General features: G+C 46.1%; 2 protein-coding genes across 2 annotated transcripts in view; one reads left to right on the top strand and one right to left on the bottom strand.

Moving 5' to 3' along the window:
* SSUH2 (ssu-2 homolog) overlaps nucleotides 1-12,400 on the top strand; it is a 23,155-nt gene extending 10,755 nt beyond the window's left edge. The window contains exons 6-12 of the mRNA XM_032867463.1: nucleotides 432-556; nucleotides 1,788-1,850; nucleotides 3,403-3,488; nucleotides 4,833-4,925; nucleotides 5,507-5,612; nucleotides 7,561-7,668; nucleotides 11,944-12,400. Of these exons, the coding sequence (XP_032723354.1) occupies nucleotides 432-556; nucleotides 1,788-1,850; nucleotides 3,403-3,488; nucleotides 4,833-4,925; nucleotides 5,507-5,612; nucleotides 7,561-7,668; nucleotides 11,944-12,090 (728 nt within the window). The 3' untranslated portion in view covers nucleotides 12,091-12,400. The remainder of the gene's footprint in view (nucleotides 1-431; nucleotides 557-1,787; nucleotides 1,851-3,402; nucleotides 3,489-4,832; nucleotides 4,926-5,506; nucleotides 5,613-7,560; nucleotides 7,669-11,943) is intronic.
* Nucleotides 12,401-58,119: 45,719 nt separating this feature from the next.
* LMCD1 (LIM and cysteine rich domains 1) lies at nucleotides 58,120-116,181 on the bottom strand. The gene is made up of 6 exons (XM_032867460.1): nucleotides 116,001-116,181; nucleotides 87,296-87,384; nucleotides 81,175-81,430; nucleotides 74,284-74,613; nucleotides 60,728-60,943; nucleotides 58,120-58,779 (listed from the first exon to the last, which is right to left on the bottom strand). The coding sequence occupies exons 1-6, from the start codon at nucleotides 116,040-116,042 to the stop codon at nucleotides 58,621-58,623; spliced, it is 1,092 nt and encodes a 363-aa protein (XP_032723351.1). The 5' UTR covers nucleotides 116,043-116,181; the 3' UTR covers nucleotides 58,120-58,620.
* Nucleotides 116,182-144,179: the final 27,998 nt, after the last annotated feature.

The following is a 144,179-nucleotide window of genomic DNA, read 5'->3' as shown; positions in this document are numbered from 1 at the left end:
TATGGTGGTCATCACTGTGCCCTATCTGCTTGAATGGAGGCATGGGGAGGAGGAAGAAGGAGGTGGGGATGGTCACGATAGTGATGGTAGTTCTTGTTACTGATCCCTTGCATGGGCCAGTCTGATGCTAAGCATTTTTATGCCATCTATTTAATTTTCACTACCACCCTATCTGGTGGGTGCCCTATATTTCCCTCATTTTGGAGATGAGAGAGTTGACAGTCAGAGAGGTAAGGTAGGTCTGTTCAACTCCAGCACTTGGGTGCTTAAGCGTGGACTCCGAGGGGCTCCTTCTCTATCTGTCCCATAGCCCAGACTCTTGCCTAATGCCTGGCATCAATGCAGGCTCCATACTTATTTGGTAAACGAATGAAAGCTTGTCCTTGTAGCTAGCTGTTCACCGGCCTTACAATGATCTCTTTTTGTGTCAGACCAGTCAGTGGATGGGCCGCAAAGAGGGACCTCCCCCAGGCTTTGGGACATCAAAGTCCAGGTGCCCCCGATGTTTCAGGAAGACACGAGGAAGTTTCAAGTCCCACACTCGTCACTGGTCAAGGTAACGTGATTGTTGGCATCTTTGCCCTTCTCTCTGAGCTGGTTTCCTAGACAATGTATATTTCCTCAAACTTTAACTCTTTAGAGAGGAACCCAGAATGCAGGCCGGTGGTTCATTACTTGGCTATCAGTAAGGCAAATTCTAAGGAAACCCAGAGCGTGGACTACAGACCCATACAAAATCCATGCTTGTTAAGGAGTAGTCACAAGCGAAAGGATGATTCTGATTACAAAACCGTCACCAGCTTTAACCAGTGAGTGTTCACATTCCTAGACCGTCGGAGTATTTTAAATTTATTTTTTGTTTTTTATCTTTGCCTGACAGTAAACAGCAGAAGTGCTGAATGAAACAGATATAAAATAAAGCTCAAGCATTATTTGGATTTTCAGCAAAGTCAGTAAGGGACAGAATTTGATTTCTGTCCCGTTTTATAGAAGTATAATCACGACTCGAAGTGAGGATAACCTAATGGATTACAGAAGCACAGAAGAGAAATCTCCTATCATGTTCTCATTGCCACTTTAGAACTTGATTCAAGCATGTAACTTTCCCCTCTGAGTTTTCGTAGCCTCATACAGTGAGAACTTTGTGAGGTTCAGAGAGGGTTCCGTTCTTTCCTCAAGAATGATTCAGGGAGGGACGCCTGGGTGGCTCAGTTGGTTAAGCGGCTGCCTTCGGCTCAGGTCATGATCCCAGAGTCCTGGAATCGAGTCCCACATCGGGCTCCTTGCTCAGCAGGGAGCCTGCTTCTCGCTCTGCCTCTGCCTGCCACTCTATCTGCCTGTGCTCACTCTCACGCTCTCTCTCTCTCTCTCTCTCTGACAAAAAAATAAATAAAATCTTAAAAAAAAAAGAATGATTCAGGGATTAGATTCCAATAGCTAGCTTGTTGCCTTCCACAGAACTGCTGTGCATTTTTTGGGGTGGGGGGTATCTATTCTTAAAGACCTCTTAGCTACCCAATGGGCCAAGGACACCGGCCTTTGTGGTTTAGCCTGGGATCATGAGTTAGGACATGGAGCTTGGAGAACTGACTGGGCTGTGGCCCCGAGGAGATGGCAACATGATCTCCTTGGCTTGGCATTCAAGGCCCTTTGGAATCCTAGGCAAATGAGAATGGCCGTCTTCCCACGCTGGGCCTGGTGATGCCATGGGGTGGGTGTGGGACTGGTGAAATCAGGAGACGTTGTTGTTTGGGAAACTGGAGCCAAGGAGAGCATTTCACTTTCAGGAATGCCACAAATGCCATGGGCATGGGCGTTACAAGTGCAGCTGCTGCCACGGGGCAGGCATGGTGAGTCCCGCCTGGGTGGCTGCTGGTATTAATGATTGTGTGGGAAGAGGGTCCCCTCGGGGACGGAGGGCTGGGTTGGGGAGGCCTGGGGCTCCTCCACTAACAGTGTGACCTGAGGCAAGTCATCCTCCCTTTCTGGCCTCCATTTGCTTACCTGTAAAATGGGAAAGTTGGATTGGGTGTTTGTTACTGGCTTTTGTTCCCTGTGATGGTTTATGGTTCATGATTTTAATTCTTCTTTTTCTCATCTGTCTCTAAACATTTGTTGAGACCGAGTCCCCGCTCAGTGCTGGGCCTCTGTAAGAAGACTCAGACCTGGGGCCTCTCCACCAGGGATCCTCTGTCCTTGGGGAAGACTGACAGGTGACCAGCACATGTAGTATGCAGTGATGAGTCTAAGAAGGTGAAGTTCAGGGGGCTCCGAGAGACAGAATAGACAGGGGTCTTGGGTCAGTGCCTTAGGACTGCTATAATAAATTACCACAAACTGGGGGGCTTAAAACAAGCGGTATTTATTCTCTCACGTTTCCGGAGGCTGGAAGTCCAAAATCAAGGTGTGAGCAGGGCTGGTTCTTTCTGGAGGCCCTGAGCCACCCTGCCAGCTTCTTGTCCCACGTCCCCTCAGGCCTCCTTGTGGGGGCCCACCCTAGTCCAACATGATTTTGTCTTAACTAATGACACCTGCCAAGACTATTTCCAAATAAGGGCACATTCTGAGGTTCTCCCGTTCTCCGGTGAAGCACTCTCTTCGGAACCCTCCAGGCCTGCTGACCCTCCCAGCAGGAAGCCCACACTCTTCACATGTTCTCAGCTCTCCCCCTTCACTCCGATCTGTTAGACACATATTGACCCCTTGCCATGCTAAGCCACACCTTCGTCCACATTCTCTCTGCCCACCTGCCCTTCCACACTTTGGATGCCCACCTTCCGCCCGCTGTGTGCATTCCTCCGCCTACTCATGTGTCACTGGTGGGGCCCACTGGTGGCTCCCCAGCCTTCTGTCTCCTGTGCCCTCACTCCTACCATATGCTTTCTCCTGGTCTTCCTGGACCCCTACCTGTGGTCTTTTTCTTCCTCTCTCCACCCCTGCTCTCCTTCCTCCCCTCCCTCCTCCCCCAGGCTTTTCCTGGAAGGTCTCCAGAGTCCACTCTGAGCCAACTGTGGGAGTATAGCCTGGGAGACTTTCCAAGACCAAGCTCCTCATCCCTACCTCAGCCAGCCTGCCCCTCTCTTCCCAGTCCCTCTGGCCGTGGCCATTTGGTCAGGACTCGGTCTTAGGGGTTGTGGGGCTCCAAGAGGAGCAGGTGAAGATGGTGTCCCAGGAGAAACACAGATGTGAGCATGTCATGTCTCTGAAGGCTGCAGCTGGAGGGGCGCAAAGATACACAAGGGTCACCCCTCCTGTCTTCCAAATGAATGAGCTGAGGCCCAGGGAGAGGAAGTGGCTTGTTGGAGGTCACCAGGTTGGGATCTGAAGCAGGTCTCAGGGTGTCCTTTGCTCATCTTCTCTGAGAGGCCAGCGGGGGCCTATGAGGCTGTGGTGTGTCCACAGGTGAGATGCCTGTCCTGCAGTGGAGCCAAGCGCAAAGCCAAGCAGTCCCGCAGGTGTCCGATGTGCTCGGGGTCTGGCAGGCGGAGGTACGAGTGGGTCTCCCCAGCCCTGAGGTGAAGGACTCTCACTTACCAGCTTCCTTGCTTTTCAGTGTCTGCCCTTCTGGAGGGCATCGGGTGCCCTGTTGTGTCACTCTTGTGCCCCAGAGTGCTGTGCCTAGCAGGTGCTCAGGAAATATTTGTAGAGTGGGTGAGCTTTCCTGCAGGCTTGCTATTTTGAGATGAGACTGGAACTCAACTGGCAATCTATGGGTCAGACATAAGGAAAGAGTCACTGTGGAGAAGGGAAGGGGGTGCTTTAAGGAGGGGAGATGTCTTCCTGCTTATATGCTGGGGACATGAACACAGAAAACCACCTGAAGGTGAGATCTGTAACTCTTTGAGGATCAGGACCTAGGCAAACCCTTATTTATAACTCACTGCAGGGCCTGCATGGAGGAGTCAAGGACAGTTTGTTGATTGACTAAACAAAGTTCCATCTCTGTTCATGGGGCTTTGTAAATAGTGGCTCATTGCATTTTGTAAATCATGTCCATAGTGTATTTATAAATCTTGAAAGGGAAACAGGAAACCAGAGAGTGAGACTACACAAAGTTGTGTTGGCTTATGATACTTTTTGGTTCATTGAGGCCCAGGCCATCCTTCTAAGAAGGCAGCTAGCAAAGCTTTGGCAGACCTGCCACCTGTGGTTGGTTAAAGAAGGTCTTTGATTTGGAAAGAAGCTTAGGTGTCTTTTGTTCACAAATGAAAGAATCCTATTTCAAATGAGCTTAACAAAAAAAATTCCACCCTTGTAACAGAAAATTCTGGTATTATATTTCTGGGATGGCTTCAGGTTCAGCTGGATCCAGATGCTTAAACAATGTCACCAGGACTCGGTCTCCACCCTTACCCTGCTTTCCTTTGTGTTGTCTTCATTCTCAGGCAAGCTGTCTCTTGTGGTGACAGAGGGGACAGCCAACAGCTCCAAGCTTAGTAACCTCAGTCAAAAAGGATATCCCTTTCCTGATAGTTTCACAAAAAAGTTCGAGGGCAGATCTCACTGCATTCCCAAGGGTCATGTGTTCTTCTTTGTGTCAGCCACTGTGGCCAGACAGATGGAATAAGCTGATGGGTGAAGCCCAGGTCCCAAGCTGGTCATAGAAGGGGTGGGGGCAAGCCCACAGTTCCTGTGGTCAGGGTGGGAAAAGAGTGGTCGCCAAAGGGAAACTGGGGTATTGCCACCAGAAGGAGGAGGTCTAGATGGTGGGCAGGGGGAACCAATTGAGTCTCACTTTAGTCCACCTCTATGAGGAAGGATTTGGCCTGAGCCTTGTAGAAACTGCCAAGCCCCTGACTACCCGAGTGGTGCTGACCTCATGTCCCTCTCAGGTGCAGCACGTGCTCAGGGAGGGGCAGCAAGACCTGTGCCACGTGCAAAGGGGAGAAGAAGCTGTTGCACTTTATCCAGCTGGTCATCGTGTGGTATGTGGCCGTGTCTCTATACTGTGGCCCAGTGAGGGTGACTGGGGGACTTGGCCAGGACTACTTTCTGCGGAGAAACTCCACTTGGCTGGGGCTTTCACAGTGCAGGGACCTGTGCAGGAAGAAAAGGGCTTTAGGCACCTCAGGAAGGGGAGAGGTCCTGGGAGAGGCTGGGGGATGGGGGGACGGGCTGGATGCTGGCAGGCTTTACAACAGACAGACCTGAGTTCAAATTCTGCCATTGCTGCCTTCTAGTGCAGGCAGCCACTCAATGCCTGGGCCTTCCCTTCTGGGAAGAGTCCCTGGATCTTAAATCCCCATGTCAGGAAAGGCTCCCATGCATTCCGGGTTTCTTCTGCGGGGCACGGTGTGAAGTGCTCACAGGTGAGTTCAAAATGAGCTAATAGAACAGAGCTGTCAGTACTTTACCCGTTTTCCCATGGTACAGGTGGCGATGCTCATGAGCTTGCCCGAGGCCCCAGCAGTAGTAATGCAACCCTCCAGCCCAGGTCTGCCTGATTCCGAACCCATGCTCTTACCCCCATACTGTGTACTCCATTCCTCATCCTTTCCCCTTCCAGGAAAAACAGCCTGTTTGAGTTTGTGTCTGAGCACTGCCTGAATTGCCCTGGGGAACTCCTTGCTAAAGCCAAAGGAGAAAGCCTCTTTAAGGATGAAAACACCATGGTAAGGAGGGCTTCAAAGACCATCACAAGGGAAGCTGGGTTCCCCTCCCACCTACACATTCCCCCCCGCCCCCCCAGGGGGAGGGCTGCATTCTCCTGGAGAGGCAGGCTGGGCTGGAACAGGGCTGCTCCCTTCCTCCCCCAACACTTTCACACAAACCTTGAGACTCTCTTCCCATACTAGGCACTATTGCAGGCCATGGGGATACTGTAAAACCAAACGCTTGCCCCAGTGGATCTCATAGTCTGGTGAGGGAAAAGGTAATAATGTTTCACTCCAATGTTAGACGGTGGGGAGAGTCACTGAAAACATGCAAGCAGGGGAAAGAGACAGGAATGGGTGTGGTTTCGGCTGGTGGCTGGGAAGTGACACGGGGCAAAGACCAGGACAGTGCCCTTGGGGTGTGGACCCTGTGAATTTCTGGAGCCAAGGTGTCCAGCAGAGAGAGGCCTTGAGGAACAGCAGAGGGTGGGACAGGAGGTATGTGAGTTGCACAGAGCAAGGACCTAAGACCCGAGAGGTGCCAGCGGTCAGATCATGGAGGGTCCTGTAGGGCAGGTGTTGGCAAACACTGGCCCTTGGCCTGCTTTTATAAATAAAGTTTTATTGAAACACAGCCATACCTGTTTGTTTACATATTATCTGTGGCTGCTTTCTTGATGCAAGGGCAGAGTCAAATAGTTGAGGCAGAGACCCTATGACCTACAAAGCCTAGAATAGTTACTAAGTGGCCCTTTATAGATTTGCCAACCTCTGCTGTAGGCCTTGGCAGGGAACTTAAGTCTTTATGGGACGTCTGAGAGGGTATGTTTTCTTTAAGAGGGTCAGGTGCTCAGCTACCTTTTTCTTTCTTCTTTTCCTTTCTTTTAACCATAAGTAGCCTTTTCACATTGGCTTCTTTAACTTTATAGTTTGTATTTTAAAAATTGAGGCATATGGGATACCTGGGTGGCTCAGTTGGTTAAACAGCTGCCTTCCGCTCAGGTCATGATCCCAGGGTTCTGGGTTCGAGTCCCACATCGGGCTCCTTGCTCAGTGGGGAGCCTGCTTCTCTCTCTGCCTCTGCCTGCCACTCTGCCTGCTTGTGCTCTCTCTCTCTGACAAATAAATAAATCTTAAAAAAAATTGAGGCATAATTAACATACCTTGTATTAGTTTCAGGTGTACCACACAGTGATTCAATATTTGTATGTGTTGTGAAATGATCACCACAATGTCTAGTTAACAACCCTCACCATACACAAATTTTTTCATGATGAGAACTTTGAGGATCTAGACTCTTAGCAAATTTCACACATACAACACAATATTAATTACAGTCACCACGTTGTACATCAGTCCCATCTCTAGGACTTATTTTATAACTCTGTTTGTACCTTTTTACCATCTTCTCCCATTTCACACCCCACAACCACCAATCTGTTTCTGAATCTATGAGTTTGTTTTTTAGATTCCACATGTAAGTGAGATCATACAGTATTTGTTTTCCTCTGATTTATCTGCTTTAGCATAAGGGCCTCAGTGTCCATCACTGTTGTTGCTACTGGCAGGGTTTCCTGCCTTTTAATGGCGGAATAATCATCTTCAGCCTCCTTTCTTTGCCCCAGTCAGTCTGGCTTCCTAAAGGCTCAGTTCAGCCATGTCCCCAGGAAGCCCCATCCCCCGCCCCAGTGGGACAGTGGCAGAGAGGTGCTGGGTGAGAGAGTGGGCTGCAGGTGAAGGAGTGCTCTGTCCACAGCCCCCTTTCTTGGCTGGAATTCCTGAGGCTGGCAGGGTGGTAATCAAAGCTCCCTGGAAGTTAGACAATCCCCACCCACTCACCGGGTGGCCTCGGGCCCTCCCCCCACCCTGTCTGGGCTCGTTTTCCAGCCCCTGTGAATCAAAGCGCAAGGCTCAGGTGCGGACACCCTGGGGCAGGCCAGCGAGGTGGGCTGCATCTCTCCTGCAGGTGTACCCCATTGTGGATTTCCCGCTGCGGGAGATCTCTCTGGCCTCGCAGAGGGGAATCGCGGAGCACAGCGCAGCCCTGGCATCCCACGCCCGAGTCCTTCAGCAGGTGAGTGAGGTGGGGACTGTCGGGAGGCTCTGGGGGCCGGGCTGGGGCTCTGAGGGTGCCGACTCTCTGGTCACATGAAGGAATGCGCTGTTCCTTCGGCAGGGGTCCCTTTTCTGAGAAGAGAGCAAAGGCGCCAGCTAGGGTAAGGGTGGAGGAAAGGAGTTCCGGTTTCGGTTTCGGAAGGGGGCCTGGGGGAGTACTAGAGACAGACCAGAGGCCATGTGGCCGGAGGGCAGAGAGCAGAGCAGTGTGGGCCGCGGGCAGGTGGGACCCCTGGGCGGACCCCTGGGCGTAGAGATTAGGATTCTTATCCTGAGAGCAACGGGGAAGCTACTGTAGGATTTCAAGCAGGACTGTAGCTCAGCATGATTTTGACTCTAACCCCATGGGTTAGAATTTTCAGAGAGGGAGAGGACAAGTTCAAGACTCGGAGTCCTGGGCAAGTCTGGCACCGGGGGTCCGGCCCCTCAGAGCCCCTTCTCTTGTCGGGGGAATGGTTTCAGGCCTAAAGGTTGCTTTGGTACTGTGTTGGGATGGCCACTAGATGGCGGTGGTGCCTGTTGCGGCTTTGAGGGGTCATGGGAGCACGGGGCTGGGCGGGGAGCTGGGGATTGGCCAGGGAACAGAGAGCGCTGGAGCTTCCTGAGTCTTGTAGGCTGGGTTTTTATCCTGGTTTTCTGTGTCTCACTGTGGTTCTGGACTAGCTACTTCCTCCTTCCTGAAGTCCGATTTCTCACCAGTGAAAAAGAGATGTTTGCACCACCTCAGGGTTTGGTAGAGATGCAATAATTTGCTTTAAATGCTTGGAACCTGGTGCTCAGAATGTGCCTTTCCTTCTGGTCCCTTTTCAACGAGTATTTCTCTTTCTCTCTCTCTGTACATCTCCCCTGTCTGCAGGAAAGAGAAGGGTGCATTTAACTAAAAAGTAATGATAGCCATCTTGGAGCGGCAGTGGGCCTCAGAAATCATGGATTTGGGGCATTGCAACCTTAAAGGCCTGCTACGGCCGGTGCTACCATGGTAGGGAGAGCTGCCTTATCTGTCCAAAGGGGTGGGCCACCACTCATCTTGGTGTAGGCGCAGGGCAGCGATTTCAGATCTCTGAAACTCCAGATTATTATATGACACCTTCCAAGTTTTTGATACGGAGAACAAAAATTTAAAAACACTGGGAATACTGAATGGGCTGATGGGTTGGCTCTGGCATGTGGGCTGTCATCAGCTACCCCTGCTTAGCCCCCAACCCATGCTGTTTACAGCTGGAAGAGGAAGTAACTTACCTGAAACCACACAGCTGCTTAGTGGAAGAGCCCAGGAGAAGAAGCCACTTCCTAGCTCCAAGCCAAATGTTACTACTCACTGCATTCAAGATACACAACTCCTTGGAAGCCAGTGCGGGTTTACGGGGGCGTCCACTGAGGGGGAGCTGGGGCCAGACACATCGCAGGGACCAGTCACGTCCCAGGTTCACTCATGCGCATGGCTCCAAGCCAAGCTCTTCTCAGGGCCTCAATGTCCTCATCTTTAAAATGAGGTGGGTTGGACGTGGCCTTAGGTTAGCGGCTGCAGAAGCAGCTTCAAGATCAGAGCTTGTGTGCAGGACATTTATGAAGAAAGGGCTCCCAGGAGAAACTTGTAAAGAAGGAAGGGATCCAGAGCCAGAGGAGTGGGGAGCAGAGGTCACAGAAGGGTTCAGTGTGGCAAAGGTCCAATCGCTGCTCCATCCCATGGAAGCTCTGAGTACAGCAACCGTGTGCCTGGAGATGAGGGGGCTGGCCTCGTGTTGTTTGGTATCATCCAATCATTGGACACAATTCCCCAGGCACGTTATGTTCCTTGTGTGTGAGGGGGGTTCTGTGTCTCAAGGACAGGATCCTGCGGAAGAACAATGGGCTGTGAGTAGCAGTGAAGAAGCAGATGTGCAGGAATGTGGATGAGACAAGAACAGAGTCCGTGGAAACCCCCAGAGCATCATCCCTGTGGGACTTTGCTCTTGCCTCATTAGTATTAATGGTGTGGTTTACACAAAGAGCCCCCAGTTTTGAGGTATTGATTCCAGGAATGGGAAGAAGATAAGGGCTTGATTTTAGCAGCTTGCAGACACTGGTAGTTATTCTGAGGTAACTCAGAATAACTCAAATGGTGAGTCTTTTTTGGGCCCTTGATTTGGCAGCTGGGGCAACTGAGGTTGAAGAGGGTAAATGAGCTGTCCAAGACCACACAGTGTGTCCATGGTAGTCCTGGATCGACTGTCCTGGGCAACACAAGCCCCCTGTGAACCAGTCCTGGATCGGGGAAGGGTAAACCAGGGACAGGTGGATGGATTTTATTAAAAGGGAGTGCCGTGGGAGAAAACGGCTCTTTTGTGAATCTTTCTGGTCCTGCATCTGTAGACAAACATGCTTGCTGATAATTTGTTCAGGACTGAGAACTTAGCACATGGAGGCAGCCTGAGCACACACCTGTCATGACAATGTGTTCCCTCCCCCCCTTCCAATGCTCTCAGACATGGAAACTGCTCGTCCTAGGGGATGACCAAGGTGTGCCAGCACATCTGTGGCTGATTACAAGGCAGCCACCTGATGACAGCTGATGTCCTAATCAGTCTGTAGCCTCAGATCTGGAGGCCTTTTGAATCCAAAGCAAATGGAGGCAGGAGGGGTAGGAACCAGTATCATTTTCCATTTGATCTTGGCAGAAAAGTCTAGAAACGAGAGTGACCCTGACCCCCACTGCCCAGGTGCTTGGAGCAGTAATATGGGCTCCCGCCTTCTCCTGGTGCCCATTTTGTGTCTTCCATAACAGAAAGGGGGTCTTCTGCCTTTGATTTCCAAAATTACCACTTAGACACCACTTTCTGGCATATGAAAAGTCTCTGGATCTCATTTGGTGATCTCAACAACTCTGTGGCCTAGAAACTTCTATCCCCATTTCCTAGAACAAGCAAACAATAGATCATGCAGGGAACTTCATGGAAGAGGCAGTCCTTGACTCTGAGTCCTCTCTTCCTGCCACAGTGTCACAATGCCCTTCGGCTGAACCTCCTGTCCAGTGGGGAGCCTGCTTCTCAAAATCCCCTGCCTGGTCTGTTTCCCCTTTCCCAGTGGCCTCTGGACCATCACCTATGGTGACAGGACTTGGAACTGTCCCCAAGGAGTGGAACTTCCCCAAGTAAGAAGGTCTAACCCTGGGCCATCTACATCACCTCCCTCTGGGTGTGTGGACCCCTAGATGTGGGTCTGGGACAAAGAAGCCTCTCATGTAGAAGAACTCTGGGGTTTTGATGCAGAGCCTGGACCATGGGATATCCCTGACGAAGCTTAGCTTTGGTGATGAGGAGTAGCTTTCCTATGTCCGCTGCCCGTAGTTGTCCTAACACAGCATCACCCAAAGCAGAGGAAGGAGGGTATTTCAGTAGGATGCCAGTGTTCTCCTCCCAAGGTGGTCTTCCACATTCCATTGGGGGTCCCACAGTTTTGGAAGAGTAACTGCTCCGAGAAGATGCCAGAGCATGAGAGGCCTTCAGAGGAAGGTCAGTGCAAGACCATGGTGAGGTAGGGAGTGTCCTGAGAAAAAAAGCCTGAATTGGACCACCAGATTTTGGAATTTCTTTGATGTCATTGTTTTATTTTAAAATTTAATTCAAATTGTATAAGCTACTCCCTAATATCTCCACGGCTGTATTAATGTAGAGATGGTTAAAATGACTTTATCTTCCACCTTTCTCTGTCCTTCCTCCCCATCTAAAAAGTAACACTTTTTTTTTTAAAGATTTTATTTATTTATTTGACAGAGAGAGATCACAAGTAGGCAGAGCAGCAGGCAGAGAGAGAGAGGAAGGGAAGCAGGCTCCCCACTGAGCAGAGAGCCTGATGCGGGGCTCGATCCCAACACCCTGAGATCATGACCTGAGCCGAAGGCAGAGGCTTAACCCACTGAGCCACCCAGGCGCCCCCAAAAAGTAATGCTCCTGAAAGATGTCCTATTTGCCTGGAGGCTTACCTTACATCCCGGGACTCCCGTGGGGATGACTGTGCCCCCACTCCATGAAACGTAGCATCAGATGGTGGCTAAGGCTGAAAAGTCCATTTGGAGCAGAGCTTAGTGTGCGTGAAGGAGTGTAGTAGGAGATACACCTAGAAAGGCACACGGGAGCCGAAATGCCAACTCCAGAGTGTGAACTTCACAGGTAGTAGGGAGCCACCGAAGGTTCTTGAACAGGCGACTGACTTGACTAGAGCACTGAAGTTTTTTCTTGGGCAATTGTTTCCCCAGCGCCAGACCATTGAGCTGATCCCCCTCACAGAAGTGCATTATTGGTACCAAGGACAGACTTACGTCTACTACATCTACGGCACGGACCACAGAGTGTATGTGGCCGATTACCCTGAGCGGTACTGCTGTGGCTGCACCATCATCTGACGGGACCCAGCCATCTCCAAAGCCAGGAGTTTACTCATCATTGGCTACATCAGACAATCCTATACAAACCCTGGGGTGTCCTTCTAGACATTTCAGCTTATCATCTGTCAAACCCCTGGTCTTTCCAGAGCTTCTCTGGTGGGATCCATCATGCGTTTAACCTACAAGAATTCAGCTAGGCACATTTCTTTAGAACATTGTGGACCATGATATGCAAATGAGCAGTTACACCCTCACCTGCCACGCCCCACCCCGGGATTCTGCATATCCCTTTCAGTTACTGCTGTCCCCTGTGGAGTCTGGCCGAACTGCTGGTGGGGTCGTGCTCACAGCAGCAGCATTTAGACAGGTGTCCAGCTCCCTTGGGACTGCATGGAAGACAAGGGGAAATTGAGATGTGAAACGGGATGTGAACCAGGAGGACAACCTTCCAGGCTTGGACTTTGCCTCCCATGCCGGCTGAACCTAGCTGATGCCGCACGCTCTGCACATGCGGGAAGCTGAGGGCAGGATGAGGTCTGTCCTTGCCTGCCCAGTCCCTCTGGCCCCAGGGACGGTGGTGGCAGGGGAAACCGAGAGAGAATACCACGGGACTCCCTTCCTCCTCTTCCACCTGAAGCTAAGTCTGGGAAGCCAGCACCTCTGAGCCTGGTGTCCTTACAGCCCACTTCAGTGGGGCTCCAGCAGGATGCTGCTGCATCCGGGGCCATTGTACCAATGGCAGGCACGGGCTTGGGTTGTTGCAGTGGTTGGAAGGGACACTCCTGGCATTTGGTGGATGGAGAGCAGGAAAGCTGGCTGGTGAGCGCTCTGCGCAATGAAGCTCGCAGATCCGCCCCTGACAATCATGGAGAGCTCGTTACCCAGAACTCACCGCTCAACTCTGCTCTTTGATTTTCCTGTATGGTTAGGAATTGCTCCGGTCCTCTCTCTTCCCTGAAGTCCAAACTAGTAACTCCCTGCCGACTTCGTTACAGCCCCTCACGCGGTCCTGCCTCAGCCCTCACAATTTGAAATAGGTGCAGTACAATGTTGCTTTCTTTTCATTTCTCCGTTCTCTTTCAGCTGGGGCATTAAATTGCTTTTGTGTTTGTTTGTTTGTTTGTTTGTTGTTTTTAAAAACGTGGTGTGTAATTGAATCATTTTGGGTCATTTTGGGATAAAAAAAAGGAGCCTTGAGTATGTTAAGGTTGTGGCCCACTGACCTGTACTTGCTGTTGATGTGTGAACCCTGAGAGAAAATCCAGCGGGAATAAAGTGAAGCCAAAGGGACGCTGTTCCCATTCAGCACCAGGGGGGTCACTGGCCCCAGGGCCCTTAGTCCCTTAGGTTTGGCAGAAATCCCAGATAAATCCTGGATCCTACAGCCATTGCATAACTCTTATGTGTTTTTCTTTGTAGTGTTACCTATTTTTATGGCCTTCGCTGCAGCCAGGATATGACTTAATTTTCTATTTCTGTCTCTTTCTATCATCCCAGGACTGAGTTGGCTGGTAGTGTGTAGCCATAAATCTAGTGGAAGTCACTGGGGGATAGAGAGTAGAACACAAGGACAGCCCTGACCCCAACACTGTCCACCACAGCCTGTGGCTCTGGTCTTAGTTCTGTTTCATTTTGAAAGAACATCGGACCCAAGTGATTTGCTTTGTCTTTATTGCTCTGCCAAAGAAGAACACTAGCCCTGCTCCTCACTAATCACTGATGGTCAGTCTGCCAGGGGATCAGAACCATGCTGGGCTTTGTGAGGGTTTCACGGAGATTGGCAGGCTCTGCCCCAAGACTATAGGATAGTAGGAGAGAATGTATGCAGAGGGAAATGAAAGTGAGAGTCAGGTAGCTTTAGAAGATGAAGATACCTAAGACCCAAATCAGTGCTGGTGATTACAGGTGATGGAGACTCAAACTGACTTAAGGAGAAACGGTCCTTGATTAGTTCTTATCCCTTAACAAAGTTCATCAGCTTCAGGTACAGCTGGATCCAGGGATTTGAAGGATTTCATTCAAACATGGACTCCCTGGCCCTCCTGCCCTCTGCATTGACAATAAGACAGCTACCAGCATCCTGGAATTTCATCATATGAATTCAGTGACCCCTGGAAAGAGGGGGCTGCAAGCTAATTGGCCAAAAAAACTCCCACAGAGATCCAGGGAAGGTTCTCAGTCACTCATTTGGGTCACATGCCCATTCTTGAACCAATCCCTGATCAGCAAATGCAATGACTCAGTAGGCCAGCCTAGGTCACATGGTACCCCTCCCCTCTCACTGGGCTCAGCCTGGAGCTATCAGAAGGGGCCCGGGAAGCTGGGCACCCGTCTTCTAGAGGCACAGACAGAAAGTGCTGAGTTTGTTCAGGGATGGTGCTCAGGAGTTTTCTATATCCTTTGCCCCAAATGACATCTTAAGCCAAAGAGGTGAGACTGGGGCTAGGTTCTTTCCCTGCCTCAGCCCTGCACCTCTCTCCCTGTTTTTGCTGGGGCTATAGGACTGCTCCTCCTCTGAAGTTTGGCTATTAAAGTAAGAATTTGGACTGATCTTGGTGTCAGGGGAAGCATACGGTCCTGGAGTAAGAGAGGGTATATGTGTGCATCTGTTTGTGTGCACATGCGTGTGCATGCATGTATACATGTGTGTGCATATGTATATGTGTGTATTATCTGCATGGGGGAGTGTGCACATGCGTGTGTGGATGTGTATTATGTGTGTGCACGTGTAGGTGTGAGTGTGTATCTGTGTTGTGTGCATGTGTATGTACATTGTGTGTATGTGTGCATGTGGTGTGCGTGGGATAGTGTGCACAGGCTTGTGTGGATGTGTAGGTGTGTGTGTGTTTGCCAGATGGGGAAGACACTGCTTAGAAGGCAGGAAGGACTTCCTCCCCTGACCTGGTTTTCCTCCCTTCACTCCAGGTCCCTGGCGTTCCCAATACCTGGCCTTCCTCACGGGGTTAGCTTGTTAAACACACGGCCAACTTCAGTTTCTAGGTCCCGTGCAACCCTTGATGTGGAGACTGAAGAGAAAACTGTGTCCCTCATAGTCAGGACAGACAGCCCAAGCGGAGTTCTCTTGCTCAGCAGTGGACAACCTTCGGGTGGCAGCGGCTGGACCCTGCCAGCTCCTGGCAGAGTTCCCGGTACCAACTGGGCACCCTGAGGGCTCCGGGATCGTGGACAGGGCATGGGATTGGGGTCCTATACCTCCGGTTGAAACTATGGCCCTGCCTCTTCTAGGCCATGGGATTCTCCACTATGCTAACCTGGTGGAGACTGCTTCCTTGCCTGGGAGATGGGGATGCCACAGCTTGCTTTGCAGGGTGGTCTGAAAAGGGATGAGGTGTGCCGAGCTCAGTGGCAACAGCTGCTCAGTGCTGGGAGAGGCTGTGTCCTCCCTGAAGGAACCTCCTTTGTGGGGCAGTACTCAACCGCTTGTCACAGGACTTCTCCAGGTGCCGATGAGCTAAGCCTCAGGTGCCACAGTGACTGTGCGAGCTGTCTTTCCCGCAGCTCCCCCTTCCTTCGTCCTTCAGCTCAGCTCCTCCACCCCTTCCGCAGAGGTGTTTCTCCTCACCCTCAGCTCAGGCCAGATCCTGCCACCCCTCCTCTCAGAGCTGGGACCTCAGCAGAAATTACAAGTGTGTCTTTTCCAGGCTTTGACTTGTATCCATCCCCACGCTGGTCCACCCAGCAATCCCATGGGCAGGACGGGGTTTTGCTCGTCACTGGTTGCCCCAAGTGCCCTTAGTAAATACTACCAAGTGTGACTCAGTGACTTAGAGAAGGTTTAGGATACGGATGTAACACAAAGAATATTTAATTCCAGTCACCAGCAGCTGTGTGGTGCTGAGTAAGTCCCTTTTTCTCTTGGGCTTCAGTTTGCTTTTTGTACCATGAAGAGTTGGTTAGATCCCTTTTTCCTTTTCTTTTCTAAGGCACCCTTTCCTTCTCCCCCAGATAAGATCTTAAATGGGGCCCAGATATTTAAACTCAGCTCACACATCAAGTGGAGTTGCTGTGACTGGCAGAGGTATGGGTCGGTACCCAGAGCTGCCCCTGGTGCCTGCCCCCTCCTCACCTTGAGCCTCTAGGGCCTTGATGCCCACTTGAACATGGCCAGGCCAGAGTCTCTCATAATGTTCTGGGAGATGGTCTGCATCTCTAACAGACCACAGGACACTCCTGGAAACTTTTTTTTTTTTTAAAGAGAATTAAACCCTTGATGGGAGCTTATTTTCTGATGATTTCTTGGAGTAAAAAATGTAGATAGGCAAGAAAGCACTACAAATATTCTGTCTACTGGTACTCTAGCCAGTTGATAATTCTTCTATATTTTGGAGCAGAAGGGCCTTGGGACATTCAGATTTAAGGGATCTCCTCTTTCTACCTTGGTCCCCAAGCTAGAAGAAAGGGTTGCTACTTGTCTTTATTTCTTCAAGCCTAGGGGATTCTATGCTTTCCCCCCCATTCAGCTAACTGAGATTTTCAGTTAAAAGAAAGGTGAGACTTGGATATACAGAGCTGATATTTTAGGCCAAATTTAGCCACTGTCATTTTAGTAACAATAGTTTTTGTCCCATGGTCAGAGAGTCAGGCATGACTTTCAGGGGGCTGGGACAGAGGGTAGGGATCCTGTCAGGGAGATAGCACAGCATTGACAAAGCCACATGGTGTGGCCTCTGTGGTCACAGCCTGGGATTCCCATTCTGGCTCAGCTACAGTTCATCCCTGTGGGCTTGTGGACCTTTGCTTGCCCAGAGGTCCCATCTGTCAGATGGATGCACTGTGCGCTGACCGCTAGGATTGTGGGAGACAAAATGAATTGTGCATATAGTTTGTATGGCGTATGAGTCCTCAATGGTGTGAGAGGTCAGTATGAGTGTATACAGGAAGAGGCAACTGTTGGGAGGAAGAGATCAGACCCTTTGCTTGGGGGGTAGATCAGAAGGAGGGTGCTATTGACCGAGTGAAGATTTGTATCCCCTCAAAATTCATACAAGGTCCCTAAACCCTGAATGTGATGCTGTTTGGAGATGTGGCCTTTGGGAGATAATTAGGTCCTAAGGGTAGAGCCCTCATCAATGGCAGAAGAGTGCCCTTACAGAAGAGACAGGGAGCTCCTTTGCCATGAGAGGGATATAGTGAGAAGACTGCTGTCTATGAGCTAAGAAGCACGCTGGTCTTCTAGCCCCTTGATCTTGGACTTCCAGGCTCCAGAAATATGAGACATTACGATTTCTTTTTTTTTCTAAGCCTCCCAGTCTGTGGTGCTCTGTGATAGCCTCCCAGACTAAGGCAGTGGGTGTCTAAGTACAGAATCTGAGGCTGTACCCTGTGATACAGGGCAGTGATTTCCAAACGCTGGTCTGAGTATTGGGACCTGACTGCACCAGCATCCCCTAGAAAGCTTGTCAAAGATCCAGGTTCCCAGTCTCATCCCTAGATATTCAGGCTATTGATGTCTGAGATCCTGTAGCCTTAACCAATGCCCCAGAATGATTCTTGTGCACAGTCAGAAAAGGAAATGACCTTTGGAGTCAAAATGATTGGGCTTTGGAACCAAAATTCTCCACCTTAAATTTCAGTTGTTAGCTCACTGTAAACTTACCTTCTCTAAACCTCAGTTTCTTCTGTGAAATGGGGACAGTCCCTGCCCTACTTACCTCCAGAGTTGTTGGAAGGTTCACGGAGTGTGAATGTACTTTGCAAACAAGCACACCACATATATCTATCTCTTTCTTACTACCGGTGGAAAAGACAACTTTGATGCTTTCCAAGGCTTCCTGCTGCTCTCGACCCTGTCCATCAGGGGGCAGCAGGTGCACACACAGGAACCCTTGGAACAGTTTCTCCTGCCAGTTAGCTCCTTGTCTGGTGAAATCAGAACTCCAGGAAGACTGTTCTCAGCAGTTTTGGGGCCATGGAGATGCTTGCAAGGTCCGGGCCTCAGGGAAATCAAGGTATCTCCAGAAAGTTCTTCAGAGATGCATGTAGTATATTTATACTAAATGTTCAGAGGCTCCTTCCAGAAGGACGTCGTATGACTGACATTGAGGAAGCCAGGCATGAGATGCCAAACTGGAAGCTAATGGTCCAGGTCAACACATTAGCTCTTGAATCCAATTCATTCATTCACTCACTGACTCATCTGTTCATTCAACAGACAGGAACTGACTCCTGGGCTGTGCTGGGTACTAACTAGGCCAGGCACAGGGGAGACGAAGGGGGAATCAGGCACTGAGCGAGCCTTGAGGACTGTTCTCAAGATAATGGTGAACATTACTGGAGCATCACCCATGTGTCAGGTGCTGTCCTCAGTTCTTCCTATGTGTTAACTCATATGAGTCCTGCCAGGGAGGTGTTCTTATTACCTCCACTGGACAGAGGAGGGAACTCAGGTCTGGAGAGATTCAATCAAGGTCCCATGGGGCACCTGGGTGGCTCAGTCAGTTAAACGTCTGCCTTCAGCTCAGGTCATGATCCCAGAGTCTTGGGATGGAGCTGGCGTCAGGCTCTGTTCTCAGCGGGGAGTCTGCTTCTCCCCCCTCTTGTGCTCTCTCTCTCATTCTCTCTCAAATAAACAAGTAAAATCTTAAAAAGAATAAATCAAGGTCCCACTTTGAGGGGAGGAGCAAGGATTTGAACATGGGCAGTCTGACTCCACAGCCCATGATTCGGCTGGTTTAGCAGGGGAGGCAGACATGATGATGATTTAACAGTGAGAGCTGTAAGAGACTCGTGCCTTAGTCCCTCCATGTTCCCGGGCAGGCAGATGATGTCTCACTGAGCTAGGCAGTGGCTGGGGAGAGGATGCCCCCGGGGGGCTTGGAGATTGGAGGATAAATACCCCTGCTCCCTAGGGTGGGACAGCTCTGAGGCGTGTCTGTATCGCCCTCTGGTGCTCCCCAGTGGGACTGTGCTCTGAGTGGTCCCAGCCATAGCTGCTCAACAGTGCGTGCTCCCTGCCTTCCTACCTGCTCTGTCTCGTTTCTCCACACTCCTCCTGGTTGCTGGGATCGTCTTCCAACTAAACTATCTTCATTGCAGCCGTTGGCTCAGGACCTGCTCTGGAGGGAGCCCTGTCCGGGACACCTATCTCCCTGAAGTTTGCTCCTTTAAGGAGCAGAGAGCTGGATCCAGTTCACAGCTGTAGCCCCAGCCCAGAACCTGCCAGGCCGAGTGGAGGGGACCTGGAGGCTGCAGAGACATGGGGGATATCGCTTTGGCCCCATGGGAAGCAGTAAAGGCCCCTGGGAAGAGATGACATTTGAACTGCAGAATCTGGATCCCCTCTCCCCGACTTATCTCATTATTAAAGTGCATTCTCCCTCATTGATTTCCTCCTGACCTTTGGTACTCACAAGCTTCCCTGAGGTCTCCTAGAGCCATGATCCCCCCACACCCCCAAGATTCCAGGGCCCCGATGAGCCCTGCATTATCACCTCAAAGCATTTTCTTCCCATGGATTTATCAGCACTGTGAACCAATCAATAGCTTCTGCTTAGCTTTCTTTAGCCATCTGGGACCCCAGGTCACTTTGGGGGCCTTAGTTTCCATATCTATAAAATAGGGATGGTAATGCTCCCTCAGCAGGTGCTTGTGAGTCTCAGTGGGGTAAGGTGAGGACAGGCTGTCGGCTCCAGGGCTTCCCTGGGAACTCCCAGCACAGCGCTGTCATCTTGTGCATGAAGGTGACTCAGTTCCTACCTGCTTATCTACTCCCTGGTCCCCGGGTGCCAGACAGTCTTTCAGTCTGAACTTTGCCCTCCCTCATGATGTGCTGGGTTCCCGGAAGAAATCGGAAGGAGAAATGCTCTACTGCTTGCTTGTTTCTCTTGGATGCCCCCCATACTCAGTAGAAATCCAGGCATCTCCTATTAGGGACACAAGGCCAAATTAGCAATCCTCCAGACTCTGTCCAGGAGACCCACCCCTACATCTAGACCTGATTATGCTAATAGAGCCCTCATCTCCTCCCACTGTAGTATACTACCAAGCTCTGAGGGGTTCCTCTAACCTGACCTTGGGAAGGCATCCTGATTTCTTCCGATTCCTGTTTCCCCTTTTCACTGAATGAAACAACTAATAACCATGGAGAACATTTATTAAGCCTTTACTAAGGGCCAGGTGCTGTTCTTACCATTTTAAGTGTGTTTGGCCCTACATCTTCTTAAGGATCTTGTGAAGGAAGGATGGTTTTTGTCCCCATTTTACAGATAAGCAGACTGAGGCCTAGAGAGTTTAAATCGCTTGTGCAAAGTCACAGAGCAGAGAAGGGCAGAGCCCTCCTGTCCGGCTATCCATCTTGGGTGTAAAGTCCATGTGCCAGGATAGATGGTGAGCTTATATGTGTGTGTAAGAAGGGGCGACTGCCAGTCCTCCAGGGGTGAAGTGTGCCGAGCAGCTGACAGCCTGAGGTGGGGTGGGCAGAGCAGTGTGCCAGCCCATGGGTGGCTGGAACAGTTGTGGCTTTTGGGAGGCCCCAGCCTGGCAGCTGCTGAAAGGAAGTTCATTGTTCTTCTTGGATAGAAATTTGGGGTCCAACTTTCTCTGTGGCCAAAGCTGACTTGGCCTCTTCTCGAGGTGGGTTGGTCCCAGGTCACCTCTTTAGCCACACCCGAAAGCGGGAACTTTGTTTTGGAATGCAACTAGCTGTCCTGCCCTTGGCTTCCTGTTATGTGTCACAGTCGGGGGAGGGGAGTCACGGAGCCCTGTGTGGTCCTTCTCGCTGCCATTAATGCACAGGGCTAGAGTTACTCATACATCATGCGATATATGATATATGTAGTACACACACATGACATGTATATGAAAAACTGTAAAATCACCCCTACGTTTGAATCAATCGCAACTATGCTCTTTCTAGCCTGAAGACCTTGGCTCATCAGTTTCTCTGAACTCAGTCTGCCCATCTGCAGAATGGGATATTAATAGTAGCTCCTCCTCCTGGAGCTATTTGAACACTAAGGGTATGTAATGCCTGGAAAGCCCTGAGAATGGGGTCTAGCAGCCACTCCATCATGATTACTTTTATTAATCCAATGTCCGTGATCATGATTGTTTTTCCTGTTACTTCCGTGTGGAGATCATTGTGGGGCTTAAATGACTTAATGCATGGCACACCGTAAGTTCTCACTAAAGGGCAGTTTATTGTTTTGTTATTTTCTTTTACTACGTTGTTTTACACTCATTTGGTCCTCACTCTGGATCTAGGGGAAAGCTGGAATTCCTTTTCTCATTTGAAAAATATTCAAAGAGATGAGTGAAAAAGCGAAATATCTTGTTCCGGGTTTCTTAAAGAGTAAGGGTCAAAGTCATGCCTGAAATTCAAAATATTTGGGCTCAAAACCCTACATCCTTTTTAGGCATCAAAGACTTCTTTAAACTATCCTCTGGTTATATTGAAAACCACTGTTTAAACCAGCTCAGCTCCTACCTGCTTATTTAGGAAACACCCTCCTACCTACAGTCTCAGTGTGATGTACTTAGTCCTTTGAGGCCCATTTCTTGGAAGACCCATTTCAAAGATGGGAAAACTGAAGCTCAGAGAGGTTGCACTTTCTGCCCAAAGTCATGCGGCAGGTTGGACCAGAGTCAGGATCTTCTGGCTTCTCCACCTCCAGCACAGAATTGAAGAGCATTCCTTTAAGATCAGAAGAGGCTCGGGTGTCCTAGGAAGCTCATATTAACACGGGCATGGTCCTTCCTTCCTTGCCTGTCTTCCCTGATCACCCTTGCCACTGATTCTGGCTCTGTCCCCTCTTGTAACTAATGACTCCTATGGAGCCGTGTCCTAGAACCCAAACCTGCCCCAGTTCCCACTGCGCAGACCATGTTTGGACATCCCGAACCTCCTGTCCCACCATCTGATCGCTGGCCATCCTTAGGTTCAGCTTCCAGGCTCTTCTCCCAGGTCTGGGAGATCTTGCTACCACCTGTCCATGATGTGGCTGAGCTGGGATGCTCACCCCTCACCTACTGCCTCCCCCAGACCAAGGCAGGACACTCAAAGACAGAAGAGGAAAGGGTGCGGAGGGGAGATGTTGCTGACACCACCAGCAGAGTGACTCAGGTCCAGCAGAAAGACAGCCTGGGTGTATGTGTGGGGACCGGGACACTTAGCTGTGGGCACCAGAAGCCTGGCTCACCCTGGCGGAAGCAGTCTGTTGGCCTGCAGAACCAGAAAGTCTCAGGGGTTTTCTGGTCGGGGGCCTGGGTGTACCCAGAGGTTCAAACAGTGCCATGGGGAACCTGTGTCTCTCCATCTCTTGTCCAGTTGCTGCCCACCTTCGTTCCAGGCTTAGGCTGACTCTCTCAGCAATTCTGGCAGCCAAGAACCCATAGCTTTCCTGGTTGCTCCAGAAAATGTTCCAGTTCTAAGGCCAATGTGGCCAAATGGCCCGGTTTGGGCCAGCTTAGTGCCGATGGCTGTGGCCCTGGTGATGAAATGAGCTGATGAGCCAAGCCTTGATCTGGGGAGGGCACCAGCCCCATGAAACCTGCCTGGATCCAGGAGAGAAGGAGAGAAGGCCGGTCCCCTTAGGATAATCTGGTGCTGTTCCCAAAAAGGGAGGGGACTCTGGGCAGCCAAATAAGCAATGACCAGGGCAGCATTTGTATACACTCTCCATGTGGGCCATTCCCCACCCAACCTCTTTCATCCTGACATGGTGAGGTTGGACCTGTTCAGTGCCGCACGTGATAGGAACCTGGCTACACAGTTTCCTTGGAAGGTGCAGGAGCTGGGCTGGAACTCTGTCTATAGCAGCCTGAGTTCAGTCTGGAGCTGGGTGGCCAAGGGGAGAGCCCCTCACTCTCCCTCCTTTGTGTGGTGCAATGCCCATGAAGGACCACCCCGTCTCATAGCTGGGAGCTGGTTCAGGAAGAGAAAAATCCAGTTGCTTCCAAGGGACCAACGCTGTCTTCAGATGGTGCCGAATGCAGCCACCTCCCTTAGAACAATGGAGTGAATGAGCACAGGCTGGGCACCTGGGGCCGGCGAGGGCTGGTTAGGGCAGCGATGGGCAGACTGGGCAGGTGGCCTTAGGTCTGTGGTGGTTGGTAAGCAGGAGGGAATTTAGTCTCTTGCAGGGGACCAGACCAGATCCCATGATGCAGACATGAACATCCTCCCGGCATTGACTCCTTTTTCTCATCCCTCCAGCTCAGCTCTGAGAGAATTTTCTCATAGAAAGGGTCACTCAGAGGCTGCCCACACAGCTGCGGAAAAGCCTCCTTCGCTTTGCGCTGGAGCAGAGAGCTGGAGAAGCTCTGGGAGAGAGATGCTCCAGCAGAGAGCTGGATCCGCAAAGGGATGAGATCTGCATGGACAGACACATGTTTATCCAGATGAATTAGGGAGGACGATTGTGTCTGTGTGTGTGTGCGCGCAACACTGTCCCAATAAGGTTTTGCAGCTAATAGTGAGCCGGAGGGCATAAGAGGAATGACAAAAACGTGAGCTGAGCTGAGAAACTGATCTGCCAGGCTGCCTCTGGGAGACGGCCCTGTGTGGCCAGGAGGGAATGCTGTGATGACCTCTTGCAACAGCAAGCGGGACAGTTCCCCAGCAGCCCTGCGTAATTAAGGAGGGAGAAGTTTGAAGTTGAAGTTGAGGAGGGAGTGGCTAGTTTGGAAAGCTGACCACTGGGGCAGAGGAAGGCCGACAGACAGGCAGACAGGGAGAATAGCAGCGCTGAGAAGGAACTGAGGAATGCTGGGGTGTCAGGTGGGGGCTTTGCAAGAAAAACTCAGGGTGCTGACGGATGGGGGCCTTTTCTGGGAACATACACAGAGCCAGTAGAAATTAGAAGTCCCCAAATGCTTAGTGGGCTGAATCTCTTCTCTTTGCTCCTCTGGCTCTGGGAGGCCATCTGGGATAGGCTCTCTGGCCCTCTGGCTTCCTTTGGGTTTGGCCAATGGAGAGCTGCGGGTTTGGCTGATGAGGAGCTTCTCTTTACGTCTGGTCAGGGCACTGGAGGGAAAGAAGAGAGTGACGTGTGGGACTGTTTGTTCTCCTGCTTCCTGCTTTCATATTGCCTTCAGTTGGCTATTGCTACTCCAGGGAACCCACACCCTGCCCACACCTTTGTGAAATTTTTTCTATTAAACACTCTATAAATTGTCCTGATTTGATTGTGCTGGCTGTTCCCTGCCAGGACGCTGACTACCCACCTGGGGTGAGTGCGTTTCTCATGGAAGCCTGAGAGGGTTGGGTCCAGTGTCCTGGGTGAGAGGCTGAGGCAGCAATGCACTCAGGCAAAGGACCCCTGACGTCGGGTTGTCACAAACAGGTGATTTCGGGGAGCTCCCGGCAGCTCTGGTGACTCAGAAGTAACAAATGTGAGTTCCAAAAGAATCAGGGTGGCCCTAGGAACTTACCCAGGCTGCTGCACCTGGGGCCATCAGGGTGTGGCCCTCTTTTGACTGAGGGTGGGGACATCCAGGATCTTGAGACACAGGGAGTGGGGAATCTGAGAATAGTTGGGTGTGGTCATTTCCTTGATGTGAAAACTGAGGCTATGAGTAACTCAAGGTTCCAAGTCAAGGTCAAGTAGAGGGCAGTGTTGAAAGAGCTGTAGGGGAGCAAAAACAGGGTTTGGTTGAAGATCAGTTCACAATGTCAAGCAGAGGATACAGAGTGGAGTTGGCCGGACAGACAAGGGGGCAGAGCTGGAGCATTTCCGTGATGGTGCAGACAGGGCAGCTAGGGCACATCTGCGTGCGGACGTTGAAAAGATGCCCCCTAGTTTTGTCGCTACACTTTTGTAATTCAAGTTCATTACAGGGCATTTGAAAACTACGCAGTAAAATAGAAACACCCAGATTCTTCTTAGCACTTAGAACTCAGTTGCTACTCAAGCATATTTTCTTCCAAGTTATCTTTTGCAATATAGTAGTCATTCTGTTCCTCTAACTTTGCATTCTACTTCCTTCTCCTAGCAATACGAGTGAACATTACGGATAAACATGATTTTAAAAACTTTCTGTTTTTATATATGATTTTAAAAACTTTTCTGTTTTTATGATTGTCATAGTTTGTTTTTTGTAACTATTAATGATAGTGAGTATTTAATATTTTTCTTTTCCAATTTCTTTTGCTATTGTAGTTAAAGATACATATATATGATATATTTAATGCATATATGTAATGATACATATACAATATATAATTATATAAAATGATATAATGTATATAATAATGGTACATATACACACACATATATAATGTGTATTATTCAATATATTATATATATATATATGTATGTTTCTGTCCCTTTAGGCCATGATCCCACTTTTAAAATTCTGAATGAGGGAAAGAATCAGAGATGAACATAAAAATGTGAGTACAAAGTTTGTGTGTGACATTATATATACATATCTTTTTAAAAAGTCCAGTTCTATGCAGATGATTGCGGAAGCTATACTGGTCCCATTTCTCCGACCAGTTACCTAGGAGAGCATAAGCATCAACACGGCTCTGCCTGTATGGGGTTGGGTAGAGCTTCATTTCAAGGCCCTGCCCCACCCCACGTCCCACCTCCACCTCTGTTAGTGTCAAAGGTGAGGCCCCTGGTAGGGAGGCTGTGGAGTGGTTCCAAGAGTAATATATATCTACTTTCTACTTTCCAGATGTTTCTTCTCTCTGGGACCATGTCCAGAGCTCCCTGGAAGGTGATATGATGACCTTGGGCTTGAACCCAAAGAGTATAGGCAATTTTTGGCAGGTGGATGGTGGGTTGGTGCCAACCCACTTAGAAGGAAAACACTGTATTTTAGGCTCATGTGGAGGAAGGCTTCTGCCTCTGCCTCCCATGGAGGCCACTGCAGGCTCCTCTAGGAGACTGCCTGAGCAGCTGGATCCCCTGGAGGGAAGCAGGCAGGATGTATTTAGAAAAGGTTTACATACGGGGAGTTGGTGGAAAACTAGGCGTGCACTAGATGTGGAATCAGGAGACATGGGCCTTGAGAGACCATTGGTAAAAAATCAGCAGCATACAAGGAGCAGGTATTTAGCCTCTCTGGATCTGTTTCTTCATCGTGTGGTTAGTGCCGGAAAGATTTCTAGGGCCTTCCCCATGAGCTCATGCACACTCGTACACGTACACACACACACATATGCACACACGCATACACAATATACATTTTATTGCATCCTCTACTTGTTGGATGGTGAATCACAAATCCTTCATCTTTAATATTCAGTTTCCTCCAACTTACCCTAATGCTGGAAATGCATTTAGTACGGTTGGGTGACCAGGTGGCTCAGCCAGTTAAGCGGCTGCCTTCGGCTCAGGTCATGATCCCAGGGTCCTGGGATCGAGCCCCACATCAGACTCCCTACTCAGCGGGGAGCCTGCTTCCCCCCTCCCTCTGCCTGCTGCTCCCCCTGCTTGTGCTCTCTTTCCCCCTCTCACTATCAAATACATAAATCAATCTATAAAAAAAAAAACAAAACACCAAAACCTGGGGCTGCCTTGCCCCTGACAAGGCCCTCTTCCCATCACTACCACTGTGGCCCCATCATGTCCTGTGGCTGGGTAGAGTTCATTTTGTTATTAGCATGCATACACAAAATGATTAAGAAGCCTGATCTGCAGAGCTTGCGTGTGTTCTTATCCAGCATGTGTGCCGTCGCGCTGCATCACTTTCTCCCTGAGTGTGGGTAACACAGAGCTGCTGGAGTGACCGTCTTGTAGATTTAGAAGCTGAGGCTGAGAGAGCCAGCATGTGTAGCAAGAGTGCCCACCCAGGGAGCCCTGGAGCCAGGATTAGAACGTCAGTCACCAGGTTCCAGGCTGGTCCTTTATTTCACCTGTCATTTTGTCAAAGTAGAACTCTTCAAGTATGAGTCTGATGCAAATCCTCTCAATTCCTAAACAGATAGAGTTAGTGAGGAGGGGTTATATATGGCCCAGAGCCCCATCCACCAGAGGCTTTTGGAGCAATTCCATAGCTCTTTACAGCTCTACTTAGAAACCAAGCAACGTGCCCCGTTCATTTAGTTAGTTTCTCATTCATCTATCCATCCCACAAACTTGAAATGATCACTCATTGTATCTTCAGCTCCATGCTTAAATGACTTACCTCTTGTCCTTTAAATAAATTCTCTGCCCTTGCTTTTTTTATACATTAAGTTATTCAGATTTGTTTCTGTTGCTTTTCATTAATGATCCCTAATAGGTACAAGGAGTTTCTATTATCTAGGTGGTGGAGATGCTTTGAGAGAGAGGGAGTCTCTGGGACATGTTTGAATGTTATATAGACCAAACTGGTGACTGAACAATGAATTGCTTTGTTCTTGTGGGGGCTGGGGGAAGATAGAGGCAAGAAAATTGGTTAAGCAGTAATGAAAACCAGGAAGGAAATACTAAAAGCATAAGCTATGTCAGTGTTTGCACCAAAGGCAGAAAATTTCCTTTGCTTAAGAGCTTGGACTTTGATGGTAGGTCTGGGTTTGTATCTTAAATATTCCACTTCCTTGTAAGTGTGAACATGGGCTAGTCATGTAACCTCCCCAAGGCTGTTTCATGATCCAGATCAGCTGGAAAAGAGTATTAATGCTAGTGGAGTGTTGGGAGGATTCACTGAAATAACTCAAGTGGAGCCTTCACGTTGCCTGGCACATGGGGAGCAGTCAGTAAAGGCTGCTAACCATTGATGGTGAAGACGGTGGTGATGGTGATGGTGGTGATGAGGATGATAGTGATGACAGTGACTGTGAGGAGGAGGATGGTGCTGATGGTCGTGGTGGTGATGATGGTGATGATGATGATCGCGATGATGATGGTGGTGATGATAGTGATGATGGTGATGATAATCATGAAGGTGATGATGGTGGTAGTGGTGATGATGATGATAGAGAAGATAATGATGGTGGTGATAATTACGGTGACTGCTATCAGGGATGGAGGTGACAAGTGGGATTTGAAGAAAAAATCAAGGATGACTACAGGAGTTCTAAGCCAGGTGACAGAGAGAGCACTTTTTGAAGAAAAAAAATACCACTCAGAGTATATTCATATGGTTATATGCTTTTGTAGAATTTGAAAATTTGGGTATCAGGTATCTTAACCCCATTTGGCTCTGACTGCCTTTTCTGTCCACTCTGACTTCCCCTCCTGTGTGTTATCTCTTGTGTTGGGAGATTCTGGGGCGGCTTGAGGAAGCCTGTGGAAGCTTCATTAAATCTGATCATATTTTGCAGAACACATGAATTATATTTACTTAACATTTTTTAACCTTGTCTGCTGGCTGTACATGGGAAGCCAGTTCCATTGCCATAAATAGAAAGTGGCTACAGAATTCAGTATGATGAAACCCAACGTTAGTCAATGTTGGCTAGATGCTGCTGCCGGCAGAGACTCCAAACCCGAGGCTTGTGCTCTGTTAAAAAGGGGGATTAGCTTGTGTTGGAAAGGTGTTCAAGGCCCTGACATCAAAAGTGAGCCCTTGTCCTTATAGACACAGCAAGATTTGAAGAGAATTATGGCAGAACATGGTAAATTTCTTAATGTGTGTGTCAGTGTTATTTAGTGTCTGGGCTGTGGACACCCCCAGAGCCATTCCTGAGCTGCGGGTGGGACCCACTCTATACACCCTGGACAGTCCTGCCCCAAAGACAGCCTGTCATGTCACCATGTCACATGGCTGCACTATCCAGGACCTGTAGAAATTGACATCGACAGGTGCACACAGGTAAAAATTAGCTCCGGATTAATCAGCTTGGCCTTCCAGGCTGCCTTCCTCAAGCAGGCAAATGAAAGGCACCATCACACAAGGCTTCTATTTAGAGAAGGCACCTGAGCAACTGGGTTTGGGATGGGCCAGGCTCTGCAGAACAGGTTGTTCAAATCTCCAAGGCAAGCTTGCTGATGACACCTCTGGAACCATGGCATGGCTGTCCAGCCTGGACACGATCATGAGTCACCAGAAGGGACCAGAAATCTTCTAGGAACTTCCCCAGCAGTACCCCCTTCCCAGGAAGGAGGCTGAAGCCAGCAAACTGATCTCCCAGAAAAGAAAAATGAGGATGAGCACCCTCTTTGCCATGTTTTTAATGAGTGTGCTTTTCTCAGTCCCTGCCCTGATCAATAGTAATTTGCTCAAATGACTTCCAGAAAGACTAATAAGCACTAATATAATCATGGACACCAAAATTGACCTTTGCAAACTATTTGCATCCTTTTAAAATTCTCTTTCTGGGCTATAACCTGAGCAGTGGTGCTCAAAATATTGGCAACATCTCCTTTTCAGATCTTTAATTATAGAAGATTTCAAACATGCATGAGAATAGAGAGAATCATATATATAGTGAGCCCCCTTGTATGCAGCTCCTGGGGGTAGCAATGTAAACTCACAGTCAGTCTTGTTTCATCGATGACCACCACCCCCTCCTCCATTACCCTGCTAGGACATTTGGGAGGAAGTCCTAGAATTATGTTATTTCATCCTCAAGTGCTTCAGAGTGTGTTAGGTTGAACCCTACGCTGTTGTTAATAGACAAACATTTTTTTTTTGAAGTTGGTTTTGGAGTGAAGATTCAAACAGAATCTACCCTATTCAGTTTCTTCATGGGGCTGCTTCTCTTCCCTCCACCAGCCTCCATCCTTTTTCTGTCCCCTAGGTGTATAGTCATCCCTTGGGGGAGTTTGGGTAGGGAGGTACATTTGTTTTTGGAACCCTTAAGCTCTTCTTGGGGTTGTCTGCTCTGTGGGGTTCCCACCCATCTCCTCTAGGCACTCAGAGATTGTCCATTTTCTACCTATTTAGGAATGTTGATTCTCCACAAATTCTGATTCCCTGAAAAAAGAATTCCCAGAGATGAGAGAGCCAGTGGCTTGGATGGTAGAAGGGTCTCCTTGGTGCTTCTGGACCTGGTGGGGTTGGCACGTCTGTTTAAGAATGGACAGAAGCCTTACCACTGCTCTGTGACCTGGCCTGATCACTCAACCTCTCTGGGCTTCAGTTTCTTCATATGCCACAAGAGAGGGTATTTGTTCAGTTATCATTCCTTTCTTTTCCCACCATTAAAATTGAGTCTGCCTTGTTCAGCACGGTAGCAAAATACCTAGCACATCGTGAGCACTCATTCATCTGCTGGTCTAATGAATGGTGAGCTCTCAGGAACCCTTACCCTCTGAAGCCCCAGTGTTCCATGACACCCAGCGTGGTCGGTCCTGCCCATGTGGAGAGGTCTCCCAGCTCATCCCAGTGAGGGTGATCTTCCACCGTTGTGGGCAATGGTGAAGGAGAAATGGTCAGGGACATGGGAAGCCACTTCTCCAGTGTCCTTGACTGAATGACTCCCTCCTGGGTGACAGCCTGGGTCCCAGGGCTTAGCTCTATTTTGGTCGCCATTTGGCATGTGTCACCTTACAGAGGCCTGGGCCCTCAGGGACAAAAGGCCAAAATCTGCTACAAGAATGGTAATTTGAGGAAACTTGGCCCCCTGCCCTTGGGGCTTCGGTGTTCTTTGGGACCAGTTGAGTAATATCATGGACTAATTACTTTCAGGACTATGAAGGGCCTTGTTGCTGGGCTCAGCCAGTGCGAGGCCCCAGGGAGCCTAATTTAGGAAGAGGAATCAGTGGGATGGCAGCTGTTGAAAGTGCTTGGCTCATGCCTTCAGCCAGAGAATTTAAGAAAAAGGCCGTTTGAGGCACCTCACTCTAGTCAGGTCTTCCCCACTGAGGCCTCTCAGTTCTTAGAGATGAAAAGGCCCACAGAGCTCCTCCAGGCCCAAGAACACCTTTTCCGGCTCCCCTAAGAGGCAGTCATTCTGGCTGGGCTTGATTACTTCCAATGATGGGGAGCTCAGTCTCTTTGGAGGCCACCCATTTGATTATTGGACAGCTCTAACTGCTGGACAGTGCCAGCCTGACTTCTACAAGGCCCAGTCTGCGTTGATACTCCTTCCATTACCTTGGTTTCAGCCTGTGGAGCCACAAAAAACCACGTTTAAATTCCTCTTCTTTGTGGCAACTCTTCAGATATTTGAAAGCAGCTCTCATGTCCTCCCTGAATTTCTTCTCCAGGCTAAACTTAGCTCTTTCAGCCATTGCTCATATGACATGGCTTCAGTCCGTGCCACTGTCCTCATCACTTTCCACTGGATGGGCACCAGCTTCTCACTGTCCTTTAGTAGAGAGGAGTCAGACATTCCCTTTATTCCGACTCTCACACACCTACTATCACAGCTCTGCTTGGCAGACGCCCACACTCTTTACACGCAACAAAACCCCCGTGTCATCCTCACACGTGCTGCCGTTAAGCTGTGCCACCCACTCTGGGATTTGGGCAGCTGCATCTCAGGGCCTAAGCACAGGGCTTCCAACCATCTGTCCCCGTTAAAGTTTCACCTTGTTGAATTTGTGCTATTGTTCCAGGCTGTCTGGGTATTTTTGGGTCCTAATTCTCTCCCTCACCGTTGGCAGCCCCTTCCAGCTCTGGACTACCCACACAGTTGACTGGGGTGTTGCCTGTGCTAGCGGGGTCACTGGGGAACACGACCAGTGGGAGTGTGTATGGGTGTCCCTTCCAGGCTCCTGCAAAGCCATTATTTAGCACCTGCTCAGGATGGGCATCAATGCCTTCCAGGTTATAGGGTCCAATGGCTCCTTTCTTCACCCACTCCCAGGGCTGGTTGGGGAGGCCAGGGTGCAATCCTGTGTCCCAGATATTCTGTCTCTGAACACAGACCCTGGTAACTTGTACTGTTGAAGGCGATGAGGTGGGTCAGCAGTGTCTCCTGCACAGCGACCCCACACTGCTTCTACTGTTCTCTACTATCTGGAGAACCCTGGAGGCTCCACGCTGTCCTAGAAGCCATGGAGGTGGCAGCCACCTATGTGGGGTCCTGGGTGCTGGTCAGTGAAGGCTTGGGGACCACAGGAAGGACTGGGTCCTGGGTGACAGGTGCAGGGAATGGGGAGCCTCCCACCTTGCACTGGCCTGCTCACTGGGGAACCTTTCTAGGGGCTAGGCTCAGTGGGTTTATAGCTATAGGGACTGTAGGTCTTAACATTTCTCTAGTTTATTTTTCTTCCCCCTTCCCTTCCTTTCCCTGTTTCTCACCTTTCCCCGCCTTCTCCTTTTCCTCCTTTCTTTCAGCGGTGCCTCCCCACCCGCTATCAGCGTCTTTCTTGGTATTCAACATTGCCCTGTGCCTCTGTCTGCCAGGTTGAAGGCCAGGGGCAAGACACATGTCAATCACCAGCATCCATCCTCCTGGTGGGAGGTGGGCCCACAGTGCACACTGGGTTCCTGGGTGAGCCCAATACTCCATACTCTTCATAAGCCTTTAACTCCCTGTGGAATCATCACACTTTGGGGTCCACACGACAGATTCCCAGATCAATTTTCACACTTGCATGGGGAAACTTGATATGTTTCTCTGTTAGATGTTGGGCTTATTTTTGGTTTGAAAAGTGTATCCCTGTAATAGGTGACTTTAAAGTTAGCCCAGGTTATTTTGGGATTCAGGATCCTTCTGAATTTGGGGATGGTGGTGGAAAGGCTGAGAGGGAGCACCTAACCATAGGTCAGTGTGAGCTGCTGGAACCAGGACCACGTGTGAGCTGGGAGCATGGGAGAACCAGGAGCTCTTAGGACCTTCTGGAAAGTGTAGATTGTCACATCAGTCTTGGCTTTGGATGGTAGCTCTCCCTCTCGCTGTGTGTGTGATGTTGAGCCTCTTAATCCCTCTGAGCCTCACTTTTCTACATCTTTAAAATGGGGATAGTATTTTGCAGTGTCATTTGTGAGGACTCACTGAATTAGTTAAACACCTGGTAATAGCAGACATTGTATTTCTCACTGTTAGTTCTCTAAAAACACTATGAGCTCTTTTTAAAAATCTGTTACTCTTCTAAAAAGGAAAACAAACTGATGGAGAATATGAATAATGTAGTTTTCATAAGGGCCTTGAATTAGGGTTTCAAAATAGGTTCTAATATATGTCTCTCATGCGTGTAACTTGGCGTAAGTTTGCCTTTCTTCGCTGTTAAGTTTTGTTAGGAAGCCTTTGGAGAGGTGAAGTGCAGCTGCAAGAAAGATGCAGGGCTTGCCTTTGTTTGGGACAGCTGGGTCCCACAAAGCAAGGGTCTGTCCTGATGAACAATGACAGATGGGCCCAGGGCCTGCCCTGATCTATGCAGTGGGGTGGGGTGTCAACCGGGGAGCTCCCTGGGACACTGAACAGGAAGCACTGGCTCTTGCGTGGCTATGACAACAGGAGGGGACAGTGACCTGGAGCATCGTTGTGCAAGAGGGATATCGGGAGGCTTGGCCACTCACTTCTCCTGGGCTCCTGGCTAGGGAATGGGGTCCAGGAGCATCAAAGCAGGGAAAATATCCCCGGCTCTGCTGACCTTCATTTCCTCCTCCCACATTTGCAAGACCAAGGTCTAAATTCCGTCTTCTCCATGTCAGCCCAGCCTGGCTGCCAACTCCCTGCAGGTCGAACTGAGCCTTGCCTGATGATCCTTTCTCTACTGGATATCTGGATATGTCTGCCTTTCCCCTTCCTCCCGAGTTCCAGCATGGCAGAGTGTCACTAGGATTTCCCAACTCTGAATTCTGTGACATGGCCAGCCCATGCCATTCCTCACAAAGTTAAGTCAGCAGATTTCATACTATTTATAGGATGACACAGCGGTTCAGACCTGGCGCCTCTGAGGCTGGCCTGACGGCCACAATAAACTTTATTTTCTTTTCTCTTTTTTCTTTATTCTCTAAGCTTTAAAGATAATTATTCTTGGGGTGCCTGGGTGGCTCAGTCGGTTAAGCAGCCGCCTTCGATTCAGGTCATGATTCCAGGGTCCTGGGATTGAGCCTGACATCAGGCTCTCTGCTCAGTGGAGAGCTTGCTTCTTGCTCTCTCTCTGCCTACTTGTGTTCTCTATCTCTCTGTCAAATAAATAAAAAAAATCTTTTAAAAAGATAAAGATAATTATTCTCATGAAGAAAGACTTACAAAATAGAGAAATATAGAAAGAATGGTTAGAGTAAAATATTTATGTTATACTTCATTCAGTTCTGACAATTAACAGCTTGGTATGTTTCTTTCCATTCTTCTCTGCATTTAAATACGTATCTGTGTAAATATAAATGCAAATACATATGTGTCTATGCAGTAGAGAATTTAACCTTGCTCAGAAGGATGTCTGGCCTTAGCCCTCAGCTCCTGGGAGGAGACCTTCATTTGCCAAGTGACGCTGGGCCAGCCAGATAGTAACAGTGTGCTTTAGGGTGAGGCTGACCATGCCAGAGAGACCAACAGTGTGACGTAGGGTGGGGGGTTTGGGTCATGCTTAGTTGACCTCCAGATGAGACCAGCCAAGTAAGCAGTCATGCTTCTGTAATGAGCACCAGTGAACACTGTGAACACTGAGACTTGGGTGAGCTTCTCTCATTGGTGATACTCTGTGCATGTTGTCACACATGGATGTCGGGAGATTAGCATGTCCGTGACTTGATGTGGGGGGGCGGGGCGGACAATGGGAGCTCCATGTTTGGCCCCTCTCCTGGACTCTGCCCTACATGCCTCTTCTCTTGGCTGATTATAATCTGTATCCTTTCTCTGTAATAAACCGTAACTGGGAGCACAAGAGTTTTCATGAGTTCTGTGAGTTTTCCTAGCAACATATCGACCCTGAGGGTTTGGGGGCTGCCCCCTGAATTTGCATTTGGGGTCAGAAGTGAAGGTCATTTTAGGGACAGTGCCTTCTGACTTTATAGTTGGCCTAATAGACCCTTTATAGACCAACTTTATAGTTGGCCTAATAGACCCTATAGTTGCTCATCACACAGTGATGACACTGTGTGAATTTACATGCATGTGTGTGTGTGCTTAAAAATACATGATTGGGAATTCTTGTCATGGTTCTGGCACTTAAATTATTTCACCTTTCATGTTCTTGGAAACCATCTTTTAAGGATTCTGTGCATTAGTTTCCTAGGGCATGAAATGGAGTTAGTAGAGCTACCTGTATCTATAGGGTTGTTATGAGGAGTAAATGAATGGATATTTTTAAAAAGTTTTTAGTACCTGGAATGGAGTTAGGGCTACCTAAGTGATGAGGATGATGATGGTGATTTCTACACCAGACCACCGAAGTCTTAATTGCTGATTAAAGGTTATCACTTCTGTAAGTTCCCTTTGGGTATCCCACAGAGAGAACCATAGGTTGGGGTCTGGAGTACTATATGGGAAATGACTCTCTGCTGCACTACAAGGTCAGATAAATTAGCCAGTGGATCTAGAACAAGTGTTTATTGGGTACCGGTTATTTATTGAGATAAACATTAATTTGGCACAAACTATGTGCCGGAAGCCCTGTCCTGAAAACTGTGGCATTATCAAGCAAACGGACTTTCAGGGACAGGGAAAGAAGAGAATGAGCAACCATTGGGTCACATTGTGAATCTGTTCTATCATTTTACCCGCACTGTACCCCTACAAGGGAAGTATTAGGACCCTCTTTTCCAGAAGAGAAAACTGAGTCTCACGTTCAGGAACTTGCCCACCTTGACCCTGAAAGGATATGCTGAGGCTGACCTGAAGGCCAGATGTGCTGTTTTCCACAGCGCTGCTGCACAAGTCCTGACATTAGCCTGGGGCACCTCAGGTTTCTCTGAACAAGCTGTGACAGTGGCGGGAAAGACCAGGCATGACACAATGAAAGAAAGCTCCAACTCCTAGAAGCACGTCCCCGTTTGTAAAGTTACTCTGTCAACCAATGTGGCATTGGAGTTTTCAGAACGACTCTGACATAGGCAGGCATCATCATTCCCATTTGTGGATGAGAAAACTGAGGCTCAGAGGGGCTCAGTGACTTATCCAGTGTGAACATCTAATAAGGGGCAGACTGGGATGAAGCCTCATGCTTCAGGGAGTGGGCATGATAGCAGAACTGCTAGTGATGGTCTCCTTGACCAGAGGGGATGGGCTCCTGCGGACAGGGAGCTCTTGCTCCAACCCCAGGACCTCACCCCCCTGTCCCCGGAGGGTGTCTGAGTCTTCTTGGATTCCTAACTCCTTTCTCTTCTGGGCTAGCTGCTTGAGTCCCCAGGACCCTAAAAGCACATTTCTTCAGGCTCTTGGTAATGGAGCATTTCAAAATTGAACCTAAATTAAAAATAAAAGCCTTAATTAGTTTCCTTTGCAGTTTTATCTGCAAACAAATAAATGGCTGCCTCTGGAGGGGTTTCTTCATTTTTCCGGGCATGATTCATTGCCAGATATGCTTCCTCCAAGATACAGCAGAAAACTAATGAGAGTTTAATCTCTGCTGAGCAGAGGAGGAAAAACGCAAGTCGAGTGCAGGGATGGCCACAGGGCAGGCGGTGAGTAACTTGGAATGCTCTGGCTGCTCTAGCGGGGCCTTCAAAAGGGTGGCTGAGCTCTGAACCACCAAAATAAGGTCATGAATGAAATTGGCATTTATTTTCTATGTGAGATTCAGCTTATGAGACATTCCCAGTGCTTGACCCTCCCTGTGGGGAGGGCCAAACCTCCCCCCATTTCCCCACCAGCCTCTACAAAGATACCAGTTCTTCCTCCCCCTGGTCCATCCACCCTGGCATAAAGGTGTCCCCACCCCTCCTGGAACCTGTGGATCCTCTCAGGCTCTGAGGACCACAGGATTCCTATGATTTGGGGAATTACTCAAGAACCTTCCACTCTGAGAAATCTTTGTTTGGTGGAAGCAAAAAGCAATTCATTTGCCCATTCGTCCAGCTACTTCTCATTGAACCCTACTATGACCCTTCCAAAGTGCGAGGAACAGAGGGCACAGCCAGGAGCAGAACAAACACAGACCCCCCTGGGAAGCTGAAATATTGTGTGGTCGTGACCAGGTGTTTTTCACTCCCAGCCTCAGCTCCTACCCACCATAAGTACGCGGATGAGGCAGGGATTAGTCATTCCCACCCTCCAGGTGACGAAACCCAGGTTGGAGAAGGAAAAGTGACTGGTGACCGTGCAAACCAGTGTTGGAACCAGGGCTTCCCAGTCACAGCTTTTTCTACCCGCCCCCTTCACTTCCAAACCAACACACTTGGCAAACTTCCAGCAAGTTACTTCGTGTTTCAGAGCCTCAGTTTCCCCTCCTTTAAGGTGGGGCTAAGGACATCTACTCTGCAGACTTGCTGAGGTGGTTGAGTAAGATGACGTAGGTGGATATTAATAGGTAGATGTCTCTCTGTAGAAATAGATCAAATAGATAATAAGATGCTTAAAGCACTTGACATTCTACCCAGAGCACGAGAACAATCACCATGACAGCATTAATACCAGCTAATATTTATTGAGTGCTGACAGTGTTTCCGGCAAGTTCTATTACTGTCTCCAGTTTGAACTCGAGAAAACCTAAGCATGCAGAAGGGAGGTGATTTGCTTGGTGTTACCCAGCTTACTGCTGACGGTCATAAGGGAAGTACTCAAGGCTACAGTAAAGGCACATATTCCATTATGACTCTGGGAATTATATCCCCTTTCCTTTCGCTAGTGGAGACAAAAAGCAATTATTTTGGACCCCACAGAGGAGAGGCTGAAAAGCTTCCCCCACATAGCTTATACCTGGACTTTCCAGAGTTAGGCGTAGACTCCTGAAGGAAGACTGGGGCCTCACTGGTGTCACCTGACCGATGGGGATGGTGGTAATTCTCTCCAGCTTATTGTAAATACTGAATGAAGAGTCTGAAATGTGTTGCCCTTGAAGTGCTGTCCTCAATAAGAGTGGACTGTCCTCCTGTGTGGAACTCATAGATCCATGGCATTATGTGCTCTGTGTAATGATGCTATTTGATACAGAGATAAATCATTTTTTCTAAATCTCCAGCCCAGAGGATGGTATATTATTGGGACAAAGGACACCCAGCTGACTCTTGGAAATTGCAAGTAAACTATTTAAATTAAGTGCCTGGATTATTAATGACCTGCTGTTTCAACTGAAAATCTGACTTCGATGTCTTTTTTTTTTTAAGAAAGAGAGAGTGCATGCACAAGGGTAAGTAGAGGCGGAGGGGCAGGGGCAGAGGGAGAGGGAATTGCGTCCTTATAAGCACACTCCACACCCAGCATGGAGCCTGACATGGGGCTCAATCTCCACCTGAGATCATGACCTAAGCTGAAATCAAGAGTCAGATGTTTAACCAACTCAGTCAACCAGGCACCCCTAATCTCATTTTTTAATGGACTTGTCCAGAAGCTGTTTCCTAGTTCTCATTTTTCCTTTAATAACCTGCCTCTTGTCTTAAAATAATGGTTGGTGTCACTGTATTGAGGTACATAATTCAAAGGGGGAAAAATCCCCAGAAAATTGAAACTTCTTTTATCAGTAAGCAAGAAACTAGAAATATGCTGTGCTACTCCACCAATTTTTAGATGTGGTGAAGAAACTTAAGCTAATAATTTCTTTTTGTAGATTTTTTTTTTGCAAAAGCATACTTTCTTGTTGTGCTAAAAATATATAACAAAATGTACGATTTTAACCATTTTAAGGGTATAACTCGGTGACATTAAGTACGTTCACAGTGTTGTACAGCCATCATCACCATCAATTTCCAGTACTTTTTCCTCACCCCAAACAGAAACTCTATAACGGGTCAGCACTAAATTCCCATTTTCTCCTTCCTGGCCTGTTAGCCTCTATCCCACCTTCTGTCTCTATGAATTTGACTACTCTTAGTACCTCATCTGAGTGGAATCACATAATATTTGTCTTTTTGTGTCTGACTTTTTCACTTAGCTTAATGTTTTCCAGGTTCATCCATGTTATAGCATATTATGAGCTGAATTGTATCCTCTGCCCAGCTAGAATTCATATGTTGAAGTTCTAACCCCCTCAGGACCTCAAAGTATAACTGTATTTGGAGACAGGGTCTTTACAGAGGTGATTAAGTTGAAATGAGGTTGTTCAGTGGGCCCTAATCCAATACGACTTGTGTCCTTATAAAAAGAGAACATTTGCACAGAGACACATACAGAGGGAAGACCATATAAAGACACAGGGAGAATATGACCATCTGAAAGCCAAGGAGAGAGTCCTGGAATGGATCCTTCCCTCATAGCCCTCTGAAAGAACCAACCCTACCAACATATTGATCTTGGACTTCTAGCCTCCAGAACTGAAGAAAATAAGTTTCTGTTTTATAAGCCACCCAGTCTGTGGTACTGTGTTACGATAGTCCTAGAAAACAGTATGTACCAGAAATTCCTTCCTTTTTATGGCTGAAAAACATTTCACTGGATGTATAGACTACAATTTTTTATGCATCTGTCAATGGACACTTGGGTTATTTCCATCTATTGCTTGTTGGGAATAATGCTGCTTTGAAAAGTGGTGTATAAGTATTTGCTTGAGTGTCTTCTTTCAGTTCTCTTGGGTATATGCCCAGAAGGAGAATTGTGGGATCTTATGGTAATTCTGTTTAACATTTTGAGGAGTTGCCAAACCGTTTTCCAAAGTGGCTGCATCATTTTAATTCCTACCAGCAAAGCACAAGCATTCTAATTTCTCCATATCATTGCCAACACTTGTTGTTTTACTTTCTGGGGGGTATGTTTGTTTTTTAATATTTGTTCAACCAGAGGCGTCAAAATCAACAGCAAGGAGTTACACTTCCAGGATGGCAGAGTAGGCGCCTAATAGGCTATCCTCACTCAGAGAACAACAGTGAATGTTGGATAAAATACAAGAATCAGTACCTGGAGCCTCTGGATAGTGCCTTAAAGTGAGCAGATTTTGAAGAGGGTCAAAACCTGAAAGAAGGGACCAGTATTAAGTCGTTTTCAGTTTTTGTGGCTTCAGCTTGAAGGTGCAGTGCAGTCATGGCAAAATGAACAGTAGCTAAAACTCCAGTGGAAATCCTGCCATATTTCTGGCCTGGGAACTGGAACTTAGTTCTGTGGAGCTATTGTGACCATTGAAGAACAATGGTAGAGTCCTGGACAGGAGAGAGCTGGAGAAGGGGGATGCCACCCAATTCTTCTTATTCTCTAAAATGCCTCTGGCTGAACATAGAAAACACATGTGCAGGGCAGATGTAAGTAGCTTCCAGCTAAGATTAAACAAAATCATAAGTGTTTTTATATGTTAGAAGTAACAAGTTGGAAGATAAAATTTTTAGACATTATAATATCATCAACAATTTAGGAATACACTTAATCAAGGTTATCCGAGACTTTTCAATGGAGACATTTGCCGTGAGAGAAATAAGATTTACAGAAATGAAATGATATACCATATTCATGGATTGGATAACTCAATATTGTTGAGATGACAATTTTCCCCAAATTTTTGTACAGATTCAACACAATCCTAGTCAAATCCCAGCAGACACTTTGATAGAAATTGATGAGCTGATTCTAATATTTATGTGGAAAAGCAAATGAACTAGAGTCAACCAAAACAATTTCAGAAAAGAATAAATTTGGAAGATGTACACGATCTTATATAGTGTAACTACCATTTCAAGACTTACTGTAAAATCATAGCAATCAAGAGAGGGTAGTATTGGTGAAGGACGGACATATAGATCAGTGAAACAGAAGAGAGACCAAAATAGACTTGCGCATACATGATCAATTGATTTTCAACAAAGGTGCTGAAGCAATTGGAAGGGGAAAGAATAGTCTTTGTGTTCTTTGGGACAAAGCTGTTCCCAATGCTAGTCCAGAATCAAGGAACAGGGAAATAAACTCTACCTCTTGATGGAATGGGAGGCAAAGTCACATGGCAAGGGTTGTGGAGTTAGGGAGCCAGGGAGGTCTGGGTTCATTTTGGAATCTACCACTCTAAGCAATCTGAATGAGCCTTTAGGACCATTCATCAGACAACTCTGTTTGTCTGCCTAGGCTTCAGCTCAAAGGACACCTCCTCTGAGAGGCCTGTGCAGATGGCTTGACCTCAAGGTGACCCACCCATGACCATTTATCACACCGTTCTGTGCAGCTTTGTCATAGCTCTTCAACAATCTTGTTTCTTCATTTGTTCATTGGTCTGTCTTCCACACTAGGATATGATTATAGTTTAAGATGTCTTTGAAGTAGTTGGAAAGAATTGGAAGGGTAGCCAGAGGCCAGGCTGGGGCTGCAGAGTTCCAGTAGGGAGTTTGGTCATTAAGTTGTACAAAGGGTTAGGAGTTTAGAGCAAGGGTGTAACCTGATCAAATGGATATTTTCTAATAAGACTCCTGTGGCCAGGGCACCGCAGTAGAATTCCTTGCAAGATGGGGTGAAGGGAGAATGGGAAGGGGTGAGAACAGGGGCAGAGTGTGATCCATCCGGAGGTGGCTATGTCAGTTCAAGTGAGAGTGAATGGCCTGGGCAAAGGGTCACTGGGGATGGGGAGGCAGGTCCCTGAAAGTGGATATGGCCAGGCCTTCTGATTTTTCAGCAGAGTACAGGTATTTAGATGTTCTATGTGGAATCTCAACATATTTTATTGTTGGCAAAAAATAAAATGTTTAAGCTATGTTGGATGGTGGTCTCTGGCCTGAGCCCCACTGCTAGCCTCTCTGGCAGGTATCATAATTAGAACTGCATGGGTATAGTTTTAATTTGAATGCCTGGAATCCAGGTCGTTGCTCTGAATGGCCTGCATGGGTAACCCATGATGCAGCACCTAGGAGACAAGGTCAGAAGGTGGAGGGCACAGAGCAAGGGAATATGATGAGACCCACAGATGGAAGGAGGCCCAGTTCTCTACCATCACTGGGAAGATTCCAAGACCTGATGAGTGCTCATGGACCAACTCCACCATTTTTCTTTTTAGTTTCTTCCTCTTCAAAGTGGGAACTGCTCTGTACCTCTCAGAGTTGGTTGGTGGAAAAAGCGAGATCCTGTGATCACTCGTGTGATGATAACCATGCACCATCCCCAGTTCTGCACCTTTTGCCTAAATGGATTCCCTTAACATGAACAGCAACTCTGCGAGGCTTTGGTATATGTATTTGATACTTTCAATACCTACCATATAGACTGGTACCCACCATTCTATGGAGCGGAGAGGGGCTGGAAATTGAGTCTGTAATGGCTCATATTTACATGATGAAGCCTCCACACACATTCCTAATGTACAGGTTTCAGAGAGCTTCTAGGTAGGTGGGCCCATATATACATGGTGGGAAATGAGTGTACCCCCCACTCCATGAGGATGGAAACTCCAGCACTTGGGACCCTTCCAGACCTTGCCCTATATGTCTCTTCATCATGTCCTTCCTAATGAACCTGTAAACATCAACGTTTCCCTGAGTTCTTTGAGCCATTTTGAAACCCAAGCCATTTGGGTTCTGTGAGGCATTTGAAACCCAAGTTGGGGATTGTGATAAACTAATTTATATTCAGTTGGTTGGAAGTACAGGTGACAGCCTTGGATGGGTGATGATGTCTGGGTTGGGGTCAGTCTGGTGGGACTGAGCCCTTATCTTGTGAGGTCTGTACTAACTGGTTAGTGTCAGAACTGAGCTAAATTGTAGGACACCCAGCTGGTGTCAGAGAGTTGGTCAGTGTGGGGTAAAAGCCATCCATCTGGTCCCAGAAGCATTGTGTGAGTAATGAGCATACCAAGTTGGAGAAAAAGAGTTTTCCTTTAGTTGGTATAGAGGAGTTTTTCTCTTACAGGGCTATAATGCAGAATAACTGGGGATGGACCTTTCAATAAGGTGGTGACCACAGGTGGCCTCCACGAAGAGGTGAAAGGTGATGGGGTGCCAGAGCCAGCCATGTGACCCTCTGGGGAAGGAAAGAGCATCCCTTGGCACAACAAGTGCAGAGTTCCTGAGTCTGGAATAGGCTTCGTGTATTACATCTCAGACAGATGTGGAAAGGCCTGGATGGCTGGAGCATGGTGATCGAGGGAGGGAGTGGTAAGAGAGGAAGTCAGAGAGGCCAACACATCCCAGATCTTACAGACTGGGTTTTATGCTATAGAGAGACATCATAAGGCTGTAAGTAGGGAATGACCTGAGCTGATGCATGTTGATGCTTGGGGGGACATGTGTCATGGGGAGGATAGGAGTAGAGATCAGTTGGGACAGAACTGAAGTCTACCAGGTGAGCGAGGACAGAGCAACCATCACTATGCTGGGCAAAGAAGGGGCCACAGGCTTCAGGGGCTCACAGTGTAGAGAGCAGACCACCAGGGAATAGACACATATCTGGGACAAAGATGAGCAGCTCAAGTCTCCCCAAAATGCCTGTTTTGTGAGCCTTGTCTTCCTCACTGGGCCATCGGGTTGTCAAAGTGTCCAGCTTTCTCTCCCGCATTGCTCTCCTGCTGGGTGAAACCAGCAGAACCTCTTGTAAAGTAGCCACTCCCTGGAAAAGCACATAACAGGATGTTCTAGGCCCCTAACTTTCCTCTCCGCTGTGGTCTTCGGCAAGTCCCTTGCATGAGGGTGGGCCTGCTGGGGTCGCTGGCTGTTTTTTCTGCCTTTTGTTACATGTTCTTCTTGAAGCATATGATTTAGAAGTATGTCCCCAGGCCAGTCAGTATTTTAGTATGGATTTAGTATGCATGCTGTGAGAGTGGAGGTCATGTTTGTCTGTCACGGTTCATTGCACTGTACTCACACTGGCTAACACAGGGAGTCTATCCACTGGCAGGGACTAGGCTCCGTGTGGATTAAGCTAATTGGGATGGCTTGATTTTTGTTGGCTTTTAAATTGAGAAGGGAGGCCCAAACTACCTTACAGGGACAGTCTAGTGAAGAATGACAATAGAACAAGAAAAACGAGTGATATTTTTTGTTTTTTTGTTTTTTGTTTTAGGGTTAATTCTTCCTTTGCCAACCTACCTCAAATTCTCTGAACTTTGGTCAAAAAAGTCATGAGGGGGCACCTGGGTAGCTCAGGAGGTTGGACGTGACTCTTGATCTCTGCTCAGGTGTTGATCTCAGAGCTGTGAGTTCAAGCTCCACGCAGGTCATGGAGCCTACTCAAAAAATAAAAAAAAATTTTAAAAAATGAGATAAACAATAACAAAAATAGTGACAACAATATCCTTAAGAATTGCTTCTTGTTGCTTGAGTTGCTACCACCATTCTTAAAGAGGGTAGAAGGATTTCAAGAGCAGGAACCAGGAAAATAGGTTCTAGTCCCACTTCTGCTACATTCTAGCCACACGGTTTTGATCAAGTCACATTTCTCTCAGGGCCTCAGCCTCCTCATGTGTAAAGTCCCTACAATACATTTTCTCATCTATGAAATGCAGTGACACTAACCTGCTTTGCCAGCCATCTGCCAAGTGACCCTGGGCTTGTTCCCTAACCTTCCTGAGCCAGAGTTTCCCCATTGGCACAGAAGAATTAGTAACACCTACTCCAGTGTAGGCAAAACCTGAGGCCCATAGCTCGGGTCCCTGGACACATGATTTCTAGGCTCTATGACCCACGTAATGTCTTCCTATTGAACCGTCTGACATTTTCCCTGTTAAAATGTTCCTTTGCTCCACACTTAATATCCTATGATCTATAAAGACACAGTCATGGAAAAACGAACACAAATGTTTTGAGCTTGTTTTTCTAGGTGCCGGAGGGTCTGTCAGTTTTGGGGAAGAACAGGACTGAGCAAGTCCTCACCAGTTACATGAGGCCAGGAGTTGGGATCGATTCTTTCTTTCTTTCTTTCTTTCTTTCTTTCTTTCTTTCTTTCTTTCTTTCTTTCATTAATTAATTAGAATTTTTAAAGTGATTCATTTTTAAAAAATTATTATAATGTTCAATTGTGTTTCATGTGTAGGCTCTGTTATCTACTCTTCTGGGTTAGAGGTTTGTCACTCCCAGGTTAGCTCTGGGCTATGCCATTTTCAAAGCTGGTTTCCTTATTGACGCTGCCATCTTGGGTGGGATAGTGGCCCCAACCCACTACCTGAAAGACTCCAAAACTGGTCTGGCAGCTAGCAGCTCCAGGGCCAACATGTGGCTCCAACTGGTTAGTTGGTTAAGAGAAACAAATGTGGAGAAATTTCCTTTAGTTCTGCTATTCATCACGCTGTGGATTGCTTGGTCAAATTGTCTTCTGTGCCTTCCCCCCTCCCTTTATGTTCCTCTTCAAGAAGCTTCCAGAAGGAGCTGCAACAAGCAGCAACCCAGGACACAGGGGACTTTAGCTCCTGCCTGTTTGTGAAGTGGTCACTAGCCAGGGAGGAGCCTGATGGTGAGGCCTAGTCCGTAGCTTTCTCCTGGTTCTGGGGAACCCTGGGGTCTGTGAGAAGACCTCAGATGTGGTATCAGTTTGAGGTCTAAGCTAAATGGGGAATGGGGGGTTTCCATCTCCCCTTCCCCTGCTAATCCTTGCACTCCTGCTTTCATTTATTTCATATGCAAGGAGGTTGTATAAAATTTCATCAATATTAATGGTTCAAAAATGTTTGAACATGCCTGAGCTAGCCCATTGGGTGTTTCTGAAAGACTGCTCATCTCAAACTGCATTAGGAGAAAGCTGGTATTTTTTCTGGGACTATCAACTCTGCAGGCCATACATGAATCGGGCTCTTAATAATTTTTCACAAGTTCTTTCCTATCTGTTGTCCCATTTGATTTACAACAATCCCACGAGGTGGGGAGGATAGATGCCATCACCTCTATTTTACAGGTGATCCTTGAGGTTTAGATGGATCTTGTGACTTGCCAGGGAGCCGGAAAGCTCAGACCTGAGCTCTGGCTTTCTGCCTTGTTGGCCAGTGCTTCCTTTGTTTCATATCTAGAACTGGGAGCCCCAGTGCTGAAAGGGAACCCTGGTGAGGAAAAAACCTTTGGCTAGTGACGTGTACCAGCGGGGGCACTACTCAAATGAGCTACCAGCCAGTGAGAACAAGTGGATGCCTGACATAGTGTTGAACAGGGCATGAAAGGAAATCCACTTTTATAAAGTAAATTTGTACTCGTAAAGGTATCTTCCTTTCCTATAATAGGAAGAGAAGGGCTTAATAACTCTTATCAGGGGAGAAAGTGTGGACTTAGTTCTGCATAACAAACCTTGCTAAACAATACTTATTTACTGTACTTTTTCTGGTTTTCCATAACTTGCCTCTCCCTCCCAGAAGCCCCCAACCCCTTTTCTTTTGTTTAGACTAAGATGATCTAGAAGCCTCATTCATCTTGGCCACCTCCTTGAGCCACACTTTTCTTTGAAAACTGCTATTCATAGGTATATAATTGAAACTGGTTTTATCCTTCCCTCTTCTTTTTCCTTTTTTTTTTTTTTTCCAGTTTGATTCGTTGGCCCCAGCCAATAAACCTAAGATGTATAGCGGAGAAAGAATTTCCTCCCCTGTACTAGTCTGCCAGCGGGGCCCAGATATCAGGGCAGCATTGGCAGGGGTAGAGCGAGCAGAGTGTCAGAATGGTATGTCCTCGTCATTGGAAAGATCCTCTCTCTAAATGATGACTGGGGCTGACTCCCTTGATGCTGAGTGTCTGCCTTTTTCCTCTTCCTTAACCTTTCCCTGCAACACTGCGGGTAGTGTTCACAGAAGGGGAGAACCCAGGTGTCTGACCTCGAGTTAAGGCAGACATGGTAACCCCTCTTCATCCTCCATAGAAAGGAAGCCCAATTTGGCACGAGTCTCTAGTGTATTTTTTAGAATAACCATCTGGACTCCTCGCTGTCCACTTGTCTGCAGATGACTTAGCCTTTTGGAAAGAAGCCATCTAATTCTAAAGAATTAGAGAAAATAGCTCTGATATGCATTATATCAGCCAAGATCCAGATGAGCTCTGTTTCTTATTATCCCTTTCCTTTCAGAGAGTTTCCTAGCATGGAGGGTGCCACCTTTGTCATAAAACCTTTGTCTGGAACTGGGATTGCCTTTCAACTTTGGGGTGGAAAGAGGTTTCAGAGAGGGAACAATGTCCCGGTTACAAAGTGAAATTGGTCCCCAGGCCACTCTTGATATGAAACGGATGGGCGATAGAGCCGAGTGTGCGTCCCCGTCCCCGTGCAGGGGACCCCTTACCAAGATGATAGAGAGCAGTCATGGTTTGGGCAAAACCTGGAGACTCTCCCTCTGACTGGCAGGTTGACAACCTAACAACAGCCTGACCAAAAGAAGTACGTGTAACCATCAGAAGGTACTTTTTACTCAGAAAACAGAAGAAAAAACCAAAGTCAGAAGTCAGCCGTGGGCTGCCAGACACTTTGTGACTTGGGAATGTGGCTTCTCATTAGCTCATAAGTATTTCTGGAACCAGGTAAACTCCTCTTTAGTTGTTCCAGAATGAGGTGTTTTCCTTTGCAATTGTGGGCATTTCATTTAGAATATTTGGCATTTTCTTCCAGGTCCCTATTTTGATACCCTTTCATTAAAAAAAAAAAAAAAATGCTTCCCTTAAAATACGTGAACATTTAGGTGCAGTCTCAGCTCATTCTCTCAGACCATGAGCTAATTTAGAACTCAGTATAATTTTCCAAACTGATTTCTTTTAGTGAAGTTACAATGGTTGTATGTGGTGTGAAAACCACCTGTGGGGGTGTGAGGTAGGGGATGGGGGTGAGAATTTAACTTGGGAAAGGAAATGATAGTTTTTAAGCTCTGGCTCCAAGCGAATCCGTACCATTCAGGGAAGCAAGCCATGAAGTTTTTCCTAGGTGGGAGGGCATGTGTTGCCCTGATTTAGAAATTCAACTTGCATACCCTCTCACATGGTAAAATGAGAAGCCAAGAACACTGTGTCTTCTCCGTCTCTGAGGTGGATTTCTTTGTATGAGTTGTTTCCAGTTGATCTGAGGTCTCCTATTACATGCATATTACTGTCCATACCACCCAGTTAGGCTGGAGGTGGAGAGAGAGAGAAACTCTATCAAATTAAACAGACACTCTAAGGTGAATCCTGATTGTAAGAATGGAGTGCTTTCATTTAATGTGTACTTTGGAAGTAAGGATACAAGACACTCAACTTCTGTCCTCCATTTCTACAAACTCACAGAGGACAGCACTTGACTGATTTTGAAAGACCCAAATTGCATTTTAAACTGTTATATAAATCACAGATTATATAAATAAAGACCAGCTGCCCCTTCCATTGTCTAATCAGCTCGGTGGCGGGGGGGGGGGGGGGGGGGGGGGGGGGGGGGTGTGGAGAGGCACTGGGCAAATCAGGCCTATCTCCTGATTTTGTAAATAAACTTTCACTGAAATCCAGGCATGCTAATTTGTTTACGCACGTCTGTGGCTCCTTTCCCACCACAAGAGCAGAATTGAGTAGTTGTAACAGAGGCCATATGGTTTGCAAAGTCTAAACTATTTGCTATCTGGCTCTTTTCAGAAAAAGTTAGCTGACCCTGGTCTAAGGTTATGCAAATTGCCCACCCACAGAGCAGCCATGGCCCACAGGTATGTTTTGATGGGGTTTTAAAAAGTGAAGCAACAAACAGGTACACCAGCAGCATGGCCCCTGCTGTTGGCACTGGGCCTCCTTCCTCTGTTATGCTCACTGCCTGACACCCTTAGGCCCTAGAGGCCACCACTGGATAGCGGACTCAGGAAGGGGCTTGACTTGGAAGTCTGGAGACCTGGTGTGCTGTCTTGCTCCACTTCGAGCTTACCCTGTGATCCTCCTAAAGCTACTTCTACTCCCTAGCCTCAGTTTCCCCATGTCTTAACCTGGCTTCTAACTGGCCCTTTCAACTCTAAAATGCCCCAGCCTTGCTGCTCCAAGTGTGGTCCTCAAGCCAGCAGCTGTGACATTACCCAGTGCTTGTTAGAAATGCACGGTCTCAGGCCTCAGCCCAGACCTGCTGAACTGGAACCGACATTTTAACAAGCCCTCGGGTGATTCTCATAAACAATAGGCCAGAGAAGCTCTTCTCTAGAATGTCACCTTCCTGATGTGATGTAGCAGCAAAGTAAATTAGAGGTGGCAGGGGATTTCCCTTCTTGAGTTGCCTGCCATCCTACGGTGAGTTAGGTGAGACATAAAATGTGTGGTCTTATGGATGCAACATTTTCCTGGGCACTTGCTTAAGACATTGTGGGGCCCATTGTGAGTCTGAGGGTCAACAGAAGTGCTCACCATTCTTAAAGCACACATGGCACAAATGCAGGACAGATGCCGCCTGGCTTTGAAATGGCAGCTTGACTTTACCAATAAAGAAATTTACTATATTCACAACTCTGTGTGTGTGTGTGTGTGTGTGTGTGTGTGTGTGTGTGTAGCAAAATGCTGAAACCACCTCTCAGTGGGGAGGTCCTATTTGGGCATTTGCCAGAAGGTCTCAAGAAATCGGAAATGAGGAAATGGATGAGCATGTTTGCTGATGGACTTTAAGAAATATACACTGATTTTTAAAAAAGAATCTCTGCTTCCAAGAGTAGAGGAGATTGCATTTGAGTCCTCTTCTTCCGGTCCGCTGTCCGGTAACACAAACGATGACGGTAATGGTAGCAGCCAATCCTTACTGAGTGCTTACTCCATGCCAGGATCTGTTCTCAGTCTTTTAACATGCATAAACCCCTTTTATCCTCAGAGCAGCGCAATAAAGTAAATGCGATTACTATCCCATTTTATAATGGAGAAATTTGGGAATGAAGTGAAATGCTTTATCTAAGGCAACCCAGCAGAGCGGGGATTAGAATGGAGGCATCTCGCTCCACGCGGTCAGTGGCAATGTTATGCTGCCAGGCACGCTGAAGCTATTTGCTGGGTGACAGGGAAGGACCAGGCTGCCAGTGGCCTATTTGCAAGGAGCCCTGGGGATATTTTGGGAAGGGACATAGGCTGGATTCTGCTTGTCTGAATAGATAATTGTCCTGTTATTTGTTACTCCCCTCTGATAAATTTAACTCCTTCACAGTGGGACCTATGCCTCCTTTGTCTGCCATTGTATTCTAATACCTTAGGACCAGGCTCAGGCCATAATAAGTGCTGAGTAAATGCCTGGTGAATGAATGAAGGCTGAACTAGTGAGTGAGTGGCCTCTTGCTTGGAGGACAAATCACAGCCTAACATAGATGCAGTCTGGCCAAGGGCTGAATCACTCACATAATTGTCTGAGATTCTGAACCTCTGAAGAAATCACTGAGGGCTTCCTGAAAGGAGTGCTTGTGCTGAGCCTGGAAGAAGAGTGGCAGAAGGCTGGTCTTTCATGTGGGAATGAGTATTGAAAGCACCGCCTTTGCAAGCTCTGGTCCAAGATGTCACAAACACCTCTCCCACTGAGGTGGATCACATAGACAATGTATTGAACTATTGAACAGACACCTTCCTGCTTGGCTTGGGGCTTTGGCTGGAGCATGTTCTTCTGTCCAGCTTTGGCACCAGACGGTCCCCTTGCATTGGCCAAGGATGTCCGCCTGTCTGCTCCTTCTCCCTCCCCAGCTTATCAGCCGAAGATGAACTCTGGAGAGCTGGCCTGTCAACCGAAGCACAAACCATTCCCTTGTAGGGCAAAGGCTTGTGATTCTTTGCAACAATATTTCATAATTCATACATTTGATTAAAAACTGGAACCTGTGCCAGCAGCCTGCATAATCTAACATATTGGGATCATTAGCTGCTTGTGTCACTCTTCTATTTTAAAACTTTCCATATTTGAACTCATGGAAGTACATCCTTCACATTTATTAAACTTTTCCCATAAAAACAGTTTAGTAAGACTCCATCATCTTTCATAGAGTTAAATAAAAAAAGGCCACAATAAAACCCTTTAGACATTTCCTTTAGGGAATACCATTTTATTTAGGCCTTTACAAACATTTGTCTTTTCTTGCCAGTAATTTAAAAAAATATCAAGACAAATGAGATTTTTAGTGGTTTGATAATTAGTTCAAGATGAGCTTTGTGACTTGGCTTCTATCCTGGCTCTTTGGGGCAGGTCCTCCTAGGCCTCTCAGGAACCTGCATTCCCCAGTCCTGGGACAATCTTAGTCCTTTTGGTTCCTGGGGTTGGTTCTCTTCCAACTTCTCAGATCGTTCCTTTTCTGTGCCTTTCTCCTATTGTTTCACCCATCCTCCCTCTCTGTAGAGAACCAATCCAGCTCTAGTTTGCCCAGCAGGCTCTTTTCCCCCCTACTTCCAGTTCTAACAGGGCTTCTCTCTCACTTCTTCCCCACCCACTCCCACCCCCACCCCACAGGAGAAGCCTGTTTCTGGTGATTTGCTTATAACCCCCTTTGTGAATCCCTTTTCCTCTGCTTGCAGTTCTGGTTGGCATTTGACTGAGATACTGTGAATCATAGTACCCCAGTCCTCTAGCACACTGATTGGTTGAGGAATAGGCACGTGACCCACATTGGGCCAATCAGAGTCATTCCCAGAAAGCCCCAGAAAGAGAGGGTCCTTTTCCTTCGGACTCACTAGCTCCAAGGGCAAAAGTGACCCTCTGGTTGATGGCTGCTGCCATCTAGCTGAGCTTACCTGCTGATGAAGCCAACGTGGAGAGAAACAGAGGTCAGACGAGGAGAGAGGAATCAGATTCTTAACTACGTAATTAGAGTTACTAGATCCAGTTGTTCCTGAAGCTGACCCTCCTCTTGAACTTTCTGAGAAGAAAGTGGATTCTAGAATGTGGATTCCCTGTCATTCTCGTTATTTATTTAAATTGGTTTGAATTGGAGTGCCCTCACTCGCTCCAGCATCGTCACAGGTAATGTTTATTCTGTTCAAATCCTTTCTGTTATTCAAGAAACAGTGTTGTCCCAAACTCAGACCAAAGAACCACTTTATGCTGAGTTTCTGTTATAGAACAGAGGGAATCAAATGGAGAGATCATTTTGCTTCAGATTAGTGGAATCTGACCGAATGTAAATAGCAGTTGAGAAAAAGAGACAATGCACTTCTTCCTTCAGTGCATCACCTCTAGTATTGGCCATTGTACAGTCTTGTTTTTATGTAATTTTCTTGTATTTGATTGCAAACATTTGAAGCCAAACTCTGATAACCCAGTGAGTCAAGCACTCGTGTCACTATCTCTTGCATCCCCATGGAACAGACTTGATTAAAAATCCCAATGAACTAAGGAGTGTCACAGCTTCATAAGTATATAATGCCCCCAAATGTTTTGGGTATGAGTCACGTTGTTTTTGGCTAGAATCAGCAAGACTCCACTAATGAGAGACTATATGATGAGGGAATATGTCCCACAAGGAGGAAATCTCTCACCCTGAATAAAGAATAATGAAATGTATTGTCTCATGGAACAAGAAGCCCAGGGGTGTGTTCACTGGCTGGGTGACGTAACCAAGTATCTAGGCTCTCGGACTTGCATGTCCATCATTCTCAGCTTACTGGCTTGGTCAGCTTGTCTCCTCAAGGTTCTAAGATGGCATCAGCAATTCCAACCGAACTGCACTCTGCTCAAAAAGAGGGACCTCCTTGAGAAATGGCTGACACCAAAGCTGAGGTAAAGAAAATACTGGATGAGCTGTGAACTCCTGATTGTGCCAGAACGTTAAAACTGTGTGTAAAGAATGATGGTGACACATCAAAAGGACATAGCCAGATTGAGAGAGCTTTCTTTAGCCAAATTTGGGACAATTTGAACATCCAAATAAATAACGATAGTATTAGATTATTAGCGATTGAGCATCAAAATCAAGAATGATAGTGTTAGGGGCACCTGGGTGGCTCAGTGGATTAAGCCTCTGCCTTCGGCTCGGGTCGTGATCTCAGGGTCCTGGGTTCGAGCCCCGCATCTGGCTCTCTGCTCAGCAGGGAGCCTGCTTCCCCCTCCCCCTCTGCCTGCCTCTCTGCCTACTTGTGATCTCTTCCTCTCTGTCAAATAAATAAATAAAATCTTAAAAAAATTATAAAAAAGAATGATAGTGTTAGCTTAAATGTGATTTCATAAAATAGAGATCTGTATCTCCAAACTGATATAAGTAAGGGAATAAACAAATAGAAGAGAGAACTTTTCCTTGTAGTGAATACTAACTAATAAACATAGAAGGGATGACTCAATTAGAAAAATCAACATTTGGCAGCTCTCATAGTAATTAATTCAGTCAGGAAACATCAAAGGATACTTAGAAACAGTAGGTGGCATGTTGATGAGCAACAGGATATTAACATGGTGTCCAATACAAGCATATCTCATCTTATTATACTTTGCTTTATTGCGTTTCACAGATATTATGGATTTGTTTTGTTTTTTGTTTATTTTATTTTATATTTTTTATTTATTTGACAGAGAGAGATTATAGGTAGGCAGAGAGAGAGGAGGAAGCAGGCTCCCTGCTGAGCAGAGAGCCCAATGTGGGGCTTGATCTTAGGACCCTGAGATAATGACCTCAGCCAAAGGCAGAGGCTTAACCCACTGAGCCACCCAGGCACCCCTTGTTTTTTGTTTTTTTGTCTGTTTTTTACAAATTGAAGATTTGTGGCAACTCTACTGAGCAAATCCATCAGTGCCATTTTTTCTGATAATGTTTGCTCATGTCTCAGTGTCACCTTTTGGTAATTTCTGTAATATTTCAAGTTTTTTCATTATTATTATGTTTGTTGCCGTGATCTGTAATCATTGGTTATGACTTGCTGTAAGCTCTGATGATGGTTCTCATTTTTTAGCAATAAAGTATTTTTTAATGAAGGCATGTACATTGTTTTTTAGACATAATGCTATTCCACGCTTAATAGACTTAATAGATTATGGTATAAGGTAAACATAATTTTTATATGCACTGGGAAACAAAAAAACTCATTTTCCTCACTTTATTGGCAATATTCACTGTATTACAGTGATGTGGAACTGAACCCACAGTATCTCTAAGACTTCCCACAAATTACTCATTTAATACAAAGGGGAACAGAGTAACTTCACAAGGGGAAAAAACCTAGCTTCATCAAGTGTTGAAAATTAATATCAAAACCTAGCAGCACAAATGCAAATCTTGTATCATCTGCTGGGGCACAATGAAAAGTAAACAAGCTCAGTTTCATGATATCCGGCCCCCCCCAAAATGCATAACCTGAATCTAACTATGAGAGACTATCAGACTAACCTGATCTGATGGACATTCTACTCAATAAGTGGCCTCCTTAGATGTTGAGGTCGTAAATGTCAAGGAAGGAACGAGAAACACTTCCAAATTACAGAACACTGAAGAGACAAGATACCTAAATGGAATGCGTCATCCCCGACTGGACCTTTTAGTAGTAAAATATATTATTAGTACAATTGGTGTGTCTGAGGATGCGATGGTAGAGTGTTAATTTCTGATTTTGATGGTGGTTTTGTGGTTATGCAGGAGAATGCTTTTGTTCATGGGAATTATACACTAAAATACTCAGGAGTGATGGGGCATTGTGTCGGCCACCCCCTCACAAGGTTCAAGAAGAAAAGCTCTTTGTTTTTGTCTTGAAACTTTTTTTTGTAAGTTTCAAATTATGGAAAAAAAAAAAAAAAAGAAGGGCTCTTTATTCCAGAGCCTGTCTTTCCATTAAGGAGGAACAGTTTTCTTTTTTTTTTTTTTTTACTTTTTTATTTCTTTTCAGCGTAACAGTATTCATTGTTTTTGCACCACACCCAGTGCTCCATGCAATACATGCCCTCCCTAAAACCCACCACCTGGTTCCCCCAACCTCCCATCCCCCCACCCCTTCAAAACCCTCAGATTGTTTTTCAGAGTCCATAGTCTCTCATGGGTCACCTCCCCTTCCAATTTCCCTCAACTCCCTTCTCCTCTCCGTCTCCACTTGTCCTCCATATTATTTGTTATGCTCCACAAATAAGTGAAACCATATGATAATTGACTCTCTCTGCTTGATTTATTTCACTCAGCATAATCTCTTCCAGTCTCGTCCATGTTGCTACAAAAGTTGAGTATTCATCCTTTCTGATGGAGGCATAATACTGCATAGTGTATATGGACCACATCTTCCTTATCCATTCGTCCGTTGAAAGGCATCTTGGTTCTTTCCACAGTTTGGCGACCGTGGCCATTGCTGCTATGAACATTGGGGTAGAGGGGAGACAAGATGGCGGGGAAGGAGGAGAAAGAACAGTTTTCTAAGCAGCTCCCCAGTGGGGAAGACCATTTGCCAGACTGAATTACATACTGTTTCTTTTTGGAGCCCAGGGCCACTGGCAACGGTGAGTCCCGCAAGGGCCCTCAGCTCTTTGTCCTTGCATTTAGTTGCCAGGGTCTATCCTGAGGATTGGCGAACCAAAGATAGTGAGACTATCCTCTCAAGAAGTTCACAGGGGGAGCCTTTCCCCAATGCGTAATGATAGCTCAGTAGCATCAGTCAATGATCACAGAGCACCTGGGGTACTCCGAAAGCACAAAGGAACCTGGAACTCCCCGGAGGGCAGGGTGAGGCCAGGGAAGTCTTCTAAAGAATGGTAGTTAATGGGAATGGCAGTTCCTGTTTTTGCTGAATGGGGAGGTAAAATCAGCTCAAAGTAACACTGAAGGCTTTTATTTATTTATATTTAAAGATTTTGTTTATTTATATGACAGAGAGAGAGAGAGACAGCTAGAGAGGGAAGAAGAGCAGGGAGAGTGGGAGAGGGAGAAAGAAGTAGGGAGCCCGATGTAGGGCTCAATCCCAGGACCCTGGGATCATGATCTGAGCCAAAGGCAGATGCTTAACCCACTGAGCCTCTCAGGCACCTTAGCACTGTAGGCATTGAAAGCATACCAGCTTGCGGTTCTGCTATAGAATGCCACTCAGCCGTGGTAGTTCCACGGCTGAGGCAGTAGTGGAGCACAGTGTGGGGAACTCCGGGGAGAGGCAACAGCCTGAGCAATGGTGCAGAGGTAGGAAAATCCTGGAACATGTCTAGGGCCTGACAAGCTGTTCACCTGTCTTCTGAGCAGGGAGCAGGAAGCAAGGTGATTTGGGGCCAGTAAATTAAGAAGCTTGATTGTAAGGTTAAAGTTTTGCCTTTCTTCTGGGTGTGCAACAGGGAGCTCCTGACTGTTTTAGAAGAGGCCTGTGTTTCTGAGCATTTCATCTGGAGGGTTCATGGTAGGGACACACACTAGGGACACACACTAGGTGACTATTGTCAGTCTGGGTAGAAAATGTTCAAGGTGAAACATGGCCCTGGGGATGAAGGGAAAGCAATGACGGAGAGAAAAGACTGTGCTGAGTGACACAGCTGACAGGAGGAGAGTGTCAGGATTTAGGTGTTCCATGTGGGAGCACGGGTGTCATTAGCAGACATGGGGATGGCAGGAGCATGCTCTGGGTGGTATCTGGTGGGGTCTGAAGAGGGACATCACTCCTACCCACAGTGGTGTGGACAAAAAACCCAGGACAAAATCAGTTGAGTATCATGCTGGGGTTTCAGCAGAGGAGAGAGCATGTATCCAGTAATTTCTCTGTCAAGTCATTACCACCACTGCTTAAAACTCTCTGAAGGCTCCACATTGCTCTTTGGACAGAGATTATTCTTTTCCATTGCCCATAAAATTGGTGCATCTCTTGTGTCTCAAACCCATCCTCCCTCCCTCTATGCACCACACTAGCCTTCTTTCAGTCCCACTCATGGGTCACAGTCACCTCTGTATTTCCAACACTAGTGAATAGGTATTGAATAAACTGATGTTCAACCACAGGGCCTTTGCACATGACATCGTGCATCCATCCTTAACCATTTCCTATCCCTCTTTGCTTGCTCAGAGTTCACTCCTTTTAGATCTCAGTCCAAGTGTCACTTTTCCAGAAGCACCTCCCCTGACCTCCCTAACTAGGTCCAGTTTCTTTTACATGCTTTATAAGTACATGTATCTCCCCTTTCTATAACTTTTCATTGACTTGTAGGAGTATTTGCCTAAGGCTCATTCCTCCATAGACTATAAAATCCAGGGGGTAGGGGATATTGTTCTTTCTGTAAACACTCTATCTACTGTAGTCGGTATGGGTAATGGAACTCTGTAATGCCCAGTGGTATTTGCAGAGTGAATTAGTGAGTGAGTGAATGAATGAGTGAATATTCCATTGGTGCCCCTGGGAAGGGATTGAGAAGTAGGTTGTTCTTCAGGACAGACAGAATTTCAACAGGTGGTGTTGGTCTTCAAGAAACCAGCACAAAACTAGCAAAAGCACGGAAGAGGGCTTGATCAAAGGCAGTCAGTGAATGTCTAGGTGAAATAAGGAGATGGAAATCAAGAGAAACAGAGAGTTCCAAGGCCAGAAAGACAAGCCAGATTTTGGAAAGATTCAAATGTCAGGGAGGTCTTGGTTCTTAACTTGAGTCCTGGGGAGCAATGGAGGGTGGGGGAGGAAGGGAACACCCCCAAAGCTTCTTTGTGGGGAGACAGACATGACAGGGAAGCAGGTAGCTGGAGACAGGAACTGGAAACAGAAAACCACCAGGCAATTGTAATACCTTCGGTCAAATGTGCAAAGTCGGGGTGTTGTAGGTAAAAGATGAGCAGAGTGAGATTCGGATGGGGAAATGAAAGAACCTTGGCAACGGATGGGAAGTTGAAGAACAAACACAAGCTACAGGTGACTGGGCTGTAAGCTTAGAAGACTCAGGTCTTTTTTGTCTTTGGATCCCTCCGTAGAAAAAAGATAACTTTTTTTAGAAGTCGTGGAAAGGAAACTAATCTGGGAGCTGCATATGTTCAGAGAGGCTATAAAAAGAGAGGAAATCTGGCCCAAAGACCCATTCTGTTTGGGCTTTTTCAGTGTCCAGTTGGCAACTATTGAAAGCACAGAGATTTCTCATAAACATCCCGTATTTCTTCAAGACTACCCACACTGGTCACCGTGTCCCCGAGGCACCCGTTGGCTGAGCTCCAGTGGCTCCATGTGCCTGCTCCCCAAACTCCACCTGGTCTTACTCCCAGAGGAGTTCCCTCATTACCGTGAGGGCAGCTGACCGGCTCCTGGACGCTGCTCTCTGGGGTAGCAGGAAATGTGACACATTCCCTCATGGATCTGGGGCTTCCTAGAATGGGGGGACACAGGGATTCGTCCTGGAAGACCTACACCCTCAAAGAAATCTGATGAGACACAGGTGACAAAGAGACACGCCAGCCCTTAGGGTGCTTCCTGCCACCACGAGCACTCAGGGTCACAGGGCTCACTGGACACAATGAAATCACGCCACGGTGTGAATAACTACACCGGGACATATGTGGACTTCATAAAACTTTTATTGATACGTTTATCATGCCAAAAAAGGTTTTTATTTAAAATTCCAATTCCATTTGAAAAGGAGGCCACAAATGATTATTGGGGTCCCAGCCTGTTCCGGGAGGAGCCCCCACGTTCATGAGAAAGCACGCACATTCTACAGCTACGTGATCTGATCACCCAGAACTGCATTCTGGGAAACTCCTAGAGATCCTTTGCAGGATGCCAGCTGTGTCCTTAGTTGGTAGCTGGGAAATAACAGCAAAATAACTCCATTCTAAGACTCCTCAGAACATTGTTGGCTTTGAAACTATTGACCTCAAGGATCTACCACCACCCAATCTAGAATATATGTATGCATATCTATATATATTCCCACTGAAAAAAATCACCGTTTTTGTTCCTTGCTGTTGGCACATCAGACCCTTAGGATGGCTTCAGCACACCTGGCCTTTCTTCTTGGTGGGATCCTGTGGGTTCTGGCTATGGATGGGCAGCCCTTCAGGAGCGCTTGGACTTGCTGCAAGTCGGGCACAGAAGCTGCCCCTTGGTGACGATGTATGCCCGGCCACTCAGCTGCTGCTCACAACCCTCACAGGCAAAGTGCTTTCGGTGCCAGGCCAGGTCCTCCACGCGCTGGTAGTCCTCCGAGAATATGATCTAGGGGACGGGAACAGAGGAAATGCACGACTCAGGTTCTGTGCCTAGTAGAGACAGTGCGTGGAGGACAAGTTGTAGATGGTGGTTCCTCCTCCCCCCCATTCTCGTCTTGACCTTTAAATTCGTCAGTGGAGGATTCTGACCTAAATCTCAGGCAGTAAGTACAATATTTGGCAACAGATCATGATTGCGTTTTAGCTTCTTAGATGGGGAAAAAAAAAATTCTCTGCCACAGGCAGGTTTTACTTATCTAGCATCCGTAATACTCCTTGGCCCAAATTCAGAGCCCAGCTGTGTTCAGAGATGTGATTACATACCCCAGTGAACACGGCCCAACTAAGGACTGTGGGTCACAGGGTCACACAGGGTCATTTGGGCTTGGAATAAAGTAACACTTTGGAATATGTATATATATGCTGAGGAATCCTTGAGGAGAGCCAAACAGTGTACTTCTTAAATACATTTTATGACTTGGGGGTCAAACAGGAATCGGGGAACCAGCTGCATGACATTGGGCAAATTATCTTTCTGTGCCTTGGTTTCCACATCTGTAGAATGGGGACATAAAAACTACCCATCCCACAGGGTTTTATGAGTGCTACATGTGTTACTACATAAGAAGTATTTGGCATAGTGACTGTTTTATGACCTCTTCGGGCTGTTCTCTTCTCAAACATAAAATGTAGACAATGATAGTCTTTCCCTAAGGGACCACTGTGAGATGTAAATGGCACATCACATATAAAGTATGGAGCAAATGACTGACCCACTGTAAGCCCTTAATGATGGAGTGTTGTAACTCTAAGTATACTATTGTCCTCACAAAATTGAGATTGTGGGTGGGCGCCTGGGTGGCTCAGTTGGTTAAGCGTCTGACTTCAGCTCAGGTCATGATCTCAGGGTCCTGGGATGGAGCCCATGTCATAGGGCTTCATGCTCGGCAGGGAGTCTGCCTCTCCCTCTCTCTCTCTGCCCCTCCCCCTGCTCATGCTCTCTTTCAAATAAAATTTAAAAATCTTTAAAAAGCATGAGGTTGTGGGGCAGGCCTGTTGATAATCCTTTTCCCTCTTAACCTATCTCGATCACAGTTATTAGGTAAGACCCTTGTAGGAGTTCAACTTCGTATGGAGAGCAATATGTGGAAGGTGGGAGGAGGGAGGAGGCAGATACTGGCTCAAAATGAAGAAGACATTTCTAACCCTCATATGTGCCAGTGATGAAGGTAGTTGGTTTCCTGTTGTCATAGGCATGCAGACAGTCATTACCATTATCATAATTATCATTGTCATTGTTAATATACCTTAGAGTTCCTCCAGCCTGAACTCTTATTGGAGAGTCAAAGCCCTTTCATGGCATCTCTACTGTGTTAAGTTAATGTCTTAGTATTATACCATATCCACTGTATTATATTGTAAGACTATTAGTAGCTCCTGTTTATTAATTACTTGGTCAGGCCCTGTGCCAAGCATTTTTATGCATTATCTCATTTTATCCTCCTAGTAACCCCTTGGGATGGGCCTATTTCCTCCCATTTTATGAGTGGTAAATTGTGGCACAGGAATTACGTAACCACACCACTAATCGTGTAGAGCCAGGTTTGAATGTGGGCAATCTGCTTTCCAGCACACACCTCCTCCCCCCTTACCCCCACAGTGTTCTTCCGAACACTTACTGCCAGGCGTTATGCCAGGGATAAGACCTGACAAGAACGATGTGTCTAACCCATCCTGAACAACCCCGTGAGTATGAACTGATTTCTGCCCCAGTTTGCAAATGAGGACACAGAAGCTGAGTGCAGGATTCGAGCTCTGAACCTTAGTCTTTCTATCTGCGGATCATATCCTCAATGAAGCCACATTCACCTTGGCCTCCGGGTCCTCTCCCATAGTCGTGGGAGGACACTCCACACTCCCTAGTCCCCTGCCCCCTGCCCCCGGGGGCCTCTCACCTCATCGCAGCCAGAGCACCGAGGCCACAGGCTCTCACAGTAATGGCGGCCACACCAGGGCGCACCGTCCTTCCAGAAGTAGATGAGGTCCACCAGCGGTTCAGAGCACTTGACACACAGAAAGCAGGTGGGGTGCCACTGCTTACTGTACCCTGCCCTGTCTGCGTAGACCACAGGGCTGTCGGCGGGGGCCACTTCCTTGCAGAACTCACAGACCTAGAAGGGGAGGAGTACACCAGGGATACGAGGTGGTCAGGAGAACACTGTGACACGGGTTCAAGTTTCCACTAGTCTCTTTACTTCCCAAGGGCCCTCCAGCCAGTTACTGTACCTCTCTGTTCCTCAGCGTTCTCATCTTCAGTGTGGGATAACAATATTGCCTATCTAGTAGGTTGTTGTGAGGACTAAATACCGTAGTTGATAAGCTCAGGGAACCTCAAATTTTTATCCTCCAGGACACTTTATGTTCTTACAAATTATTAAGAACCCCAGAGTGGTTTTGTTCATATGGGTAATAGCTGTTGAGATTTACCATAAGAAAAATTAAAGCTGAATAAAAAATTAATTATTTATTAATTCATCTAAAAATAATAAACCAACATATTAATGGACATATTCGCCATTAAAAATAACTGTTTTCCCAAACAAAAAACTTAGTGAGAAGAGAGGCACCGCTTTATAATTTTGCAAATCTCTTCGCTGACTAGCTCAGTAGAGGACTGTGCTCATAACTGCTGTAGCATTTCATCTTTTGCATTATGTTGTTTTCTTTGCAATACAGGAAGAAAGTCTGACCCCTCACTGGTATGAAGTTGGTTAAAGGAAGGGAGGAGTATTTTAACAGCCTTTCCAGATAACTATGGAGATTCTTCCTTGATACTGTATCCAAACTGGACAAGTGGTAGTTTCTCAAAAGTCAATGTGGCCTCTGAACCATATCAATCAGCCTTCCATCCTGGTTACATTAAAACCCACAGGACACCTTGCACTTTGAATGGGTCTTTTACCCACATATAATTATTCTTTAGTGAACTTTTACTTTTAGAAGAGTTCTAGATTTACAGAAAAATTGTGAAGATAGTAGAGTGTTCTCATATACCCCACACCCAATTTCCTCTGTTCTTAACATTTTAGAGTAATATGATATACTTGTCACAATTAGCCAATATTGGTATGTTATTATTAACTAAAGTCCCAACTTTATTTAGATGCTTTTAGATTTTACCTAATATCCTTTTTCTATTTCCAGCAATGTTACCTTTAGTCCTCATGTTTCCTTTAGGTTCCTCTTGGGTGACTTTTCAGACTTCCCTTGTTTTTTTTAATTTTTGTTTTGTTTTGTTTGTTTGTTTTTTGAGAGAGAGAGAGAGAGCACGTGCACATGAGTGAGGGGGTTGGAGGGAGAAAGAGAGGGAGAGAGAGAAGCCCAAGGAGGCTTGGTGAGGATGCGGGACTTGATCTCGTAACCCTGAGATCATGACCTGAGTTGAGAGTCAGACAGTTAACAAACTGAGCTACCCAGGGGCCCCTAGACTTCCCTTGTTTTTGATGACGTTGACAGATTGGAGAAGTACTGGTCAGTTGTTTTGTCGAGTGTTACTTTCATGACAACATCAGGAGGAAAACCACAGAGGTTAATTGCCATTCTCATGACATACTATCCAGAGTACATACTTCATCCATTAGATCTTTTGAGTCATTTTGGAGTTACTTCCTACCCCTCAAAACTCTGGTGATGCTGATGCTGACGGTAGCTCTATCATTTCCTTAAGACAGCTCTCCATCCAGCACTATGCTCAGGACTGGGCACTCCTCCAGAAATGCACCCCTTATAGAAACCCTAGAGAGTTACTTCCCCTTCTAATTTAGCTCCCTTTTAAGAAAATCATTATTTCCCCCCAGACATGGCAAAACTGAGGTTCAGAGAGATTCAGTGGTTGCTCAGTAATGTACAGCTGATAGGAGGCAAAGCTGGGATTTGAACATGGGCCAAGCCTGACCTGGAAGCCAAAGGTCTTTTTACTACAGGGTGTGTAGGCATCGGCAAACCGCAGCCACTGCTAAACCCAGCTTCTGCCTGTCCTTTTAACACCCACCAGCTAAGACTAGATTTTACGTTTGCACTCCAATTCAGTGAAATGTTTTCTCCCAAAAAAGAATTCCATTTTTCTCATTGGCAGACCTGTATCATGGACTGAATTATGCCCCCCCACCCCAATTCCTATGTTCTCCTAATGTGACTGCATTTGGCTAGGGCCTTTTAGCAGGTTATTAAGGTTAAATGAGGTCATAAGGGTGGGGCCCTACTCAGATAGGACTGGTGTCCCTATAAGAAGAAGAGAGACCAATCACCTTCTCTCCCATTCTGTGCTCGCACAGAGGAAAGGTTGTGTGAAGACACACTGGGAAGGCAGCTGTGTACATGCCAGGAGGAGAGGCTTCGTCAGAAACGTACTGCACTAGCACTTTGATCTTGGACTCGTAGCCTCCAGAACGATGAGAAAGTAGATTTCTGTTATTTAAGCCACCCAGTCTATGGCACTCTGTTATGACAGCCAGAGGTGACCAATATAACCTGTATTACAAAAGCCCATACTTAATGATATTATTAGGTTTTGAACTTCAGAAATAGAAGTTGGTGGAAATTTGTTTTCTCTCTTGTTACATAAAGTACCTACATAAGATCATCAGTTTTGGCTCTTGGCCTACAGCACCTGAAATATTTACCACCTGGCCCTCCACAGAAAATGTTTGCAGAGCCTGGCTTTAGAGGAGAACTCGATCTAAGCACCAATTAATTATAGGTCAGCCCCAACAGAGATATTGTTTTGCCATGCAAAGATGAGTAGGCACATTTTAAGAGTCTAAACAATTGGAATTCTTAAGTTATAGACTTGAATTACATACTTAGTATATATTCTTATATACAAAGAGGAAATAAAAATTATGATGATGCAAAGCAGGGAAAGAAAACAAATGACAAGGAATGCCCCATGTACTGACAGGGGTCCCTAAGCACAGCAGTTGTTGAATGAATGGCTAGATTAAAAAAAAAAAAAAAAAGTGTGTGAGTCGTTCACCACAATGAAAACCCTGTTCCCCTGCACATGATTGAGTCCCAGCTCCCATGGAGCTCATCAGAGGGTCTCAACCAAAGACAAGTGATGAATCATCATTCACTTATTTTCACCATCCCGTTGGCACAGCTGGGAGGTGTAAAGTCTTTGGCAAGCACTGTATGAGTACCAAGTGAATTTTCTGTCTGGCTTTCTGTATTTCACAGGACAAAATTTCCAGACCTTTTCCTCCCTAGCAGAAGGGACTTAGTGTCCATCCACCACCCAGCTGGGTATCACTGTGATATACTAGTGGGGTTCCTGATTCCAGGTTTCCTAGATGTTTCTTAATGTGGAAGCATGGGGTGGGATAAAAATGCACCTGGTTGTGTCTGGGGAACATGGGAAAGCACCCACAACCCACAGAAGGAAACAAAGGGATGGGAGGTCAGAAAGTTTGGGGGCTGTGAGCCCAAGATATGGTTGCAACTTCTGGAGGTAATGGGGAGCCATTACTGGTTCTTGAGGCTGGGAGCACTGTGTTTGGTTCGTACCATAGTGAGATAATTCTAGTGGCAGCAGCAGCGTGGAGGGGGAAGGAAGAGAGAATAATCCATGCCCACAGAGCTTTGGCCCTGCCACGTCTGAAGGCTCTGTCTCAAGGTCCTCCCTCAGTGAGGAGTATCCCTTCCCTCATTGTTCCCCCAGCATCCCTGGCTCATGGCCTTGTTACTATCAGTAGCCTGCCCTTTTCAAAACAAACAGTGTCACTGCCATTTTATGAAAACAAGATGTCTGGGTAATGAGCCCTGTCAGCATGTGTCAGAAACCAATTTCCTTCTCTGGCCTCTTAGTTATCTTCTGTATGCTTTTCCCTATCATCTCAAAGGATAGAAGATCTGACAGTGTCCCAGTTATGTAAGCCTGGTGGCCCCTCAGAGATGAGGGTCAGGCTGGCAACCAAGATTTAGAAGGCTTAGCCTGCTTGGCTCCTATGATCTAGGCCCTGCCTTTCTCTGCACAAACTTATTCTCCTACAACCTTGGTACTGAAGTTGACAATTTCTGAATTACAGTGGATGGTTGAGAGTGGAGCTAGCTGTGTGACCTTATGCAAGTTACCCAACCACTCTGTGCCTTAGTTTTTTTCACCCATCAGGTGAGGACACTAATAATATTAACACCATATAGTTGTTCTTGGGATTAAATGAGATAATAGAATTAATGGATTTTATAAGGGCTCAATAACAACTGGCTAAAATCTCCTGTTGTTTCTACCCCAGCCTTCTTTATAGAGGAGGGGCCTGTAGCTCAGAGGGGTTAAATCACTTTCCCAAGATGACAAGGACATGTTGAAGGCAGGATGTGCTTTTGGTTTGAAGGCCTGGGGTTTCTTTCCGTAACACCATGATCACGCAGATTGAGAGGAGGTTTTTCCTACCATCGATGAGCTTTGTTTCTTTCCCATCGCCAGTTTTTCCATCTGTGCTCGGCCAGAGGACAGAGTTGTATGAATTGCATTGCCAATACCTACTCCAGACTCTGCTATAGTCAGTCCCTTCTCCCAATCCAACCCCTGTAAGATAGTGGTTCTCAGGCCTGCATCTGCCCCAGCTCCCCCTAGAGGGCTCGTTGAGACAGACTGTTGGGTCCCATACCCAGAGTGTCTGATTAAGACAGGTCTGGGATGAAGCAAAGGAATCTGCAAGCTCCCGGGGATGCTGGTGCGGCCAGGGGACTCAGTTTGAGAACCACTATCATAGAGTGTCTAAAAATGACCTTAAAAATGAGCTCGGCAGAAATGACATCACCAATTCAGTTCAGTCACAGCAAAAGCTAATTCGGATTCCTGGGATGCTTAAGTTCTGGACAATTTTTAAGAAAGCCCAGTGTGGTCATTCTCAGGCTACTTTCCCTATGAAGGAGATACTGTGGCCAAGTAAAAGTCCCTTGGGACTATGTTAAAAGGCATAGAGAAGAACACTCATCACTAGCATATCAACTGGTCCTTCTTCATACTGTCAACCATCTACAATCAGAGCTTGCCCTTGAGAATCTAACATCTGCCATATAGCTTAGTTTGCAGACTATTTCCCCCTGGGGGGAGGAGGTGTGGCATAAATCTTTCATTGGTGGAACAAAGGTGAAGTTTCTCCTGGTGCCACTGAAATTTGGCTCTGTCCCTGTTCAAATGGTGAAAGATTCTGAATGAAAAATGTCTAAATGAAAAGGTTTGAAAATTCTGTACTTTGGGGCTTTGTTATGTGTAAAAACCACCTACTTGGAGAAAACTGAGGAACACTTTAGATGGCACTGCCTTGGGAGCTAAGACGCAGTAGGGTTGAGGTTCCCTTGGTCATGGTGTGGGAAATGATGTTGGCCAGTTCTTGGACACGCCTCCAACCAATGGGGTGTCTAAGTCCCTTTCTTTGGTTGTGGCCCCTCCTTAATGACTTGCTCTGTTGAACAGAATGTAGTGGGAGGGATGTTACAAATTCCTGAGGTAGGTCATAAAAGACAACTCAGTCTCTTCCACTGGAATCTTTCTCTCTACACACACCTTGGGAGTCCTGGGCAGGCAGGAAAGGAACCCCGAAACCTCTTTGCCAGGGAAGCCCTTTGGAGAAACCACACAGAGAGAAGGGAAGAGGCCCAGGGAGCCCCTCCTGGTCACTCCATCCCAGCTGTTTGTGTCCTCCTAGCATTGAAGCCACAGACCTGTGAGATAACGAGCTTCACAAGCCTCCGGCTCCCAGCCTGCCAGCTGCTCCAAACGATGCCACAAGGGCAGAGATAAAATAGCCCCACCGAACCCTGCCCAAATTGCCAATTTGTGAGGAGGACATGTGTTATTTTTTTAAGCCTCTATTCCTTGGGGTGTTTTGATATGCAGTAGGTGACATGAACATCCAATGTGGGCACACAGAATTATTAAGTCTTCTGAAACGGGAGTCACTGAGACACCAAGTGTTTAAGGCAACAGTAGATCAGGGACAGTGGCCAAGGGTTACGTGGCCAAAGAACTATCTCTCAGGACGGAGCTGTGTTGGCCTTCAAAGAATGATCATCAGATACGGAGAACCCTCCGAACCAGCAATAATCTCTCTCAAGGTTGCCAGAAGTTCTGTCCCAATCATTCTGTTCTTCTCTGGAAGGCTGTTCTCCAAAGGCCTACTCAGTTTAAACCCAGAGTGCCTTGTGAAAATCTTACTATTACAATACAGTAAATATTAACACAAGGGCCTTGAATTCAGGCGCTCGGTTCTTTCCAACACAAATATTCAACAATTTATTTATAAACAGCATCTACCCATTTCCTCTTATGGTGATTATTCACCATCTTTGCTTTGGAGCCGCGTGTATCCCAGAGTTTGTTTTGTTTTGTTTTTTTTTCTTAGTTTCTTTCCTTTTTTGGCCCAGTGTCATTTCTGGCATCTTTAAACTCTTGTGTTCTGTTCCCCCACAGTCATCTTCCTGAGACTCCTCACAGTACAGATTGGGAAGGCTGGATGCCATGGTCGGGCTGAGGGCTTTGGAAGGAGAACCATGTCACTGCTTCATCACCAATGAGCACTTAGATAAATCACCCACGTCTCTTGAGCCTCAGTTTCCTCATCAGTAACATATGGCAGGCCCTAGCTCAAGGGAGAGGCTTTACATATGGTGGTCACCATTGCTGGCCAGCCGTTTTACCTCACGCTTCTCCTTGGGGCAGATCATTGAATATGGAGCTCTCTGCCGAGCAAGGCAACATGTTAGGCATTTCTAATGGACTCTTCTTCACTGTTTTTTTCTTCTGATAAAGGGGGATGTGGAGCCAAGAAGGTTTCATAAATGGTACCCTCTGAAGAGAGGCCATCAGCCTGGGGTGTTCTCAAATCCAGCTTTGACAAGGGTGTAGGCAAGGACTGGCTTCCCACCGAAGGAAAAAGCCTTACATGGGGTCATCTCTGTTGCAATGGCCATGCGTGGTTCCTGCAGCTGCATGGGAGCTGGGGAAATAGAAGCTTCTACTTGCTGGAATCCTGGTGGGGTTTGGGGTAAGGCAGGCCTTTGTTCTAATTCTGGCTTAACCACTCACAAGCTAGATGACCAGAAAAAGGGGAAAATTATATTTCATAGGAGAATTCTTAGAATTCAGTAAAAAAAAAAAAAAAAAACAACAACAACAACAACGGTGTGAAGCCTTTGGCATAGTCCCGGGCACAATCTAGACAGTTAAGGGATGGCAGCCGACATCACCAACAGCATCATCCTATTAACTTATAACAGCAAAATGAAAATTGATAAAACCAAAGTCATTCATTAAAAGCTAGTAACCATCTTTTACAGTGGTTGTAGTTCTGGGTTAGCAAACTACATCTGTGGGCCAAATCCAGCCCACAACTTGTTTTTGCAAATAAAGTTTTATTGGCACATGACTGTAGTCCTCTGTTTAGATCCTGTCAATGGCTGTGTTAGAGCTGGAGTAGAGTAGAGTAGAGCTAGGCCAGAGTAAGTAGTTGTGATAGAGACCGTATGGCTTGCAAAGCCTAAAATATTCACCATCTGCCTTTTACAGGAAAAATTTGCCAGCTCCTGTTTTAGTCAATGGAATATGATGCAGCCCAGTCCAGGAAAAAAAAAGATGCTTGTGAAGCCCATGTGGCAACATGGAAAACTATTTTCTGTGGGGGAAAAAAAAATCCCTTTAATGTCATTAAAATATCTCCATTGTAAAGGAGGAGGGAGGGAGATGTGAAGAAGCTTGGTAACCATGGTGATTTTCTGGGCCTTTTGGCCTGGGTCCTCCAGCTCAGACAGGGCTCAGGATGTGGGGGTGGGGCACTGGTTTCAAATTCCCGGAGAGGGGCTGGCAGGAAAGCCAGCCTGCCGAGCCCACAAGCCAAACATCTGCTGCACAAAGGTTTGGAAGTCCCTTGCCCACAAATATGTCCCTTGTTGGGGCTGGAGTCAGGCTGAGCTGCCAGCTGCTGTCAGTTTCCATCAGAGAGGCAGAGCTCGGTGGGAGGGGTACTGCAGGGAAGGGGCTGGGTGGGGGGCACCCGGCAGGGATGATAAATATGAAAGGGTGGAGATTACATCAACTGCTATGTTCTGGCTTTCTTTCTCCTTTCTTTCAGTTACAAGTTTGGGGTGTAGGGAGAGGCGGAAATTCCACGCCCAGGAAATCCGTATATTTCATTTCTGAGAAAATACCAAGTAAGCATTCTCAAGGTGGGGAAATGGTTTGGTGGGGCTGTTAACAATCAGAGCATTGAGGTAATTGCCCTTGTGGCCCAGGCACTCATAGGTCCCATCCAGGTGGGAGAGGTGGGGAGCAGAGGGCCTGGAAAGTGGATACAGAGCTTTGCCATTCTGGAGTGAATGTTCCAAGTTGCTGGAGTTGGCAGTTCCCTGGCTATGGAGCCCTGTGAAGCCCTCCAAACCCAGGAGAACTCATGGTGGGAGGGATTGGCGTGCCGTGGGCAAGTCCTTCCATTGTTCTTGGCATGCAGAAAAGAGGCCCCCAGATTCTTCACTGGACTGGGCTGTGGGTGATTCCCAACACTGCCACTCACCCAGCAAACCCAAGTACACACGCCTTTGGTGGTGGTGTCCCCACCTACCCAGGTCCCACCCCAGGGCTACTCAGACTGGTCAGGACTGGTAACGCACAAGGACATGGGATAGAGTCCCAGCCTCACCTATTATCAGCAAGCCTCTTAACCTCTCACTGTGTCAGGTTCCACATCTGTGAAATGGGTGTGACAACCTCAGCCTCTCCCACTAGTTGTTAGGATGGTTCCAGAAGACACGAATGAGCCTGCTGGGCAGTAACAGACACTCTTCCACCTGCCCACTCATTCCTTGCAGGCACATACCCGTGGGGCAAGTAGAGGAAAGAAGGAGGTGAAATACTTCGGGGTTTTAATTGGCTTCACTGATTCAAAGAGCATACTTCGGGAGTGACAGCGACTGAGTTAGTTCCTGGGATTTTCTGCTGTCGTGTCTCCTCATGAACTCAGATACCTCTGACAGCATTTCTCAGGTGTCCTGCCTCTCCTGACCTCAGTGTAATAATGATGCTTTCAGAGGGCTGCTCTGAGGTACCCAAGGGTAGCCACAGCTCTTGGGTTCACTCTTCAGATGTGCCTCAGCTGATGTGAGGTTGCCCCATCCCGTCGCGGGGTGGTGGTGGGGGCTTGTGTGCAGGCCCGGAGCCGGAAAGATGGGATGTCCATCTGTGAACCGTCCTCAGATCTGAGTAACCCTGCAGGCCTGGACACATGAGGGAGTTGTGCTCAGAGGGTGCTCTTCCCACAAGCAGGCTGGCCCACCCACTGTTCTAGGGCCTCACCCCTAAACTCAGCGCATGGGGGCATTTCCACATGGGTGATTTGAAAAAGGCTTCTGGCAATAGTGTTCCTCTGGTCTGGATAACACTTTCCTCTGAGCACATTTTGGTGGAGGGGCTTGGTGAGGAGACCCCACTGTATGACTCAGCTGGCATCTGGCCCCTCCCAGGCTCTCTGGAGGGGAGAACATCATGGTTGACAGGCTGACGGTAGCTTGAGGGAGCCAGGCAAGCTTACTGGAGAAGTGCCCTGCGGTGTGGGCTGACTGCAGCATGGAGGGAAGGGAGCCTGTGGCCTCAGGCTGCTGAGTAGTGCGGCTGCATGGGGCTATATGGCAATGTCTAAAGCCATTCTGTGTTTCCAGAATTCCCCACAGACCATTCAAGGAATGGGAGAGTGCTGTGCCGTGTCCTCAAAGCTGGACTGCCTAAGCCAGCAGGCCAAAAACATCTAGAAAATGCCAGTGTTGTCATCTCTTCAATCCTCACCATAGGCCTCTTGGGTGATATCATTTTTCCTGAGCTTATATATAAAATTATTTTTATACTCCTTAGCAGTGGGTCTTAAAGAGTGACCCCCAGGCCAGCAGCAGCATCAGCCTGGGTGCTCAGTAGAAAAGCTGAGTCTCTGGGCGTACCTGCCCCTATTAAGCAGGGAGCTCTGGGGTAAGGCCCAGACCTCTGAGTTTTAACCAGCCTTCTCTGTAATTTTACTTTGAGAACCACTGCCATAGCCTACCAGAGGCTTTCAGAAGTCCCACCACAAAGAAACGCATGTAGTGTTGGTCACTCTACTGTCTCCTAAATTCACATGGCCGTGTAACCCATTTATGACCTAATGTCCATTAGCTTTCCAAGGAACACTCTTTGGGCAACAGGAAAGATGGGCCTGGGGTCTGATAGAAGTTGGTTCAAATCCCACAGTTTTCTTCAAGTCCTTGGGTGACTGGGAGTTTTAAATCACATACTCTAGTGCTTAGCACTATCCTTGGTTCAGGGAAAGCATGCCACATCGTAGCAGCTAACGATAGTAATAATGATCATTCTTTGGATAAGAAACCATACTATGTCACCAATATAGTTCTAGCAAAATAGGTTTCGTGTGCCTTCCTTTTGCCTCCATTCCCCCCTGCCCCAACAAATCACCCTGTGGATTTGGGCTGTCAGTCTGAGTTCTACAATTTCCTCATCAGGGGAGCAAAAATCAGGATTCCTGCCTGATGCTTGGCTCTGGTAAACTGTCCTCCACTACCCATTTATGGGAGACAGAAGGCCCAGCACATGGATGGCCAGCACCCATGTCCACTTGACTTGGCTACTCACTGGGGTAAGGCAAAGCAGTCCAGGGAGCACACATGTGCAACTAAGTTTGGGGCTGCTGGGGACACACTCTCTATGGTCTATGTCTATCTAGCTACCTTTGTAGGATTTGCTCCCAGGATTCAAGGAGATAAACAGGGACTTATAAATAAAAGCTCCCAGCCTCCTTTCTTCCTGGAAGACATCATAAGCAGGGTTTTATAACTCTGCATCATATAGCAGGAAAAGTATAGGATCCAGGTCCTGCTCCTTAGAAACTATGGGACCTTGGAAAAGTTACCTACCCTCTCTGAATCTCTGATTCCATACCTATAAAACAGGGTTGGTGAAATTCACACCACTAGGTGATTGTATGAATTAAACAAAGACCCTGACAGAGAGGGCAGTGTATCTGGCACAGAGCAGGTGCTTAATAAACATGAACTTGAGGGGCACCTGGGTGGTTCAGTGGGTTAAAGCCTCTGCCTTCAGCTCAGGTCATGATCCCAGGGTCCTGGGATCAAGCCCCGCATCGGGCTCTCTGCTCATCTCTCTCTGCCTACCTCTTTGCATACTTGTGATCTCTGTCAAATAAATAAATAAATAAATAAATAATCTAAATGTGAACTTGAATCCCCAGGGAACATGGCCATCTAGATCGTCCTCATCATTTGAGGCTCTGTTTAGTTAGAACGCTCACTTATTCATCCATTTGTTCATTCATTCATGGTTCACATATTTATTGAGCAACTACTTCTATACTGATGGCATCTGCTGAAGATACAGAGATGAAAAAGACAAGCCAGCAGCACCTAGAGGGGACATAAATGCATGTAATACAGACCTGAATCCACTAATTACATAACTGGTTATCTAAGCAAGATTGGAGTTAGGGTAAGGAAGGAGAAGGCCGTCTTCCCCAGGCAGCCCAGCCCAAATAATATGGACTTCCTTCAAATTCCCTGTTCATTGTCTGATCTTGTTGTTTATATACTTCCAAACTGTCACAAATACTTCTTAAAGTTGACGATAGGCAGAGACCCGGGATCTCAGGCCACCTTTGCCCCACTTCCATGCTGTGCAAATATGTGGGGCTGAGTCAGGGGTAAAATATGTTCTCAGATCAGCATATCTCTCCTGGGAATGGCAATATTGGGAAATGTCACAATCACTTAAAGAGATCACCTTCCAAGCTGGAATTAGGCAGTATTTATGCTTTAAGGACAGATGACTATTTGGATAGAGGGCTGGATGGAGAGGAGAATAGTTTATGAAACATGGTAACTGGATTTAAATTTTTTTTTTAAGTTGCTGGGACATGTATCCTTCCTGAGCAATAGGTTTTTTTTGACACCCTTTCCAAATTTGTGATAGGGAAAATAGGTTTTTTCTTTTGTCTTAAAGTTCTCAGATTAGGGCCACCAGGGTGGCTCAGTCGGTTAAGCCTCTAACTGAGATCATGATCTCAGGATCCCAGGATTGAGTCCCACATCGGGCTCCCTGCTCCGTGGGGAGTCTGCTTCTGTCTCTCCCTCTGCCCTGCCCTCCTGCTTGTGCTCTGTCTCTCTCTCAAATAAATAAATAAAATCTTTCATAAAAAGAAAAAAAGTTCTCAGATTAACAGTGTGAAGCCCCAGTTCACGGATGGCAATCCCAAATGAATGTGCCAACACATGGGGGTTGGACATGCGGGATGCAGGTTTTGGATAACAAGTCTGAGTCACTGCAGGGAAGAAGGAGCTTGGCCCTCTTTGAGTGTAGAGACAGCATCATCGGGGCTGCCATTTCCCTGGGATGTCTGGGTCACACAGGTGACTGCCAGCTATTACCAGCAGGTCAAATAATTGGCTTGAGGGCTCCCTGTGTTGGGACATTGATCTACAAATCCCAAACAGAGGCAGTTGAGGCCAGTTGGCTGGTGGGGGCAGAGGACAAAAGGTAGAAGGGGGTCAGAGACCAGGAAAGAGCAGACATCAGTCCTTGGTGACACCTGCCTCAAGCTAGTCCTTTCACCTCCTGTGGGACAGATCAGACAAACCAACCCATGAGGCTTTCACCTCCCAGACTTTCTGGCTTCTTCATTTTTTCTCAAACAGCCCCCAGGAGCTCACTCCCTTACAGCGTATCTTCCACATACTCCTCAAGGATGCTTTCCAAAGCACAGCTCAGATCCTGTGACACCTCCCACTGACAGCCTGCCATGGCTCCCCGTGGCCCTCAGAGGGATGTCCGACATCCCTGCTATTCTCCAACGGGAGGACAGTGTCCTCTGCCTGTTTGATTTCCTGGGGCTTGACGGACAGGACAGGCTAGTCAATACATGAGTGATGAATGGATGGCTTGCTGCTTCGGGAAGCATGCCCCTGCTGACTGTGCCAGCTTCGTGTCCCCACACCCCCAGCGCACCATGCTTTCAGACACACGAGACTCAGTTCAGCCCTCTGGCTCCACCACGCTCTCTGGAACTCAGGCCTTTTGTACACATTCACCTCTTGAAGGTGGCACAGGCCTTCCCTGCCAGGCCTGAAGACTTGGATGCATCCTGGTTATTCTTCCCAAGCCAGGCAGGGCCTCAGCTCCTTCTCCAAGCTGACCCTCACCCCAACCAAGGTTAGATGCCCTTTCTGTGACAATTTGGTTGTCTGTGACCTTCCCTGGACGCTGAGCCTCCCAAGCACGGTGATTGTGTTATTTTCCGCAGGACAGTGCGTGGCCTGAGTAAATGGGCACCCCATAAGTTGCTGGCGGGATGAACTCATGAACGACGGCATGAACGAGGGGAAAAGCCTGGAGCTGGGGCCATGACTGCGCAAGCCCTGGGGTCTGGTAGTTTCAGCCACACTGGGAGGCAGGGGAGAGACTTACGTATTCTTTGGACGGGTCACTGATGCTGCCATTGGTGGTTGGGGCAGTGGTCTCCGTGCCCTCTGGCTTTTCCTGCTGCTTCCCCTCCTCCTTGGGTAAGCCCCCTTGCCCAGGGAGGGCCACCTCTCCCACGCCCAGTGCCTCGCTCTTGTATTGCTTGACAAACTCTTCCATCACTTTCACCTCATTCTCCAGAAGTCCACGGCAGCGAGAGGGGTCCTGGTCGTAGATGGGGAGCTGGTGCATGAGTTGGCGGCGGCGGTAGTAGGCGCCCTCGGTGCCTGTCACCGGCTGCTTCTCCTTTGGGATGAGCTCCATGTACTGCAGGCCCTAGTGGGGAGGAGATAAAGCAACTGCGATTGGCATGCGCCCATGCAGAGATCTGGAACTGGCGAAATTTCCAGCTTCTTTGGGTTTTCTGCAGAACCGGAGAGCAGTCCAGGCAGAAATTCTGGGAATCTGGCAACACCCAAGAGAGGCCTGAATAGTTTCCACTTTGCCTGCATTGTCACACATTCACATTCTGGGTGAGAATGTGTACTTTAAGTCAGTATTCATTTTAGATTTTTTTGGCGTGGTGATACAAGTTTGGTTCCCTTGAACACTGAACATTTTTACTTCATTTACCTCATGGCAATGCTCCTAATTAAAAAAAAAAAAGTCGATCTAGTTTAAAATTGCTTTTCTTAGAAAAGTATAATTAAATCATTAGAGGCATAAGGTATTTCATGGTTTATTAATTTAAAAATAGGCAATGGTACCTTCTAATAGAATGAACTGACAAGGTCTCAAGATAGTAATATTTCCACATCAATACGATGGGTAACCATCTGAATATCAATATGTTCATAGATAACTGTCCAATTTGGCTTTTTTTTTTTTAATGAACAGTAATTTTGTACTTGGGTGGGTGTCAGGGATGGGAAGATTTGGGGGAGATAAAGGTCAAGGCCAGACAGCATGAGAAAGTGTGAAAGGCAAACTGTTTATCCTTGACAACTGTTCTCGGCCTTTGGGCTTGCCGCTGACACATCCACCAAGTTGCCTGATTCCTGTTGCCCAGGTGACCGTTGCCATATTTACCCTCTTGGAACCTGCCTGCCCCCATGTCACATCAGTTGGGGCTGGACTCATTTTGGAACTGAACTGTGTTAATCAACATGGAAAATCATGCAGCAGTTCATAACGACAACCCGCATTGTGGCCCGATGTTAGGGAGTAGGGATGAGGAAGCTGAGGGAGGGGCGTACTAGTCCAGAGCCCGGTTTGCTGAGTTTCATAATCAAGGAGTTTCAGATGAGAGCAGTTTTGGAGAAGGGAGAGGCAGGTGACCCATGTTCCTGTGGGACTCACGAGGTGAGCGGCTGTGAATGCCCCCTAGGGGGCTCCATCCTAGATCCTGGAACATCTGGCTGAGCCTTCTTCTGGCTCTGTGGGCTCACGGCACACCCTGATACCATCACTTCATCTGCATAGTCCCCAGCACTTTCCCAGGTGCTTTGCTGTATATAGGACCTGGCCTGGGTGGTGGACAAAGTCTACCAAAGGCTCTAGCTCCTGGCCAGCTGCTGTTCTCTGTTAAGACTAAGCAAGCACTCAGCTTCCCGGGACTCAGTTTCATCATCTGCCAAGTTTGGGGTAGATTGCATGATCTTCAGGGTCCTAAACCCCATGAGAAGTCTGTGGTGACCTCACTCAGTCCTTACCTCTACTAGGAGAAAGGCGTGGTAGCACCGACCTGAGTCTACAGGTCAGGAAAGTGGCTCAAGGAGCCCATGGATTCTGGTTGGCCCAAGAGGTAAATACCCTGAACCCCCACATGTAGAGGAACAAGAAGCATCGGGGGCCACACAGCTGACTGCGTGTCTGGGAAGGGCTGACTCCTGACTCTGGGGAAGATAGGGGGGATGCGGTTTTTCTCTGGGTCAGTATGAAATTGTAGGGGCTTCCAGCATGAACATGCCAGGCAGGTAGGTGTGAAGAATCTAATCTCACACTTTGGGGTGCACACAAATCCCTGGATGGCCTTGTGACTCTGACTCAGGAGTCTGTGAGTGGCTGAGAAGTGAAAACTTTTTCAGGTCCTCCTGGATGAGTGTGAAACAGGTCCTCTGAGGATTGGGGGCCTCTCTGGGGACAGTGGGTGGCGGGATAGGATGTGACCACCAGAGGACAGGGAGAGCAGCAGAGTAGCAGGTTACAGGATGGGGCAGGGCACAGGGCCCTGGGGAGACAGGTTAGGGACCACCATGGGGGGCAGGTACCTATCCCAGTCTTTCTGATCTTGTCTGGGGCCCAGGATCTATGGCAGGATTTTGGAGATGTAGAAACAAGAGCATTGCTCACTGTGCCGGAATGGGCACCCAGACTCGGCCAACATCTCCTTCATTCCAAGTGTTGAAGCAGTTCCAGTGCATGTCTGACGGAGCTCATGGGAGCATAACCTCTTCTCCCATGAAGGCTGCTGACACCCCAGGTTGAGTGGCTGAAGGCATGGTGGGAGTAGTTACCTACTCCTGCTTCCTGTGATCTGGGCACCCTTCCAGGTGCCTGACCCATGCTTACCCATTTAGTTCTCACAGAACCCCTAGGAGGAAGGAACTAATACTACCCCTCGAAACCCTGAGGCCCAGAGAAGGGACCTCCTGACATTCCCACAACTCCTCTGCGGTAGAGACAGCTCGGCACTTAGCAGCCTGGGTCTCCACCATTGTCTACAACTTCTCTACAAGATGAACAATTTGCCAAGAGAAAACCATTTCCCCCAATCTCTAGGGGAGTTTCCTGTGGTCGTCATTGAGGGTGTGAAGGCTGTGTAAGCCCCTCCTAGGGCCAGGATCCCCTGTCCCTGGATAGGTCTGTAACTCCTCCTTCACAGCAGGTGTCCCTCCCTGCTTAGCCTTACAATAAATGCAGGGTAGAAATCCTGCAGCGGGGGGCCTTCTGCAGGTGCAGGCCACCTGCTTGTCCATCCCCACATTCTGTGTCCTTCCTTGGCTCTGTCCTGGCTACAGATGTTTGTGGCCTGCAGAGCTAGAGGATTCCTGGCCAGGACCCTGGAGACAGGGCGTGTTCGTTCCCCAGGAATCCAGGGTTCCCATCACAGCTTCAAAGCCCCAGCTGGGCACCGCAGCATCCGGCTGCCAGCGCCGTGTGTTCCGTGATGGCTGGCCTTGCCTGGTTGGCCCGAGCAGCTGATCACACACCTGCGGCAGACTCTGCTCGCTGACCCTGGGGAGGGTATTAGAGTCTGCCTTGACATGCCATTCAGACAACCACATTGCTTGGCATGGGCCTGGGGAGGGGACGATGGGGACAGACGACTGGGTCAGAGTCAGCTGCCTGTGCCGCTCAGAGCTTGTAAGAGAATCTCTCCGGAATCTCTCCAGGAAGCTGATTAAGGTCATGTTCCCAAAACCTTTAGCAAGAGGCCTTTTCTCAGAGCAGCTGGAAAGGTTGGTTTAGGTTTCAAGTTTTTCACGAGGGCCTTTGTGAGTCATTTGGTGCTTTGCTGTCTGGCTGGGACATCCTGGGTGAAGAGGTTCCCAGAACCGGGCTTTATCAGGAGAGGAATCAAAGGGCAGAGAGAAAAGTGGAAAAGAAAGTGCTTTATTCCCAGGGTTGGGCAGTGGAAGGCACATGGACTCTGGAATTGGAAGACCCAATCCTGCCTGTTCTTTCTGCTTCTCCAGCTGTCAGGCAGGGACAGTCAATGGGCTTCATGGTACATGTCAGTCCTAGTCAGTAGTAGCTACTAGGAGTGCTGTGTCCAGGAGGATTCTGAGGTCCAGTGAGGGCTCTGTGGGAGACAGTGCCCTGACTGACCAGCAACATTTGCCGTTATGGGAATAGAGGAGGAAGTATGAGCGCCACACCTGCAGAGCCTCCTCAAAAGCCTCTGTTTGCTCTCCTGTAAAATAGGGTTATTATACACATAGGGAGTGGTGAGGTATTGATGATATATCTGTTTGTCTATATCCATATCCATCTATCTATCTAGAATGCTCAATGGATGCTGGTTCCCTTCATCTTTTCCTACTTGCCTCCTCCCAAATCCTGGCTAGCCTTCAAAGATTTGCTCAAGTCTCTCCCCATTCTAAGAAGCCTTCTCTTAAAAGTGCTAGTCCAAAATACCTGCTTCTTTCTGCCTCTCCTACCTGTCTTGTTCTCCTGGCTTGGCTTGGTAGGGAAGAGCCCAAGCTTTGGAGTCAGGGAGGCTGGAGTCCAAGGCCTGGCTCTGCCATTTAAGCCAGCTATGGGACAGCTGGCTAGTTGTGTCACTTCTCCAAGCCTCGGCTTCCCCCTCTGTGGATAAATGTAGTCACAGTACATCCCTAACAGTGTTGGAAAACTAGGTGAGACCGTGCATGTACAGCTCTTAGCATAGTGCCTGGCACACGTAAGTACTCAGTAAATATTAGCCATTAGGTTTATTGTGACTAGTCTTTAAAGGCTTAAGAGTTTCTCCATTTTTTATTCTGGTTGGGAGGGATGACAGCAAGATCCAGTCCCATTTCCAAAATACAATCAGTCCCAATCACTTGGTAATTAAAACAAAACAAAACAAAACAAAAAACCATCCGGAGGGTGAATGGGAAGGGAGAACTGTCCAATCTCAGAAAGGCAACTTGCTCAGGCAGGCCAGATGCGGGGCAGACAGAGGGCTCTTTATACCATGTGGTTTTATGAGCCAGCATTAATCACAGCCTGACGATGCCTTCCTCTGATTAGTCTGGGGCCGAAGCGTTCGGGGTTTTCACCAGCCAGTTCCTGACGCCCACAGCCAGCTCTTTTACGAGCTGCTTGCTTTAGTTTCCACTGACATCTTGGAGGCCTGCTTGATGGCTTACCCAGGCCTGGGCGCTGGAGGCAGACCCGTGTTCCGAGCCACCCGGCATGTCCCAGCACTGACTGCTGCTGTTGGGTGCCATCCTCTGTGGCCCGGATGTGCCCCTGCCTAGCCCCTCCAACCGGCGAAGGCCAGTTAACCATGCCATGTTTCCTTACACGTAAATTAATTCCTACTTCACAGGGGGGCTGAGCTCACAAATGCTGACATACTCTTTTAAATACGTCTTCAGAAAGTAGAGCTTCCAGAAAAGCATCTTGCCAGTCTTCACTTGATCTAGAAGGGCTTCCTCCCTCCTTTCCCCCACTTAAGCCACAGCTTAGAACTGCACTGCTCAGATTCTCTATGGTGAAGGGTCAGGTTTTTCTGTTTGATTTTTCCACCTATTGCAGAATGATTTGTGGGCTCACCACATGAGATGAGAATGCAGCTCATGCCACATGAGATTTCCATGTGCATCTGACCACAGTGGAATTCTGTTCAGTGAGAGGAGGTCTCTGATCACATGCTTGGATGGCAACTGCTACTAAATTTCCCCAACATTTCTTCTCAATTTCTGTACCTCTTGCTGTGGGCCAATCACAGGATTTTGTGGCAGTTTCAGTCCACAGAGTGCATGTGACCAGGAGGGTGACAAAGCACACATACTTATCAGACCTAATATGTGTCCTGCATGGTGCATGGTGCTGGATAGCCTGGTACATGGGATGGACATGGTGTCTGCCCTTGTGGGCCTTGCTTCACTCCAGTGAGAGAAGTGGTAACTAAGCAAAGACGCACATTAGACAACTACCGCTTATAATCAAAGCTTCTAAAGAAACATTGGGGAACTGGAAGGAACAAAATGTAGCTGGAGGGTAAGTGGCATCTGCTGTAGATTGGGTGGTTAGGGAAGGCCTGTCTGGGACATGACTGTCAGGAAGACTCAGCCATGCAAAGAGCAGGGAAAGGACATTTCAAGTAGAGGGAACAGCAAGTACAAAGTCCCTGAGGAGGGCAAAAGCCCAGAGAGATCCAGAGCAGGAAAGAGGAAGGTCAGGGCATTGTGAGGTAATGAGTGGGGGGTCATAGCTGGAGCTGTAGGAGGAGCCTGTGGGGTTTGACCATGTAGGACTCTGAAGCCTCTCCTTTCTTCCCCAGAAGAGATTGAATTAAAATGCATCTCTAAAACTATAGGACATTTTTAACCTGTGGAAATCACCAAGGCCCCTGCCATTCCAGGTGTGGTCTGGGGGCCCGTAGGATTGGCATCACCTGGGAGTGTGTGAGGAGCGCAGTCTCAGCACCAGCCCCAAGCTTACATGATGTGTTTCCGCAGGCTGTCCAGGTGAGGTATATGCCTGCTGAAATTTGAGGGGTACTGCTCTGGTCTGCAGGGCCCTGAATGTGGCTGTATCTGGGATTACCTGGGGAGTTAAATGCCCATGTCTGGTGATTCTGTACCAGTGATCTTGAGCTTCTGGTTTAATGGTCTGCACTGAGGCCTGTGCATGGGGACTTGTTAGGGGTTTTTGTAGTGGGCAGCCAGGGTGTGACCTTGTTCTTCTCTGAGTGCCTCTGACCCAGGGTTGTGTAAAGCTAGATTGGTTCTCCCTTCCAAGCCCAAGAGGCATCTGCTGTTGGAGAGGGGAGAGGACTGTTTCTGTGCTCCCCTACAGGCCTCCAATAGATACAACCCAGGCCACTTTGAGGGAAAATGAACATCTCACACATGAAGACAAGAACTCTGAGAGTTTGGAATGATAAACCATCCTTTGTTCAGCAGTGGGGAGCCCAAAGGGAACCATGAACGACCCTGGACTAGAGCTGGAAGGACCCGTAGAATTCATAGAGACACTTCTATCCATTTCATGGATGAGGAAAACCAAGGCCCAGGCAGTTTTCAGCTCAAGATCACGTAACAAGACTGGAACAGGTTTAGAACCAGAGCTATTCCTATCATTTCTATAATCTTGCCCTCTTACCTTATCTTTGACATTCACACATGACTAACATTTACAAGGATAGGAAAACAACCTCTTGGTTGGAGGAGGCTGCCTTACCAGTTTCTGGGTGACTCCAGGGGGGGCCCACTCATAGGTGATGGTGTCAAAGGTGGGATCTTTCCCAGTGGCAATGGGATTGGTCATGATCATCCGATTCCTCTTGTAAATCCGGATGCCATCTCCGCCTTTCACGCGGGCCGTGAGGGTGGAATACTTGGAGTCCATCAGCAAGCGGCCAATTTTCCGATCGTCTTCCAGCTCAGAGTTGAAGCAGTGGTCCTCGTGGCTGCATTTGCATGATTTGCATATTTTCCTGGGGTGAGAGGTTAATTGGGACACGTGAGATATACCTCCAGAGAAGAAGAGCAGAGTCTCCTGCCGATAGCATCTGCCTTTTTGAAAGCAGTTTCAGGGTTCAACTTTAGTAACTTGGCAGCAGACAAATGGAAACCAGAGACCAAAAGGCCTCTGGGATTGGGAACCACATTTGGGAGACCATTAGTCTATCTGTGGGGAATGTGGGATGTGACTTTTGCTGGTTAAAAAGAACAGCACATTTTTACTCACTTTGGGTGTGACAGCAAAGGCTGGTTCATTCATTAGAGATACTAGAAAGCAGGAGTCTTTATGACTGGTGGGCTGAACCCGGCCCACCACCTGCTTGTGTAAATAAAGTTTTACTGGAACACAGCCATGATCATTTATTTACATATTATCTGTGGATGCAGTTGGGCTACAATGGCAGACTCGAATAATTGCAACAGAGACTGTGTGGCCCACAGAGCCTAAAATATCCACGATCTGGTCCTTTATAAAAAAAATTTGCTGACCTCTGCTCTAAGGAATTATTGAAATTGTCTCCCAAGATTCATGAGTTTGGAGCTTCAGCAATTTTCAGTAATTTAGCATTCATACTGAAGTTAGAGTACAACTAGAAATTTTCTTCAAGGAACAGGTGGGTAGGACCCAGGAGGAAGGGAATGAGCTCAGAAAACTGCTTGGGCTAAAAGATTGATGCTCACTGGCCATGCTTTGTGGTGAGACCGAGAGAAAGAAATGCATCCTGGGGAAGCATCAAATTCCCTTGAAAGCATCATGCTTCTGTCTGACAATTAAAAACTAAAACATCTGGCTGCTTTGTGCCATGCTGTTAAGGTTTCGAAATCCGGACTGTTCCTGGTATAGTGGAAAACTGCTTCCCTCCCTTTCAGGCCTGACACCTGAGGTGCGCTGTATCTCAGTTGTGCTCACGCATGAGGTTTAAGAACTTGTTAAGCAAAGTGAACAATGTCAAGACCTGCAACAGGGATGAGGCAGGCCCAAGAGAGAGGTCGCTGCAGTAGCATGAGCTCCTCACAGCCAGGCATGCCTGTAGGAATCCTCCTTTTTCCCCCATCAGTACTTTATTTTACTTTTTTAAAGATTTTTTTATTTCTACATTTGACAGAGAGTGACAGAGCACAAGTAGGGGAAGCAGCAGGCAGAGGCAGAGGGAGAAGCAGGCTCCCCACTTAGCAAGGCGGCCCATGCAGGTCTCAATCTCAGGACACTGGGATCATGACCTGAGTGGCTGACACTTAACCCACTTAACCGACTAAGCCACCCAGGCACCCCTTCCACCAGCAGTTCTAAACTAAGGTCACACCCGCACGAGCCATGTAGCAATGTCTGAAGACACTTCTGATTGTCATTGCCACCAGGGGGTGCTACTGGCTTCTATAGGGTAGAGGCCTGGGGTGTGGCTAAACATCCTGTAATACGGAGGACAGCCCCCTCCACAACAAAGCATTATCCTGTCCAAAATGTCAGTAGTGCTGAGGTTGAGAAAGCCTTGTCTAATATAAAATGAGGGCAGCCCCATTGCAACCTTCCAGGAACCTATAGCTGGGGTGGGAGAGGGAGAGAAAATCAGATGGACACTGTTAACACGGGATAAGTTTGCCCCCTGTGAGGGCCGCATAGGTTTTGGGGTGGTCCTGCTGATCTGGACCAGTTTCCCCAACCTTGAAGTATGGGGCACATGGAAAAAGGCTCAGGCTGGTAAGTGTGGGAAACAGTGGGTTACAGAAGGTTAAACATATGTCTTGTTTTTAATGCACTGATGTACAGCATGACTTTAAGGCAGGGAGAATGCAGGCCTTCCAATGTTATTTGAAGAGAAGCTTGCAGTCCAAGTTCACATTCAGTGGGCTACAATTTGAGAAATGGTAAAATCCATGATCGCAAGGATAATTCCAGGACTCTAAAACAGAATATGACCCTGAAGATGATACAGGGCAAAACCAAAGTCTTTTCTTTTGTTTTCATAAGAAGGGGTTACTCATTTTTCAGAATTGGGGCATCTTATTCATAATAAATATTCTCTTGCCTCTCCCTTTTACGAGCCAGGCATGAAGGAGGCTTTCACTAAGTTAGGGGATAGCACCACTGGTTTACATGTGGGGAGTGACAGCAGCAGAGGAGGAAGTGGAAGGAAGAAGAGGAAAGAAGTGAGGGAAAGCCTGGTGTCCCATGAGATCCTCTGAGCCCCAATGCCTTCCATGCATGGAGCTGGGTGGGGAAGCTACCATTTGCTTTTATGATTAATGAGACTCTCAGGATGCTATTAGAGATATAGCAAATGCAAAACAGTTTGAAATGGAAAATGCTGATGGATATGAGATATTCTTCTTTCTCCCTTTATTCATACTATCATGTTGCCAGGCACTGTCACTGGGATTCTACAGGTGAGGAAGACACCTCTTAGCCCCACTCCCCTCTTTCAGGCATCCAGACTGAAGGGGACACAGACACACCCAGAAAGATCCTCAATGGTATTAAAATGGCTGTCCTGGGCTACCTGCAGTGGCAGAAAAGGCAAAGCCTTGGACTCTGACCCCAGCCTGAACAGCAGCCCAACACAGGTCCATGGTCGAGTTTCTTATCTGACAGTAAAGAGCTGGTCTACATCAGGCATCAGCTAACTACATTCCATTGGCTGAATCTGGCCCATACCCAACTTTTGTACAGCCTGGGAAGTAAGAACAGTTTTTACACTGTGACATGGTCGAAAAAAATTCAAAAGAAGATTACGATCTTCTGACACAGGAAAATGAAATGAAATTTGAAATTCAGCGTCCTGAGAAAAAGGCTTATGGGAACATAATCACATCCATTCATATACATACTGCCTATGGACATTTTCACACTATGAGGGCCAAGTTGACTAGTTGTGCCAGAGGCCATGTGGCCTGCCAAACCGAAAATGTTTCGAACAGGCTCTTGACAGAAAGGTGGACGATTGACCTTTGATCTATTTGATGAGTTTTCAAACTTTTTGTTGTGCATCTCAATCATCTGGGGAGCTTGGTAAACTTGGAGATGGCCCACCCTGGCCCCCGCTAGTCAGATTCAACGGGTCAGGAGTGGGTCTGGGCAGGGGTACTTGTAATCCTGTTCAGCAGTGATCTGGATGCCCATCAAAGTGCCAGAGTCCCTTGCCCATGCCTTTTAGGAATTTAAGCAGCTCTGGTCCACTTTCTCTAGATTGTCTCTCAGAAAATACAGGAAGCCCAGCTCTTTGGGCAGAGTCGTCTGTGAAGATCCACTGCCCTGGGGAGAGAGGCAGAGCTAACAGTGTAATTCCCAGGGCAGCCGCCTATGCCGGTATAACAGAGGACCTCCTCAGAGAGGGTGCCGCAGTGAGGGCATGGGAGAATCCAAAGAACGACCCTTAAAGGATGTAAAATTGGGTGATCTGAAGAGCCAGTGATCTGTCTCCCATTTTTCATACCATGCCCCCTGCTTCCCTCAAACGGGTTTTTTCTACTCATTGAAGTCAGTGTGCATTTACAAAAAATAATGAAGCAATTAGAATTATGGTACTATTAAAAAAAAAAAAAAGAACTCTGCTTGCAATGAAGAGACTTTTATTGGGTTTTCTGTGAAAAACCTGGAGTCTTGGACATGTGTGTCCCCTTGCCCTGAAGGGCAGGTCAGCCTCTTGAGGATGGCTCAGAAGGCCAGGAAACCTGACATGTCCGTCAGGAAAGTAGGAGACTTCAGGCTGTGAGGGGAGACTTTCCTTCTGTTTTCATGAAAGATTACTCTTGCCCCTTCAGTCTGTACCATTCTCTCCAAATAATTCTACCATCTGTGCCACTAATACTAATTACCATGCTAATTCTGCTAATCATGTCGATCACTAATATGATTACAGACAGCTTTCCTGCAACTATGGATTGTAAAGCCAAAAGTGGAGCCTAGAGCACATGGGCTCCATTGTTCGCATTTTTCAGATGGGAAAGGTGAGGTTTACAGGAGGGAAGTGTTTATTCAAGCTGAGTCAGCACATGAATTTGTCCTGTGATTATTAGTTGAGGAACTTGCTCATTGAAGCAGGATGGCTGTTACTTGGGTCATTCAAATATCTCTCAAACTACTGAAAGTATGAGAACTGGAGCATAAATATGTTTTCTTGTGGTTTCCCCCTAAGGTTCTGGGACCTCCTTGCTCCAGTATGGCTTGAATTTAGGTCCCCACTAAAGTTATTCCAACCAAAGGCAACACTTGTTACTTGGGATCTGAAGCTACAATCTGCATTTCTCAAGGATAAATTTACTTGATGTTCAAATCCTTTGTAGAATTGTGGGGGAATGTAGGGATTGAAACAAAGCTGACACTCCTGCTTATAGCCCCAAAGAACAGAACATCGCCCTTGTGCCATAAACAGCTAGAAAACTAGACAAAATATGTTGAATGAACCTTTTCAGATGTCAGACAGCAGGCAGTAAGGGACTGATCCTTGAGTGGTGAAAACATTATTAAACTGAGTCAGTGGGTGCATTCAGGGAACATTAGCGTCTAACCCTGGGGATCCTAAAGGAGGTATCCAGGCTGTCTTTGGAGAGCTAATGAGGAGTTAGCATTGTTCTGTGACACCCTGATGGCAGATTCAGGACCAGGGGGCGAAAGGATAGGGAAGCTGACTCTCCTCAAGACCAAAAAGAGCTCGAGTGGCTAAAATAGATATGTGGGGCAGTCCCCCAATGGGGAGTGTGTTCGCTGTGGGAGGAATTTGTGTGGGGGATGGAGTGGAGTTTGGATGACTTTGAAGGTCCCTCTCATCCAGAAGACCACATGAGCTCCCGTGAGGTTAAGAACTGTCAGGGAACAGCCCTGTGCTTCAAAGGCTTTCACGACCCACAGTACTGCCGAGTGTTTGAGAGCGTGGGGGTGGGGTTCACAAAGACCCAAGCCTGAGTTCTGCCATATACGGGCGTCTCCCCACTCCCCACTCTCAGTTTCCTGACCTGAAAATTGGAGAAACTATCACCTTGCTCAGGTTTACTTCAACATTTAAATGTAAAAGACTTGGTTCAGCTCAACAAACGTTTTTGCAATGGCCATGTCATGATGGAAGTCAACAACTCTGAGACAAATAGCTCCCAAATTTTACACCCTTATTGAGTGGCCAAGGAAACCCTATGGCAGAGGAGAAAAAACCTCCCTCTTTGCTCTTATGCCCTGCAGAGTTTAGCCTCTCTCGCCCAGGGCTGCTGGGACAGTCGCACAGGCTGTGCCCTGCACACCCCCAGCGGGCATCATCCATGTAGATGCTGATGGTAGTAGCGCCTGGGAGCTGAGCAGTGGGGCAGGCTTACCTCTGGTTTTCGGAGTCCTCAATGAAAAACAAGAAAAATTTGGCAGATCCCAGTCCAGCTGGATCTTGTGGCCCTCCCTCGTGGGCATGAATGCACCACAGCCTGGTATTTAAGTCTCATGAACACAGTGACTTTTATTTCTGGCCCGTGGCACTCCGAGATCAAAACAGGGGCAATGGCATAGTCTGGGGAGATCAACCACATGCATCAAGCCCCAGGATAGAGCAATCCAGAGAGGACCAGGCACCGACTAACAACTGCCCACATCTTCCCAGTGTGGTCCTTGGTGGGCTGAGCTTACGGCCTCCACCTCAAAATGGTGTGTGAAGCACTAAACTCCTCTCTCATCTTGGCTCCCCAGGGCTTCTCTGTCATTTCTGAATTAGGCGAGGCAGGAGAGCATTCACTCCGGAGCCAGCCCTCCCTGAAATGCACGCATCTTAAGCAGTCCCAGCAGAGAAGAATGACCAGGGCTTCCCAGAAAGGACAGCCAAGAAATGAAGGCAGGCGGAGCCTCTCTTGACAAACTCTGTTACCTCCATGGATGTGGCTCGAAGCCTGAACACGTCCCCTTGCATTTCAAACAAGGCACACCTCTCGCTGACTGCTGCTGGCCCAAGGACATCTGGAAAAGGAGACAGAAAAGAGGGTGTTTTCCTTCCAAAAGTCTTGGGCTGGGGATCGCTTGACCTCTAAAAGACTTGGCATGTCAGCAAAGGAATTGTGTAGGGTTCAAAGGGCTTGAGATGAATAAGCCATCAGTTACTGTTTACCAAGAGTGGAGAAGACCAGACAGGAAAGGGGCCATAGGGCAGGCAAGTGTGGAAGGGTGGGGCCCTTCCCAGTAAAAATGGAATGAGGCGGGGGCTTTGGGTGATGTTGCCAGCCAGCCACCAGGGCCCTGTTGGAAACTCCCTGCTAGCGAGGGATCATCTCCTCCTTCCTTCATATTCACCAGCTCCCCTGGTCCACTTGTCACTGGAATGGAATCTTCCAGCGAGTGCCTCCTCTCCCTCCTTTATTTGTGATTTATTGATAGGGTGTGATTAAACCACAGCTACATGTACAAACAGATGCTCATGCTGCCAAATGTTTATGGCTCAAAGCATAACTCAAATATTTTGCTAAAACACAGAAAATCGGGGGCATTTGAAGTCTGGTGGTCCTGTGGAAGGAAAACAATGCATAGGAACAGGCTTTACTCTTTGTCACTAGTGGCTGCTGCTGCTGCTGTGTTGAGACCCAGCTGGCTCTCCAATGGGGTCTTCAAATCAGCAGCTTCATGGGAAGCTCACCAGAAACGCAGCCCTCCAGGTCCTGCCCTAGCCCTTCTGATTCAGAATCTGTACTTCCACGAAATTCCAGGAGATTCGTATTACATTAAAATGGAAAAGCAGGGGGTTCGTGTACGAATCTGCTGGCTGAGAAACTTACCTAACTCTCCACTGGGGTGGGGATGACTTGCTACAGTTACATGAATGTTTTACGGTTTTATCAAGAAGACCTCAGCAACTTGTAAAATAAAGGGATAAGCAACTCATTCAAGGGACCGTTGATTCATCTAAACATTTATTTATCACAGGTCAGGCACTGGGATTCATGGCAGGACTCCGGTGTGCCCTAGAGATACTCACAGACTAGAGGGAGATGGAGAAACACATACTTTTCACCTGCTTCTGGAAGGGGAAAGTTTGAGGCAGAGGAAGCTGCCTGTTGTGTAGCAGAAAGGCATGGACTTTGGAGCCTGGGAGACCTGGATTCCAAACCTAGCTTCGTGACTTAACAGCCATACTGGCCTTGGACCAACGGGGCTTCATTCTCCTTACTTGTCAAATGACTACAAAGATAATGTTTGTACAGTGCCTGTTCACACTGGGTTCTAAAAACTGGTATCTGGTGTTATTTTGCACACAGACTTTAGGTGCACAGAGGAGGGTGTGAGTAAACCTATACAGGAAATTCAGGGAGGCTTCTTAGAGGAGGTGATTCTGGATGGGGGTTCCACAAAACGAGCAGGCAGAAAGGGAGGAGGGAGAAAATGTGCGAGGGCAAAAGACACAAAAGGGCACGATGCATGGGATGTTGCGATCTGAGCATCACTCCTTTGCTCTCTTTGCTCTTAGGTGGGGACAAAACAAGCAGTAGAACTTGGGAGACTGTCCTCATGGCTACGGTTAGGATCCGAAGAAGAAGATGAGAAGACACATTCTTCAAAAGGTTTCTCTTCTGTACCTCAGAGCTTCCCACAAGGACACCAACTCCCCAGCTCCCACTTGCCAGCTGCTGTTTACAGCACGCCCTCGTGAACTCCGCTGTCTCGACATATACTCACAACCTGTGAGATTCTGACACGACTCTGCGGAGTAAACGCCACGTGGCATGGATTTGGAAGACAGCATGTTCACATCTGTGCCTGCTCAGAGCTGGATTCTTGTTAACACAGGAAATCAAGAGGATGCTCACCCTCCACTCATCGTCCGAAGCTGGGGGGCTCTCCTTCACAGGGAGGACTTTGTTCTCGAAAACCCTGGCATCGAACGCCCTGCAAACCTCCACCTCTTAGTGCTTCTGCCTCTTGTCACCTTGGATTCTACCAGCTGAAACACAGTGATCCTTTCACACTTCATGTTTGAGTGATTCAGTGGTTATTTTGGAAGGTATACAACTTATGAATAAGGCTTCATTGTTGGATCATTTCAGAAAGACCCAGAGGCAGAAAAGCCTGGAAACAGAAGAGCTATGTGGAAGCATTTCATAAGTGGCAAAGCACCCTGCGTGCGAGCACTGCTGTTCTAACGAGTGGCTGATCGAACAGTCATCCTGTAAGGGGATTTGGTCCTGATACTTGGCCAGAGCGCTGAGCTGCTGGCTCGGGGTTTGCTTAGAAACAGTGATGCGAGGCCACACAGCAGAGCAGAGCACGGGCCCGCGGGGCACGGGGCTGGCTCCGTGGTACCAGCTCAGACACTTATTAACTGTGCAGCTAGACGCAACTCATTTCCTCCCCTGGCCTAAGCTGCTCCTCCGTAAGATGAGAGAAGTGGCCTGGATCGAGATTGCCAGAATCCTGTTCCCCAGAATCCTCGTTCTGTAAGACGTTGCAAAGAGGTCACTGATGGCTGGGAGCAGGAAGGATTTCAAGATGAAATAAAAATGGTGGACACTGGACGCAAAATGGCTTTCAGAGCCCTCGAGGCGCCAGCCTGTGTGAAGAGCAGGACGGGGGGTGGAGAACAGACAGCTCTTGCAATTAGTCCTAAATTTGTTCCTTTCTCCTGCTGGACTTGGGCAAGTGAGTGGAGTTGGAGAGTCTCCATTTCTCCCTCTGGGTCGTGGAGATAATAAGAACCAACCTGCCTCGTGGAGCTACTGGGAGGGTTAAATGGGTTGCTGCAGGGAAAGGGGCTTGACAGGCACATTTTTCGCCCGGGGTGTTTGTTTTCCTTGTCAGCACGCCTTGTGTAAGTGGTCTGACAGACCCTGAATCAGACGTTCTAAAAAAATTCCTTTTCCAGTTTCAGAATTCTAGGGAACTTCAGAGGAACTACTTTCTAACTCCACACCTCATACACTTTCCTACTGTCCCCTTTGCTTTGTGTGTGTAAGCGTTGCCTCTCTAAGTGCAGGAAGCAGAAAGTTGGCCTTTGTCTCCATCCTGCTAGTGGGACAGTTTCCATGGTGACAGGAATCCTGGGAGAGAAAAATAAATGGCCTTGCAGGGAAGAAGCAGATTTGGGCCATCAGGCCACACTTGCAGCCAGTTTCCTGGCATACTGCTTAACACAGTAAATAGCCATTTGTCCCCTGCGTGTCATTCATCCAGGAGCCAGACAGACCCAGCTGTGTGGGACTCAGAAAATGATGGTCCTGTTTATTGAGAAGAGGAAAACATCAACCAGAAACAGTGTTTCAAACAGGAGATTCTGGTTTATAAACAGTAGTTTTCTCTGATGTGGACTTTGTCTCGGATGAAAGATGGCACAGTGGCGGCTCACAGTGGCTCACAGTAGCTGAAAACAGAAGAGCTTAAAAAGAGCCATCACTTTTAAAAAATGGGTTCCTGGAATGTAGCATCTATTCTATCATTTTTCCTGAGGGGTGATAACATGTTTTGACAATTTTCTTTGGCTTGCGAGAGTGGGATGTTGTGGGACTAAATCCCGTCAGGGACTTAAAAGGAGTTATTAGCTCAGGCCAGGAGCCCTGGGGACACAAGGGCTGGGGGGCAACAGGGCCTCTACCCCACTCTGAGCATCTCCATCAGGTGACCCCCCAGGAGAAGTCTTATAGGAGGAAGATATTACCAAGAGCAAGGTAGGACGGGAATGAAGAAGGGAAGAGAAGAAATGCAATATGGAGTTTAGGAATGAATGCGGGACTTGGTGTTAGACCATGGGAGTTTTCCTCCCATATGTAACTAGGTTTCTTCCTCTGCAAAAAGGGTTTTCCCTGCCCCTTTTTGCCTCCACAGGGCTGTTGTGAGCATCGAGTAAGATTAAAAGGTTGTTTGTAAAGTAAAATATTTACCGTTGTTAAAAAATTTATCCAAAACTATCCAAAATTATCCAGACATAAGGCAGCAAAGTGGTGGCATGTCCTTTGAGTGTCATATGGCAGCAATAATCCCCTCAAGGATTATCTAGACATATTTATTTTGCTGTACTCTCAGACTTTGTGAAGCTACATGTTAACTTGGAGATTTTTGTCTGGCAGACAAAAATACAAGGAGTTTTTGTCTTTTTGAAGTAGATAACCTGGAAGGTTATGGTTTATTGTCCTATTGGACGTCAGCTAGTTACATACCTAACCCATCAATCTTGTCCTAACATTAAATTGCCTATAAATACCCAACCCCCTCAAATGCTTTTTTGAACTGGTCTAAATATTTGCTGATTACTTCATTAACTAATGAGTTGAATAAAATCTTTACTAAATTTTATTTTGTATTTGCACAAGAGTCATGATTTTATGTTTTTGGAAATTCTACCTTCATCCCATCACATATCCTCCTGACCATCCTTGGGTTTGCTTTCTGAGCTAGGGTGTTCTGAATATTGACAATAAATTCTATTTCCAGATCAATCACTCTGACTTGTCTTCTACAGGTAAACTCTATAGGCATATGTGTCATTAAAGATTATTAGCCGACATGCTTTGCTACTTGAAAACAAACCCTTTCTTCCCCACCAAGGAGAGAAGGAAGAGTGAGGGCAGTGAAGAGTGGGGTGTGGTGAACTTATGAGAAGGTCGGGAAAAGAACTGCCTTCATGAACAAAAAACAATGGTCCCAGAAACTCCAAAATGTGAACAGCTTAACAATTCATGGAGTGATTTTATTTACTTAAGCATTCCCTTCCTGGACACTTGACAACCCTATGAAGTATAATCATTATTCCTAATCAACAGAGGATGCATGACAGTCTGAGAGAGGAGAAGCAACTTTTCCATTCTGAATGGTCTAGACTAGAGATCCTATAAGGAATGGGGGAGGTCTCCTCACTCTACTTTCATCTGTACTGGGCTTGAAGCAAAAATGTAATAGCTTTCTTAATGATTCTGACTGTAGCTAACATTTACTGAGTACACCTTATGTGCTGTCCATATGCCAAGGATTTCATAATATATATGCTTGATGAGAGGTACCTTTAGTGACTTCATGTTCAGACGAGGAAGCAGGCCCAGAGAGGTTAAGCCTCTTTTCCAGGATCCAATAGCTTGTGTGAATGGTGAAGCCAGGAAGTGAAACCAGGCGAGTCTTACTTCAGAGCTGTGCTCTCATCTAATCTGCCATGGTATTTTCCACTAAGGGTATAGCACTTGACAGTTTACAAAGTGTATTTACATTCCTTATCTCACTTGGTTTTTCCAACAACCTTAGGATGTAGACACTTTGCATTTGGCTCATGAAAAAAAAAAAAAAAAGAAACATGCTAATAGAACTGATGGGATTTGCTAGGGCTCAGGACATAATTCACACTCATGTCTTTGGAATCCAGATGCTATGATTCCTACTACACTGGGAGTCTCCAGACCTCAGACAGCCTCCTACGAGTCTAGCCTTGACTCTGGGCATCAGGCCATTTGGATCCAAACAGACGGGACAGCATGTCTGTAGGAGTGGGAGGTCCCAGGTTAGGGTTGAGGGCAGCAGGACAAGGCCATGATCAACTTGGTCCCAAGATTTCTACCATCCAACCCAGTTCTGCTAAATAAACTATAGTACAGATGTTTAAGGAAATGGACAGGCCTCAGGGGCAGCTGGAGAGGCAGTGGCCAGAGGAGAAAGTGAATCAGAACCATAGGCACTGCCTATGGCAGAAAAGCACCAAGGTACTGGCTTCCCTCCAGTGAAGGACAAGCCTAAGTGAAGGACTAGAGCTCATGCTCCAACCCCAGGCCTGCTGATGACTACATAGACAGTGGCTTGGGATCAGCATGCTGAGAACCGTCTTCTAGAAACGCTACCACTTAAAAAAAAAAAAAAAAAAAAGAAAACCCTAATAACAAAGAAGCAAGTCATTTCTGGATTTATTCCCAAGTCTTAAATGTTTATATTAAGGATACTAGCACCCATCTCATTTTGAAGTTGTATTGAGTTGCCTTTAAAGGGATAAATATTGTTGAGTGTTAGATGTCACAGGGCTCCTATGATGTGATCCACTGCACTGGGCCAAATGTATCTATTTCTACTTCCTTATCATCTACTACTTCTACCCAGATTTTCTTTCCAATCATCTGAGCCTCTTAGACTTCTCCTAAATATACACTGGGGTTTTTGCATGTGCTCCTCTAAGCCTCAGAGAGCATCACCCCCACCCTCTCCTTAAGGACCAGCTCAAGTCCCATCTTTTCTATAATAAAAATAATTAATAGCAGCTGTAATGAGTACTAGGCTTTACAGTTTTCTAGTCACTGCACTATGCCTGAGCTCAGGCAATCTTACATCTCCTCTTTGAGATCGAGGTCTTGTGGTGGTTCTCAAGCTGTGGTCCCTGAGCAGCACCTTAACAACTTGTTTGTAGTGCAAAATGCTCAGTTTTCACCCCAGCCCCCTGACACAGATACTCTGTATAGGAACCAGCCATTGCTGTTCAAACCACCCCCCCCCCGCCCCACCCCCGGTGATTTGGATGCACACCTGAAGTCTGAGAACCACTGATCTTTGTTGGCATCCCCAGGCTGTGTAGGAGGTAACCAAAGGGAAACTGATTGTCTTGGTTGACCTGAGACTGAATCAGACCCTGAATGCAGGACTTTAGTACTGAACCAGGAAAGCTCTGGACCAACCATGATAAGCTGGTCTCCCTAATTAAGACTATTCAAAGAGGTCAAATTAAGGTGCTGGTGCTTAGATTTGAAGCCAGTTCTCTCTGAATCCTGATTCTCCATTTTAATTAAACCAGTGCACTATAGGTGATGCCAAGAAGCCTTTCTCAGACATGTCAGTGGAGCTTACACTTCTCAAAGAACTCTTATAGCTGTAGAATTACAAATGCAATTGGCGCCAGGAATTAGAAAAAGTGTATGCCATGAGTTTGTACTTTAGTAGGGGGATTTGGCCTGGTCTGCGTCTGTTTGGAGGCAGCATTTCTCAAATTAAGCAGACACACTGATTAGCATAAAGACCAGCCGGGCTCTAGCTAATATGAAGATTCTGGTCTCCCAAGGCTGGGGTAAGCCTGATATTCGATAGTTCTATCGACCTCCCAGCAAAAGCTGCTGCTGCCAGTCTGGAGACCACACTTGAAGGAACAAGGGGATACATCAGTTGTTCCCAAACTTGTCTGCACATTAGAACTACCTGGGGAGTTTTGCCACTTCCAAAGTCCAGGCTGCATGCTGGAGCAATTTAGCCACACTCTCTGGGGATGGGCCACAGGCTGCAGTCATTTTGGAAGTTCTCTGAAGTTCTCTCTGCTAACGCACAGACAAGTTCGGGAAAAAAATGGATCTCCCCATTGTACCCTCAGCCACTACAATATGGACCCTGAGGCTCTCAGCTCATTGGTTCAACCTCTCCTCCCACATTCTACTTCTATTTCCAGACCACCATTCCCTACAAGGGGGGTTTTTAACAGCATGCCTGACTTGGTTTATTTCATTTTGGTCATTTCTTCTCTGGCACAAGCCCTCTTCACAGGCTTTCATGCCAAATGCAAGAACTCTCTTAACAGCCAGACAGAAGGGAGACCACAGCCCTTCCTCTGCTTCTAAATTTCACTGGCTGGCTGGCTCCCTGAGGGACTCACACTGATGCGGAGACCCTTTGCCAGGCCTGAGGTCAGTGGTGGTCCTTCCCAGCCCAAGTAGGGACTGAGAGGTCCTGTCAGACAGAGGTGCCCAACCTAGGACACCTAAGGGCCAGATGGTCACATACAGCACTATGATTGAAGTTGTCTCCCCTGCCCACTGCCTCCCACCTCCGTCACCTTAAGAAATGTGATTGATGCATTTGGAAAGTGACCCAGCTGGGAAGTATAATGAGAGTCTTACATTCCCTTTTCCATACAAAAACCCTATGGTCTTTACAAGGTCTGGACTTCTATTTTTTGAAGCTCCCCAATGATTGAAAGAATGAGTTGTCAAATAGCCTTACAAAATCTTAACAGAGTAATGAAATCAGTACACTAACCAATACAATAACTATCCATTCTTGACATCAAAATGACATGGGCTGCCCTTCCTGAACACAAACCCTCCATGTGACAAGTCCTGTACGCTACCAGAGGTGGAGACTGGGGCCCAGGAGCCCAGGGATGCTGGCCGAACAACACAGACTCTTTCCAATCTGTCTGCTCTTCCACTCAGGTGACTTTGGGCATCCCCAAATATTTATTTTCTTTTCATGTAAAATATGTGTTCCCTATCTTGCTCCCTCCAATCTCAGGCACAACTATTGCTCTGTGTTCATCTTCTGGCTTCTGGCTCACTCCCCTCCCTACTGATGCTTGTACTCTTGCCAGGGAAACCTCAAGCCAGGGCTTCAGTTTGTGGCCAAGAAAAACCCTGCTTCCCCAAATAGGAGATGAAAAGTGGGGTTTGTAGCCCCAATCTTGGGGCTTTTATCCTACCTGGCCTTAAGATGGCTGGCTTAGAATATGGTACGCTGGTCAGAGGAGTGAGCAGATCAGGTCACCGGCGGTCTTACGTGTTTGGATTTCCATTCTGCACTGACTGACCTGTGCGCTCTCTGATGCCATGCAAATTAGCCACGGAAACATCTTACCATAAAGTGCCTCCTAAAACCACAGCAAGTCTCGCAAAGGCGGCAACAAAGACAGGGTCTACATCAGAGGTTCTGTCTGGGGGCTCAGATATTCTTCAGGGGACTGTGTGCGGACACAGATGTGTGTGCGGATTTAGGTGCAAAGAGGTGTGGTACGTGTCCAAATCAACTGTTCCTATCCCAGGGCTGCTCCTTGAGCATTTCCAGTCTTCTGTCTGGGCAAGCACAGATGAAAGGAAATCACTTCAACTTAGATACCCTTTTCCCGAATTGTGTAATAAGGATAAAAATGCACAGACTAAACAAATTGAGATTAGCCCAACTGATCTCGTACTCAGAATTCTATGGATGGAAAACTTGTTCTTTTCCCTTTTTGTTTTTAAAGACCAACCCTATTTAAGGCAACAGAAAATGAAAACATTTGATGGGTGATGAGCTGATGGCAGAAATGCTTGAATTGTCAGTATTTCAGGATACAGATTCAATTATCTTTCCTATTAAATGGTTTGTGTGTATTAAATTGATTCCATGGGCCAGCTGTGGTTGACAGAGTTAGTCTGATGGATTTAGCCCATGATGTTAGGAGTCTCTGGTGTCCCAAACAAAGTCTTGAACGAATGTCCAACAAAAGAGTACTTTTTACTCTCTATAAGAAGTGTTGGGTTTTTGTTTTGTTTTGTTTTTTTGTTGTCCCCCCCCCATCTTCTCTCTGTCAAGATAGTTTGTCACGCTTGACTCTAGGAGAATTTGTGTTTGGGACAAAGTACACTATGTTCTCCTTACTATTCTTCCTCTCTCAACACATCATGTCTCACAGGTAAAACTAAGTTAAAATCAGGGCAGCCAGCAAGGAGTAAAAATTCACAAAATCCCAGCACATGCTGTTCTATAGTGTATGAGAAGTTAGCAGAATGCCTGGTGGTCCCAGCCTCTGTGGGGTGGTGAAAGAGGCCTGTCACTCCTGGACCTCCCCCCAGCTGTCCCCGAAATGGGTCCCAATCCCTCTGTTCAGGCTCCTTGATGAACAATGCTTGTGGGGAAGTTCTGGAAACCACTGGTCAGTTCCTCCTACCACTTCTTTGGGAAACTCTCCCCTCCACCCTCCCGTATAAGCTCCTAGCCACCATGTAGGACCTGTTGTACACCCATCCACATGCATGCAAACACACACGTGCACACATCCACACACGTGCATGCAGAACGGGCACACACAGTCCTCTATGGAACAATTCTATACTTGTCATCATTTGCTTGGTTCTGTCTCCCTCCAGGGAAGGAAATCATTGGAGGTTCCCAAGATTCACAAAAAGGGTTAATACAGCTATGGAAACCGAGTAGAAAAGCAAATCCACATGTGGAAAGGAAACTATGAAATGAAAGGTTTCTCTGTTTCAGAGCCTGTTCTACCCTCCCTCCCTATCCCTCCCTCCTCCTCTTCCAGACAGCCTTCACTGACCTGAGGCTGGTTCCAGAAAAGCAGGAATGCCCAGACCCAGGGCCATGAACAAAGTAGGCACACAGAAGTCTGCCTTTGGGCAAGGGCTGGTCCCATCCTTAACACGCTGCATCCTATCTCCTCCTGATTAGAACGAGCTATTGCAATCTACTTCCCCTGTTGGCAGGCCTGGCTGGCTGAGACTGTTAGTAATGTCTGCCTCCTACCGCGCATCAACACTTGGCATAATGGAGCAGACACTGTGAGTGCTCCGCTAGCCGAGATAGGGGATTATCTACCCCTTTTTCTTTCCTTCCAGCTGCCTTTTTGTAAGTTTAACTCTTGTATTTTTAGCACTTTCTTCAAAAATAGGCAAAGAAGCAATAAGACTCAAATCAGTACATTTTCCAAGGGTTTGTGGCTCTTGGAAAGGCCTGATGTGAGGGACCTTTGGACAGAGGAGCTCATGAGACAATTCACATGGCTGGTCTCCTTTCCCACTTGGCATTGGCCAGAGCCCTTGAAGGTGGGCAGCCTTGAAATATTCATAGAATATCTCTTATGGGTGGCTCAGTGGGTTAAAGCCTCTGCCTTCGGCTCGGGTCGTGATCCCAGGGTCCTGGGATCGAGCCCTACATTGGGCTCTTTGCTCGGTGGGGAGCCCGCTTCCCCCTCTCTCTGCTTGCCTCTCTGCCTGCTTGTGATCTCTGTCAAATAAAAAAAAAATTAAAAAAAAAATCTTTAAAAAAGAAAAAAAAAAAGAATATCTCTTATCTTTCAAAGGTAAGTAGGCTGGAGTCACTTTGAGAAAGAAAAGTACAGAACAAGGCAGAAAGTTCCAAATCCTATATTGAGCAATTGATGGCTGGCTGATGGCATCCTTGTGATGGCTGTGCATGGAAAATGCAGGAAATCGCCTTGCCCAGCTCAGGACTCTGACTCCTTTGTTTAACACTCCTTTGGCAGAGTAAAAATGATGGTGACCAAAGGAAAGAGGAAACCAGCCTCTGTGCCACCAGCTTCTTGCTGACAGCTGATGGGTACACATGGTTGAATCCAGAGCAGGTCCACAAATTTTACGTATAAGGGACTCTGCTGGACTGAAGTGATAGGATTTTTAGGACTGAACTAATATTTTCCTTTGACACCAGCTCCCCTTTGAACTACTCACAGGCGCTTCCCAGGCTACCATGAATAGTGAACTGCACAAAAGCAAAAGACGTAACCGTCCTTTCCTGTTCTTGAGAATTACCTGCTTTTAGACAAGTCAGCCCATTGTTTGAGGGGCATCCTGCTTATTTGAAATAGGAATAGGAGGAGGGTCCTCCTACCTCCCCCCACGTCCAGACTTTTTAGGGATCTTCTGAGACCACTAGGCTGCCAAAGTGTGGGCATTGTTTTCATTGACCGCGCAAGGGATTCCCATAGCGCAAGAGTGGGACACGGCATTTCTTGCCAAACTGTTTCCAGAGGCTTCAGTGCTATCTCTTTTAAACTTGTCTTTTTTCTTTCATGGATAGGCCCTGCCAGTTCTTGGGAAGATGTAAGTAAAGCCACTAGTCTCGCTATGAGCCAGAAGTTATCCAACCCCCTCGGGAATTTTATCAGAGATTTACCAAGTGGTTTGAGGGAAGTTGAGATAAAAGAAAATAAAGTCCTTGTAAGGTTTCTTGACTCTCCCCTCCCCCCATTTCCTAAATGAGAACAGGCTGTTGGTATCCCCAGGCCTAATACCTTCAGGCCATACTTGGAAATTAAAATCTAATTGGCTTTTGGTTCTTAGGTTTCAGTTTTTTAGACACCTCCTCTTGGATAAGACTGTCAGTTTGAGGCAGGCAATAATGAACATATAAACCTCCCCAGTTTTATATGACCCTTAATTTTAGTGGCCTAATGTCTTAAGAATGTCTTCCTATAAGGATGTTAATTTGGTGTGTGTGTGTGTGTGTGTGTGTGTGTGTGTATACATGTGTCTGAATTCTTGCAGCATTACTGATCTAAGGATAACACAATTTTATTGGAGTTAATTTTAGAAATGGAGAGACTTAGCAAACCAACTTGGAGAATTTTTAATCTTGCTTATCTGAATCTTAATATCATAATAGCATGTGTGCCATGTAAAAATACAGTACTGTTATTAGAAGTCTGGAGCCTTTGCTTATGCAAATGATTCCTGGTGGGAATCTCACACGTAAATTCTTAGATTAGCTTATGACAATGGAAACCTTGAGACACACACATTTCCTTCAGCCAACTTTGGTGCCTGGATATTAAGAAACCACTTGTGTTTTGTGTGCTTCTAGCAAGACCGTTCCTCACTTTAAAAAAGTGCACTTCTTATAAATGACTTCCCTCTTCTTTTTCTTCGCTATCATGTTTTTCTTTCTCTTTCTTTTTTTTTTTTAAGATTTTATTTATTTATTTATTTGTCAGAGAGAGAGAGAGGGAGAGACTGCAGAAGCAGGGGGAGGGACAGGCACAGGGATAAGCTATGGGATCCCCACTGAGCCTGATGAAGGACTCGATCCTAGGACCCTGGAATCATGACCTGAATGGAAGGCAGATGCTTAGCCAGCTGAGTGACCCAGGTGTCCCTACCATCATATGTTTTTCAAATATTTCATCTTTTCCTTGATTTTCCCCCTCATGAACTAGTTGTACATAACTTTATATAGTGCAATTTTATGTTTAAGAAAATCTGACACAAGGAAATCATAGGTTCTCAGAAGTGAAAATGCCTTAAAGAGTATTTAGGTCACATTTTTCTATGTCTAGTTTTATGAAACAGAAATTAGCAGATGGTCATTCACTTGGCAAATAATTCATTTTCAAGGACTCACCTTTTGCAGTTCATCTAACACAATTAAAATGTAAAATCAGAACTCCAGAAGCCAAGTCACTTTCCAGAAAATTATCTCTTGAATAATTTTAGGATATTCATTTAACCACATGGCCCAGGAAAGATGCTGTATTCCTCTGGGCCTGCCCATAAGCAGTTCTTTCTGCTTCCAACATTTCTCTGTCCCTTCACCTGACTTCTATTTGTCTTCCAGGTACCCCCTCATGTGGTCTTAGAAAACCCTGTATTTTGTACTGCTTTGTAGTACTCATCACAGTTGTAATTATCCAATCCTGAATATAACTCTTTAATGACATCCTTTCCTGCTAGACGGTAAGCTCTAGGGGGGCAGGGTCCCCGTGTATCGAGTTTATTCCTTTACCACCAGTGCCTCAGACACTGCCTTGCACATAGTAGCGTCTCAGTGAACATGTATGTGTTTGACTAGCTTCTTTTATAACACTTTCATTTTTGCTTTCGATCAATGCTTCATCCGTGTTATGGGAAAAGCTAATGCAAAATAGGTATCCTTCATCTGAGGCCAATGCCTGCGGGAAGAGTTGGAAAAACAAGAATGGCACTGATTTCCTATAGTTTCCAGGATTTTAGCCTCCCCTGGTTGCCCAACCCTTCTTAGCCCTCCTCAGCGGCTCCTTTCTCCTCTCGAAGGTTCCAGCATTGGTTCTGACCTCCTTCTGATTCTCAACATGCTTCTCTCTTAGCATCCATCTATTCCAATGGCCTCAGCAGTTCTCTGTGGCTCTCAGTGTTATCTGAAGATAACAGCTCTTGGATTCTCTTCCTGGGCTGACTGATGGAACTGCCATCTCACTTTCTTTGCCACCAAACCCGCTGGTTCTCCCCTGTTTATGGTATTCCTGCCTGTCCAGTCACCCAGACCTGTGGTCTGAATTCTGGTCAGTCGTTCAAGGCAAGTAGACATGGAAAGAAATGCTCTCCTCTCTGGGTAGAAGCCAGCTTTTCCTCTTTGAGGGGCCCATTTCTAGTTTGTGCCATCCCATCTGTGGTGTACCCCCAAAGGTAGGAGATGCTCCCAGGATGGGAGAGCCATTTTCTGAGCTTTCTGGAAGGCGACTCACCAGAGACAGAAAAACAGACTTCTCTAGAACAATTCAGAATGTAGCAACCGCAGGCTTCTCCATGAAACGGAATATATATAACCACGGGGAAACTGAAAACTCAGGCCAGCCTGAGAGTCGCTAAGCTCTGTAGACTTTCCATGGCATTTCTAGTCTTGGCTCATTGCTTCGGAATATCCCTTTATCCACTCTTGCCCTTGAAAGGATTTTTTGGTGGGGCACTGGGGGAGCACTGTTCATGTTGGAGTTGGAGGAGTTGAACCCAAGCCCTGGCTGCTTTATCATTACCTGTGTGATCCTGGTGAGCAGTTTCTGCTCTCTGAACCTTGATTTTTTTTCACCTTTAAAATGGATCATAATCCCTACCAGCCTCATGGGGGTATTGTGAGAATCAAATAGGACACTGCATATAAGATGCTGAGAAAACTGTAATGTACTATAGAGATCAGGGTTAATTGAATATTAGATGTTTATGAAACCCTATGTTGCTCCTCCATGAATTCTGTCCTCAATATGCCATCTGTGTGATTATTTTTCTTTAAACAAATTACTTAAAAAACTTAATTCTTGAAAAAAAAACCCCTTTACCCCTAAAATGTATTAAAACAGAAAGTAACCATAAAAATTACAACAAATATGAAACAACATCACTAGATTCTAGCTAATACCATTGTCTTTTAAAAGGTTTGAGCCTGAGGGCTTCTCTCTCATGAGGCCCATCTTTCCGGAACCCTGTAAACATGTTACATATACATAAGAAATGACATAGAGGGAAGAAGGAGAGCTATGGATTGAACTTCCTTCATTTAATTCATGTTCATCATCTAGCTATGTCACCATGGCAATTTACACAATCTCTCTGAATCTGACTCATCTGTAAAATGAGATTTCTGTAAACATTAGGAAAACTCTGTAGCACGGTGCTTGGCCCATGGCCTGTGCTTGGTAAGTGCAGTTAATATGCATGGGTAAGAGCAGAGCTTCTATTTTAGTCACTCATATTAAGGGCAGAACTTAATGAAATGTTTTGTGTTGTTGCTTCTGAGGACTATGGAGTGACTAATAAAAAACTGAAGAGAAAATTTGGGGCCATTTGTCAGCTAGCAAAGTAAAGAGGTGAGTTAAAGAGATTAATGGGACCACCCAGATTTTAGAAAGGTGGGAAAAATACCAACCAGCAAAGCAATTTCACCCAGCAAAACTTTGAAGAGACACACTCTTTCAAAAGAGAGTTCATAAAAAAAAAAAAAAAGAGGTTCATGGTGTCCAGGGCTAGGCTAAAATTATAAAGCCTATGAGAGGTGGTGATATTAAGTACTTTTTAAAAAAAGGAGTGCCAAATCTAAGTTTTCGGGATGAGAAGAAATATGATGGGTCCAGGGCCTTCTCAGAATTTCTTGTACTTCAAAGAGCATATACTTGGCAGTGACTCCCCTACTTTCCTGAGTTTGGTCAACGTGGCTGAGGGAAGGCAAAACTCTTAAAATCCACACAGATGGAACTTTTCCACTGGCCCTATTTTGGTATAAATATTCATCAAGGACTAGAAACTTAAAAAGTCGATATGGGTCTGAGCTATAAGTGGTTTGGACTAAACTTCAGCCAATTTTCAGTCGTCCTGCTGGCTCTTGTCTCTCAAGAGGGCCAACTCTCCTGAGATGCGGCTGCTGTCGTCTAGAGACCTGAACCAACTACCTCCCGAGACCACGGAAATCACTGGAGTTTGTTCTCAAGAGACTTCCAGCCAGAATGAGGGGGGCCTCAAGGGTCAGATGAAGGTTCAAGTCAGTCATTTGAAGGAAGGAAACAAATCAGGCCTTGGTGCATTCACTATCCTAAGGCCAATCCTTTCGTAGGCGAGTCTGCAGGAGGATAAAACTTGGGACCAGACATTAAAAATTCAGAGTCTGGTTTGGAATGGTGCCTTCCCCAACCCTCTCACTTTCATTTCCTTTTCATCTCCCCATGCTTCCTAGATCTGCCAAAAAGTCTCCCTCCCATGTCTCTGTCCCCACTCCTACTATGCCAGTTCTGATCTTGGTCTATAGGTCCAAGGTTTTAGATTAAACCACATGGGTAAGGATACCACTGAGGGGTGCTGGTCTCACTTCCTCTATTCCAGGTCTGTCTTGTGTCCTTTTCCCTCATGTTCTTTCTACCCCTTTTCTACCCACTATGAGTTCTTTGTCTCTACCAGTTTCCCAAAGTGATTGTATCTTTTCAAACATTTTTTAAAAAGATTTTTCTATTTGAGAGAAACAGAGAGTGCGCACACTCATGCATCCACATGGGAGAAAGGGCAGAGGGACAGAATCTCAAGCAGAGTCCCCACTCTGCATAGAGCCCCACAAAGGGCTGTCTTGCGATGCAGGAGATCATGCGTCAAGCCAAACCAAGAATCAGACTCTTAACCAACGGAGCCACCCACATGCCCCAGCAAAGTGGCTATATCACTTTACATTCTTCCTGGCAATGTATGAATTCTAACTGTTCCACGTCCTTATCAACACTTGCTATTGTCGGTATTTAATTTTATTACTCTTCTGGGTGTGCAATGCTGTCTTATTGTGCTTTTGTGCTTTTCTGATGAGTAATAAGGTTGAATATCTTTCCCTACACTTAGTGGCCATTTAGACATTTTCTGTGACATGGCTGTTCAAATCTCCAGCTATTTTCTTTTTAAATGGGACTGCTTTTTAAAAATTTATTTAAAGGATTTAGCTATATATTCTGGATATAATCCTTTGCACATATATGTACTGTGACTATTTTTGTGGCTTGTCTTTTACTTTCTTAGTAGCATCTTTTAATGAAAGTAAGTTGGTTTTGGTGACCAGCCTTCATATTTATTTTTTGAGCATTCCTTCCAGATGGAAATGTCACCAGGATATAAAGTTTACATTACTCTCTTACTGCTCTCACATTCCACACAGTAATAAACTATGATAACTTTGTGAATATTTTTTTAAAGCTTTCTAAAGACATATTACCTCTGTTTGTCACGGTTTTCTTCTTTTTCTTCTTAGTCTTCTCTGATTTCTTATCACCTCCTCCTGCCTCTTGCCCTTTATAAATCAGGTGCTTTACATGTGGACAAGTGCTGATTTTTCATGAATATTTATGATGTGGGTTTGGAGTTCTTAGTGCTTTAGGGTTGCCTATCCCCTCTCTTTTGCCATGTTTTTGTACTGTAAAAGCTCTCCTCTGAGAAACAGGATAGTTTGGTGGCATAGAAGTGACCTTCCCAAATGGGTGCGATTAGGAGAGGTAAATATGTTGCCCAGATGGAGAAAGTGGCAAACTCAAGTCCCCTTGGGCAAGTCCCCAAACTCACATCAAAACAAAAACTGGGAGCTGTTGGCCATCTCACTCAGCTAAAAACTGACACTAGGTCTCCCAGAAGGCAGGAACTAACCCAGGAAACGATGCGTTGACCTTAATCCGAACAATATGTAGGACTTAGTCAGTTACCAGAACTGGGACATTAGAAAAAAGTGGTCATTGCATCCTGGAATTGAGCAGAGCTAGGGAAACAGAAGCAATGGGAAAAAGTTGCTGAGAGAGAGAGAGAGAGAGATTTTGCTCGTGATAAGGATGAACTTCTAATATTTAGAGCGGTTCAAAAAATAGGTCTCTTCAGGAGGTATGCATGCTGGTCAGTGGTATTCTCAGAGCATCTGGCTGTCCTGTCCAATTCACCTCATGTTTAAGGCTAAGGATGGGATGGCTGAACAGAATAAAGTTTTCAAAGTCTTTCTGAACCTGAAATGCTATGATACCTCCAATTTTTACCCCAGCTCTTCCACTAACTAGCTCTGTGACCTTGAGCAAGTCACCTGACTTGCTAGACCTGTTTCCTTGTTTGTTAAATAAGGAGAATGAACTAGGGAGAAACTCTGAGCCCTTTCTATCTCCTAAAAATTAATTGTAATTGCTGCAATATATAGTACAAGCATTATTCAAATAAGTGTATGATGATTTTCCTTGTCATGGCCCAGCCTGGGGTGTGGAGGCTGGTGACAACAACCATTCTAGATAGTGTGACTCTTATGTCTCTCCCCATGGGCTGTTGGGGCCTGTCGGCTGTGTAGGAGGACAGACTCAAGGAAACACAGCTTTTCCATCAAAGTTCGCCTCCTTTTAGGTCCTTGCAAACACAGGCATGATCCTCGGGGAAACTGACAGGGAATAATCTGGGATTTTTTTTTTAATGTACCATATACATATATGCTACCATATACAGCTAGCAAAAACCAAGAACAATCAGCCCAGTGACATTTTGACATCCAAACTATGTGTTTTTCGTTCCTATTCCTCATCTGCTCTAACCCATGGCAGCGAGGAGCCCACATTGTCAGGCCAAGTGAGAACTCTGAAGAACTGTACAAGAGGAATTGTTTTGATGTAAGATTCTGGATCTCATTAAACAAGCTCCATATTTCAAAGGGTTGACTTTCTTTCACTTATTTCATCCAAGAGTCTTAGTTGGGATTTTTCCTCTAAGTATCATTTATGGTGTCAGAGTCTAAGGGTGAATAAAACTTGGGGTGCACAAACATGTCTGAGAGATTCTGGACCGTTTTCATGTTCTGCTCATACATGCAGTGTGCTGAATTTCATAGGGCGTGTGCGTGTGTGTGTGTGTGTGTGTGTGTGTTCCTTTCTTCCCATTGATATTGCATATTCTCAGTTATCTGAATCTAAATCTTCTTGCAGAAGTTCAAACTCAAGGGGGCTTGAGTCGGCTGGATCTCCTTTGCTGGAACGGGGAGAGTCTCCAGCCACGGTCATAAAGTTTTCTGTGTGCCACTTTGGCAGGGCCTGCTACCCTAATCACTCTCAAGTGTTCTGGTTGAGAGGCAAGAGGAGCAAGTCCTCAGATGAGAAAATAAAAGACACATATGTGGGGATGGAGGGATACACGGAAATGTATTTCTCCACAGTTCAAGATGGAGGATATTCCCCAAGTTAGAAGTCAGGTAGGATGGAGAATATACGTGTCAGACTTGGAAAGCATAAAGCTGGACCATGACCTGCTCCTAACAGCTCATTTATCCTTGTCTCTCAACACTCGGCTCAGATGTCGTCTCCTGGATAAGCCTTCTCTGACCCCCCAGGTGGGGTTAAGTACTGCCTCTTCTGATCTCCCTCAGTTCCATACGTACCTCTGATCAAGGTCTGTAGGCACTGTTCGCTCTCTGATGGCCGTGCTGGCTGTTCCTTTTCTGAAATTCTTTTCCTTCTACTTTTCCACTGATCAGCTTAGTCCCTTAGTCCCTGGCATGTAATAATTGCATATATGTTTGCACAAACTAACTTCTTAAAGTGTGCCAAATTAGAAGTGGATAAGTTTCATCAAAGTAATGTTTTTATTTTCTCTACCATTTTGCTCTCATGAGCTCTCATGAGGTAATTCCTGTTTAACAAGCAACATTATATCTCAAAAACTGTGCTAAGAACTTAACAGATCATTATTGGGGACAATAACGCTCAGGCCCATTTTAATGATGAAGAGACTGAGGCTCAGAGGTAATGTGGCTTGTCCAAGATAATAGGAAATGAGTGGCTGGGCTGGGATTTAAATCCAGTTTGTCTACTCCAAGAGCCTCAGATCTCAGTCCACTACAGCTGTACCTATTTATGTATTTGTGTATAGAATACTATTAAGGCTTTATTTTGACAGAGGTCTTAATATATTTGGGCTCTTTTGGTTGTCTGACACAAAAGCATCCCTTCTCAGAATAATGTTTTAAATGCATGAAATATGTAAGATGACAGAAAAAACCACTATTAGTGAAATAGTACCAATATGTAAAAACAGATCTATGATTTAGTAATATACATGCCTTTATTAAATTAATTAACAAGACTTAGTAGTGGATTTATTGTTATTTCAGAACATGGGCAAGTATAAGTGGTACATTAGTCATTGATCTCAGCTGGAAAGTATCGATCTCAGGATAGGAAAGTATCAGATTTCCATTGGTATCAAGGGCACAGGGCCTATATCCAGCTATCTTTTTCTAATGTAAATGTCTTGTACAATAGCTTTTTGGTTTAAAAAAAAAAAAGTCAAGGGGTTGCTAAGCTGTCAGGGCTTTTGTCTTCATTCATAATTGAAGGAAATGCTGAATCAGAGGCTGCGTATATAAGGGTGAAGTCTTTCTTCATTTACATTCCTTGATACCCTTAATTCTGTCCACAGATCCCTGGTTAAAAATGTCTCCTCTCTCTGTTTACAAGATTTTTAAAAAATCCCCTTGACTTCCTCTAAAATAAGCCTTCAAATACTGGCCCCCTACCCCCTCTCCTGTTATGGCCAGATCCCCTTAACAAGGACACTGGCTGGCCACAGTGCCAGGGCTGGGCGCAGAGCACAGGAATGCCTCAGCAGGTGGACGGCTCTCCTCTAGGATGAGGGCAGGGCTGGGCTCCATTTTCCCTCCACTTCTTCCAGCCAGTGGATCAGCTAGGACAGTCACCTTGGTAGTCAGCCTCATGAATCAGTACCTGGACATGCCACTTAGTCATACAGCCCAAATAGATTCTGTCGTCTTAAGGGCGGGTTATGGGGGTGTTAGTCAGCCAAGAATCCTTTCTCCGAGCTCCTGTCCTTTGGTGCCCCTGCCATCAACACCACTAAGGACAGGGCCTGGGGTGTTAGGCTGCCTCTGAGGAAATAGGCTGGGCACAGACAGTGTGTCCACCATCATGTCTGCAAGGCAGCTGAAGGGGCTGCTGTTTACCAGAAGCACCTGAGAGCTGCCAGGAGTTCTCCTCTGCCTCAGACTGCTCATCACTAAGTACCCTGTTTAAAATGCAATAACTGGGGTGGGGGGTACCTGGGTGGCTCAGTTGGTTAAGTGTCTGCCTTCAGCTAAGCCCACATCGGGCTCCCTGCTCAGCAGGGAGTCAGCTTCTCCCTTTCCCTCTCTCCTTACTTGTTCACTCTCTCTCTCAAATAACTAAATATATAAATCTTTTAAATATGCAAATACTGGGAGAATTATCACACTCATTCCTTTGTTACACTGTAAAAATGACTGGGGTTCGGTGTGGCTTAGAGGTGTGCAGTGCTCAGAAATAAGAGGGTGGGTAGCAAAGGAGAAGAATTAACTGTGTAAGAAGAATTGTGTGTGCATGCACACACAACACAGATGGTCAAGAGATACACAGAATCAGAACGCTGACAGGATTTGGCCTTTATCTTACCTTTATGAGAAATGAATTTCATCAGACTCAAGTTTACATGGAAGGGACCAAAATTCTCTTATCCATTGTCTAGCACCCAGCACAGCGGCTGACACACGATAGATGCTGAATAAATACTTGCTAAATGAAGAAATGAGTGACTATTACCTTGATTTATAAGCAAGACATCTGAGGCTTGGTGAGGGTAAGTTCCTATATCACACGGTTGGTGCCAACGTCTGGTCTCAGGCAAGGGAAGGACTGCTTTTTAGAAGTGTAGCAACAAGCCACCCAAAGCAAATTGTTGCCATTGACGATTTTGCATATGATGCAGCTTGAGTGTATTTATGGCTAAGTCTAAGTTTAGCTACAAAGAGAAGGTCTTGCAATCTGATATCTTAGAAGCCACATGTGACATGACGTAGGTAAGCTGAACTTGGTTTTGCATGCTCCAGCACTTAACTACCCATGGGACTTCCGTGCTGTACTGAAGACAGAGGATACCAGGAAGCAAGAGGAAATATTTTTTGAGCACGTATTAGGCATCCAGGCACTTGGTGTGCCTTATCTCTTCAACTATTGTTTAGATGTAGAACCATTGTTAACTCTCTTTCTCAAATAGGGAACCAGAGGTTCAGAGAGGAAAAGCAACTTGGCAGAGGTTGCAGACCCAGTAAATGACAGAACCATAAGTCACAACTAGATCTCCGTGCTTGCAAAGGCCATGTGTTTAACTACTTCTCAACTGGCCTCTAAGTCTTGTGGCCAAAGCTAAGTTCATAGCCAAAATGTTCACTTGACGTTCTGAAGTTTGAAGATATGAAGTTGACATGAAATCAGAGTATCCTGGGCATGGAAGTGACAGAATATAGAACATACCCTTTCCTCCCACATTCATAAAAGATGCTGTGAATCAGTGCATCTCTCAGTTATGTCTCCTGTAAATTCTGGATATGCTATTTCTCTCCCACATCTCAACTGCAGCACAAAGGGACTGACGAAGCCAATCCCCAGATTCTGCTCAGCTCTTTTAAATAAAGATTCACTAGCATTTTTGTCCAAAGATTAATTTTATAAAGAATCTAATGTTTTAAAACAGAAGGAGGAAAAAAATTCCCATAAACAGATCATGTGGATTTGAAACAGCCGCCATGGGCTAGACCCTGGTACTTCTTTGTCCTTCCAAAGGGTGACTTGCCAAATGGAGCCTTTGCTTTTTTCCCCCTCAGTGATCTTATTTCCTTTTAAAGCATGTCCTGGTGGGGGCTTGGCTGTGTTTTGCTTGGTCCTGATTCACGTGTTATTGGGTAGACCATGAGTCAGGCTGACCAGGCATGTAGAGATACACATTCCAGAGGCCAAACTTATCCTCAGGCTAAAATTTCCTGGAAGCTCTGGGACTGGGATCTCTAGGATTTTTTAATTTTTATTTTTAATTTTTTTTTGGTCAAGGTCACTGCTTCTTCAGTAATTTTAGGATACTGTTGTATGCTTCCTTAGGTTGTCTGTCTACCAGCATCCTCCCTTCAGAATTCAATTAGACTTCTAGAAAACCAGGAACCAAGCAAAATCTAGAAAGCCCTTGTTCTATACCTGGAAATGACTTTGACTTATTGTAGGTGACAGCAGATACCTACTAGTGACCAAGAGATACCAGAGAGGTACAAATGCCTGGTAACAAGTGCCAGGCAATTTCTGAATCAGACTATTAATGTGTAGAGAGAACTTGATCTCTGAGTGAAGCACACAGTGATAATCAGAGCTCCTCTTTACCAGATGGCTACTTCTGAGGAAAGCCTTCTTATTTTTTCTTAGAGTGGAACGAGATTAAGATTTGGGATCAGAGAAAGCTGGGTTTGAGTTCCTAACCTGCCATCATATGATCATGTAAACTTAGTCTTAATCTACTCACATGGAGAAAGAACACTCACATTTTTGCATGGTAGTCTTTGAGGTAAAATGGGATGTGAGAAATTTCAAGCACCCTTCATGCACTCAAGAGAGGTCTTTCCTCTCTTTGGTCTTTCCTTGAATTTGTCTATGCTAGCAGAGAATGGGTGAGTCTTCCTGCAGAGTTCTTAGGGGGACAAGAGTCCAAACAAATGGTGAAAGGAAGACCAAACATGTCCCTCCTGAGAAAAAAAGGAAAGGGGTTTGCTTCTCATATAAAGGAGCAGACAATGAGTGAAGAGTTGATCTGGAAGTCTGACAAAGCTTTGTAATTGTTTTAGTTCTGTTTCTGTTCTTGTGAAACCACCATCAAGTTTCCACACCAGATATTTAGGCCTAGGAACCAAGTTCAGGATTTGGCCACTGAAAAGAGTCTCGGTGCACATAGGAGACCCAACTTCTTGTTTGATGTTTTCTTTAAAAGCTATATAGAAAACATTTCTAGAGCTTCAGCAGATCCAGACCACTGATATGTACAAAGCTCCAAGAATGGGTTTCGGACATCTTGAATGTCCCATGTGAAGTTACAGAAATAACATAATCTTGAGAGACTTCTGTAGAAGTGGTTGGTGGCCCTGTACCTACCAAGATCATGGCAGCTGCCAGCCAAATCCTCTTTCTGATAGCAACAGAAAGGGTGTGTGTGTGTTTGTGTTGGGGGGGGGTACTTACAAACAAAGGCACTTAAAGAACAACAATTGTCTCTTCCTTCTGGATGTCCTGTAAAGCTGTTCCACAATTCTACTTTTAGTGGAACAGAGTTTTAGCCTGTTTTTCTGGAATCATTTGTTATTCGGGAGATAGTCTGGTGTATAGGAAAGGTCATTGGGCTGGAGGGAAAAGGAAGAATTGTTCTCATCCCAGGTCTACTTCCTAGGAAAAGTGACCTGTCCAAATTCAACTGATAAATAAATGCCTACAGTTATTAGGCTGACTCAACCTCTGCCAGAAAACTTTTCTCATCATCTATGTTTAAATGATGTTGGATGGACACTGGGGATATAAGAACTCCCAAGGTCTATACTCATCATGCCAGATTTCCACTTTGTTATTCACATACTATTTTGAATGTACAAGTTGGAAAAAATTTTAAAAAGGTTCTTTCCAAAGTCAAAGTCAAATTGAATACCTCTTCTGGAGTCCTGTTGACTCCAGTGGGCCGTAGGAGGAATTATCCCCTCACTGCTCTGCTCCTTACCTCTCCTCACCAGAAGTGGCAGGCATGGGGGTGAGAAAGAATGATGAACCTGTGAGCCTGTGTCAGTGTCCTTCCTTCTTGATCCCCAGCTTTTGCTGGACTCAGCCCACTCTTTTTATCCTTTGTTATCTTTGCTAATTAATATGGAGAGAAGATCAAACTATAGGCCCTTCTGAAGGGAATACCTTTTCCCACTGTCCTGGTTATGGAATGGTGCATAGGTCTGGCTAGGAGAGGGTCTTGGAGCCTAGAGGGCTGAGAGTAAGCCTAGAGATGGTCTATGATTAAGTCTTTCCCTGCCTCCCATCACCCCAGGTGGTGGATGCACTGGTGAAAGTCAATCCTCAGCCCCCAACCCCCCATATTCACACATGTCTGCACAATGTGACAAGCATATTCAATGTACAAAGTAATGGCTTCAGCATTTGTTTTCAGGGACCCTTTAAGAAGGACTTAGATAATTTCTTTTTTTTTTTTTTTTAAACAAGCCTGTCTTTTGGGCCAGGTTTCTTATACACCTATGGGCATGTCTCCAATGCCTTGGCTATTACGGTCTTTAAGTGACAGCTTAATATATTTTAAGATTGAGGGAACCAACAACCATTCTCGAGGAGCCATGTTTACATTGGATCAGCTCAGGCAACGTGCCAGCAGTGTTACATGCTGCAGGAACTGGAGGTGAAAGCAGGAAGGGCTGAGGACAGAGGGGAGGATGAAGCTAGAGGACAGAAAAGCCAAGAGGGAGGGGACGCAGAGAAGGGTGTGGGGAGACACCCAGCTGAGCCTGGCAATGCACTTAAAATCATCATTGAATGCTCCTTTGACATGGCGTTGAAGGGTGAAGAGAGGACCCTCTGGAGCAGGTCCACTAGCACATGCATAGTCCACAGTGGACATGCTCTTAGATCCCTTTGTTCTCGTCCTTTCTAAATTCCTGCAAGTGGCTTCTTGGCAGCCAACGGGCCCATATTGTTGCAGAGCCTCAATCGGCTTCAGCACATCTTCTCAGCAATCTCAAATATGGAGCTTGACCCCTCTGGGCTTCAGTTTCCTTGCCTAAAAAGTGAGGAGAGCTCCCTGTCCCCTTCCAAGCCTAAAATTCTATAACTCCATAATGAAATGACTGGTAATCTCTGTTCCATGTAAGCAGATTTTGTATCTTTTGGGGTAGAATGAAGACGAGATCAATGTTTGGCTTATTGAAACTGAGCAACTTGCTTTGGTTCAGATGAATGAAAGTTAGCTGCTCTTCAGATGGGATATTCATAAAGAAAAGTGTGTCCTTCATTCACCAAAAGACTCCTTTGAGCATTCACACACCCATCAAAATATACCAATAACAACAATAACAACTAACTCTATTTGCCAGCTTCTGGGTTGAGCCCTTTTTATGCATTATCTCATTTAACGATCACAGACCCCTTGGGGGGTAGATGTGGCTACTGCCTCTCTAATTCTCAGATAAGGACACAGACTCAGACATTAATTATGGAGTACACAAGAGCACACAGCTACTAAGTGGTAGAGTTGGGGTATGAGCCTCGCTCTGGATCCAAGAACAGTAGTAGCAGTATTCTTAAATATGCTTAATAAACAATAGAAGAACAAATCCACTGTAGTGATCGATTCCACCAAAAGAAATGGCATTTGGCCTTCCAGGCCCTTTATTACCAAGGAATGTTGACTATTCTGTGGGAACTCTCTGTACTAGGAGACCTTCTCTCTCCCTGTAGAAAAACAAATGATGGCTCAAGAGCGGAATTTAACATAGCACAGATGAGAGGAGGCAGGTAGCTGTTTCTAAGCTCTGCCAGTAACTAGATATGTGATCCATGGTGAGTCTCTCAGTTTGTCTGGGATTGGTTAGACGATCTCTAAAGCAACTCCAGGTTTTGGATTTTATGTTCTCTTGAAGACCTTTTTATGACTTTCCAGCTGCTAGGGATTCCTCATAACCTACTTCCCCTTGGGGTTGGGGCAGTAGAGACAATTTGTATGCCATTTTAAACCAGTTCTCATTCTGTAAATAGGTCCCTTGCAGCTCCAAGAGTCTATGAAATCGCTTCAAAATGCCTGTGATTAAGCATCCTGAAGCCAAATGTTATAAACCACCCCCCAACTGCTGCAGATTTAAAGTAAATATGCAGTAAAAATTTTTCAGCATGCTGTTAGTATGACACAGTGTTTAATCACTATTATAACATTCAGCAAGGAGAGTTTCTCCCCAGCTCCCTTCTCTTGACTTTCTGAGTTGAAGACACATTGGTTCATCTACCTAGTGGTGACTGTCCTCCTCATTGCCATCATCCCAAGAAGTTAAAAAAAAAAAACAAAAACCCTTTCATCTCTACCCACCACATTCTTTCTCTAAGCCTGTAATTGGATCTAAATGGAAAATAAAGCCTTTGCAGGCCAAGGAAGTTGGCCCGAGAGGGTGACAAGAAGGGGAACATGTTCCACCTCTAATCCGGATAATCACACTCACCAATGCAAAGCAAAATAAAAACAAGGCTTCCTCCAAGGGGTGGCTTTGGCCCTCAGCAAGGAGGAGGGTTTCCATGTACTGGGTCTTCACACATCATCTATCAATCTGCTTGTAGTAAAACCACCCAAAATCACCTCACTTTCTAGAGGACCCTGGGGCTTGGCCCCTTTAGCTCTAAACTATTTTACCTCAGCTGAATTTGGGGAGGCTGTCCAGACACACAAATATCCTGGTTCTGCCACAAGTTAAAAAGCATTCACATACAAAATGTACTGTCCGCTAAAACTATGGTCTTAGCTGGATGGATATTCAGTGGTTCACTGGTCGTTTATTGAGTCCTGCTGTGTATGGTATGCTGTGTTGGAATGGAGATGAACCAGAAAGGTCTGTCTTCAAGGAGTTTAGAAACATGTGTAAAGAAATAAAAGCAGTGTATGCATGACTTGTTAGTAGGTAGAAATTAACAGGTATCTTACTGAGGTCTAAAGTGTTAGGAGAATTCCATAGACGGAAAGAGGACCTGATTCTCCAGAGTCTGGCAAGTGTGATGGGACATGGTACCTTCCAGAGGGATGCCCTGATTAAGTCTGACTTGGTGTACACATTCAGAAGGGTCTGCTGGACTGTGTGGGAATCTGGGGAGGTCCGCTGTGTAATGGTGCAGCTATAAATCAGATGCATGAACTCTGTGCTTCTAAGTTATGTGGCTTGCATTTTTATTTTGATTCTGACATATGTTCGGGGTTTTTGTCTTTTCTTCCTCTTTCCTGTCCTTTCCTTTGTTTTGTCTTTGTTTTTGTTTTTCATGTCTTTCATTCTATTCCACAGGTAATGGCAGAGGACTGAGGAGGGCTTTGCCCTGCAAGAATTTAAAATGACTGCTTTGGGAGATTAACCCACAGTATACTGCTGCTGTTGTTGCTGCTGGGAGAGAAGCAGGGTCTACCGTCCCCAAAACTGGAGACAAGGAAACAGAGGCACAGAAAAGTGAATTGGTCAAAGCAGTGCCCCTAAAAAGTGGCAGGGCCAACGCTTCAGTGCCTTAGGCAATCCTTATGCACCACTGCCTCCTGGAAGGAACGCTCTAAAACCTGGGCTTCAGTTCTCCATTGGCTTAGACTGTCTGTGTCTCTGCTCCCTTCCAGGTCACTTGTCCTCTAAGCCTCTGGCCTGTGCCCTCTCCCAACTGCATCCAGGTAAGTAGCGGGTGGGTGTTGGAGCTACAGGCACAACTGCAGGCCTCTCCTGCAGTGAATCACCCGTGACCTTCTGGGCTTCAGGCCAGCTCTTCCTGAAAGGGAAACGTGCAGACCCTGGGGACAGAAATTAGTTCCCATGTGCTGGAACTGCTGCCATCGCCAACATCACCAACTAAAGAAACTGGTGTGTGTGTGTGTGTGTGTGTGTGAAAAAAACAAAACACTAGGATGACAGCAAGAGGGGAGATTAATTTATGAGTAAATATTACCCTCCCCTCAGCTTTAACCTCAATCCCGGGAGGGGTAAGGGAGGGTTATTTTTCTTCCTACAGACAATAGGATTACTACTTTCTTAAAAGTTCCACTTTATTTAAATTTTAAGTAGCATCACCGAAGAACTAAGATTCTCTGCAAATACTTTACACAATGGCTTTTAAGAGTAAGTTTTGGGGTGTGTGCCTGTTAGCTCAAATATGTACTCCCAACTGTTCTGTTTTCTGGGAAGTCTTGGAATTTAATGAGCTTCCTTCTTACGTCTAGGTAAGCCTCCGCGAAACCTGGGGGAGGGACACGGGGAAAAGGGAGAATGTAGGTAAGTACAGACAGATCGCAGCTCACCTTTTGAACTCCTTTCTTGAGGTCCTTAGCCACCTTTGCCATCTTCTCTGGTGCAGGAACAGCGCCTGGCTTCTCAGGCAGAGGCGCGAGGGCGCGCAGCGGGGACAGCGCTGGCTGAATGGCCAAGTTCGCGGGCCCCGCGGGAAGCTCTGTGCGCAGCCTGGCGCCCCGGGGTCCTTTAATTGGAGAGCGGGACTCCCTCTAAAACAGCGCCAGCCAATCCTCGCGGGCTCTCGCGCTCGGCCGGCCAATGGCAGCGCGCGGCTCCCCCTCCTTCCTCCAGGCGGCCTGGGCCGTCCTGGCGGCTGCGGCGGCGCGAGCGCTGCCCTGACGTCAGTGCGGCCGCGGCCGCGGCCCCGGCCCCTGCCTGCCCTGGCGGCTCACATCTATCCCTCGAGCAGGCGGCAGGAATCCGTCCCCACGCCCTTCTCCTTTAAAGGACAACGAGTAGAGGGTGGGGAGGGCCGCTGAGCCCCCGCGATCCATTCAGGTCAAAAGGGAGAGTGATCAAACAGGGAGGCTGAGGTATTTTTAGTGAGCTGGGTCCAAAAATAAATGCTGAGCCGTGTTCCCCTTCCCACCCTTTCTGCCTTGTCCTAGGGGAGGTGCGGGGCGATAGGGGAGGCGGGTGGTGTGCAGCTGCACTGACTGGGCCTGCTAACTTTCCCAAACCGGGGCAAATCCTCCAATCACCAGACAGGAGGTGAGAGCCCAGTGCGTTAGGTGTTTTTTTTGTTTTTGTTTTTGTTTTTGTTTTTGTTTTTTTTAATTAATGTTTGTAAATTATTAATCTGCCTTTTCTAACTTGCTTTGCGCACATCCTCCCATTTCAGCGAGGAGGATTCGGTCCTGATTTTATAAGCGCGGAGAGGTACATCTTCTTTCTAGTTTTGGAATTACATCAGGTGGTGTTATCACCGTGATGATGATGGTGGTGATTATCACTTGCATTTGGTACATGAGGACACACTCAGGATAACCGGTCCACTGTTGAACTCTTGGTCAAGGCTTTACATCTGAGTTAGTGAGAGTGAGCACTTACCAGGGGAGAAGGGACACATGATGACAAGAAGCCATAGACTAGGAGACTCTAGTTAAACTCCATAAATTGGGCATCGGCTATCTGGACAAGCAAGATTCACATGTCTCACATCCCTGGGGTGACTTGCCTGGCAACGTCTAACGTAACAAGCCTCATAAGACAATATGAGCAAGGTCTTCCCTCACTATGCCATGTTGTGGGCCTGTAAATTCACATCCTTACTGAGCCAGTTCCACAGACCTGGGATCCGAGAGACATTTTCTTCTCTGCCAGGATAAAGGACTAAACCCCAACCACTTTTTACCCTGGGGAGAATGTCGCTCTGTTACATTTTCAGTCCTGTAACTCACAGTGACAGTACCCCCTGCCAGAAACCAGGGCTTCAGTGGGTTATGGTAAAACTAGGTTGCAGAGGAGACTGAAGGGGAAGGAGTCTCAAAGTACTTCATGTGACTAATTTGAGGGGGTGGGGGAACTGCAGATCATATTCTAGGGCTTCCTCTCTTATTGGAGGTACTTTCCCTCTTAAAGCCTCCTCCATCTTGGTTCTTAACACATCATCATCTCCAGCCATCCCAAATCTTGACCGATAATCCCAAATTATGATTCCTTTTTCATATTCCTAGAAAAGGCTTTCTGTTTGTGATCCTTCTTTCGTGGATCTGCTATAATTGATGTTTGTTTTGCTTGCTCCCAGCTGTACCCCAACACCTAGCATATGATAGACACTTGAAACATGTGTGTTAAATGAATACAGGTTGGGTTCTTGTTTTTAATCAGCAGTAAGCTGGCAGGCAGGACTAGGAAGAGATGGTGCAATGTTACACCTTAGTCTGGTATGTCCAAACTTCCAAAGTGGGCTGCACGTTAAACCGGTGTGTAAATAAACAGTGGCCACCAGAAGCCTGGCCTGGAGGAGGTTTCCATGTGAACAGCCCATTCAGTAGCAAATCCTAGGAACAATGGTGCTGAACTGGGATGTTATGCCAGAAGCCTTTATATTTCAGAGTTATAGGAACAGAAGCCAGAGGAGTAACAAAGACATGCTTTATCTCTTGCAAACTGGGCAGAAGCCTTCCCAGTGAAGTCATTTCTCACTTGCTTCCCAGCCACCCTTCTTGCCCCATCTTGAGAAATTATTGTTCCATGGAATAATTCTAATTTTACTAACTTTGACACTGTATAGCTCCAAACTCATGACCCCTTTCCCTTCCTTATTTTTGCCCTTGGGCCCTGTGTCAGCTAAGGAGGCAGATATTGTGACTCTTTCTTAGAATGTGAGAATCGGGAGCTACTACTTGGGGTGGTCCAGTCTCTTTTTTTCTGGAGAATAACCTGTTGTGGGCAGAAAGGTGCCCCCCAGTCCCTTCTACTACTTACTCTTTTCCTGGCTTAAGATGATCACGCTGACTCTTTGAACCCTACTCTTGAGCCAGATGTTTAAGGAGAGCTATAGTCAGAATCTTGGTTGGACAACTCATTGAACTATTATAATTTGGGACGTTCTGGCCAATGGAGGCAATATGGCCATTATACCACAGCCTCATTCTACTTTTGCTTCTCTTTGGAAGAAAATGGGCTATCTTTTCTAGGTTGGAACAGTGAGAGATCTGATTTTCCCAAGGCTCATTGCTTTGTGGTGGTAGGGCTTATTAGAAGCTTCATTCAACCACCAAGTAATTTTGGGGCACCTGCCTTAGCTAAGAAATCTGGGTGCTAGGGATACCCCAGGTAAATAAAAGAATCCTTCTCCTTCAAGAATGTCTTGGTTTAATAAATGTCACTGGGGCTCTCCAGTTGACAGATCTCTTCTCTTACTTAAACTTCAGGATAATCACAGAATAATTCTTATTATTCCATAATAATTCTAATTATTTTTCTGGGAGAAAGCGGAGATTTGGGATGGTCTAGGGCTCTATCCAAGGTTACACAGCCAGTAAGTGGCAGAGCTAAAATTTGAACTTAGGACTTTTAACTCGAAACTGTGTCCTTTCCACTATTCCACACTACCTCCCTATAAGTGTTAAGGATTGATTGCAGGGAAAAATGTAAGCACTTGAAGGAAGATAGTATTGTTGTCATTGTCATTATCAGTGGGTTTGTCCTAACTGGGATTTTTGACTCTGTATTCATGCTGTTTTCATTGTTAATTCATTTATTCACTCATTCAACAAACACTGAACTGAGAACTACAGTGAGTCAGGGGACCCTGAGCTGAGGCTATGACAGACCGTGAATGAGACAGAGAAGGTTCCTGTCCTCACACAACTTCTATCCTAGTGGAGGGAGACAGACATTAATTAGGTGAACAGATAATTAGATAAGGTAATCGAGGATGGCAGTGAGTGCCTTGGAGGAAGTAATGGAGGAGAGATTCACTGGTTATGTGGTCCATTCACAACAGATGGTCCAGTAAAGACCTGACTTAAAGGGATCATGTGAGCTGAGACCTGAAGGAGGAGAATGAGTCAGCTATGAGTAGAGTCTCCATGGAAAGAAATTTCAGAAGGATGGAGTCATGAGAGCAAAGACATTAAGGTGGGTACAGGCTTTCTATGTCTGAGGGTAATGAAGGACAGGGAGAATGCATAAGGTGAACTGAGAAATAGGCAGTGACTAGGTCACATTGGACCCTGCTACGGAGGCTAAATTCTTTCCTGAGAGCATTGGGGAATTATAGATGAGTACTTCCCAGTTGAGACATAATGTGTGCCAAATATGTCATTTAAAAATTTCTAATAGCCACATTAAAAAAAGTAAAAGGAAACAGGTGAACTATTTATAATACATTTTTGTTATCCAGTATATCTCAAATTGGTCATTTCTACCTGTGATTGATATACACCATTACCGAGATGTTTTATGTTCTTTGTGTGTGTGTGTGTGTGTGTGTGTGTATTATCTCTTTGAAATCTGGTGTGTGCTGTATACTTGCAGTACACCTCTGTTGAGATCAACCACATTGCAAATGCTTAGTAGTTACTTGTGGCCAGTGGCTACCATATTAGACAGAGCAGTTATAGAGTTCTAAGCAGTGGGGGATGACAGTACCTGATTTACTATTTAATTCACAGCCAGGACACCCAAAAGGTCTTAATAGATACTTGCCTGGTAACTAACAACCTCTCATCATCAGGTGGAAAGACTGAGGGTCTGAGAACCAATTACTACATGTCTGGTCTACTGTTTGAGGCACTGCACTGGAAGGATAAGCTATTTGCCCAAAGTCACAAAGCTAGAAAGAAGCCAAGCAAACCTTGAACCCAGTTCTTTTGGCTTCATGTCAGGCACTTTGGGAAATCTCCAATAATCATGGCTCCCAAAGATGATGCTTTTGTGTTACATTGTAATAAGTGTAGCATGGTTGTTTTAATATGCAAATATGAGTGATGGTTATGGTTATATTTGGTTATGACTTTTTAGACATATTTTATTTATTAAAATACTCGACATTTAAGAGTAGGTATATGTGAATAACCCATGAATCACCTAATATATTTTGATGTATATTAACTGATAAAAATAATCCCTGAGCCAAATAGTATATTTTAATGTATATTAATTGATACAAATATGTCCCAAAGCACTTATATGTTTTAATTTGTATCAACTGGGGCTATCATTCATACCATGTATATGTGAATTGTTCACAACTTACATTTTTTGGTTTCTTTCCTGTCGTTCTTACAGTAACTTTAATTTTAGAATAACTATCTAATTTTCTCCAGATTTTTGGATGGCTTCCTAGATCACAAAAGGCTTTGCCTATAAGGCCAAAACATCTGGATAAAAACAAAATGTGGTTGTTGGACCCAAGCATTCTCCTGCCTTGTAGGCTGGCTCTGACAGGGACTATGAAGGACATAAGGAGAATCTATCCATCATGAAGGAGCATTGGCTCAGGAGTCCAGAGCCCGATATTCTGATTCTAGCTATGTTAAAATGTTGCGGCTGGCCATCATGTCTAAGGCCACCTACAACACAAATGTATTATTATTTACTATGAGCAAGTGATCAATTTTTTCTGAGTATCTGAGTATCAGATATATATCCCACTTGATGGTACAGTGGACCCCATTCCCTTCTTTGCCAGGCGAACAAGAGTATAAAGAGCTGCTCCTTAGTTAGGATCCAAACCCAGCTGGGATCACTCATGAGCTTCCTGGCTTTACAGTAAGGACTTAGCTTGGACCAGAAGGGAAGACAGGGTTTCTTACCTTTTGGGATTGTTCTGGATGTTTTCTGTGTTTCCCTCCTGATCCACTCTTTGCTCTCCTCCTCCAGCTCTGTGCCTGGTAGGCTGACACATGGACTCCCTGCTGGTGCCACTTTGCTGTCTTCCTGGGAGCAGGAGACACTGGTAGGAGATCGGGTGAGTATATTTAATCTTTCCTCTTCTTCCCTGTTGGCCTGAATCTTGGAGGTGGTAGTCATGCTCTTCTACCTCTAGCTTCAGCTCCTATGATCCTGGGAACAGCTCTCTCCCATGGCGCCTGGAGGCCTACGGATGGTCTCTGCTTCTTGCTGTACTGGCCTTCATTGATAGTGCCTTTATAAAACTTCCCTCGATTACCCTTTCAACTGTTTCTAGCCAGGACCCTGACCCATACAGAAGCAAAGTGGGTTTTAGAGATGATCTCAGTGTAGCCTTTGCTGGATTGGTGAGATAGAGGGCCCTGTGTGTTTCTCGTGTAGTTTTTTCTGCTTTTTGCATGTGAAGTAGTTGAAATGATATGGGATTTGGCCCATTAATTAGAATAAGAAAACCAGTTAGAGGTACTTGGAGAAACAAGACAGAAATTTAGGGACCTTCCCTAGGGTAGGTCTGCTGACGACCATGGATTCCTTCAGACACTGTAAGTGACTTTAAGTATACAACTCCCCTTGCCTTGGTCTTATTCTGTGTCAAAGTGGGGATCACTGTGAGGAGTGAATATAGGTTTTTGTGCAAAGTTTGGCCTAAGCTTGATGGCCCTTCCAAATGTTCTGTTCCCATGCCAGGATTCCAGCTGTCATGAATCTAGTCTTGCATCTTTGGGGATGAGGCTTGAATGTGAGACACTGGGGAACTTGAAGCAATTTGCTGAGGTAGACCCTCTTGAATCATTGTAATTTGCTGACCTGTATGTACTCTGCAGCCAAGATGTACGAAAATACATGTGTTTTACATGGCCCACTGGGAGTGAGATGTTGCTATGGCTCACTAAAGAGAAAATATCTTAAATAGGATAAAGGGGTAATATTGCAGCTCTAAGTTCCTACTGTAAGAATGGTCTTGATCATTTGGGTGGGCGAGGGGTGGACTAGCTTGGACAGGTTGAGTGGTGGGTTGACAGTGGCCTATCCAAGGGGGGATTGCCAATTTCAAGGGACATGCTCAGGATAATTTGTACCAAGTGCCACTTCTGATCTACCACCAACACGATTGCCTGGCTCTTTCCAGTGGCAACTTTATTACATCCTCCCAGCATCTTCCTGAGGCAAGTGGTTTTATTCTCATTTTACAGAACAGCAGACTGACCCCTAGGGATGTTAAATAATGGTCCCAAGGTCACATAGCTGGTTACGGAGCAGGAATTTGGATCCATATGTGTCAGACAGCAGAGATGGTAGTGATGAGAAGTACAGGGAACCAGCTGAAGCCCCAGCAGTCATTTCCTTGGCATCATGTGCCAGGCCATACGGATCACATTTAATTCTTACAGCATAGGATCTGGATCACTATAATAGAAATAAACCTCTGCCCCCCTCACTACACATACAGAGACACTTAACACTTGTGATCTAATTATAGGTGTCCCTCAACAACCTAATTATGGGGACCATTTAGAATAAAATTCTACTTTGGAATAAAATGGGGGAAAATCAGGCCTGTTCAACTCATTAGGGTTGACTAGCCAGGGATTGAGGGGAGCATTGTAGCACCCCTGTTTCCCAGGAGACCGAAGATAAAAATTAATACAGTTAAAGGCATCATCATCATCTTCTTTCATTATCACATTTTCCATTCTTTTTGCCATCTTGGCATTTTAATTTTCCAAAGCCTTATGAACTTGCTTTACCTGGTAACATCTCCCTATAGGGTATTGAAATCATAGGGAAGTAGCTTCTGTATATTACCTTTAGGGGCAAAGCTGACATATGTAGGTTTTGTTCAGATTGAAAGTCTGAGTTCCTATTTATGAACTTGTATCTCTTGTAGTTTGGAACCAGTTCTGTGGCTTGGGTTCAAGTCTAAAAGTAGAATGCATTGTGAAGGAGGTGATGTCTGGCTTGATCCATTTCCTTTCTGTTACCTGTCTTTGCTCAGTGATTAAATTGCGGGTCTGAGCAATGCATTCTGATCTACACTCCTGTGTTTTACTTCATGCTGCTGCCTTCTTACTCCTCTTCTACCCATCAAAATCCACCTGTCCTAAGCACCTTCTCTAAGCACCCTGCCCAACCTCCCTCACTGGGTTTGGCAGCAAACTGTTGAGCAAAGAGTGAGGGTTTTGAAGTTAGACATATCTGAGTTTGAGCCCTGGTTATACTACTTGTTAGCTATGTGGCCATGGGCAAATTAACTTTTCTCTTAGACTATTTTAGCCATAAGATGGAAATGATCAGCCCTACTTGCAGAGGATGGCTCACACTTAAAGAGAGAACATGTCTGAAACATGTGACCCATTACTTGGCACAAAGGAATACCCTGGTTTCCTTCGTCTTAGAAGATTTCTCTCCCTTCCAATGCCGCCCCAGTTCTTCCTTGTTTGTCACAAAGAGATTCAGAGTAACAGTTCCCCACCATTCCTTCTCTAGCCTCAGGGAAATCAAACTTGCATGAGACTGTTTCTGCAGACATTGTTTCGCTTGCATGCTTGTGGCAGACAGTGATTAGGTGCAGGCAGGGGTAAACTTCCCTGATAATTAGTGGGCATCTACCCAAAGCAGAGGGCCAGGACCTCAAAGGTATACCACCCACTGCTGTGGCATCTACCCACTGCTTGGACACTTTCTGTGTTCAAGAATTCATTCTCACCAGACCGATCTAGCAGTTTGGGACATTTTTCATTATTAGAAGGTTCTTTGTTACTTTGGCTGACATCTGCCTTCCTAGGGCTGTCACCTACCTGTTCTTTCCAGCTTCTGCAATCTATTTAAAGGGCTCTCCCTTTCTCACATGATGAAAGTTGATCTAATAGAATACTGTTGGTCATGTGTTCACAAGGTCTTCTCTCCTCTAGACTTTAGGTATTATTTTATTCTGCCTAAGTTATTCCATTATTCCATTCTGCTTGGTCATCAGTCATGCTTTCCCTTATCTCAGGAGCCATGTTGCAACTTGTGGAGGGGTAGGAGCATCAGCTTTGAAGGAAGGCACATTTGGTTCCAATCCCTCCATGGGCACCTACTGGGTACCTCAACTTACCTATCTATAAAATGGAAGCAGTAATACCAATATCCTAGTACCCACAGGGAGATTAAACGTGCTCATGTATAGAAAGTACGCAGTTTCTTGTTTGGAGTGGAAAAGAGGCAGTAGCTGTGTAATTATTATTTACTAATTTCCAGGCAAGTAGTCACCATGCTTGGTTCTCTTAGAAAAGCTTCCTAGTGATCTTTAAGGATTTCATCAGCCTGGAAATGGGAGCTTTTACCTCCATCACTTACACAAGGAAAATGGCATTAACTGAGCGTTCCATTTATTTTGTTACAGCCACAGGATTCTTAAGAGGGGGATAGGATAGTCAAAATACTGCTCCATGGTCATTTTAAGTATGTTCATTTGAGGCAGGTTTTAATTTAAAAAGAGTTTGGATATTCTGTGGCTAAACATGTACATTCTAAGAGGTCCTTTGGGATTGCAGCAGAATGTTCAGACATTCATGGGCAGAATTCCAGAACGCTTGAAAGATGAGTGTGTCCTGTGGCGGATGAACAAGGTATGAAGACACCAAATCCCCCTGACAAAGTCCAGCAATGCCTTGTCACTGATCGGCCTTTCTGGAAAGACTAGATGAGCTCACCAAGAAGACAGGGGTGGGTGGGAGATTTCAGGAAAAATTCTTAGTTATCAGAAATTAGGCATTGAAAGATCTGGGGCTTCCTGTTGATTTCCCAAGTTGTTCTCACAGCCCAAGACACATGGTTGGGCCATGATGTCATCTGACATAGATAGACACACTGAGGCCTGAAACTGTCAAGCAGATTCTGGATCATGATGGAGGGTGGGAGGGATGTGCAATTTGAGGACCATGTGAGTGCGGAATGAGTAATGTTTTCCAATAGGATATTATCACCCATCCTATCATTGATGGGGATGGAAGAAGAACTGAACTCTAAGATATTAAAAAACAAGTATTATATATCCCCCTGAAGACCCTACTTTTCCAAGTTAAAATCTTGTATTTAGTAGTCTCGTCTATTGTCATGCTAGGATAATATTTTCATATCCAGTTGAATGTAGATGACCAATCTGAATCCCTCTTTCATGCATTCGTTCCTTCATTCATTGAATCCCTCAGTTGGTCATTCAGTCCTCTGGTCTGTGGTTCTAGCTGTTCGGTCTTTCAGTCATTCAACGAATACCTATTGAACGTCTTTTTCTGTACCAAGGGCTCTGCTGGGTGTGAGATATGCAGCAGTGAAAAAAAAGATTCACAGAATCTACTCTCCTAGGAAAAACAGATGTTGAATAAGCAATTACAACAGAAGGCGACAAATGGGGAGCATTATAATAGGAAAAGTACTGGCCCTGAGGCAAAAGAAGTTCAGTTTGGCTGGAGAGCACGGTTTTCTATTACCTAAAACATCAGATCCCAGTGGCTTCACTTCCTGGGTGTCTAAATACAGAACCCCAAACACTCATCCATTAGGAAGAATAAGAGCTAACATCTGTGGAGCTCTTGCCATATAGCCAGCCACTGAGCCAAATCCTTTACAAAGACAGTCACACTTAATCTTTCCTGAGTTAGGGACTCTTAAGTATCCCCATTTCATAGACGAGGAAGTTGAGGCTCAAAAAGGATAAACAGCTTGTCTGTAGTCACATAAAGTGAAGTGGCAGAGCCAGGAGTTGAACCCTGGTCTGATTCTATGGCTCGCAGTAATAATCATGAACATTTCCCCCCATGTGTCTAGGAAGTGGAAAACCTGTGACAAAAGACATTGAGAAGTCAGGCCAAAGGGAGCCTCTGGACCTTCCTAGTGTACTCCCAAAGAATCAAGAGCTCTGCAGTGAGCATCACAGCCCATGGGAAAAAGAGCAAGAACTTGGGGTGATTGGGTCAGAGAGCATCATGGGGCAAACTATGTTCCTGCATCCCAGAAGGCATGAGAAAGCTTTGCGGGAAGTTATTTCTAACTGTAGAATGAGCTTAGGCAATCCATCCGAGAAACAAATCAATCTTATGCTTGCACATACGTTTTAAATGCAGTTAGAATCACATAAAACCGAATTAGAAAGCCTAATGTCCACATGATGTCTTTATTTAGTGTAAAGTAATCCATTACACACACTCTCTTTCCTTTTCGGTGATTAAAAAAATAAAGTGAGTCAGTCATTTTTGCAAAAATAGTTCTATATTTCAAAAGAAAATAGTTTTCTTAGAGAACATAGCCTTCTCTCTATTTTTTCTCTCTTTCTGGCCCCTCCTCCAGCTCTGTAATAAATATCTCCTGCCCAGATGTTAGATCATGTTGAGATAATTTGGAAATCTTTGTGCTTAATTTAGACATGATTCATGTGTGCATTGAGTAGTACCTAAGTTTGGCCGGGGATGAGGATAGTTGCTCGTGGTGATGATTCAGGCTTGCCCGTGAATGATCCGTCTTCTATCAGTTGAGATATTACTCAGTTGCTGTGATGACTCAGCTTGAGTTTGTGCAAGTGTGAGTGCAGCCATGAGCTCCCTCAGCAGCTTCCCTTGGTGTCCCCCACACGGCTGGGGATGATTCCGTGCTCACTGGCACTTGCTGAGTTTGTACCCTGTATTCTCAATGAAGGCACGAGTGAGTCATGTGTCTTGCTGTCAGTTCTGGTTGGTATTCTGCAGTTACCACGGTTCTAGTCCATGCATCGTTTCCTTATTCAAAGGTATTCTTTTACCTGATGTCTTCGTTATCATCAAAGACTCTCCTTTCTAGACTCGAGAACCACGAGCCTGAGGATCCAGCAAATCTACCTGTATCCCATATTGGTATACGATGGTATTACTTCTCCTTGACACCAAGTAGTACTACTACCCTGCTAGTGCAGTTCTGCAACTGCCATCAGCACCACCGCGACCAGCATTTCTCTTCCCACGAAGAAGCAGGATTTTGGAATACTTAACATGTTACAAATACTGGTTGAATTCCTAATATGCTTTATCTCAATTATTTCTGCATACCAGTCACATGTAGTATTTATTTCTATATTATTTATTTATTTTTTAAAAAATATTTATTTATTTGAGAGCATGAACAGGAGAAAAAGGACAAGCAGGGGTAGGAGCAGACGGTGAGGGGCAGAGGGAGAGGGAGAAGCAAGTTCCCTGCTGAGCAGGGAGCCCGATATGGGGCTGGATCCCAGGACCCTGGGATCATGACCTGAGCTGAAGGCATATGTTGAACCAACTGTGCCACCCAGGCACCCCCACATATAATATTTAGATCCCAATTTTGCTTAGGAATTAAAGCCAAGGCTTAAATATGTGAAGTAACTCACCTATGGTGTCACTGTTAGTAACTGCAGGGGTATTACCTAAACCCCTGATCTGACATGATGTTTCTAACCAAGACATCCTGATCTTTTTCTCCATCTCATATCATCATATCACCTCCGTGCTGTTCATTAGGTAACACCGGCTGCCGGGTACTCACTACACTCAGGTGACCTAGGCTGCAAGAGCAGACCAGTCTCTTGCAGCCTGCAGTACTTATAAGCTACTGAGACTGGGACCATAATCTGCACCATCTATCAAAGTCAATCCCCTAAAGGAAAGCAGAAATCCTGCATTAGCATGGACTCTGGAGGATAACATTCAAACTCCTAGTCTCTCTCCGGCAGACAATTTTTTTTCTTTTTTCTTTTTTTTTTTTTTAAGGATTTTATTTATTTATTTGACAGAGAGAGGGATCACAAGTAGGCAGAGAGGCAGGCAGAGAGAGAGGGGGAAGCATGCTCTCTGCTGAGCAGAGAGCCCAATGTGGTGTTCTATCCCAGGACCCTGAGATCATGACCTGAGCAGAAGGCAGAGACTTAACCCACTGAGCCACCCAGACGCCCCTGGCAGACGATTTTCTTATCAATCTCTAAGTAAGAGAGAGTGCTCTTTGCTACATGACTTCTTTACTCTGCTGTACTATAATTTTGTTTTCTCTAGTGAGGACCTCAGTTCTTTCTACGAACAGTCTCAGGGTATCTTTAACATTTTGTTCAGACTTTTATCTCTCTGGGTTGAACAACTCTAACCTCTGCCCACAAGGACCTGGTGGTGTATTTGGAAATTGGCAATTATCCTATTATATCTAATTTCATGGAGACTCTAGAGAGTGGTGACTCTTGGTGCTGCCTTTAGACTCAGGCAAGAGTGGCTCCTACCCTGTGGATTCTACTCTGGTCCTCGTCCCCTGGCCACCCATCCCTTCCAGGCTAGGCTTAGGCTCCATGGACTGCAGAATTCTCTTCTTGAAGGACTTCAATCCCATTTCTAGAACAGAGTGGAACTCTGCCCTAGGGCCATTCTCCTCCAGGAATGAACCTTGTGACAGTTTACCCCTGGGCCCCAGGAGGTGGTTGCTAATGGGGTGTGGATGGAGTATGAATATCTGCACTTATTTGGGTAAGACCCCTTGTGGTGGGGCAGAGCTAAGACTGGGAAGAGAAGGTGGAGACAGACCAGAAGACAGACGGGAGTCCAAAAGCTTGGAACTCAAACTAGGCTTCCAGGTTATTTTGAAGACTTTTGTCATGGTAGGGGAGAAGAATATATTTTTATTAGGCAGTGTGTTAGCTTGATATATAAATTCTGTATATTTAGACATATCTCGTGGGCCTCCACTTCAACCCTTTTGCCCTGGCTCCCTCAAGCGTTAGGAATAGTCCTACCATCAACCACTAGGGCAACCAGCATTCACCATGTATCTGAGACTAAGGGGTTTCCCGGGATTCAGGATTTAAAGTGCTTGTGGAAAAAGATGTGGGAAAACTGGAAGGAAGTGTGTTGATCACTCTAGACTACCCAATCCCTGTAAATTAATGACTGTTGTTGATTTATATAACTGTATAGAACTCAGGCTCCTTCTCCCTGGGGCAGAGAGAACTTCTATTTACATGTTCATCATAATAGTGTGCAAGAAATTCCATTTAATGATAGATCTTCTCTCAGAGTCAGGAGATCATTAAAGGTCATTTAACCCCTGGCAAGCATACTGTCTCCAGGGCAGGATGCAGCCATTAGCAGGGGCCTTTGTAAACTTGCCACTAAAATCAACAATGAGCATTCACTGACCACTAGAAGAAGAAACACCATCAAAATTGTTGCTGGAAGTCAAAATTGCTTTGTATACCTTGGACTGTCCTATTTCTTCAAGAACAAGTAGAGACAGGATGTGTTTCCATGTGGCATTAGTCCTATCAATACCCAGTTCCAACTTTCCAACTTGACTACAACTGCCTGAAACAAATCCTTTCTGGGGACCCTCCAGGTACCTAAGAACTAGGGCTATTTTGAGGTGTTTGGCAACTGGGAAAAGGTGAGGTGGAAGCATATTTAGCCAAATGACTTTCTGGGCCAAATTAAAAGGTAAGTGCAGTTAATTTCTACCCAGGCTTCTGTTTCTACTTTCCCACTATCATGTTTCTGAAGTTTTTAGGAATAAGACATTCATTCATTTTTTTTCATCCATTCATTCAGCCAGAGAGGCCAAGAGCAGTAGCACCGCATGTAAAAGAAATAGCAGGAACAAAGGCTCTGTGGCAGGAGCATACCTGAAGATCTGAAAGCAGACTGGAGGGGCAGGCTGGAAAAGGAAGAAAGGGGAGTAGAATAGGGTCCAAAAGTGGGGTAGAGACCAGGTCACATGGGACCTTAGGGGCTACCGTACAGACTTCGGATTTTATCAAGTGCAGTGGATTGAAGATCCCCAGAGATAGACGCATTTTCATCCAGGAGCTGTCCAAACAAACTTTACAGATGGGATTAAATCAGAATCTTGAGATGGGGAGATTATCCTGGACTATCCAGGTGGGTCCTGGGTACCATCACATGTATTCCTATAAAGAGGAAGGCAGTGGAAGAGTGGACAGACAGGAGGACAAGGCAGTATGACAATGGAGGCAGAGGATGGAGCGATGTGGCCAGAGCGATGGGGCTGAGCTGGAAGAGGCAAAGAACCGATTGTCCTCTAGAACCTCCAGGGATAGTATGGCCCTGCTGATGTGCCTATTTTAACCCTGTGATCCAGATTTTGGACTTCTGGTCTCCAGAGCTGTGAGATAATAAATGTTTGTTGTTTTAAGCCACCATGTTTGTGGTAATTTGTTACAGAAGCCGAAGGAAACTGATAGAGGCAGTTTTTGACTTTAGGCTGGGATATGACCTGATGAGATTTCCACCATTCGGTGACTGCTTTGAGAGCCGGGTGGAACAGAGATCAGAGGGGATAGAAGTAGGAACAGGGAGACCAGCTGGGAAGTTCTTGACAACCATGCAAATGAGACATAATGCCCCCCGCCAAGGTAGAGAGAAGTAGAACATTCGAGATTTTCTTTGGAGGTAGAATGCTAGGACTTGCTGAAAGATTGCTGTCAGGAAAGCAGGTTTTGAAAAGTCATCAACAATTTAGTCTGAATGTAAGTAGGTCTTTTCTTCCAAGGGAATTTGTAATTTTAAAAGGAAGCTGGGGAATAACCCAGCAGTGGGATTTAAGGCTTTGTAATACCCCAAATGTGGGGAAAGGGGCTTAGTGGGTTATGGGTTTGTGGAGTTTCCCTGCAGTCCATTCTGTTATGCTCCTTTGCTGACCACCTGCTCTGTTCATAATCTGTCATGAATCCTTTTTTAGAAGTAGATGGACTGCAAATCAGTGGATGATATTTTTCATGCTGCCTCAGAGGGGATTTTCTGGTTGGGGAAGGCACCTCAAAGATGTGGCTTAAATGTCCCATTGATGACCTTATGGACATTTCGAAGGTTTTCTCTATTGGTTTTCAAACTTCAGCCTGTATCTGATTCGCCTGGGGGAGCCTCTATGTCAGGCAGATTCGAGAAATGTGGCTTCAGAGATTCTGATCCTAGATTGGAGCAGAATCTAGGACAGACCTTCTCAGACTTTAAAGATTCTGACTCGGCTGGCTGGGGTGGAGCCTGAGATTCTGCATTTCTAATGAGCTCCCAGGTGATGCTGTCACGGCCAGTCTCTGGACCACACTTGGAGTAACAAGATCCACAGAAATCATTTTCAGAGCTTTAAGCCCCCATGTGCCAAGGATGAGCCTGACTAGTTTGGATGTGATACCACATGTGTCAGAAACAAAGGTAGCCGAGACACACTGCCAAGCCCTTCTGTGCAATGGCCCAGCTGTCATCTTGGTGCAGCAGATTCTTTTCCTTTTGAAATCAGTGACACTCTGCATTCTCTCCTGCTGAGCTCATAAATGCCTCCTTGCCAAACCCAGCTGGGGCCAGCTTCCCAGACTGGGTTACGAGGTTGAGGTTTGCCAGGTTTGCCCCTTCCAGGAATGTTGTGCGCCAGACGGCTTCCTTAATGCAGCACTGTCTTGCTTGGGGCCCATGAGGGTTGGCATGCCACAATCATTGTGCTGTTTCCAGCACATAGTCCTGGCCACGTTCTTCCTCTACTTCAAACCCTGCCCTGGCCTTGGTCAAGTTCACTGGCCTGCCGACAAAGTTCCTCCTCCATCTCTAGCTTTTACAATCTACAACCCACCCAGATAGAACCACCATGAATTCCTTGTTTCACAGGCTGGATTTCTCTTCTTCCCAGGTCCGAGTCACAGTTTAACTCCAACCATCCCCACATTGGTGGTGAAGGATAATACACCATAAAGAGAAAGAGGAACAGAGTTGTGACATAAAGAGAGTCAGTGCAAGCCAGTAGTTAAGCACAGGTTTTAGTATAAATCCCAGCTCAGTCACACCTCAGCTGTGTGATCTTGGACAAATCTCTAGGCCTCGGTTTTCTCCTTTTTAAAATGGGACAAATAGGGACACTTGGGTGGCTCAGTCAGTTAAGCGTCCGACTCTTGATTTCAGCTCAGGTCATGATGTCGGGGTCATGAGATTGAGCCCCACATCTGGCTTGCACTCATTGCACTGAGTCTGCTTGAGATTCTCCCTCTTTTCCTTTTATCCCTCCCCACCACTCCACCCTGCACTCACATACCCGGGCGCTCACGCTCTCTCTCTCTCTCACACAAATAAATAAATAAATAAATAAATAAATCCTTAAAAAATAAAATGTGATAAAATCTCACAGGGCTGTCAAAAGAGCTTAATGAGCTAATGCACTTAAAAGGCTGAATTTTGTGACAAGTGGTTATAAGGATGGAGATTGACAATTCAAATTAGCCACTGCTGTTTGTCACACTCTCTTCCTTTCTAACCTTACCATTTTTTCCCCTTCTGCCCTTGTTTTTCCCTGGAGATCTTGGGACCTCTATAGAGGTGCAATTCTTGGCATTTCCTCTAGGTGAAATTCCACAGGGGTGGGAAGTACCAATTGTATTTCGGAAACGGTTTTCGGTAACTGACCAATAGGATTGGTTTGGGACTGTCCACTTATCTACATTATCAGCGGCACTTTAAAAGGAAATGAATGGAAATGCTCATTATTCTGGCCATTAGTCCAAACTTGGAGCAAACAGGAATCTCTAGGTCCAAACATTTCCCCTCTAAAGCTCTGTTTACCTTAGAGACCGAAGTCAACACAATGAGGTTGAGGTATCAGCAACACAGAAAGGCTTGAAGTCAAGGGCCGCAGGAGGCTTTTATGAAGCTGGTGTCCAAGGCCACAGTGAACACCTTTCTCTCTAGGCTAGCAACGTGATGGGGGAACATTTCAGGATTGCCCCATAAGACTGAGTAATCAGGAGCTGACATTAGATTCCAGATGAGATTATCACTAGAATTATGGGGGAGACTCTGTACAGATAAGGTCCAAAGATGAGCATTTGCTGAGGCCCAGCCATTCCCATTGCCAGCCAGATGAGATCTCATTTGCGCAGGAGTCACTAAGGAAAAGAAGTAGAGGCTTTGACTAGGGTTCATTCACACACATTAATCAACAGATGTTTCCTGAGTATGTACCAGCTACTGCTGTAGATGCTGGTGGTGCAATGCAGTGATGGAAACACACAGAACTCCTTGCCTCCATGCAACCCACGTGCTACTTAGGGAACAACTTCAAGTCTTATAGAATATGTGCCCTAGTCTGGATTCAGAGACATAAGGGACCCTAGATCCCTTAAAGATTATCTAATCTGTTGGTTCATTATCTTTCTTAGGGTCACATGTTTCTTTGAGAACTCTTATGGAAGCCATGAACCCATGAACTTCTTACCTCTTTAGTTATGCTGACTTCTGCGTTTCGTTTCAGAGGGTTTTTACGTCCTGTCTTCCTTCCCTTCCCAGCTTCAACCTTCTGATCTGGTTCTGCCATCTGGAGAATGTTCCTCAGCATCCTTGGATGCTGGGTATGGATTTTTTTTTTTAAGAGATGGCCAACTTGTTACTTCTCCAGGCAGCCATTCCACCTAAGTAGTAAACAGAGGCAGCTCTACAGACTACGGACTCTACCAACTTCCTTTGCTACCCTGTTCCTTGCCTCTAAACCTAGAGACTGGGATCTGGTGCAAGTATGTGTGGCACCCTATACACTGGTGTTCTGGTTTTTTCTTGAAGGTGCAGAGAGAAGTGCCTACTTCTCCTACCCTCCTAGGTTTGGGGGCTATTCTGGCTTTGGCTACTATTCTTTTCCCTGAAAGGGAAAGACTCCAGTAAGTTTTCTTCTCGCAGTCTCTCTATAAAGATACTAGCCTAAGACAGGCCTCCTTAATCTCCTCCACCCTCTGTTTACCTTCTTATCTGAAAATATGACTGGATTTGCAGATTAGCCAAAGGAAACAGAGACTTGTTTTTAAGACTGGCGACTTGCTTTTTGAGCTTGCCAGTATTTATAAGGCTTAAATGACTTCTCTGTTCCTTGTGTTGTGTGGGAGGAAAAAGAAAACTCTTACCTACAGCCAGGGGAGAGAGCAGTGTCAACAAGGTACCCCCACCCGCCTCTGCCGAAAGCCAGTTTTTCTTTTAAACCAAAGCCCGGGCCATGTGAAATCCTTCAGGAGAACAGGGCCAGAGACCCGAGTCTGAGAGTTCCTTCTGAAGGGAAGGTAGGGCAAGCAGGTGCCAGCCCTCTGAGGAGGTTGCTCTTCGAAGAACGTTGGCTGAAGATTGGGAAGTGACAGGATCTCCTTATCCACAGTGATCTGAGATGCCCAGAGGGTGGAGAGATTGCATTGATTCTCAAAACCGGTGGAGCAGGGTAAGGCAGAGGGAGTCAGAGGGAAAGGAATTTGGTTTTCTTTAGCTCCCTCCATGCTGTTTTTGTGCCACGTGCACCGAGAACCAGCACATCCCAGGAGCTGAACGTTACTGCGTGGGTGCCCAGAAGCTGGGCCGCACATTCAGAATCCTCACTGCAACTCTGCCAAGAAGGAATCCTTGTCGTCACCCTTGCTCTCAAGGTTCACAGAATTAAATGGACAGACAGTGACTCTGGGTTCATGACACACGCTCAGAATTACATATTTTAATAATGCCATGAACACTCGTGACCCTGGACTTTGCACAAAAGCTCAGACATTGACACAGACTCACATCTAGGTGTATAGCTCCCTCTCCTGTTTCATCCCTGCCACCCCGTCAGAGGCAACAATTGTTATGAACCCCATTTCTATCACTCTCTGGCTTTCCTCTATATAATTGTATCGTATCTGTGCGTATTATAAAGATATATGTGCCTACTTCATTTTAGTAGTTTTCACTTTATATAAAAGGCTACTTATCATACTTGGCACAGTTTCAGTGTGATACCTTACTGAAACCCAGTCACATTGTGCACTTCTGTGCAGTTTATCCGTAGTGATGGCTCTGGAAGATCGCACCGTGGGAAGATGCCACAGTTTTTTTCGTTTGCTCTTCTACTCATGCGTTTTTGGGTGGTTGCCAACGTTCTGCTCTTGTTAACAGTGTGGCCTTTGAACAATATTATATGTCTCAGTTTTTCTGAACGGTTGCACCAATTTGCACACTTACTGGCAATGTATGAGACAGCCTTAGAGTCTGTCCCATGCAGTGTTTGGAATGGCCAGATTTAAGATTTTTTCCCAGGCTAACAGGCATAAAAAAATTTGTCTCCCATTATGGCTTTGATTTGTGTTTCCTTGATCACAAACAATATCGAACATCAATTCATATATCTTTTTTTTTCTTGGCTCTGTTTCCTCTTTTGTGAATTATTTGTTTCTTACACCTACTTTTTCTATTGCATTGGCTGTATTTTGCTTACTTAATTTTGTTTTTTTTCCCCTTATGGTTTTATTACTGATCCAAATAGAAGAATTAATGTTTGCATTTTATCAGTGGAGAAACTGAGTCCTAGAGACTCAAGACCACAGAACTATTCATAGCTGACCAGTTTGACATTGTATATATTGAGGGTTCCAGGCCTCCACTGTCTTCCTGTTGCTGAGTCTGTGGATGTGGAATGTGAGGTCTGGTTCTGGTCCCTGCTATACCACCAGCGGGCTAGAGGGCATTGAATTAGTCCCTATGTCTTAGGCCTTACTTTCTTCATCTGTACAATGACAGCATTTCTTTCAGCAAAACTCTGTGGACTATCTCCATCTTTTTTTTTTAAATTTATTTATTTGAGAGAGGGATGAGGGAAGGAGTAGAGGGAGAGGGAGAGAGAATTTCAAGCAGACTTCCTGGTGAGTGTGGAACCCATCACAGGGCTCAATTCCATGACCCCAAGATCATGACCTGAGCTGAAACCAAGAGTTGGATGCTTAAGCGACAGAACCATCCAGGTACCCCTCCATCTTTTTTGATCCTCACTGCTTTTAAGAAACCATGTGGCCTATGTACTGGGGAGGGACTGCCCCTCACTACCCTCACTCCACTTTGTATTGTCCACAGTGTGGTGTGAGTGGTCTCAGGAAATTGTGTTGGACTGTCAGGTCCAAGGATTTCACTTGCTTTGGGGTTTGCGGGTCCCTAGAATGAACAAGGATAGCACTAACATCTTTCTTGCTCTTTCTTGATTATCATCGTCATCTCTGTCTCCAGGAAGCCATGATGAAACATAGCAGAAGGGAAAATTAAGGATATCATCATGATAGCTTTCTATTATCTTGTCCATCCAACAAATAGTTATTAGACACTTACAATGCACCAGACACACTGGGTAGACAGTGTCCTTAGGTGTCAGACAGTCTTGAGTTCAATGCCTTTAACTAGTTGTGGGAACTTCAACAAAGTTTTTCCACATTTTGGGTTGCTTCCATGTTTTGGCCCTAGTGAATAATGCTATTTCAAACGGTGATGAGTACTTTTTAAAATAGGAATATTGGGAGGGTAAGATGAGATAAGATATGCCCTGACCCATAATCCAAACTCAATAAATAGTGGTGGTGATGAGGATGGATCCTAGGAAGGGGAGGAAATGTCAGTGAGAAAGTGCCAGAAACCTTGCTGAAGAACAATGTGCCAAATGACTAGAGTCCATCTAACTGTGTCCATATTGCAGAGAAATGCATCTTTACTCAGAACTTTTTGTTTAGGGCTAGGCACTGGAGATAGAGATCAGCTGTAGAACTGGCTCACATTTACACAGCACTCACCATGTGCCAGGCCCTATTCTAAGTGCTTTAAATTTATTAACTCAATGCTCACAAGAATCCAGTGAGATAGATGACAGCTGTAAGTCCCACTTTACAGATGAGGAAAGCGACATGCAGAGAGTTGAACTAACTTGTCCCAAGTCACAGACTAGTAGATGTTTGAGCCAGGGCTGGAAGCCAGGCCAAATGGCCCCACAGTACCACTAGCAAAACGAGTGAAGCGGAATCCCTGTCCTAGGAGAGTTCGTGTGTCCGGAGATGGACCTTTTATTGTAGTGCAATCAAAAGTGTCTGAATGGATTCACAAGTGTTCATGAGGTTTACTTCCAGGAGAGACCCTAGAATTTATCTCATTTTTTAAATCTCGTTTTTATCTCATTCTTTCATGTACTGTTAGGATTTTTTTTAAACATTAGACATCTCTTAATTTGGTAATAAAAAAAATCACCATATGGGAAGATACAAAACAAGGAAGTATGGTAGAGGTGTCCACAGAGATGTGGGCTGGTGCTGTGGGAGCCCTGAGGAGACAACTCCTAACTCTGGAGGAGGAGCTGGGCTTTGCAAGGTGGGTAGGAGTGCACGCAATAGAAATGAGCAGAGAGATGTATTCCAGGAAGAAGGACCACTTGGATAGAAGCAAGTATCGTTGCCCTCAAAATAAGAAAAGTGTTGGCTCAGGGTATGGGACCTAGGAGGTTCATGGTTAATATTATACTCCCAGTCCAGTGCCTTAGGATATAGGGAGTGCCCATTTGGGCCTCTCTCCTGGATTCTACTCATTAATATTATATTAGTTAGTATTATGATTTCTTGGTAGCCATTTTCAAAGAACAAGACTGTGTTATAGCAAGAATCTGGCCACACAGGGAAAACCGAGGTTATACCTGTTTCTCTCGCAAAAGAGGTCAGGAGTCAGTGTCCCCACACCCCACCTAGCTTTCCTCTCAGGCAGGGTCCTTGTCACAGCCTCCCTCTAACCCCTCCTGCAGCTGCAGACCTGGGGGGAGGGGAGGGCTGCCCTTCTTAGTAGTTGCCCCAGAAGCCTCTGACTCTCTTTGAGTGGCCCAGACTGAGCTATGAGCAGGTCCTGAACAAAACATGCCCACTGGTGAGATCCGGGTTACGTACATCAGATGTCCTTGGGACTAAGACTAGAGTTCTCCTCTCTTGAACCTTGGAACACAAGTGGGAGATGATAGTTCCCCTCTAGGAACATTAGGATGATGTTTCCAGAAGAGAGGACAGATGCTAGCAGGTAAAACCAACCCAAACCAAACAGAAGAAACAGTTTTTTTAGAAATAAAACATGGTTTATTAGGATATGAGCTCGGGTAGGGAGCCCCTGATACATCCACATGGAAACTCCTCCTGTGTCTCTCCGAGCTCATGAAAAATTAGAATTAATGAGGCGAAACTATCATAGAACATGTTCTTTCTGTTTCTTCCAACTTATCTCTCTTATCTCCATTTTTGGATATTTTCACGCTGGGGAAATGTGACCCTTTGGAATACATTTTTAATATTGTTTCTCATCCAAGAAGTGACTTACTTTTATAAATGCTCATTCAGATCCACTGTTATTATTGTTTTCATTCTTGGTGTTTCCAAAGGTGAGCTCCAGAGGCTGGGTCAGGGCAGCTGTGTGAGGGGGAAGAGTTACCAAAGTATTTTTAAAGCTTCAGTGTTGCCATGGATTCAGATGTTAGCAAGGTCATATGTCTCAAAGAGGTCTTGGGTGTCTCCTGTGACTTTGAGAAGTCTATGTTCTTCAGAGAGCTCTTTACCTGACTGGTAACTGCTTCTCAGCTGGCATGATTGGGCTGTAATGTATAGACAGACACAACCTAAGCATTGCGGCCCCTGATGAAGGATTCAGACTCTGCAATCCGACGTGTGCTCAAATCTTGGCTCTACCACTTGTTAGTTGTGTGATCTTAGGCAAGTTACTTAACCTCTCTGAGCTTTACTTTTTCATCTGTAAATGAGGATAACATTAGCATTGAGAAGACTGGATGTGACACACTGCCAGGAAACATAGCCCAGGGAGAGAACAGACTGAGTCTTTATCCTCAGGAAGTTAATAATAAAGTGACAGTTAATAAAAATGAATAAGACCCTATAGTGTGTTACAGCAAGAAAGCAAATGTTGGCTTCTAAGGCTGTATTCCAGTCCTGCCTGTCCAATCAACAACTGTGGGGACTTGACTCCCTGAGTTTTACTATTCTTGTCTGCAAAATGGGGATGAGGAGGCGACCTCTAGGTGAATTAGATGATTTATGTAAACCATTTGGCACAACGTCTGGCATAAACCAAGTGCCCAGATTGGGGAACTAGCTTCTCCCTCCCTTTCTGTGTGAGAAGCTGGGCCCAGCCCACATCCCTGTGTGGGGGAGGGATGCATGATACAGGTATGGTGCCACCCACCCGAATTCACTGGGGTTGAGAAGAGAGGGTACTTTACAACAGAAGGTGTCATTCAGTGCTGAAAACTGCCAGATCCCTACTGCTGAGTACCCAGAAAGTGCTCATTAAATTATTTCCCCTTGTGACAGGATTTGACACATAGAACAAATGCTTCTGTCATGCCTGTAGCAAGTTCATCCACCACCAAGGGAAGCTGCTTGCCCACGACCAGGGTAACCCCGGCTTTCCCTGCATGGCCGGAACTGCCTATGGTAGCTAGCACTGTACACAGCTGCCTCTCTCACTGTCTCAGTTCCCAGGCAGCTCTGAGGGCAAAGCCTGGGTGGCATTTCACTGCCATGACCCCACCTAGGAGAGTACTCTGGGGATAATTAATTGCAGTGTGAGAGTCTGGGTGGGAGTACTTGGCTTCCAGAGTGAATAATTCACTCAACACAAACAGTCCTCAGCTGCCTCCCACCGAGAGGACGCTGCTTCTCCTCCTGGCGATGCTGCCCCTCCAGCTTGCTGAGTGAGGGGCAGACGGCGGGACAGCAGAATCAGAAGCAAGAATGAGTGAAGATAGGTTTGCCTGGAGCTGAGACTTGCAGATTCCCTCTGGAGGCCTCAGGAGTGGGAGACAGTGAGGAGACAACATGATACTTAATGCTGACTACTTCCTTCTCTTCTAATCTGATGTCTCTTGTCCATTCAAACTTGTTCTTGTCTGTCCTTTCTATCTTGTTTCGGAACACACTGTCCTCTGTGTCTCTCTCATTGTCTGACCCAGTAGTGTCATAGCCCTGTTCACAGTCAGCATTGGAGAAGCAGAGAGCTTCCCACCCCCAAGGTAATGCCCCTTAAAATACATAGCAGTCTCCCCTTATCTGCTGGGCATATGTTCTAAGACCCCCAGTGGATTCCTGAAACTGGAGATAGCAGATGTAGGGTTCAATACTATGTTTTTTCCTATACATACATACTTGTGATAAATTTAATTTATGAATTAGGCACAGTAAGAGATTTACAATAAGAATTCATAATACAGGAGAATAATTAAAACAACATACTGTAATAAAAGGTATGTGAATGTGGTCTCTTTTTCTCTTGTTATCTTTTATTGTACTTACTCTTCTTCTTGTGATGATGTGAGATGGTAAGATGCCTACATGATGAAATGAAGTGAATGATGTAGACATTGTGATGTCGCATTAGGCTGCTATTGACTTTCTGATGATACATCAGAAAGAGGATCATCTGCTTCCGTACTGCAGTTTACCATGAGTAACTCAAACTGGGGGCGAGAGGGGATGACTGTATTTCTTGCTGTCTCCTTACAAGGCCTATCTGCCATAAGACACTGGGATTTCAGGAGGCTTGAGTTGCCAGGAAAATAGATCACCCAGGAGACTAGCACCCAAATCCACTGATGCCCAATGTACAGTTTAGCTATCACTGGGTAAAAAATAAACCCAGAATCTTATGGTGTACAACAATGAGTATTTATTTTGCTCATAGATCTGTGCATTGGCTTAGGTCACTGGTTTGGCTCTGCTCCTCATGGGTTCCTTCTGGGAACAGGCTGAGGGGGTGGTGTGTTCCTGAGAAAGCTCATTTCATGGGGATGGCAGAGCTGTCAGAGGGTAAGCTCAACTGCACAAACCCATTTCAAGCCCCTACATGCATCGTGTCTGCTAACATCCTGTTGGCCAGAGCAAATCTGTGACCAAGCCTAAAGAAAAGGGATAGGGTTATACTGTCTTGTGTGTATGTGTGTGTGTGTGTGTGTGTGTGTGTGTGTGTGTGTAGGAACTGCATGGTTTCATGGCAGAGGGTACCCAATACAAGGAAAGGTAAAGAACTATTGGGACCAATAGTTCAATCTATGACAGTACTTAACACCTGAGTTTTAATTAGGTGGCTTAGTGCTGGGAGAGCAGTAATGGGAAGGCCTAGCAGATAGGGCTCATACAATTTCCATGACAGGAGGTGAGAAGGATATAGACAAAGACGAGTTATGGTCTAGATGAGTGATTTGAAACCTGGAGACAATCTGAGGGCACTGGATGCCCAGTAGCAGTGGTTCTCAAGATTTAGCTTATTATAATTACCTGGGAAGTTTGTTAATACAGATTGCTAGGCTCTACTCCCAGAATTTCTGATGCAGTAGGTCTGGGGCAGGGCCCAACAATTTGTACTTTCAACAAATTCTAGACAATGCTGATGCTGTTCCTATAGGAACCATACTTTGTGACCCACTACCCAAAGGAAATCGATTTTACCGAAGGCAAGCCAATATTCATTAGTGACAATCTTGCCTAAGCTTGGCCTAGCCTGCTCTCTCTTGATTCCATGCCAATCCCATTCCATCACCTTTATTCCTTTATTCCCACTTATTTCCCTCTTGACTCTACACTCCATTTTTCTTCATAGACAGCTCCTCAATCCTTCTCTTGCTCTGTTGCAACTTCACCCATGTTTCCTGTTTCCTTGCTCCTAGACAAGAAAAGCCAGGGTGTGAGGGTCTGGAGTATGCAAACCAGACACAGCAGTCAGGGCCTAGTCCCTGGGCCATAATCTCCAGGAGAAAAGCACTCCGTGTTTTAGATGGAGATCACCGGTTGATATGAAAAGATATTCTAGGAAGTATATGGATCCCTTAACAATATTCTTTGGTGGTTTAATTATTTATTTATTTAACATATGTTCAACACCTTGTACTTACACTTCATTTTTAAGAAAATTTTTTGGGGGTCTTGCCATTTGCGACGACGTGGTTGGAACTAGAGGGTATCATGCTTAGTGAAGTAAGTCAATTGGAGAAAGACATCTATCATACGATCTCTCTGATACGAGGAAGTGGAGATGCAATGTAGGGGGTTGGGGGGTAGGAGAAGAATAAATGAAACAAGATGGGATCGGGAAGGAGACAAACCATAAGTGACTCTTAATTTCACAAAACAAACTGAGGGTTGCTGGGGGGAGGGGGGTCGGGAGAGGGGGGTGGGGTTATGGACATTGGGGAGGGTATGTGCTATGGTGAGTGCTGTGAAGTGTGTAAACCTGGCGATTCACAGATCTGTACCCCTGGGGATAAAAATACATTATATGTTTATAAAAAATAAAAAATAAACTTAAAAAAATTTTTTTTCGGGGTGCCTGGGTGGCTCAGTGGGTTAAACCTCTGCCTTTGGCTCAGGTCATGATCCCGAGGTCCTGGGATCGAGCCCTGCATCGGGCTTTCTGCTCAGCAGGAAGCCTGCTTCCCTTCCTCTCTCTCTCTCCCTGCCTCTCTGCCTACTTGTGGTCTCTCTCTGTCAAATAAATAAATACAAATCTTTATAAAAAATATTTTTTTCATTATGTTCAGTTAGCCAACATGTAGTACATCATATGTTTTTGTTGCAGTGTTCAGTGATTCATTAGTTGTATATAACACCCAGGGCTCATCCCACCATGTGCTCTCCTTAATACAAAGATGTGTTTTGTGTCTGGTGGCAGCCATCACAAGGCACTGACTTTAACAACTTGTGAGGGATGAAGATGTTCCCTTTGGGACCATAACTGATCTGTCATGCAGCTTACCCAGGAGTTTGGGAAGTGGTTGGACCTAAAACCCAGCTCACTCTCAGAATTCAACCCAGGACTAGTACTGTCCAGCATCATCATAAACTCCCTGTAGGCCCAGCTCAATTAGTGGACTAGAGTGCCAGGAGATCTAGATTATGGGTGTTCCAGCATGCCCTTTAGGTCCTGCCTGAGTAAATTAATGGTTCAAAGATGTTTATAGCTGGGCCCCAGAGAGAAACAGAGAGAAATGAATGAAAAGGGAGCTCCTACACTGGGGCCATTGGTGGCTCCTTTATTGCTAAACCCTCTTTACATCTGGGGGTCCGTGTTGTACAGGTCCCAGGGGCTTAGCCTGTTAATGTTCTCTTCTCAGTCCTATACACTGCATCCCTTGAGACTTTCTCCCCCAGGCCTGGCTCTGGAGTATTGCATGTATTCCTGACTCTTTTTTCTCCTGGCTCTCCAGAAGACAAGTCCAAAGGGACATTTCGCTGAGCTTAATGCTGACATCACAACCATATTGACCATTGGTTAACAAACCTTAATTGCCTCTGAAATGGCAAATAAAAACATCAGGTCCTTTATTTTCTTGATTGCAGGGCTCTATAAATTCTGATTGCTTCTGACCTGGCCTTAGTATAGATATCTTCAGTGAAGGGGTCTTTCTGTAAATGAAAGAATGACTTTAATCTCCTCTCTATTAGTTTTCTGTTGCTGTGTAATAATTTACCACAAACTTAGTGACTTAAACAACATAAATGTTAATTATTTCATTGTTTCTATGGTTTGGAGTTTGGGCACAGCTTAGCTGGATCCTCTGCTCAGAGTCTTATCAGCCAGAAATCCAGGTATTAGCTAGGGCTGTGGCCTCATCAGAGGCTCAACTGTGGAAATAACCACTTATGACTTCCTATACGTTGTTGGAAGAACTCAGCTGCTGTGATTATAGCTCTGGGGTTCCATTTTTCTCACTGGTTTTCAACTGGGGCCACTGAGCTCCAGAAGCCACCTGAAGTTGCTTGCCAGATGGTCTTCTCCATAGGTGTTCTCACAACGTGGCAACCAGCTGTAGAGAGAGAACCTTTCCCACTCAGGTATGCTGAGATGGAGTCTTATATAATGCAGTGCAATTAGAGGTGTGAGGCCTCACTGCCTTTGACATATTCATTTGGTTAGAAGCAAATTCCATGTCTCACCACAATTACACAAAGGCCTGACTAGAAGGAGTATCTGTCTTTCATAACCTCTTGCCAATCTGAAGATATAGTA

This window comes from Lontra canadensis, unplaced genomic scaffold, assembly GCF_010015895.1.
Source record: "Lontra canadensis isolate GAN:19392208 unplaced genomic scaffold, GSC_riverotter_1.0 scaffold34, whole genome shotgun sequence".
Taxonomy (NCBI): Eukaryota; Metazoa; Chordata; class Mammalia; order Carnivora; family Mustelidae; genus Lontra; species Lontra canadensis.
Note: the sequence above shows the minus strand (reverse complement) of the source record. Positions and strands in the feature narration are given on the sequence as shown.

Excerpts from the sequence above, each read along its gene's own strand:
- LMCD1 (XM_032867460.1), bottom strand. The coding sequence starts at position 116,042 with ATGGCAAAGGTGGCTAAGGACCTCAAGAAAGGAGTTCAAAAG. Across the intron at positions 74,614-81,174 it reads CTGGAGTCACCCAGAAACTG|GGCCTGCAGTACATGGAGCT; the intron begins GTAAGGCAGCCT and ends CCTCCCCACTAG. Across the intron at positions 60,944-74,283 it reads GTGACCCGTCCAAAGAATAC|GTCTGTGAGTTCTGCAAGGA; the intron begins GTAAGTCTCTCC and ends CTCCCCTTCTAG.